The sequence below is a fragment of the Solanum verrucosum genome, unplaced genomic scaffold, assembly GCF_900185275.1.
Source record: "Solanum verrucosum unplaced genomic scaffold, falcon-dt-bn FXZP01000012.1, whole genome shotgun sequence".
NCBI lineage: Eukaryota > Viridiplantae > Streptophyta > Magnoliopsida > Solanales > Solanaceae > Solanum > Solanum verrucosum.
In genome coordinates, this window is record NW_026020063.1 from 4,897,753 (window position 1) to 5,033,515 (window position 135,763).

General features: G+C 38.1%; 1 pseudogene; it reads left to right on the top strand.

The window, feature by feature from the left end:
* Window positions 1-61,202: 61,202 nt before the first annotated feature.
* Window positions 61,203-112,131, top strand: LOC125823528 (endoribonuclease Dicer homolog 2-like; annotated as a pseudogene).
* Window positions 112,132-135,763: the final 23,632 nt, after the last annotated feature.

Genomic DNA, 135,763 nt, shown 5'->3' on the forward strand with positions numbered 1-135,763 from the left:
GAATATACTATCAATCAACAACACAATTATGTTCTATACAAGATCATCTTTCCATCATTACAATCACAAGTAAATCCTTCATATTATACAATCAAATGTAAAATGTCATGATAACACTTCAATTCATTAAATAATGCCTTCAAGTCCATGATCACAATGTACAATGGAATTAAACACCTCCACCTTTCAAATGGATCAACATCCCTAAGACAATTCTACTTCAACAAGTAATTAGGTCAAACTTTCCCATTCAAGGCTATGATCACAAATCCTCAATTCGCCAACAATTCACCATTATTAGGCATAGATGATGATACAATTCAATAATCTAAATCATTCTAAGCATAAATCCATCATCAATCATTCATAATCAACAAACCCACTTCTTAAGTCACAATTTTGGAATTAAGAGAATTCATGGGTTCATGGATTAAAATCATTTTAAAAGATCAATTAAACTTCAATATAATCATATTTTATCATTTGAAAACGTTTGATGCAAAAACCCATGAGATTGAGTGAAACTTATGGTTTTTGTCAAACCGTGAAAACTTCTTTAAAATTGACTCTAGGGTGAAAACTAACGCAAGATGAAGGATCACCATACCTTATACTTGAATAATCACATGACATTGAAGAAGAAACACCTTGAAATCTCCAACCCTAGCTTGATCTTGACCTTGATCTCCAATGGAGTTTCCAAAGAGAACTTTTTAGGAGGGAATGTTTTGATTTTGATAGATGAAATCTAAATGGGTGTTTTAATGTTTTAATACTCTTGAAATAACTTAAAACACTTAAAATAACCGTCCACACACTAATTGGGACTTGGGGTGAATTTACCAATTCATCCCTAGCTTGGCAATGTACTTGACAGCAAACTGATATACCGTGAGTTTACAGTATTTCTAATGCATTTCATTTACAAGTTGTGTGTGTCTAGGGCCTTTTTATATTGGTTTTTATGTGTTTTTATCATGTTTTGCAGGAAAGATGTTCATACGCGGAAGTATAGAGACAGCTGAAAGAAATGCAGAAACATGGCATTCACGGAGGTGATCTACGGACCGTAGGTCCATTCACAGTCTGTAGGTGATGACCGTAGATCAGAAGGGATGGTATTTAGGACAAATCAGGGAATCTGACCAAGTGTGGAACCACGGTGCCCATTGACGGTCCATAGATTGATCTACGAATCGTACTGTTGATCCATAGAGTGATACTGCGAGGGTTCCAGTACCTGATTTTTGAAGATTCTAAGTATGGAGCTACGGAGGGGATTGACGGACCGTAGATCGATCTACGGTCCGTACTGCTGGTCCGTCGTTTGCTTCAGAGAAGCTGGCTTTTGGAAGCTGAAATATTTTCTAAGTCCCGATTGACGGAAGGGACTTACGGACCGTAGATCCATCGACGGTCCGTAAGTTGGTCTCGTGGATTGAAGACGCGTACCTGAACAAAACTTTCCTTAATTTGTTTCCCTTTTAATTTAGGATTTGTTTTCTATAAATAGGGCATGTAAACCTTGTTTTTGGGGTTAGACATTATTATTCTAGTTTTACTTTGTGACTTTGGAGATTAAGTTGCAACCCTAGCAATTATTGATTTTCTACATTCGTTTTGAAGATTTTGGCTTTGCAATTCAAGTTGAAATTCTGGGTTTATTATTCTCGTTACGTAAGTTCATGATTTCTTCATCTAATATTATGAATTGTGTTCTTGCTATTATGGGTAACTAAACTTCACAACTAGGGTTGTGGGAACCATGAGCGATTAACAAGGTATGATAGTAAATAAGTAATTCTTGAATAGTGTTTTGCATGCATTGATAATTCTTTCGTTTAAAAGTCTTTTTAACGAGTGCACGCGTTAGAACTCGTCTTGTTGCTACTTGCCGGATCAAGGAGGTAATCAACAAGAAAAGAATTATCAACATAGATTTAGTGTGATACTATCTAATAGGCTAGTGTCGATTGGTGCGAAGTAATAACTAAGCCAAACATCGATTATGACGTCTAATATGAGGTAAAGGTAAGGGTTAGTAAATTATACACACGTAGCCGGATCAAGGTGCGGGGTGAAATTCTCTAGATGCCGGATCAAGGATTTAGAGATACCTAACTTATCACTTTGCATGTAACACACTAGGAAAGGATTGCGATTACTAGGATTACTGCGTTATGAGCTTGTGGGGAACACGTCTACCCTAGTTATTTTTCTCATCTTGATAACAACCGAAATTGACTTTTGTTTATTGGTTACTTACTGAATTCTTAAATTTGTTTCACAAATTCCCCCCTTTTATTTCTTGTCTCTGGAAGTACTTTGGCTAATTGAATATAATTGTTGGTTAAAGTAAAGTCTAAACCATTTTCCTCGTGGGATCGACCCCAACCTACTAGTTGGGTTCTTTACTTGATAACGATCGCTTATACTTTTTTAGGGAGGTGTAATTTGAGCGTATCAAATTTTGGCGCCGCTGCCGGGGAATCTGGCTTTAGATTTATTTTTAACTACATTATTGAACGTTAGTCAAATATTTCCTAATTTTACTTTTTCCCTTTGTTTTTGTCTCTCTCAGGTTCCGACTCTAGTGTATGCCAAGTACACGGAGCCAAGGTGAACCACTTACTCCGTACGATCCAGAGTTGAACAGAACTTTGCGAAGAATGAACAATCAAGGACTTCCAGTTAATCCTATCGGAGGAAATCTAGATGAAGCAGTTGAGTTACAACAGCCAAGAGTAGTTGGTGGGGAAAACGGGGTCTAGCTGAAAATCAATTGGGAGATGCAGTGAGAGTGCATGGTCCACCAGGCCCACAACAACATGACAACTATCGGGGCAACATCGACATAGCAGACTCTGATGGACCCATTGTCCTACCTCCTCTACCTCCAGGGCACACATTTGTGGTGACTAGTAGTTTGATGCAGATGCTTACAGCAAGAGGCTTATTTTCAGGATCGTCATCGGAGGATCTACATGATCACTTGGCCATGCTAAGGGTGGTTTGCAAAAGTTATGTAGGTAGACCAGACTTGGATATGAATGTCATTGGATTACGAGTGTTCCCTCTGTCACTGACAGGCGATGCTGCAGTATGGTTCACTGAGTTTCGTATAACTCAATTTTCACATGGGACCAACTAGCAGAGGTTTTAAAGCAAAGTACTATCCAGTGTCTAAGAAACTCAATCACAAAGATAGCGTCAACAATTTCGTGTATTACCTGGAGAGTCTGTGAGTAGCTCGTGGGACAGATTCATGCCTTCGTAAGAAGTGTCCCAAACCACCGTATTGATGATGAGTCACTGAAGGAATATTTCTATCAAGGACAGGATGATAACAATAAAGCAGTACTTGAAACTATTGCTGGAGGTTCATATGGTGATTGTACATATGCATAGATTGCTGAAAAACTGGAGAGGATCTCTCGCAACAATAAAGCATGGAGCACTCGGAGGTCAGATACTGGGAGAAACACATTTGCCATTCATAGTACAAATAACAACTCTGCAGATGATATTCGTGAAGAGATGGCCCAGATGAGGACCGAGTTGGGGTTGGTATTGAAGCGTGTGAGCGGAGGACCAGAAAAGGTAAATGCTGTGAATTATTTAACTAGAACTCCACCACCAGCGGAAGAGTGTTACTATGAAGAAGATGTTTATGCTGTGAATGATCAGACGGGGGGTTCCGACCAAATGCCCAAGGATCCAACACGGAAAATTGGCTCCAAGGTCAACGAAACCAAGGTCGGAACTATGGAAATTACAACCGAGAGGGTCACTATGTCCGGGATGGGAACTTCAATCGCGTCAACAACTACAACAGGAACAACTATGGTAACCGAAATGATCGGGTTGGACCTTATGTTCCCCCTTAAAATCGGGAATCTGGTGCTAGGGAAACTGGAGGCAATATGGCGCGTATTGAAGATATGATGCAGAAGATGATGAGAAGGTTTGATGCAACTGATGAGAATGTGAAGGAGATGAGAAGCGACTTGTCTGGTATTGGACAAAAGGTTGACGCCCATGTAGTGTCAAGAAAGCATCTAGAGCATCAGATGACTCAGTTGTCTACTACAGTGAACCCACGTCAACCTGGCACTCTTCATAGCAACACCATCCATAATCCAAAGAATGATGGTCATTGTATGGCAGTTACTACTCGAGGGGGTAAGCAAACCATAGATCCACCTAGGCCGTCTGTGGTGGAAGTTGAGATTAGAAAAGAAGATGGTGTGATAGAGGTTAGACCAGAGTCTGAGAAAGCAACAGAGCACGAGGTGGAGATATCTCAGAAAGTGGTTCCCATACCTAGACCTCCACCACCTTTTCCACAGAGGTTAGTAAAGAAGACTGAGGATGGTAAATATCGCAGGTTTATTACTATGTTGAAACAACTCTCTATTAATGTTCCTTTGATAGAAGCCTTGGAGCAAATGCCTGGGTATGTGAAGTTTATGAAAGATATGGTGACAAAGAAAAGGTCTGTGAGTTTTGAAGATGATGATAGATTGCAGCATTGTAGCGCTATTGCTACAAGATCTCTTGTGCAGAAGAAGGAAGACCCTGGAGCTTTCACGATCCCATGTACTATAGGGTTGCTACACTTTCCTAAGGCACTGTGTGATCTTGGTGCTAGCATCAACCTCATGCCTTTGTCTATTTACAAGAAGTTGGGTTTGGGGGACCCAAAGCCCACTGCAATGCGGTTACTAATTGCTGATCGAACTGTGAAAAGGCCCATTGGTGTACTCCATGATGTGCTAGTGAAAGTTGAGTCTTTCATTTTTTCGGCAGATTTTGTGATTCTTGACTGTGAGGTTGATTTTAAGGTTCCCATCATTCTTGGGAGACCATTTCTTGCCACAGGGCGTGCGTTGGTTGAAATGGAAAAGGGACAGATGAAACTCAGACTGAATAATGAAGAAGCAACTTCAATATTTGTAGGTCCATGAAGCAGAGTGGTGAGCTCCAAACAGTATCTGCCATAACTTACAGAGTGGAGACTGGGACAGAAGTGCAAATTGAAGAGCGACTAGGTGTTGAGACACTAGCAGCAGTTATTATGAACTTCGATAGTGATGGCATTGAAGAGTATGATGAGTTGGTAGCCGCACTCGATAGGTGTGACTACCGGCACAAACCAAAGAAGTATGAATTAGACATGAAGAATCGCGAGTCCCTACCCTTAAGACCATCTATTGTGGAGGCACCGAAATTGGAGCTTAAGGCTCTACCACCGCATTTGAGGTATGTATACCTGGGCAAAGAGAATACTTTGCCGGTCATCATTGCGGCAGGAAATTCTCTACCTCTTGTGCTTCCCAAGCACCTTTTCACATCGGTGGCCTGAGAGCCTCAATCTTAGCCTCCCTATCTACATTAGACATTACATATCCTCCATTTTTAATTCCTCCCTTGAGCGTTTCAATGTCGGCATTCATGGCTTTGATGGTTAATACATTCATGAGCCGACACTCCAAGTAAGTGATGATTTCCTTCATCTCATATTATGCATGCCTACACGCCTCTAAAAATTTGCGGATATTATCATTCTCATCAAGGGTGAATTCCTCAAGAGTCTTGAACATATAATCCACCTCGTTCAAGTGCATGCCTAAAATCTCAATAGTCTGGCTTACCATCTAAACACTCAAAGTCCACTCCATTCAATGCGTAATGTCTATAAACTGCTCCCAACATTCATCATCACTCACTTCAGTGGCCAAAGGTGAGTGGGATGTTAGTGCATCACTTGCTATAGGGTCCGACAACAATTCTTCATTCTTGTTAAGATCACGATTCCCTTTTTGGGGTTTCATTCCACCATCGTACCCAAAGTTGGTGGTGCTAGCAACATTAATGTATCTCTAATTTTCCATTCCCTTTGTATCAACCTATTCTGTAATACCTCTTTTTCATGGACTTAGACTTTAACTAAGAACTTTGTGTGGAACTCAACAATTTAATCAATCATTCTTTCACGATCTTGTAGGCTCAAGAAAGCCTTTTCAAACATAGATCGCTAAGATAATGAAGAAGGCCAGAAGAGAGTTTCTAAGGAGACTTTCGTATTGCTTGGAAGATTGCCTGCATTTCCTTGGTTAATTTAGAAATGGTTTCCCCTCTATATATACTGCTAACTTAGGGGCTAAAATTTTAAATCATAATTGGTTCATAAGTCCCTATATATTTAGAAATAAACCCGTCTTCTAGAATTCTATACATGCCTAGAATATTCTAAAGCTTTTCAAGAATTCTTCCTAGATATTTTAGTCTTTCCAAGAATATCTTCATAGATCTAGAATCTTCCCATAAATACTAGCATACTTATGGTTCCAAATGAATGTCATTGTGCGATGTGGTGCTTACGTGGCATGATAAGGTAGCGGGTCATGACACAATGCTTCATAAAACAAACAAAATTCAAAGAACATTTCTTATTATATATAAAAAAAATAGAACAACTTACCAAGAAACAAATGTGTTTCATAGCAATGAAAGGAAACATAAATTAGAGAGTTAAATTTGTCCATTTATGGATATAACTAGAGTAGTTGTGACAAATTATATCTTTGGATTTACATAGTCAGATGTTTACAACCGATGACTATTGTGAATTATCCATCTCCTATAAAATGTTAAAACACAAAGAAGGAAACGTCATTTACAATACTTCACTTACTTAATTGCCTTGTCTTTTCCGCCGCAGTAAACGACTTATTTTCTTTCTTTTCTCATTTCCCCAAATCTCTGTTTGATAGTTTTGTTTGTGTTAAATAATTTTTTAGGAATTTATTTATGGCATCGGGAGAAACACAATCAAACAATCTTCAATTGGTCGGTAATATTACCCCTGGTGTTACCGATGTTGGACTAATTTCTCTGATCTAGAACTTTGGCTTGGTTGATAGAGTACCCACATATACATCTCGCGGGTTAAGTTTTATTAATTTCAGAAATATCAACGACTCCAAGGAGGCTAAAGATGCACTACAAGGATCTTTCATTCATGGAAATCCTCTTAGGATCGAATTCACTAAGCTGGTTTGTATTTTTGTTTATCTCTAAATTGTCTTAGCGAATTCAATCGTAAGAGGATTTCCATGAAAGAAGAATCGTTGAATGGCATTTTTAGTCTTCTTGGAGTTGTTGATATTTCTAAAATTGATGAATCCAAAACCGCGACAGGTATATGTTGTTAGACTATCAAGTGGGCCAAAGTTCTAGAACAAAGAGATTAGGGAAACATCGATAATGTCAGGGGTAAGATTACCCACCCATAAAAGATTGTTTGATGATATTACTCTTGGCGCCATTAATAAAACTACAGAAAACTACTCATAACCAACAAAACTATCAGACTAAGTTTGGACAAATAAGAAAACAACAGAGATAATTTGTTGATTGCTTTGGACAAGAAAATGCAATTAATAAGAGAAGTTTTGTAAATTACATTTCCTTCTTTAGGTTTTTATATTTTATAAGAGAAGGAAAATAGACGTCGATTGTAAATATAGGATTATTTGAATCCAAATTTATAACTGGTCACATCTGCTTTGGTTATATCAATAAATGGAGAAATTTACCATGTAGTTTATGTTTTTTATGTTTTATATTCATAAGATGGTGGTATTAATCTTTTAAGGATTCAACCAATTGATAGTAAGAAAAGGAGAAGAAAATGCGATCGAAAAAGGAGTATATTAAAGCTACATAGCCAAAGAGAGTTTGAAGGAAAATATGGAAACTAAGTGCATCAAGTTAAGGGTCACAAAAGTCTCTAAAGATGACAGTCTGAGCTCCGGCGAGACTATAGGATGCAAGAAAATGAAAATACACACATTGAAGCCTATTCTCATATGATTTAATTTTCTTGCTAATCTAGTTGGCCTAGTTTTTGGGCCTATTCCATCTGATATATTTTTAACAATATACATGCAGCATCTTCTTTAGTTTTTTAGAAAAAATTTATTGGTAAGTTGTTCTCATTCTTTATAATAAGTTGTATAGTTTTTTAAAGGGATTGGATAAAGATGTGTAAGTTGTGACCATAGTTAAAATGATTTATTATGCACACATTCCCTAGATCATAAAACTTGAAGCAATTACTTCACTAAGTCGGGGACAATTATTTGTCTATCTTTTCACATTAATTGGTAATTAATTAAACTTATACATGATTTAGACAAAAAATTATCGTACTAACATTCTAAATCAAATTAATAAATAAAAGAAAGCATTCAAACTTGATTAAGACGATTAGAAAGAACAAAAGTACGTAACATCTTATCAATTAAGAGTGCCTGGGAAATTTTCAGAAACAGGGCTACACTTGAAGACTCTTTTAAACATATTTGGGAGAAAGGTTCACCTTTCAAGATTAATTTCTTTGGTTGGAGTTTGGACGGCTAAAGTTCCTTTTGCAACAGTCATGGCTACCTGGAATCCTAATATTTCTCAACTCTATACTTCTTTCTCAAATCCTGCAAGAAATCCTCTTGAACACCTTTTCTTACAAGGTGATTTGAACTCTAGTGTGTGGAGTTACAATGATAGAACAACAAGGATCGCAGGACGTCTAATACATGTGAGACACACTTTTAAAAAATGGTAGGATACTCATGGGAATTATAGACTGAAAGAGGTGTATTAGGCCCTTCCAATTCTCATACTATGAGTTTTTTGGAAGAGGAGAAACACAGTATTACATGGAAAATCTTATTCCAGAGGCAAGATCATCTCGGAAATTAATTCTCACATTTATAAGCTTGCAAATTGAGGTTTGATAGGATTATGAATAGTCTACAAACATAGCCTCGGATAGTTGCTCAACTTAATAGCTACAGGCAAAGTTTTTGTCACAAAATTGTTTAATGGTATCCTCTTCCTTTTGGAAGGTTAAAATATAACAGTGACGGTGCCTCCAAGGTTAATCATGGTTCTAGTTTAGCTTCTTTCTCTGTGAGAGATCATAATTGTAATCTATTATAGGCTTACGGTGTGAAGTTGATTGATTCTTCTAAGTTGCTGGTTGAGGCAATTAAGAGAGGGTCTGCACTACTGTTTAGATAAACATTTTCATCAGATTATTATAGAGACTATTTTTTTTGTCGATGGTTAATAGGCGTAATGGAGAGTGGGATTCACCCTGGAGTGTGAAAATGGAAGTCAACTCCATTAATAGAATCAACAAAACTAATTTTTTGTCGATGGTTAATATTCTTAATGGAGGGAAATAATCTTGTTGATTTTTCTGATAACCTAGTTTTTGTTTTTGGAGGTACGTATGAATTCAATTCATTTTAGGAAGTACTAACAACAACCAACAAGATAATAAATCTTAACAAACGCAACACTCCATACATAATGATCATGCAGACAAACTCTTTGACTGCTAATTAGATTTTCACATGTAATTACCAAATAATAGTTACATATACAAGTATTCAAAAAGAAGCACGCATGACTTCACAATCGAAGCATAACTACAACAAACTTTTAATTTTTGAAGCTATTTCGGTTGGTTAATAGTATTACGCACCCGGTCAGAGCAAAGAGGTGTCAAAAGTGGACCAAAATCGGGACTCAAAAGTTGTTAATGGTGCACTCGATTGTTGTTAGCTCCTATTTGCTTCCTCCACAAAACGAATTTATCCAAATAGTTTTGTGGTCCCATAAATCGTACAAGCAAAATTGAGTTAGTTGTATAATTTAAAGGACTAAAATTTAGATGGTGGTATTAATATCTTTATGGGATTCAATACATCAAAGATTAAACTAGAGAGAAGGAATTATAATTCATATATAATGCCTATCAAGTCATACCTGAAGATTTTATAGCAGCACAAAAATTAAAAATGGAACCAAAGAGGTTATCTTATAATATTGGGAGGCGATCTCCAAAGATTCAATCTTCGGAATCATGATTTCGTTCAGAAGTTAAAGGTAGAATCCGAAAAACATGAAGGTCTCCAGATGTACTGACTGATTTAGCTCAAAATGAGTAGAAGGTTAGAGACATACCTTGGAGAAAATCTGGTAGCAACTGAAATGGAGGATATGTGAAATTGGGAAGATGATTTCGATCTCTCTGGCTACTGATGATCAGAGCTCTTCAATGTTGATGCTTGGAGAAAATGACCCTCCATTTTCCGTGGTTTTGTATATTAATTTTGTATTTTTATTTCACATTTTTGTTGTTTTGCATTTTTTTTATAAATATTGAATATTACGCTTTTTGTGTTTTTAATAAATGAGGCTTTACATGCCTCACTTTTATTTTATTTTTTAAAAAAAATCTATGGTTTAGTAACTTTCCCGAAATTCCCTTATAGTTCTATCCCTCCCAAAATTTCCTTATAGATTTTTTACATTATCAAAAAACATAGAGGGGAAGAATGAAATATTCTCCTCTCCCATGGAATATTCTTTTGATTAAGATTGAGATCAAACTGTCCACGTGGCAATATGCCACTAGGTTTGATCTTCTTTTAGGATTTTCATTTCTTGAAAATAACCAACAACGAAAATACTACTATAATGTTAAATATAAGAAATTTTACAAACATAATTTTTGTAATTTTTCTATTTCCTTGAAAATAAAAACAAAAGTATTATCTAAAAGTGACTATTTTTGTTCATTCAACTTTGTCAAGTAAAATATACATACAAAATAAAATAAAATAAAAATTGAAATAAATTAGATTTAAAATTAAATTATGGGTTTCAACTCAAGAAAGGTCAAAATTTTTGTGTGTACTACTTGTCTCTGTTTTACTGGAAACATGAGGAGTTTTCAAACAAAGAAGTAGACAGTGATACATGTTTTGACCCGACCATTATATGAAAGGGGGGAGAAAATATGTGGCTGAGTCCTAATTTTGATAACTAACATTTCCCGGGTGATAAGAAAATCAGGTAATGTGTGATTTAAAACAATAGAATGATGAGATGAGTTTGAGTTTGAATGAGGTCATGTCGAGGCTTCGGTTGCGACAACAATTTTTACATTAAATTAAAAGATATAAAAAAAACAATACAAGTACAAGATCCGATCTATGTGATTTTTCTTGAATCTTCATGTATTCTCGAGTGATGCGATAGACATTTCTATCTAAGTTGAACTTGGAAGTGAACCCTATTCTCAAGTGGTCTCCTGCTACTTTAAATTGAATGTTGACTTTTTTCTTTAAGCGAGCTCTAAATCTTGAAATGTTGACCTTCCTTATTTTCTAGAAGGGTTCATGAAATTAAAGTTTTGCACTAGTTTAAATAAGAAAAACTTGTGAATATGAATCAAATATGGTGCTTAGATTGTGTATCGTGACTTTAAACGACTCTCAAGTTTAGTTCCAATGCATCCACAAGACTTTAGATTATTAAAAGTAAACTTTATTCTTCAGGAAACTATGTTACAATAATCCTATTATTCTGGAGAAATTCTTCAAAATTAAATCTCATTTTTCCAGGAGGGTCTGACTAGTTTCATTTTTTAGGTGGGCCCTGCAAATCGGTTTTTTAAAACAGTCGTACTAAATTAAGTTCCATTTTGTAGGAGAGTCTTAATAATCCATTTTTCAAATGAGGTACCTATTAATCCCAATTTCAAGGAGGGTACTACTAAATTTCATTTTCTAGGTAGGTTTTGCTAATTCCATTTTCTAAGAGGGTCGTGCTAGTCAATTTTAAGGAGGGTCTTGTTAAATCCCATTTTCAAGAAGGCTCTTTCTAATCCAATTTTCTAGGAGGGTCCCGCTGATTTAATTTTTGACGAGGGAGTTTCTAAATCTCAATTTCTTGGAGGGTCCTGTTAATCATGTTTTCCAAGAGGATCCTGTAAAATTCCATTTTTCGAGGATGGGGTGGGGGGGGGGATCCTGCTAATCCTATTTTCTAGGAGGGTTCTACAATATTAAATATCATTTTCTAAGAGAGTCATGTTAATCCCATTTCCCAAGAGGGACTTGCTACACTAAATACCATTCTGAAATGGGGTCATGCAAATCCAATTTTCCAAGAAGGTACTCCTAAACTAAATCCTGTTTTCCAACAGGTCATTGCTACATCAAATTTTCCAAGAGACCCCTGCTACATCCCATTTCGAAAAGGGTTCTACTAAGCTAAATCCCATATTTCAGAAGGGTTTGCGAAATCTCATTTTCCAAGAGAGTTCTGCTAATCCCATTTTTCAAGTGGGTCATGAGAAACTAAGTCTCATTTTCCAAGAGGATCCTGGTAAACTAAATATCATTTTCTAGGATGGCTCTACTATTTTAATATTCAAGGAGTGTGTTGTTAAACAAATTTTCATTTTTTAGGAGGTCTCCCTAAATCTCATTTTCCACGAGGGTTTGGTACACTAAATATCATTTTCCAGGAGGTCCTACTTATCCTATTTTCTGGAATGGTCCTCCTAAATTAAATCACATTTTTCAAAATGGTCATGATTAATTACATCCTAGGTATCAAGAGGTTCTTGTTAATTCTCTTTTTTCAAGAGGGTTCAGCTAAATTAAATCTCATTTTATAAGTGAGTCAGCTAAATTAAGTTTCATTTTCCAGATGGATAGCTAGTCCGTTTTTTTCCTACTCGGTACTACTAAATAAAGTCTAATTTTTCCATGAAATCTTGTTAAATTAAATATCATGTTTCAAAACGAACCTGCTTAATTTCATTTGTCACGAGGGTCCAGCTAAACCCATTTCCAACAGGGTCTTGCTTCAAAAAACTTAGAGAGAAAGAATGGAATACTCTCCTCACCCATGAAATATGTTGATGATTAAGATTGAGATGAAATTTTCCATGTGGCAACATGCAACTGAGTTTAATTTTCTTTTTGGATTTTCAATTAGTGAAAATAACAACCAATAAAAATACTACTAAGATATTAAATATAAGAAAAATTAAAGATCATATTTATTGTAATTTTTCTATTTTCTTAAAAATAAAAACAAAAGTATTATCTAAAAGTGACTATTTTTGTGGTTTTCAATTTTCTCAAGTAAAATCTATTTCAAAAAATAAAATAAAATTTGAAATAAAGTAGCAAAGTGGGACTAGTTGGACCTTACATTAAAATGTGATATAATTTAGTGGGACCCTCCTAATTAATAGTATTTAGTTTAACTTAACTTCAAGAAAATGAAGTTTACTTTCAATAATCAAAACCCATGTAGATACGTTGCTACAAAGCTTGAGTGTTGTTCAAAGTTTCAATACATAATATAAGCACCATCTTTTATTCATATTAAAAACATTTTTCTTACTTGAACTGGGGAATTTTTTTAAAAAAAATTTCTGGTTTTTTTTTTATCTCAAGAACCCCTATAGGAAATAATTAGGGCAATCCACATTTCATGCTGAAGATCTCACCCGAACGACAAAGTTAACTTTCAATTTCTAGTTGCAGGAGCTCGCTTGAAGAAGATGATACATTATCAAGTTCAACCTTATATCAAAATGCCTATATAACCACTTGAGAAACCATGAAGATGCAAGTCAAGATTCATAGAACCTACATAGATAGGATCTAGTGCTTGTATGTTCTTTTTGTTTTTTTTTACTTTCATTCTAAAGTAACAGTCGTAGCTATAGCAAAGTCGCGTATTGGAGACTTGACAGGATAATATATATATATATAGTAGTATTTTTTGTAATGAACTCCAGATCATTTCTCTGTTTATACCTCATGTTCATCGTTTAAATCTTTCCTCTAGCGACCCCAAATTATTTATGACTTGTGTGACATATAGTTTGGTTACCTGGTCATTCATTTGGTATTTATGTGATTTTTAGTATTTTAGAGCTTTTGAACCTTGAATGGTCAGATTTGATCAAGAGTTGAAGGAGATGAACTCTGAATCTAATTCTGACTATTACATCAGCTCCGGGAGGGTCATTTTAGAAGAGTAGCATGGCTGGAAAAATTCTCGCGGCTTTCAGTTTGAGTATGTGCGATTAGGCATTTTATCTTTCAAGTTGAGGCCTAAGTTTAAGTTTAGTCAACATTCTGAGTAAGCAAGCTCAATGAAAATTTTGTCAGTGCGGTTAGCTCTAGAATGTTGTATTTGTTCTACAATGACCTTTCATTAGGATTCGAAACTTCCGGGTTGATTCCAATCCCCTTGTGGATTTTTGGCTGAAAATGGAGTTCGTGTATGGGACCCATTTTTTAACGAGATGATCTTGTATGGGAATTTTTCACTGCTCCATTGAATCGGAAACAAATTTGGTAGGTTTGCATATCTCATTTGTATTCAGGGGTTCCTAATGAATCTCGGGGACCATTAAGAAAACCGGCTGAATTGCAAATATCTGGTGCAGGCTTTTGGGGACCAAAAATTAGAATTTTAGGGACCTGAATTAGACTTTCAGCGACCTAATCTGGGCTATTTATAGAGCAAATTTGCAACCTCATTTCTTGTTTTCAAAAGCTTATTTCTCTCTAATCCGAGCTTTAATTTGAGTTAGTCAAAGTCTTGGGTAATCGTTAAGAATGTGACTATATGGTGAAATGATGAGGAGCTGTTGAAGGACCTCTGTTTTAGGTGAATTTCATGATTTAGCTTCTTCCCCATCTCTCTTTGTTGCTTCTCTTATTGATTATTAGCATGTGTTGTTGTGGGTTTGTTTAGGCCAGGGATTGTGCTCATCTTTTGAACACTAGTTCGAGGTATAGTTTTGGATTTCTTAACAGAGTCAATTCTGGAAATTCCAGCACGGGTTCTACGAATGACTGTATCAATTTTTTTGTCTCGATTTTATGTGATTTTTGTGTCTAAGTGACCATACTGACAGTGTGATCCTATTTTTGATAGTGTGGCAGCCTTAAAGGATCGTTCAACAAGCAAAAGTTCCAGTCTTGTGAATGGAGCTTGAGTGGTTAGCTTAAAGGTACGCTGCAACTTCCTTTCAAATTATATTGAGCATTAATTTGTGAATTCGTGATGATTAGTGTGAATTGGGGGCGGGTATGTAGTTATTCTTTCTTTTATTTTTAGAATGCATGACTTAGGGTTGATAACAAATATTTTGAGGGTAGTACCATGATTAGCTGGGGTTGTATGTTTGTTGTTGCATACCATGTGCTTTACTTGTTTTACTACGTGGTTTATGGAGCATGTTTTGGAAATAATCTATGATAGACTAGTGTTTCCTTACACTCGTGCATCTTGTGACCTTAGTATGTCCCCGACGTTGTTCGGATGGACTAGGTCCTTGTAGACTGGAATAGAAGACTTTGGTCTAATAGAATAAGCCTTAGTGTAGGCGTTTGCGCTGTTTGTTGGCTCTTTCTGTCTTTACTTCTTGTTTCTGCAGCTCCAATGCATTACCTATATTGTAAACTTTCTCAGGATTGTAGTGCTTCCAAATTGGAGACTTTTGTGATACCTTCAGGAGTGGAAGTTGATCCACAGTGTCTTGGAGCCTACTTTAGATCCTCTGGAAAGTTGATACGCCCCCAGACACTGTATCTAGCTAGGCGGCTGATGCCCTTAGAGTGGGCTGGCTGACTCGACGGCTTGGGTATCTAAGATCCTCTATGGAGTTGACACAACCCTGAGTCACTCATGCTAGTTGGGCGGCTTATGCCCCTGGGAGTGGAATGTATGGTTGGACGACCTTGGTTGATTGCCACTATTTCTAACTTGGCTAGGAGTTGACTGTTGATTGTAACTCTACTATCTAGATTGGGTATTAACTTGTTAATAGCTAATTGGGCTTGGAGCCCGGCTGGCGTTCTTGGTTTTGGATCTGGATTATTTTCTTTTTGATAAATTTAGCTTTGTGTTCCTGTCGGTTTTGTAGGGTCCGTTCGGGTTTTTATTTAAACTTGTGTACGAGTGTACCTTCTGGGCTTATAGGGGTCGTGTTAGGTTTAGTTAAGTTGTACATAGATTTACTTTATGTATACTCATGTGCCTTCTTTCTTCCCCTCTTTGACCTTTGTTGTGTCTGGACTATATCTAATCCAATTTTTGTACCTTTCTTGCTCGGTCGGTCTGTGATGCATACTAAATACCATTGTTTTGGTACTTAAGCGACACTCGACATCTTTTCGTGATACAGTTCCTAGTACCAGCTCCAATGTTGATCGTTCATGTCGTCTTTTGCAGCTAGTGGATATCAGAGACGAGGGTGAGCATTTGGCCTTCTACACCAACCTATCTTCTGTTCATATGTTAGCTTATATTTTTCCTTGGAGACGGCCTGTTGTGGTCCACTTTAGGAACTTGCATTTCTCTTGTTAGGCCACTCTTTGCTCATGACTTCCAAGTTCTAGGAGGGTGTATTCAGTCATTGTATTTGATCATTTAATTTAATAGGACCTTCCTAAAAAATTACACTTAATTGCATAGCCTATTGAAAAATGGATTAGCAGGACTCTCCTCGAAATGAAGACTTAATTTAGCAAGACCCTTCTAAAATGGGATTTAGCTTAAAAGGCCCTCCTAAAAAAATGTATTAGCATGACTCTCGTGGAATATGAGACTTAATTTAGTAGGAGCCTCATGGAAAAAGAATTATATCAGGATCTTCCTGGAAATGTTTTTTTATTAGGACCCTTATAAAAAATGAGATACAATATCCTTCTAGAAAATATTATTTAATTTAGGAGGAAAATTCTAGAAAATAGGATAAGTAGGACCTCCTGGAAAATGAGATTTAGTTTAGCAAGACCCTCGTGGAAAATGGAATTTAAAAGGACACTCCTAGAAAATGGGATTTAATATAACTGTCACGACCCGAGAGAACCCCTAGTCGTAACATGGCGTACTAAACCCGACGGAGTCTTATACAAGCCTCATAACATTCATTCATCGCATAGGTAATATAAATAGTGCGTAATTAGAACTTCTCATTCAAAAACCATACTATCTAAAGACATTCATTGATAAAGCAGCAGAATACTAAAGTCTCACCTCGCCATCTTAGACAAAACTTTAAACAATATAAGGTCACGGCCCCTTTACAATCGAACTCTTAACAATAGTCTTAAAATATAAATGAACTAGAAACATTAAAAGTCTTTGTCCTCGATCTACGAGGACATACCAAAATATGTCTTGGAAGAAGTCTAGTCCAAACTCCAACTAGAGAGAGAGATACTCAATTACCGCAACCTACACTTGTAGTAAAACATAGAACATGAATTGGTTAGCACAATTAAGTACTAAGTATGATAGCCATGAAAAAACATGCTTAAAAAGGACATTTGATTCAAAAGCCATGCTTGTATTCCATTTTGTTAAAACTTCATGAATATAAGTAAAAGAGGCATAATATAAGTCACAGCCAACATGTAAGTCATTTATCCACATTAGAACATGATCAACCATATAACCCATTACCTTTCCTTTAAGCCTTCACCTCAAGTAACCCTCATGCTATACCTTGTGCAATGTATGGATAGAGTCCAATACCACCATCCACACCAAGGTAGCACATTAAGGTCGCCAAAAGTGAACTTACCATTCCTCCTTTCCACATTTACACAATAAATCATATAACAAACATAACATCACATGAATCACATCATAACAATAAGACCAACACCTAAGACAACTCTATGATATACTTGTGCAATGTGCAAGTAGCATCCCATACTACTCTCACACTAAGTACTCCTTTGAAGTCACCCTACACAAGGTACGTTCATATACAATAATCATGACAAGAAAGTAACCCATAACACAATCTAAGTATAACATGCATCATTTACATTTAAGCATATAAAAGTCAACATTCATGATTAACTTAATTACATTAAAAGCACCTTCATTCATTAATATTATAAGTGTAACACCCCGACTTTTCAAAACGTCTAAAGTAACTCGTACCTTCGTGGAAAGACAAGAAGGGTGAGTAATAAATTAAAAATGATGTGGTATGTCATATTTTAAGTGTTCAAGGGTTGTAACTCAAGTTTTGAAGCTAAGTAAGTGGCAAAATAAAAGTTGGCGGAAGTTATCGTAATTTCCTTTTTTAAGATTTCTCTGAAATTAGGGTCAAATGTCTCGGAGGTTTTCCCCCAATCTATATATAGTTATGGAGCCAATCGAAGGTCTACGAGTCTAGTTTCTAACGCATTAAACCATTTGTTCATACGACTGCAGAATAGAGAGATTTAGGCATTTTCGGGAGACTGCGCAAGCAGGCACGTGAGGTGGGGCCCTAGGTCGGTGGAACTTTACATATATCTTCTTATTCTAAATTTTTCTTCATTTTTAGCTAAGAACCAGAATAAAATAGAGAAACCCAGTTCTAGGATCAACTAAAGTAGAGATTTTCTCGACTTAAGTCCTTGACGAAAGTTGCTCTATGTGTTGGGCTCATCCTCGTGGTATAATTTGTTTTATCAATTTCGTAGCATATCACACTTTAGTGTTGGGACAACAAGGGTGTGGATATATTTGAAGGTTTTGAGGCATAATACCACCTTAAGATCGAGGTAAGACCCTTCTTTTATCGACTCTAGCTTTTTAAGTAGTAAATAGCAATTTGCGAAGGAAATACATATATTTTATCGTATTTCCATGGTATCTTTTATTTTTGTGTGTTGATTATGGTCCTACCTTGTTGACTATCGAGTGAGTTATGAGTAAAAGGTGTTAGAACACGTGAATTCAGTGTAAAAGGTATGTTAAGGCTATTCCCTACTTACGGCATGTTTCCTTAAAGCTTAGGAGCAATGTAATCGGGTTGTTATCCTTGTTACACTTGTTGCCATTATTGTTGATTGTTGGTTGCTCAAGTTGATAAAATCCTCCCTTGTCGGGATTCTTATTCAGTTAGTAGCGTTCCTATGTTGGACATGACTTAGAGGCTATTTGTATAGGTTGTTTCTAACTAAATTGCTCGCTTTTAACGATTGGATTATTATTGTCGCCCTTGGGGCTATTGTGGTTAGCTGCAGAAATGTGATCTATGCCTAGAAGGGCTTTGTTCTGCCTACAGGGCTATATGGATTCCTGAAAGGGCAATGAGTTTCCTACGAGGCTATATTGATGCCTAAAAGGCTATGAGTTGCCTACAGGGCTATATTGATGCCTAAGAAGGGTATGTGCTTCCTATAGAGCCATGTTGTTGCCTAAGAGGGCTTTGAGTTGTCTATAAGCTATGTTGATGCCTAAGAGAGGTATGTGCTGCCTATAGGGCTATATTAATGCCTAAGAGGGCTATGTGACTTCCTACGGGGTTAGGGGACTACCAATAGGGGTATATAGGCTGATTGGCACTTTCCGGGCTTATGGGGGCCTGAGTAGGTGGTCTTGTATGTTGTTTGTACCTGCCGAGCTTATGGGGTTTTGGTTAGGTTGTTGTTTTATTATTTTTGATAAGCTCATATTTAGGAGTAGCTCAGTACACTTATCTTATCCTTGATTTATTTATCAGATTATTCCAGTATATTAAGATACCTCCTAATAGTCTATTGCCTTTCCTACTCTGTACATTACTTTGTATTGATGCCCCATTGCCTTGGGGGCGCTGCATTCATGCATGCAGGTCCTGACAGACGACTGAGTAGAAATTCTCAACAGCAGGATTGACTTTTATCCGGTTGGCTAGCCCCTTTCCTCCGGAGCTGCCATAATTGGGAGGTTTGTTACCTTTTGTTGTATATATCTTTATGGTTAGGCTGGGCCCTGTCCCGCTAGTCTTTACTACTCTTAGATGCTTGCAGACTAGTGTGTGGGGTGTATAGCTACGTTACGGCCATACTGGCCTATGTTGTTGGTTTGATAAAGCTTGTGAGTTGTTTGATGTCATGTTTTGATATATACCTACTTTTAGTTTTGGTATACATATCATGCTGGCCTCGACGGCCCAATCAGGACTTTTGTGCTAGTTGCCTATTTATTTATATGATCTGCTGGGAGTAGCTGTTTCTTTTATAGATCAATTGACAGGGGCCTTGTTGGTCGATGGCTTAGTTTTAAGTCGAGATATAATTGTTTGTTTTCTTGATTGCGTGTGGCTTCCATGCGCTAGTAGCCAATGGTTCAGCAGGGTCGGCTCGTGCCTGAGTTTTTGAATTAGGAACTAGTTGCACCCCTCGAGTTTCTGGAGTGACAAACTTGGTATCTGAGCAATGTCGTACCCTAGGGAGTCTACAAGCCATGTCTAGTAGAGTCTTGTTTATAAATATGTTGTGCACCACATCAGATAATCAAGAAGCTTTCGGGCATAGTAGAATGACTATCCTTGTTTTGCTCACCTTGTGCTATAGAGTAGTGTCTTAAGGGTTGAGGTTTTTGGCTTATAATTGATACTTGTATGCAGATAGAGATGATTGACACTAGACAAAACATACCTAGCCAGGGGATAGAGACAAGTACAAGCGAGGGTACCGGCAAGGTACCACAGGTGGAGGTAGCCCATTGTGAGACCCAGTGGGAGACACTTTCTCAGCCCCCTATAACTTCTCAACAGCTTCAGAACCTCCGAGGGCTACAGGACTTAAGGCTCCACCAGTAGTACCACCTCTAATTCCTCCTATTCCATCTGATCATGATTTCAAGAGTGTAGTATGTATGTTAGCATAATTAGTAGTTGTACAGTGCCAACAAATTGAGCCAGATGTTGCCAAACATTCTGAAGGGTTCGGAAGTTTGAGAGTTCGAGAATTTCTTGCCTTGAATCCTCTACAGTATACAGGGACAGATCGCAGAGAAGACCCTCAGAACTTTGTTGATCATCTTTATAGGATCTTCAAAGTCATGCATTCCTCAGCGACTGAGTCAGTTGAGTTACCAACATTTTGATTGGGTGATGTTGCAGTATTGTGGTATGAAAGTTGGGAGAGATCTAGGGGAAAAAATACATCTCTACCCACTTGGTATAGCTTTACAGAAGCTTTCGTAGATCACTATTTGCCTCGAGAGATTAGGGATCGCCGGGTAGACCAGTTTCTGAACTTCTGACAGGGTGGCATGAGTGTCCGAGAGTACGGGGTGAGAATTGATTCATTTGCTAGATATGCACTAGCATTTGTTGATACGATGGATGACAGGGTGTGTAAATTTGTGGTAGGGCTTGACTCAGACTATATCGAGGCTTGTTCTACCACTGCACTAAATGATAATATGGATATATCACGGATTCAGGCCTTTGCACAAGGTATATAGGATCACCGACATCTACAAGATACGAGTGAGAGGGTCGAGAGAGAGATAGAAGAGGGCTAGGTCTGCTAGTTTGCATGGAGATTTTGAGGGTGGTCCCAGACCCCGATATTCTATTAGGGTACCTAGACCTCCACCACAATAGTTCCAGGGTAGTAGATTTGATCGTCAAGAATAGTCAGGCCCAGGTGAGTTTTCCCGAGCATTAGGCTGGCAGCAGCATAGGGGTTCAGCCCAGGCTCGGACAGCCCCGCGTCATAGCGCTACCAGCGGTAGGATGCATTTCGGGTGGTACAGACAGGGTTTCACATGTTGTTATTCTTGTGGACAGGAGGGGCATGGGTGGAGAATCTTCGCTGCCATTGGTTAGGGTGGTATAGGTCAGTTGACCAGGTCAGTAGTAGGTTCCTCCTCATTAGCATAGTCTATAGGGCGTGGACCCTAGACTTCAGCACGTAGAGGTAGAGGCGGAGGCAGAGAGGGTGCATCTAGTTCTGGTAGTGGACAAAACCGTATATATTCATTAACCGGCTGACAGGACTCAGAGTCATCACCAGATGTTGTGATAGGTACATTGATTGTTTGCTCCCATTGTGTTTATGCTTTGATAGATCCTGGATCTACTTCATCTTGTGTTACTCCATTTATTGCGGGGAGGTTATGTATAGTAGTAGAATCATTTAATCGATCCTTTATTGTATCTACACCAGTTGGTGAGTCTATTGTTTCCAGGAGAGTCTATTGAGGTTGCATGGTAGAAATTATCGACCGTCAGACCTCTTTAGATCTCGTAGAGTTAGAGATGGTAAATTTCGACGTCATTATGTGTATGGACTGGTTAACGTCTTGTTATGCTAATGTTGAGTGTCGGACAAAGATTGTTCGATTCCACTTTCCAGGAGAGGCAATTTGAGAATGGAAAGGCGATACAATAACGGCAAACGGTAGGTTTATTTCCTAACTTAAGGCGAGGAGGATGATTACCAAGGGTTGTATTTATCATCTTGTTCACGTTCATGATATAGATGCAGAACTACCGACTCTTTAGTCTATTCCGGTAGTAAATGAGTTTCTAGATGTATTTCCAGATGAACTCCCTAGTATCCCTCCAGCATGGGAAATTGATTTTGCTATCGATATGCTACCAAGTACACAACCTATATCTTTCCCTCATAGAATGGTTCCTGCTAAGCTAAAGTAATTGAAGAATCAACGGAAAGACTTGCTGGATAAAGGCTTTATTAGGCCTAGTGCTTCACCATGGGGTGCACCAGTGTTTTTCGTAAGGAAGAAAGATGTCTCACTAAGAATGTGTATCGATTACCGACAACTGAATAAGGCAACAATAAAGAATAAGTATCCCCTTCTGAGGATAGATCACTTGTTTGATTAGTTACAAGGTGCTAAGTGTTTCTCAAAGATTGATTTAAGATCAAGGTACCACCAGATACGAGTTCGGGAGAAAGATGTTCCAAAGACATCTTTTAGAAGTAGATATGGACACTTGGAGTTCTTGGTTATGTCTTTTGGATTAATTAATGCCCCACCATTGTTCATGGACCTGATGAATGGTATATTCAGGCAGTATCTATTCTTGTTTGTGATTGTATTTATTGATGATATTTTGGTGTATTCACGTTCAAAAGATGAGCATGCAAATCATATGCGAGCAGTCCTTCAGGTTCTTCGAGAGCAAGAACTTTATGCAGAGTTTTCTAAGTGTAAGTTCTGGTTGGACTTTGTAGATTTCTTAGGCCATATTGTATCAGATGCATGCATTGCGATTGATACACAAAAGATTGAGACCTTAAAGACTTGGCCCAGACCCATGACTCCGACTAAGGTTCGTAGTTTCTTCAGGTATGTTGGATACTACATAAGGTTTATAGATGATTTTTGTTCAATTTCAGCCCCATTAACGAAGGTGACTGAAAAAGCAGCAACGTTCCAGTGGACTGAGGCTTGCGAGCATAGTTTTCAGGAGCTGAAGGATAGGTTGACATCAACACCAGTTCTTGCATTGCTAGACGGTTCAGAAGACTATGCGGTGTATTGTGATGCTTCTGGTGTTGGGCTGAAATGTGTTCTAAATAGCTATCCGACCCACGATTTACAGTTGGATGTAGTTGTGGATGCGCTAAAGATTTGGAGACACTATTTGTATGGCGTTCGTGTTGAAATCTTCACAGATCATAAAAGCCTTCAATATATCTTTAGACAAAAGGAGTTAAATCTGCGACAACATCGATGGATTGAGTTACTAAAATACTATGACGTGGACATTTTATATCATCCAAGAAAGGCGAATGTGGTAGTTGATGCCCTCAGTCGAAGATGTTTGGGTAGTTTATCATATTTAGATGTTGAAAAATGTGAGCTACCATGAGAGCTTCATCAGTTAGCTAGCTTGGGAGTTAGATTGTTAGAGGCAGGAGATAGTGGGGTAAAAATTCATGACACAACCATATCATCTCTAGTAGAAATAGTAAAATCACAGCCACAAGATGATCCTTGCTTAGAGCAGCTCAAAGAAAAGGCTTAGAATCAACAGACTTTAGCATTTGATATAGCAGAAGATGGAGTCCTTATATATAGTGGTCGATTATGTGTTTCGAATGTTGCACGGCTTCCGCATCGGATTATGAAAGAGGCATATCATTCCCGTTATTCTATTCACCCTGGTTCAACAAAGATGTACCATGATATTAAGGAGATCTATTGGTGGCACAAGATAAAGAAGGACGTTGCTGAGTTTTTGGCACAGTGTCCTAACTGCCAACAGGTGAAGGTTGAGCACCAAAAGCCCGTTGGGCTAGTTCAGGAGATAACCATTCCTTTGTGGAAGTGGGAAGCTATTAATTTGGATTTTACTACAGGGTTACCTCGATAGCGTCACAAGTTTGACTCTATTTGCGGAATTGTTGATAAACTAACAAAATTAGCCCACTTCTTACCAATCAAGGCTACTTTTACGGCCGAAGACAATGGAGGGTTTTATATTAGGGAGATTATTAGGCTACATGGTGTCCCAGTATCTATTATATCTGATAGAAGAGCACAAGTCACCACCAACTTCTGGAAGTCCTTCCAGAAAGGATTGGGGACACATGTTAATCTTAGTACAACCTTTCACCCTCACACAGATGGCAAGGCTGAGAGTACAATTTTGACACTCGAAGATATGTTACGGGCATGCGCACTAGATTTCGAGGGAAGTTGGGATGACCACTTGCTTCTTATACAGTTTGCATACAATAATAGTTATCATTGCAGCATCGGGATGGCACCTTATGAGGCTTGGTATGGATGAAAATGTAGATCCCCTATTGGATGGTTCGAAGTAGGTGAGTTAGGGTCGATTGGACCGGACATAGTATAGTAGACAGTGGAGCAAGTTAAGCTCATTCGGGAGAGGTTGCTAACAGCTCAAAGGCGACAAAAGTTATACTCAGCTGTGGGACGAAGGGACTTAGATTTTTTTGTCGATGATTTGGTATTCTTAATAGTCTTGCCTATGAAGGGTGTTATGCGATTTGGCAAAAAGGGAAAGCTTAGTCCAAGATTCATTCGGCCATACCAGATCCTTCGAAGGGTAGGACGAGTGGCTTATGAGTTAGAATTGTCTTCGGGGTTAAAATCTGTTCAGCCAGTTTTCCATGTATCGATGCTACGAAAGTGCGTAGGAGACCCTTCTCGGGTTGTCCCAGTTGAGGATGTTCAGATCGTAGAGGAGTTGTCCTACGAGGAAACTCCAGTTGCCATTTTAGATCAGCATGTCCGTAAATTGAGGACGAAAGAGGTGGCTTCGGTTAAATAATTGTGGAGAAACAAGAATACATAAGAGGTAACCTTGGAAGCTGATGATGGCATGAGGTCCAAATATCCACACTTGTTTCATACCCTAGGGTGATGGCATATCAGTTTTTATTAGGGAAGTAAGGTAAGATACCTATTTGATTTTTCATTCGAGGAAAAGTGTTTCTAAAGGGGGAAGGATGTAACACCCCGACTTTTCAAAACATCTAAATTAACCTGTATCTTCGTGGAAAGACAAAGAGGGTGAGTAATAAATTAAAAATGATGTGGTATGTCATATTTTAAGTGTTCAAGGGTTGTATCTCATGTTTTGAATTTAAGTAAGTGGCAAAATAAAAGTTGGCGGTAGTTATCGTATGTTCCTTTTTTTATGATTTCTCTGAAATTCGGGTCAAATGTCTCAGAGCTTTTCTACCAATCTATAAAGAGTTATGGGGCCCATAACCTATCGAATCAAAGGTTTACGAGTCTAGTTTCCAACACATTAAACCATTTGTTTATTTTACTTCAGAATAGAGAGATATTTGCATTTTCGTGGGACTGCGAAAGCAGGCACATGAGGTGGGCCCTAGGTCGGTGGAACTTTACATATATCTTCTTCTTCAAACCTTCTCTTCATTTTTGGATAAGAACCAGAAAAAAATAGAGAAACCCATTTCTAGGATCAACTAAAGTATAGATTTTCTCGACTTGAGTTCTTGGCAAAAGTTGTTCTACTCGTTAGGCTCAATATCGTAGTATAATTTGTTTTATCGATTTCGTAGCATATCACACTTTAGTGTTGAGACATCAAGGGTTTCGACATATGTGAACATTTTGAGGCGTATTACAAACATAAGATTGAGGTAAGACCCTTCTTTCATCGACTCTAGCTTTTATAAGCAGTAAATAACAATTTGCGATGGAAATACATACATTTATAGTATTGTCATAGCATTTTAATTGTTGTGTGTTGATTATGGTCCTACCTTGTTGTAATATCGAGGGAGTTATGAGTAAAAGTCAGTAGGCCACGTGAATTCAGTGTAAAAGCTATGTTAAGGTTATTCCCTACTGACGACATGTTTCCTTAAAGCTTAAGAGCAATGCAATTGGGTTGTTATCCTTGTTACAGTTGTAGCCATTATTGTTGATTGTTGGCTTCTTGAGTTGATAAAATCCTTTCTTGTCGGGATTATTATTCAGTTACTAGCATCCCTATGTTTGACACAACTTAGAGGCTATTCGTATAGGTTGCTTATAACTAAATTGCTCGCTTTTACTGATTGCATTGTTAGTGTTGCCCTTGGGGCTATTATGGTTAGCTGCAGGAATGTGATCTATGGCTAGAAGCGCTATGTTCTAATTACAGGGCTATATGGATGCCTGAAAGGGCTATGAGTTGCCTACGAGGCTACATTGATGCGTAGAAGGGCTATGAGTTGCCTACAGTGCTATATTGACGCCTAAGAAGGCTATGTGCTTCCTACAAGGTCATGTTGTTGCCTAAGAGGGCTATGATTGTCTATAAGCTATGTTGATGCCTAAGAGAATTATGTGCTGCCTACGAGGCTATATTAATGCATAAGAGGGCTATGTAACTGCCTACGGTGTTAGGGGACTATCGATAGGGGTATATAGGCTGATTGGCATCTAGCGGGCTTATGGGGGCCTGCTTAGGTGGTCTTGTGTGTTGTTTGTACCTACCATGCTTATGGGGTCTTGATTAGGTTGTTGTTTTATTATTTTTGATAAGTTTAGATTTAGGAGCACGTCAGTACACTTATCTTATCCTTGATTTATGTATCAGATTATTCCATTAAATCTAGAAACCTCATCATAGTCTATTGCCTTTCATACTCTGTACATTACTTTGTACTGACGCCCCATTGCCTTGGGGGTGTTGCATTCCTGCATGCAGGTCCTGACAAACGACCGAGTAGACTTCGTCAGCAAATGGATTTACTTTTATCCGGATGGCTAGCCCATTTCCTCCGGAGTTGGCAGAGTTGGGAGGTTTGTTACCTTTTCTTGTATATATCTTTATGTGTAGGCTGGGGCCCCGTCCCGCTAATCTTTACTACTTTTAGAGGCTTGCAAACTAGTTTGTGGGGTGTATAGCTACGTTATGGCCATGCTGACCTATGCTGTTGGTTTGCTGAACCTTGTGAGATATTTGATGTATTGTATTGATATATACCTGCTTTTAGTTTTGGTATAGATATCATGGTGGCGTTCACGACCCCATCAGGATTTCTGTGCTAGTTTGCTATTTATTTATATGATCTCCTAGGAGTAGCAATTTCTTTTATAGATTAGTTGACAGGGGCCTTGCTGGCCGAGGGCTTAGTTTTAAGCCGAGATATACTTGTTTGTTTTCTTTATTGCGTATGGCTACCTTGCACTAGTAGCAAATGGTTCAGCAGGGTCGGCTCGGGCCTGAGTTTGGCATTAGGAGCCAGTTGCACCCCTTGAGTTTTTGGCGTGACAATAAGGAATACACCATGACATTTCTAAAATTCCTACTTGTGCAATGCATAGATGGAGTCCCATACCACCACCTACCCTATGTAGTACATCCTTAAGAAGCCATAGTTCATTAACATTCTTTGTGGTGGTAAGCCTCAACCAACATAGACCATTGAGCTTGGCATGGAATCCCGGTATCACCCCCACCGGATAAAGGGATTCCTACTTAACTAAGGTAGAACCATCGTTTGTTTAACCTTAAGTGGATCCACTAGCTAGACCTATGTGGGAACATAGATAAGGGATATGGAGATTTATACTAGATACCCGACCTCAACTCACAGATGAGCATCCATTTCAAGAGATTGCTACTACCTACACTGCATCAAATCACAGATGAGGACCCATCTCAATTCATATCCACTCGGTGCTTGGCATTGTTTCCCACGTAGTACATTACATTCTTTACATTAGTTCATCAAGAGATAAAGGATTTCTCTAGAAACCCCGCATCAACTCCCGGATGAGCATTCATCCCAAACCCAACATAAATTCATTCATTGGAAAGCTCACAGATTAAGAGATGAGAATAGCCTTTCTCCTAAGAATCCCCTTATTGTAAAAATGTACTTTCACAACAAGTCATTAACATTCATTAGAGTACAATTGAGAAATAGTCTTTCAATAGACTCAACATTCATTAACATTATCGTATAAACTTCATTCATTATTCATTCATGAGTGTGTGTGAATGTGAAAATAGCATTTCACATATAGCATTATCATTCATACAATTGTCTTCTAACTATGACCTTCATTCATTCATTTAGATCACACACACATATTATTCATAAATAGAGGTATAAGGAAGATATCCATCAATTCGATACCACAATATACAAAGTAAATAAGCACATCCACCTTTTCAATGGATCAACATCTCTAGCATAATTCTAATTCAACATGAAATTAGGTCATAACTTACCCTTTCAAGGCCACGATCAAGAGTCACCAAACCAACAATCTACTACAATTAAGGCATGTATAATGATACAATTCAACAATTTAAATCAATCTAGGCATAATCCATCAACATTCATTCATGATAAACAAACCCACTTAATAAAAGTACAATTCAGGAATTGAGAGAATTCATGGGTTCATAGAGTATTTTCATCTTAAAACATTAATTAAACATCAATTTAATCATACATTGTCATTAGAAACCATTTGAAAATGTTTGATGAAAGAACCCATGATATTGAGTAAAACCCTAGATTTTCATGATTTGAAATCACCTTTGAATTAGCTCCTTGAATGGAAAATTAGACAAGGATCAAGTGCACCATACCTTTACTAAGAATCCCCAAGAAATTTGAGAAAGAACCACCTTGGAATAACCAAACCCTAGCTTCAATGGCTCCCTTCTTCTTCTTCTCTAATGGAGGATTTCTAGTGATAGAAATATTAGAGAGTAGATGGGTTTCTTTTTTATTCTATTTGGAGTGACTTAAATGAAATAATTCAAGTATAAATAGGTTATATACTAGTTAGGGAAGAAATAAAATAATAGGGACTCATCTTTGGAAAAGAACTAAGGACCCTACAAGTTACAACTTAAAAATTATCACCTTTCCCGTCCTAGCTCGCCCTTTGGACCCTTGGGCTCGCCATGCACCCTTGGCTTTCCCAATATTCCAGTGAGCTCCCAAATTGGGCAGTCCACTAGGCGATGAAGGGGGTCAATGGGCTATCCGCCAACTAACTTGACGAGCTACGACATAGCTCACCCATTGTTCCAGAACTAAGGTTAAGGGGGCAGTCCCTTAGGTGATCACAAGGGCACAAAGGCACAAGGGCGACTCGCCTAACCCTTTTGGCGATGAAGCAGCCCATCTCAAAAAGGGTCCATCAAGGAACAGGGTTTCTACCCCCCTATCTTGCTAACTTAAGTCCTTGCTAGCACCCTAGGCTTCTACCTTGCTCTAGTTAGGTCCAAAACAGCCTATACATCACTGTAAAGTCACACAAACTCACATGCCAAGGCTCTGGTTCAACCTATCATTTTGGGAGTGATTAGATTATCCCCCAATGCATAACATTCGTCGTCGAATGACACTTTAAACTCATTAAGGGAAAAACAACTCGAGACTAGCAGCCCATCATGCATGACACACCAATATAAATGCTTACCCATAGGAGGAAACATCATCTCCACATCAATAAGCTCAACGCAAAACAATAAAGTAGGAACTACATCTACAAACTCATTATGCACCGAAACATTACATTTCTCATTTCATTGAAGGAACTTCCTTCTCCAAATCACATCATGCTCATCACAACATCATTAAGCACATTTAAGAAATTTTCTCAGAAAAGCACATTATGCAACTTCTTCATAGAAACACATTTAAGCATGCTCAACATTTAACCTCATGAAATATATAGGAAACTCACTTCAAATGCACATCAACATGAGGAATATAAGAAATAAAATCACACTTCTCATTGAAACAAGAATTCAACTAGAACATGCATAATATATGGAGACCATAGAAACACAAATCACATATGACTCCAAAACATGAAACAAGGTACAAGGAACTCTTGGTCTCAAACTTGAATAGGAATAGAAGGAAATAGATAAGGCTATCATAACTATCAACAACCTTACTATTCAACATACCATCCCCCAATTATGGGTAAACCCAACTAAGGCTAATCATGAAGCCAATCACAGGAACTTCAACAACACATTCAAAACCATAAAAAACTATCACTTACCGGTGCCTTCATCTGGATTAGCTCATTTTTCCTTGTTAGCTTAAAGTACATAGAAACGATTCTTCCTTGGAGCATTAGGATCCAGGCCATCAAGAGAAGCTTGTTTATATTCCCTTTCTTATGCCAAGAGTGTTGGGTAATATCTCATCTTATGACCCTTCTTTCCACACCCAAAGCATCCATCCATGCCAGCAAGGCACTTACCCAAATGTTGCTTCTCACATTTGGCACAAATAGACCTTTAAAATGTAGAACCACCCCCATTCCCTCCTTGAGGTTTAGGGTTAGACACCCTCTCATTGTTGACCATAGGAGAATCTTGGTTGTAGTACCTATTTTTGGACCTTGACCGACTTTGTTCCTCGGTTCTAATCCTTTTTACCTCTCTACTCTTCTTCCTAGGCCTTGACTCCTCAACTTGTTGGGCATGTACCATCAACCTTGGGATATCCATGTTGTCATGGAGCATTGCTGCTCGACACTCTTGTTCAATAGCAGCGGACACACCGATGATAAAGCGACTCATCTCATCCCTCGGATTAGAAACCAAAGAGAAGGCATATTTGGACAACTTAGTAAATTTCAAGGAGTATTCTTCTTAGACACTCACAGCTCCTTGGCGAAGGTTGATGAACTCCTCAACTTTGGCTTCGTTCTTCTCACAGGGAAAGAACCTATCTAGAAAGGCCTTCTTGAATACTTCCCATTTTATGGGACCCGCCTTTATAGGCCTACTGGCCTTCCATTGCGTGTGCACCACTTGGTCCACATCTTTCAATTGAAACCCGGCCAACTCGGCTTTCTCAATAGTAGTGACCCCCATAGCCTCCACTATCTTATAGACTTCTTCCAAAAACTCTTGTGGGTCTTCGTTCATTTTGGAACACAAGAAGATAGGAGGGTTCATCCTAGTAAAATGTCTCAACCGTGAGGTTGTGGTACTCACATTAGGCTCTACCCGTGGCCTAACTTCTCGGTTGGCTTGGGCCGTTAAGGCTTGTTCTTGAGTTTGAACCGCCATGAGTTGGGCCAAGGTTTGGAAGGCTGCCCTTATCTCCATATTAGACATGACCCCTTCATCATTAGGAGCTTGAGGTTCTTGAGGAGCTAGGGGGGGAACCTCTTCATTCACATTCTCCTCTTGTGCCCTCCTTGCGCTAGCCCTTCTTGTATTCATATCCTATAAACACAAGAGAAAGATTAGGAAAAGGACACTTATAGAGCTAAACTAAGGCACGACTTCAAGAATACTAAAGAAGTGTACCTCCTAACGTCGTATAGGCTCTCACTCATAGATGTGTTGCGACTCACATCGATGAACAAGACTCTACTAGATGTGGCTTGTGAGACATCAACCCTAAAGACTATTCCCAAAACATTGTGCTCTAATACCATGTTTGTCACGACCAGAGAACAACCCCTAGTCCTAACACGGCGTACTCGACCTAGAAGGGGTCTTATACAAGCCTCATAACACTTATTTATCATATAGGTAATAGAAATAGTGCAGAATTAAAACTTTTCATTCAAAAACCATACTATCTAAAGACATTCAGTGATAAAGTAGCGGAATACTAAAGTCTCACACAACCATCTTCGAAAAACTTTACACAAGATAGGGTCACGACCCCTTTACAATCGAAGTGTTAACAATAGTTTTAAAACATGAAATAACTAGAAACATTAGAAGTCTTTGTCCTCTATCAATGAGGACATACCAAAAGAAGTCTTGGAAGAAGTCTAGTCCAAGCTCCAACTAGAGATAGAGATACATAATTACCACAACCTACAGTTGTAGTAAAACATAGAAAAAGAATAGGTTAGCACAATTAAGTACTAAGTATGATATCCATGCAAAAACATGCTTAAAAAGGACATTTTATTTGAAAGTCATGCTTGTATACCATTATGGTAAAATTTCATGAATATATGTCACAATCAACAAGTAAGTCATTTATCCACATTAGAACATAATCAACCATATAACCCATTACCTTTCCTTTAAGCCTTCACCTCAAGTAACCCTCATGATATACGTTCTGCAATGTATTGATAGCGTCCCATACCACCATCCACACCAAGGTACCACATTAGGTCGCCAAAAGTGAACTTACCATTCCTCCTTTCCACCTTTAAAAAATAAAGCATATAAGAAACATAACATCACATGAATCACATAATCACATTAAGAACAACACCTAAGACAACTCTAAGTCATACTTTTTCAATGTGCAAGTAGCATCCCATACTACTACTCACACTAAGTACTCCTTTGAAGCCACCCTAGACAAGGAACATTCATATATAGTAGTCATGACAAGAATGTAACCCATAACACAATCTAACTATGTCATGCATCATTTACATTTAAGCATATAAAAGTCAACATTCTTCATTAACTTCATTAAATTAAGAGCACCTTTATTCATTAACATTATAAGGAACACACCATGACCTCCCTCAAATGCCTAATTGTGCAATACATAAATGGTGTCCCATACCACCACCTATACTAAGTAGTACATCCTTAAGAAGCCATATTTCATTAAAATTCTTTGTGGGGGTAAGCCTTAACCGATATAGACCATGTGAGTTTGAAATGGAATCCCAGTGTCACCCTCACCGAATAAAGGGATTCTTTCTTGCCTAAGGTAGGACCATCATTTGTTTAGCCTTAAGTGGATCCACTAGCTAGACCTATGTTGGCACATAATTAAGGGATAAGGATATTGCTACTACATACCCCGCCTCAACTCACAGCTGAGCATCCATCTCAAGAGATTACTACTAATTACTCCACCTCAAGTCACGTATGAGTACCCATCTCAATCCATATCCACTAGGTGTTTGACATTATTCCCCACGGAGTACATTACATCGTTACATTAGTTCAGCATGGGATAAAGGATTGCCACTAGATACCCCATCTCAATTCCCGGATAAGCATCCATCCCAAACCCAACATTCATTCATTCATTGGAAAGCTGATAGATTGAAATATGAGAATAGTCGTTCACCTAATAAACCCTTTATTGTGAGAAAGTACTTTCACAACAAGTCATTAACATTCATTAGAGTACAATTGAGAAATAGCCTTTCAATAGACTCATAATTCATTAACATTATCATAGAAACTTTATTCATTATTCATTCATGAGTGTGTGTAAATGTGTGAACTACCTTTCACATATAGCATTATCATTCATACAGTTGCCTTCTAAACATAACCTTTATTCTTTCATTTAGATCACACACACATTCTTCATATATAGAGGTACAAAGAAGATATCCATTAATTCGATACCACAATACACCACCTCCACCTTTCAAGTGGATCAACATCTCTAGCATAATTCTAAGTCAACATGAAATTAGGTCATAACTTGCCCTTTCAAGGCCATGATCAAGAGTCACCAACACACCTACAATCTACTACAATTAAGACATGTATAATGATACAATTCCACAATTTAAATCAATCTAGGCATAATCCATCAACATTAATTCATGATCAACAAACCAACTTCATAAAATTACAATTTTGGAATTGAGAGAATTCATGGGTTCATAGAGTATTTTCATCTTAAATCATCAATTCAATCATACATTGTCATCAGAAACCATTTGAAACCATTTGATGAAAGAACCCATGAGATTGAGTAAAACCGTAGATTTTCATGATTTGAAATCACATTTGAATTGGCTCCTTGAATTGAAAATTAGACAAGAATCAAGGCCACCATACCTTTACTAAGAATCCCCAAGAAATTTGAGGAAGAACCACTTTGGAATCACCAAAACCTAGCTTCAATGGCTCTTTTCTTCTTCTTCTCTAATGGAGATTTCTAGTGAGAGAAATATTTTAGAGGAGATGGGTTTCTTTTTGATACTATTTGAAGTGACTTAAATGAAATAATTCAATTCTAAAAAGGTTATATGTGTTAGGGAAGAAATAAAATTATAGGGACTCATCTTTGGGAAATAACTAAGGACCCTACAAGTTACAACTTAAAAATTCTCACCCTTCCCGTCCTAGCTCACCCTTTGGACCCTTAGGCTTGCCAAGGGCACTAGGCTACTCACCATGTGCACCCTTGGCTTGCCCAATTTTCGAGTGAGCTCCCAAATTGGGCAGTCCACTAGGCGATGGAGTAGGAGCAATGGGCGATCCCCCAACCAACTTGGCGAGATACGACATAGCTCGGCCATTATTCTAGAACTTAGGCTAAGGGGGCAGTCCCTTAGGTTATTTCAAGGGCACAAGGGCGACTCGTCCAGCCCTTTTAGGCGATCAAGCAGCCTATCGCCAAAAGGGTCCATCAAGGAACAAGGTTTGTACCGCCCTATCTTGCTATGTTAGGTCCTTGCTACCACCCTAGGTTTGTACCTTGCTCAAGTTAGGTCCAAAATAGCCTAGACATCACCCTAAAGTCACACTAACTCACATGACGAGGCACTAGTTGAACCTATCATTTTGTGAGTCATTACAATATCCCCCACTTGGGAACATTCATTCTCGAATGACACTTTTAACTCATTAAGGGAAAAATGACTCAAGACTAGAAACCCATCCATGCATGACACATCAGTATAAATGCATAATCATAGGAGGAAAAATATTAACTCCACATCAATAAGCTCAACGCAAAACAAGAAAGTATGAACTACATCTACAAACTAACACAGAAACATCACATTTCTCATTTTATTGGAGGAACTTCCTTCTCCAAATCCATCATGCTCATGACAACATCATTAAGTACATTTAAGAAATTTTCTCATAAAAGCACATTATGCAACTTGTTCATACAAAACACACTTAGGCATGTTAAACTTTTAACGTCATGAAACTTATAGACAACTCACATCAAATGCACATCAACATGAGGAACATTAAACATGAAAAATCATTTTCTCCTTCACACAAGAATTCAACTAGAACATGCATAATATATGGAGACCATGGAAACTCAATTCACATATGACTCCAAAACATGAAACAAGCTACAAGGAACTCTTGGTCTCAAGCTTGAATAGGAATAGAAGGAAAGAGATAAGGATATCAAAACTCTAAACAACCTTACTATTCAACATACCATCCCTCCACTTAAGGATAAACCCAATTAAGGCTAATCATGAAACCATAGGAACCTCAACAAGACACTCACAACAATAAGGAACAATCACTTATCGGAGCCTTCATCCAGATTAGCTCCTTCGTCCTTGTTAGCTTGAAGTACATAGAAATGGTTCTTTCTTAGGGCATTGGGATCCGGGCCATCAAGAGAAGCTTGTTTATCTTCCCTTCCTTTTGCCGAGAGTGTTGGGCAATCTCTCATCTTATGACCCTTCCTTGATGAACTCCTCAACCTTTGCTTCCCTCTTCTCACGGGGAAAGAACCTATCAAGAAAGATCTGTTCCATGGAAGTTAAGCTTAGAACAGAGTGGACAAGTATTGATTAGATGTGTCCCACAACTATGTGCCAAAATAGGATTGACTAGATAGACATTAGCTAGTGGATCCACAATACTAGAAGTTTGTGGTCCTTACTATTGCAAGTAGGACACCCCTTTTTGGTGTGGGGTAGACACTAGATACCATGTTGCTAGCTCGGATGGTCTTATATGTCGGTTAAGGCAATATCCCACAATCAAGTAAATTTATGATGAACCAAGATTACTTAAAAAAGTATCATAAGTATGTTTCAAGATGATATTCACTTGCATTGATCTTGTTTTATGGATTAAGCTTTTTACACTCTCAAGATTCATGTTTTTTCTTGAAAGTTACATGTTCATTAAAATGTCATATTTTAGCATGACCTAAATGTTTATATACAAGTCTATCATACTTGGTTTATGGTTTTGTACTAACACATACTCTTGCCTACATTTCTCCAAATGTATGGTCCGACAGTTAGGGTTCTCAATTTCATACCTAGAGGTTGACTTGAGAGATTCTGAGCTTTGGTGAGCCCTCATGCTTTAAGCACAAGTTTTTATTGTTTTTAGTGATATTTCCTATTTTTCAAATTTTCAACATGATGTATGGGCTAGGACCAATTTCATTCTATTGTACTTGATGGCTATTGAGACAGAGTGTTTAGACTTCCACTTTACTTTTATATAAACTTTGGGACTTGAATGTATTACTTTTCTATCTTTGTTCTATTTCATATGTTATGAAAGCTAAGTGCCTTGTATGGGGCCTCTCGGGGTCATATACGTCATGTTACATCTAGGGTGTATCCCTAGGTCATGACAAACTTGGTAATCAGAACATAAGGTTTAGAATGGTCCTAGGATGTCTCATAAGCAACAATGAGTAGAATCTTGTTCATTAGTGTAAAACACAACACATTTATGAATGAGAACTTATGCTAGAAGGATTGTGAGTGAGAATGCAGAACAAGAAGCTCCTCCCTAAACTCCTCAAGTTTCAGTTGACCCTTTGGCTGAGCAAGTGACTAATGCGGAGTTTAAGGCTGCTTTTTAAGTATTGGCTCAAGCCATGATGGCCCATGACAATAGAGAGGTAGTTTTTCCCATGAACCCAAATGTGGGTACGACGACATCTAGAGTAAGGGACTTCACTAGATGAATCCATCGGAGTTTAATCATTTTAAGGTGGAGGAAGATCTTCAGGTGTTCATTGATGTGGTTTACTAGGTGTTCATGATCACGAGAGTGATGCCGGTGGAAAAGGTGGAGTTGGTCGCATATCAACTTATGGGTGTTGCACAAATTTTGTTCAACCAATGGAAAGAAGGAGACCAGTAGATGTGGGTCACCTTGTTTGGGAAAAGTTCAAAGTGGCTTTCCCTGATAGGTTATTTCCCCTTGAGATTAGGGAGGCAAAGGTGGTTTAGTTCATCAACCTTCGTCAAGGAAGTATGAGTGTGAAGGGATATGTTCTGAAGTTCACTCAATTGTCTCGATATGCTCCCACAATGGTTGTCTATCCTAGGGCAAAGATGAGTAAGTTTGTTTCGGGTATCAAAATACTGGTTAAAGACTGTTGTACTGCCATGCTTGTTAATGACATAAAAATTTCTCATCTCATGGTTCATGCTCAACAGACCGAAGAGGACGACATGGTAGTGGGTCCTTATTGCCTACTTTGTGCTAAGTCTGGAAGAAAGAATGAGGGTAAATGTCTAGCGAGTTCCAATGCTTGTTTTGGGTGTGGCAAGATAGACCACAAGATATGAGATTTTCCTTTAGTTGCTATGAATGAGGGAGCTAATCGCCGAAAGGCTCAACTGAATCTTTCATCCGGTCCAAGTTGTTTGGGTCCAAATGCTCCCAAGTAAAACAAGTTTTATGCACCTCAGACTCGTAGTGAGCAAGAGGGTTCTCCCGATGTGGTTACCAGTATGTTGAAAGTCTTCTAACTCGATTTTTATGCTTTACTTGACCCCAGTGCTACCTTGCCTATTTGTGACATCATATGTGGCAATGAGGTTTGATATTCTTTCGGATGTGTTGCTAAAACCTTTTTCTGTCTCTACTCATGTTGCTAATTCTATTATCTCTAAGAGGGTATATAGAAGGTTTCCAATTTCCTTGTCCCATAGAGTTACTGTTGTTGACTTGGTAGAGCTTGATATGCTAGATTTTGATGTTATCCTTGTTATGCTTCTATGGATTATAGAAATCATGTAATCATGGTTCAGTACATGAATGTGCCTTTTCTAGAATGGAAAAGGGGAAATTATATGCCTAAGGGTCAAGTTATCTCTTGTCTTAAAGCTATGAGAGTGATTTCTAAGGGTTGTATATACCATGTAGTTAGGGTGAGGGATATAGATTTCGAAACCCCTAATCTTGAGTCGGTCCCCATTGTTAATGAGTTTTCGAAAGTATTCCCAAATGATTTACCTTTTATTTCTCCTAAAAGGGAAATATACTTCATTATTGACCTTCTCCAAGATACGCAACCTATTTGTATTCCAACTTACAAAATGGCCCCACCAGAACTTAAAGAATAGAAGGAGCAATTGAAACATTTGTTGGATAAGGGTTTTATCCGACTGAGTATTTGTCCATGGGTTCTCATATTTTGTTTGTTCGAAAGAATGATGGTTATCTTCGTATGTGTAGTGACTATCGTCACTTGTACAAGGTGACCATAAAGAATAAGTATCATCTCCAAAAGATAGATGATTTGTTTGACCAACTTGAAGGAGCGAGTTAAATCTCTAAGATTGAACTTCGGTCAGGTTATCAACAATTGAGTGTGAAGCAAGATGACATTTGGAAAATAGCTTTTCGAACTCGGTATGGTCATTATGAATTTTTTTATAATGTTTTTTGGTTTTACTCATGCTCCGGCAAAAATTATGGATTTGATGAATAGGATGTTTAGACAATACCTTTACATGTTTGTGATTGTGTTCATTGATGATATATTGATCTATTTGAGAAGTGAGGATGAACATATTGATCATTTGAGGATTTTGTTACAAATTCTCAAAGACAATCAACTCTTTGAAAAGTTTAGCAAATGTGAGTTTTGGCTAATTTCTGTAGCTTTTCTTTGTCATATTGTTTCAAGTAAGGGTAATGAGGTAGTATTGAGGTAGATCCTAAGAAGATGGATGCGGTCAAGAGCTTGCCTACACCTCTATCTCCTTTCGATATTAGAAGTTTCTTAGGTTTAGTTTGTTATTAAATAAGGTTTGTTGAGGGGTTTTTTCCGATTGCGTCTACACTGATAGCGTTGACTCAAAAGAAGGCAAAGTTCATATGGTCAGAAGCATGTGTAAGAGTTTTCAAGAATTGAAGGATAGACTTACTTCCGCTTTGGTGTTCACTTTACCGGAAGGGACTAATGGTTTTGTTGTTTATTGTGATGTCTCAAGAATTGGGCTAGGATATGTGCTTATGCAAAATGGGAAAGTTATTGCCTATGCTTCAAGGCTACTTAAAATTCATGAAAAGAATTATCCTACCCAAGACCTTGAACTAGCGGCTGTTGTTTTTTGCCTTAATGATTTTGAGACACTAGTTGTATGGTGTTCATGTGGATGTCTTTACTAACCATATAAGTTTTCTATATATGTTTAATTGAAATGATTTAAATCTTCACCAAAGAAGGTGGCTCGAGTTATTGAAAGATTATGATATTAGTGTTCTCTATCACCCCGGTAAAGCGAATGTTATGGGGAATGCTCTTAGTCGATTATCCATTGGTAGTGTTGCTCATATTAAAGAATATAGGAAGGAGTTAAGTTGTGATTTTCATAGATTGAACCGGTTGGGTATTCAGTAAGTCGACTCTACCAAGGGTGGTGTTATGGTACATAATGGTTCCGACTCATCTTATATGGTGGATGTCAAATCCAAGAAAGGTCTTTATCCAATTTTGACAGAATTGATGGAAGCGGTTCTTAAAAAGTCCGTAGAGGATTTCTCACAAAGGGGAGATAATGTACTTAGATATCAAGGTCGATTGTGTGTTCCTAATATTGATGACTTGAGGGAACAAATCTTGTCAGAAGCCCATAGTTCTCGGTATTTCATTCACCTGTGAGCCACCCAGATGTACCGTGATATGCATGAGGTCAATTAGTACAATTGGATGAAGAGGGATATTGCGGAATACTTGGCTAAGTGTTCTAATTATGAACAAGTTAAAGTTGAGCAACAAAAACCTTGAGGTTTGTCCCAAGCCATTAGTATTCCTACTTGGAAGTGGGAGGATGTGAATATGGACTTTATTTTTGGGTTGCCTCGCACTTGGTGACAACATGACTCGATTCGGGTTGCAGTAGATCAAATGATGAAATCAACTCATTTTTTTCCCGTCAAGGTTTCTTATGCAGAAGAAGATTATGCTAAGTTATATTTGAGAGAGATGGTAAAGTTGCATGTAGTGTTTTTGCATTATTTCCAATTGTGGTACCCAATTAACTTCTCACTAATGGCAATCTTTTCAAAATGGTCTAGGTACTTGTGTTATTCTTTCTACGACTTTTCATCCACCAATCGATAGGTAAGCGGAGCGTACTATCTGAACCTTGGAAGATATGTTGAGAGCTAGTGTGATTTATTTCAAGGGTAACTGGAATGATCACTTGCCTTTAATTGAGTTCTCTTATAACAATAGCCATCACTCGTGTATTAGTATGGCTCCATTTGAAGCCTTGTATGGTAGGAAGTGGGTATCTCTTATAGGCTTGTATGAGGTGGGTGAAGTTTCCTAATAGATTAATAGTTGGTGCATGATGCCATGGAAAAAGTTTGACTTATTACAGAATGGTCGAGAATGGCCTAAGGACCGCAAAAGTCATATGCCGATATGAGAAAAAGAGATGATGAGTTTGATGTTAATGATTGGGTCTATTAGAAAATCTCACCCATGAAAGGTTTAATGAGGTTTAGTAAGAAAGGGAAGCTTGGTCCGCAAAATATATAGCCTTATATAAGATTTTGAGGCATGATGGTAAGGTTGCTTTTGAACTTGAATTGCCTTGTGAGATATTATCGGTGCATCCGGTTTTCCATGTCTCTATGTTGAATGAATTTGTTGGTGATCCGACCTCTATAGTTCCCTTAGAAAGTTTGGGGGTTAAGGAGAATCTTTCTTATTAACAAGCTCCAGTTGAGATTTTAGATCAACAAGCCAAGTGGTTGAGGAATAAAGATATTGCCTCCGTGAAAGTGTTGTGGATGAATCAGTTATTTGAGGGTGATACTTAGGAGGCTGAGGCCAATATGATGTGCCGATATCGTCATATTTTTCCTTCTACCTGTACTCTAGAGCGAGGTAATTAGCTTCTCATGGTTTATTCTTTGGGTGTCATGTGTCTTAAATGTTTCAATGATTTCCTTACTATGCATGATTTATAGAAAAGCTTAAGTTTTGAGAAAATGATTTTACTTAGTATATTTCTACAAGTTTATGTGCATTCATGTTAAAGTTGCCTATAGACTTCATGATACGACAATTGACCATACTTTAGCTTGGAGTTGATGATTCCTCCTCATATATGTGCAATATGTGCTTGTATGCACATTGGGCTACTAGCTCTATTTCCTATATTCCTTATGATGCTTAGAGTATGTTCTAGCTTGGAGTCCAAGTTCCTCCTTGGTTGTATGCATTTAGATGAACTTGCATGCAATATGGGTTGCTAGTTTAGAGTCCTTTTCTTCATGTGATGTGTTGAATCTCATTGGAGGATGAAGGATCCCAAGGGGGAGATTATGTAACACCTCGCATTCGAGAAAGGACTAAATAACAAGTTTCAGGATTTTCTGGTGCCATCCTACGGAGGCCAACCATAGCCCGTGAACTAAGCTATGGACTGTAGGTCTGGTCCGTGAATGGTCACCCAAAATTGTCAAGAAGTACTAGACCCAAAGCCGGACCAATGGACCGTCCTAGGGGCTTTAATCCGCGTTTGAGGGTCCATGGTCAAGATCCCAAATTTCCAGCTTCTAATGCCAGATGACGGACCAACATGATGGACTATCGGTCAGAACACTGTCCATCAATCAAGGTCCGTAGGTCGTGGGTCGGCATTTATTTTTAGGGGAAGTTGGGTCTTTTCCAAATTAGTCTAGCCTAATACTATGTTGTTTTACCCTTCCCTAAAATTTCTATATAAGTGTTTTAACTTTAAAATTTTGCCATTGAAAATCATTCTCTTAACCTCACCAAAAGAAATCAAGTTCTTCCTCCCAAATAATTCTCTCTCTAGAAAACATGAAGAAGAAGGGTCCAAGCTGAAATCACCCAAAAAGTTCTTAAAAATGTGCTTCGGAAGTTACCGGAAACTTGTTTAGCTATATATATATATAAAAAAAAAAATCCATTTCGTTTTTCGAAAATCCGACTTCATATTCTTGTTTAGGGGGTCAAATTGAGTGGGAAATGGGTCGAACCGAAATTTTAGATCAACCGTATCAAAATCCGAAATTTCCAAGTGAAGCCTTTTTCGAGGGTCTACTTTGGGGGGTCATATCTCCTAGCACACAAATTATTTGGTGGCCAATAACATATCCATGGAAAGCCCTTTGAGTTAGCTACCTAACGCACTTCGTTTCACCTCATTCGGAGTTCGGACGAAGAAGTTATGCCCATTTTCGTAAAATCTGTCCGGCAGGAAAGGCAATTTCCAGTGAGCGTTTTTATTGTTCACCCGCCTCATTTTTTTTTTCTAAGTATTGGACCATTTTTCCAAAGGGCATATGTTATTTCTCATATACCATTAGTTCAATTCTCATCTCTAAAACACTTCCCAAAACACCTCTCCCATACTTAGACACATTTTCTCTCAAATTCTCTCAAGAACCCTAATCCAAAACCTTCCTCAAGATTGAAGAGACTCTTGCTCCAAGTTCCAACCTTCCATTGAAGACACTCTCAAGACCTTCATAAAAACTCAAGGTATGTGGTGTTGAACACATGGGTCCTTCCACCCATAGTGCCTAGACTCTACTCTATTCACTAATTCATGGTTTAAGTTAAGATTCATAAATTAGTCTTGTTCTTTGTAATAATTTCCTGTACATTGAATTTTAAACATGAAAAGTGATTGTTCTGAGCATGTTGTGACTCTAGAACTTGAACCTAAATTTGGAATGGATGTGGAGATTTTCATGTAGTATTGTGGGTGTTAAAAATGTGTTGTTGTAGGTTGTTCACTGGTTTGGCTGCATAATTACTACCCTATTTTCCATGCTCTTTGATTCGATTACATGCCTTCAAGGTGTTTGACAAAATGTCCTAGTATGGAGAATTGATGAATCGATGCTTTAATGCTTGAGTTATGAGATGTATGGAAATCCAGAGATGTGTTGATGACAAACTAAGCTTGTGTATATATTCATTCCATACGTGAGATTGCATTAGAGCCTAATGGGAATTTCTTATATAAAGTGTTGCATGACCATGCCCGATCCGGGGGAAAAGAACTGGACAACCATGTGAGAGGTTTATATCTCACCACCTAGGATGCTTGGGGTGTGACCAACATCAACCATGTGAGAGGTTTACATCTCACCACCTAGGATGCTTGGGGTGTGACCAACATCAACCATGTGAGAGGTTTATATCTCACCACCTAGGATGCTTGGGGTGTGACCAACATCAACCATATGAGGGGTTTATACCTTGCCACCAGGGTGTTCGGGTGTGAACGGCATCCCCCATCCTAAGTTGGGGTTATAGATTGGTTGGATCATGCATACACATATGATATCTACTATTAGTATGGATTTACTTAAACATGTTTTGACTTCACTTTGATCATGCATCCTCATATTGTTATTCATAATGCCTATGAAACTATTTCTTGTATTTCGATTGTGTCCTTGTCTATTGTTGTGTTGCACCCCGCATACTTAGTACATTCCAAGTACTAACGCATATTTTGCCTACATGATGTCACCATGTAGGGACCGGAGCTACTCTTGATCCTTCTCTCCATTCACGTGGCTAGTACGGTGCTTATCCGAGTTGTTGGTGAGTCCTCAGTGATTCGAGGGGTATGTTATGTTTCCTACTCCTATGTTTTGAGACTTTAGCTTGCAATTGTATTTTGACTATGAGGGGAGCCGGTAATATGTCATGGCCCCGTCCCATCTATGTATGTAGAGGTGTGCGTTGGACAAGTATTTTGTAAATGAGCTTGACTCTTGTTCTATGATGTCATTTTGAAATGGTTTGCCCTTAGTCCCTATTTCCCATTAAATAAATGTTGAATGTACTTCCGCGACCGATGAAGTGTGATTACAAGTTTGAGAGGCTTGTTTAGGGTTCCTTCGGGTTCCTCATTCGCCATGTCACATCTAGACCCTAGGCTTGGGTCGTGACAAGCTTGGTATCAGAGCACTAGGTTGTTAAATCCTCGGAGTCCAACACACCTCGTTGAGTAGAGTCCTAATCATGGTTGTGCAGCGCGCCACGACTATGAATGGGAGGCTACAAAACATTTTAGGAAAGGTTTCCCTTCCATGTTCTATGTCGTGCTTAGAGTGCGAGAAGGTGATTCCTCCCTAACGCTTGTTCTTTGGATTGCTAGATCATCATGCCAAACATGAGGGGAAGACGGGCCCGATCACCAGAAGAGCCACCCCCCAATGGTGAGCTCCGTGATGCACTCACCATTCTTGCACAAGTGGTAGCTAACCAAGTGCAACAAGGAGCCCAAGCTCCTCGAACTACCACCCCGGGGGAAAGGGTGAGAGATTTCATGAGGATGAACCCTCCGGTCTTCCATGGTTCAAAGGTGGATGAGGACCCGCAAGAGTTCATCGATGAGGTATGCAAATCTTGACCATTATGGATGTTGGTGCTTGTGAGAAGGCGGAATTGGCGGCCTACCAACTCAAGGGGGTTGCTCAAATTTGGTTTGATCAATGGAAGGGTGAGAAAGGTAATGGCTATGTGGTGTTGTGGGAGGAGTTTAAACTTGCTTTCCTTAATAGGTTCTTCCCTCTTGAGCTTAGGGAGGCAAAGTTGGTGGAGTTCATGAACTTGAAGCAAGGAGCTATGAGTGTGAGGGAGTATGCCCTCAAATTTTTCCAACTCTCGAAGTATGCACCTCACTTGGTGGCCGACTCTAGGTCGAGGATGAACAAATTTGTGATGGGTGTATCCGACTTGGTTAGTGAGGAGTGTCGGTCCGCCATGCTCATTGGAGATATGGATTTGTCTTGGTTGATGACTTATGTCGAGCAAATGGAGGAGGAGAAATTGAGGAAGAAAAGGGGGCACGAGGCCAAGAGGTCCCGATTGGAGAATAGGTTCCCTAAGGGTGCTAGATTTCATCAAGGCCGAGGAAACCCTCATGTCAACCGGGGATTTGCTATCAATGTTCCTAGACCTCAAGGGGGAGATGAAGTGGGTTCTATGGATGTATGCCCTAAGTGTGGGAGGAAGCATGGTGGTCCTTGCGTGAAGGGTTCGGGTGCTTGCTTTGGATGTGGAGAAGTGGGTCATAAGAGGTTTGAGTGTTCCAAGATCCGCAACAAGGTCCGAAGTGCTAACACTACTCCTTTGGGTAGAGGTGCTTCTCAAAGTGGTGCCCCAAGGGACAATCGATTTTATGCTTTGCATGGTAGACAAGGTGTTAATGAGACCTCGGATGTGGTGACCGGTATGTTGCAAATCTTTGATCTTGATGTTTATACTTTGATTGATCCGGGTGCCACCCTTTCCTTTGTTACCCCCTTAGTTGCTAGAAAATTTCATGTCGAGTCGGAATTGTTGCATGAGTCATATGAAGTATTTACTCCCATTAGTGTCTCTATTGTTGCTAGAAAAGTGTATAGAAATTGTCCGGTTTGCATATTGAATAAGTTGTTGCCTTGCTATCTTGTTGAGTTGAACATGTTGGATTTTGATGTTATTCTTGGGATGGATTGGTTGCATGCATATTATGCTTCTATTGATTGTAGGACTCGTAAAGTCAAGTTCCGATTTCCTAATGAACCCGTCCTTGAGTGGGAGAGCCGGGATGTTGTGGTGAAGGGGAAATTCATTTCCTACATTAAAGCCCATAGGTTGATTTCCAAAGGGTGCTTGTACCATATTGTGAGAGTCAATGATGTGGAGTCTAAATTCCCTCCTATTGAGTCTATTCCGGTTGTTAATGAGTTTCTAGATGTCTTCCCAGAAGACCTTCCCGGTGTCCCTCCCGAAAGGGAGATAGATCTTGGTATAGACCTCCTTCCCGATACTCAACCTATTTCTATCCCCCCTTACCATATGACCCCGGCGGAGTTGAAAGAGTTGAAAGAGTTGAAAGAGCAATTAAAAGATTTGTTAGAGAAGGGGTTTATTAGACCTAGTCATTCTCCCTGAGGTGCTCCGATTTTGTTTGTGAAGAAGAAAGATGGGTCTCTTAGAATGTGTATTGATTATCGACAACTTAATAGGGTCACCGTCAAGAATAGGTATCTTCTTCCAAGGATTGACGATTTATTTGACCAATTGCATGGAGCTAGTCACTTCTCTAAGATTGATCTTCGGTCAGGGTATCATCAAGTGAGGTGAGGGAGTGCGATATTTTCAAGACGGCCTTTCGTACTAGGTATGGGTACTATGAGTTTGTGGTGATGTCTTTCGGGTTGACTAATGCTCCGGCTCTCTTTATGGATTTGATGAATAGGGTTTTCAAACCCTACCTTGATTCTTTTGTGGTGGTGTTTATAGATGAGATCTTGATCTATTCTCGGGGTGAGGAAGAGCAGAAGGGCCGCTTGAGGGTTGTACTCCAAAGATTGAGGGAAGAGAAGTTGTACGCTAAATATGAAAAGTGTGAGTTTTGGTTGAAGGAGGTTGCTTTCCTAGGCCATGTGGTGTCGGGGGATGGTATTAAGGTGGATCCTAAGAAGACCGATGTTATTAGGAATTGGCCTAGACCTTTGACCCCATCCCATCTATGTATGTAGAGGTGTTCGTTGGACAAGTATTTTGTAAATGAGCTTGACTCTTGTTCTATGATGTCATTTTGAAATGGTTTGCCCTTAGTCCCTATTTCCCGTTAAATAAATATTGAATGTACTTCCGCGACCGATGAAGTGTGATGACAAGTTTGAGAGGCTTGTTTGGGGTTCCTTCGGGTTCCTCATTCGCCATGTCACATCTAGGCCCTAGGCTTGGGTCGTGACACAAGATAGGGTTGGCAAGTCAAGTCTTCAATTTCTCTATTGAAGTTAAGCAATTGACATTAAGGTGTGATAGTTTTCTTCTGTGGATTCCTTCAATTCATGTTGTTCCAAAATTCTCATATTTTCAAAGTTAGAATTCCCCAATTGCGTTAGGGTTTTCTTGTATGTTATAGGTTCTCCTAATTTTTTTATCTAATTCATTTATTTATGAATCAGTGATGCATGAAATGTGTTAATCTCATGTTTTTATGACGATCCCCCGTGAACCCATGTTTTCCAATTATGAGCAAATAATGTGGGTCTTGGACTATGAAAGAAGAGGTATATGAAATCAAGCATGAATTGATAAGATTATATAAAACTATGATGAATTTTTATAAACCTATGACAAACCTGTGTGTTCTAGATGTTGATGATTGAAAGTCGGTTTTGATCCATGAACGGTGAATTATGGAATTATGAATGTCTTATGAAATCGATGTAAATGTTTTAAGGATGCTTTGAGATTGAAGTATCACTGATGTTTCTATTGTTGTGTTGTTGAAAAGATTTCTCATATACACATGTAATCATGAATTGTCAAAGGTTTCTCACATGATAAGAGTTGTTAGGGTTGAAAGGCTTTCTCACCTTAAAAGAACCAATGTTAAGAAGCTATATTAATAATGAGGCAAGAGGCGATTACCCATGCTCTCTAATTAAATGACAACATGCAATTATCCATGTCATATGATGTAAGGACGCAAGGCGATTACTGATGCTTATCGTGACCAACGACAATATCCTACGGTATGAGTGTCTACGATCGTCGATAATATAGTAACCCAACCAAGGGTTGGGGTCGTGTCCCAAGGGAGAGGTTTTGAGAAGCAGTAGCCAATTAGAATTTCATTTGAATTAGTCGTAGCTAAAAATATTTGCGAAAAAATACATTGTAAATTAAAAGGGGTGACACAGAAGTGTCAAATATCAAAAGGGGTTTTGTAACAGGTGATAAAACAACAAAATAAATAAGAAAATCAAGTATGGGGAAAGTTCTTGGGATGTAACCGCAATACAAGTTGAGATAAGTCGTTGGGTACATGCTTTCAATAGGAAATTTGCAAGACAATAGTGACTAGGCTAAGATTAAAATGGAAATAAGTTCCCTCTCGGGCAACTTACCCCCTTTCAAATGCGTTCCTCTTGAACACCCATTTGTCACATGAAGACCAGCCCACGCCTTACCCCACTCACTCTCTCGAGCGGAGTGTTAGGATATGGGACTAGGGCTCACCCTCTCGCGCTGAACCTCATGTCGACCCACTCCTTAGGCCATCAGTCTAGTAGTTTTGGTTTCGTGACCTCCCTCTTAGGCAAGCCGAAAACACATGGGTAGCTTTGTATTTTCAACTACAAACCTTTTAGATTAAACAACAACCACTAGGTGAAATCACCATTAAAATACATCTAACCTATCAGTAAGCAAGACCCAACAGAAATATGAACCCATATTTGCTAAATCACACCACAAGAATGGGGTTTTTTTAGCCACACATAAAGAAATAAGAAATTATACATAACATGATAAAGAAATAAACTAGGTATAAGAAATTAAACCTTGAATTAAGCTACGAAATAAGAATAAAGAATACCCACTTCCAACTTAGGGAAGATGAACTTCTTTCTTCAAGTCTCCACAAAACCCTCTCCAAACTTGAGAGAAAAATACTATAGACTAATAATAATTTTTACTCTAAAATGTTCCACACTAAGACTACAACTCTAACTAGTATTTATAGTTTCCATAGATTGTGCTGCAGAGGATCGTTCAGCGAGATTAGTTTAGATCGCCGATGAACTCGGCGATCCGCACTTTAATCAGCTCATCGCCTTCAGTGTCTTGCCTTCAAGATCCTCATATTCTGGATCATTGGGTGGTATAGTACTGCTTCGCGGAACTAATCGGCGACTCACCGAGTGCTCCTTTCCTCGCCTTTTGATCCACTTCATTCAATGCTTCGTGTACTGGAACAAAGGGCAGTGCATGTCAATTCGAGGACTCGCCAAGTTGGACTGGACGATCCGCAGACTTTCATTTCTTGTTCTTTTCAACCCTTATTGCTCTATTTTGTGCCTAACTGTCCATGTTTCCAGTAAAACTTCAAATACCTGAAACTTAAGCAATTTAATCAGGTATTGAGATAAAACAAGCATTCGAGGACACTATTTCTATTAAAATAAAGCCCTAAATGAGTCCAATTTGTGGACTCATCAACACCCCCAACTTAAACTTTTGCTTGTCCTCAAGTAAACTCAAGTTTAGCAGTTCAAATAGGGTGCCTCAAGTAGTGCTACAAAAGACTAAATCATTAATGCACACAACAAGACTCAATTTTCTTATGCAAGGATCACTTGTGTACTCAAAGATTCAAATTGTGACCCATTACCAAAGATTCTCATGCTCACATTACTTGCTACTTGTGCTGGTTCAAGCTTAACAAAAGTATCTAAATGCCCTCACCGTAAGAATGATTTTATATTCACACACATATATGAGTCAATTTAAGATTAGGAATCAGATACAACGGTCACACTCAAAAAGAAGAATACAATGCATGTTTTCACCAATAGGTTTGCCCTTATTTTCCAATTGACTTTCGATTCAGCTTACTCAAGATCAAAAAAAGTCTTTCTAAAGCTTGTAATAAGGCTGAGTGTAAAGGTATGGTCGTTAGGGCTCAGTGACTCTTTCCTCATGAGATGTGATATTCTCAAGGCATTCCCTTTTTTTCCTTTATCAATTCTTTTTCTAGTGCTTCTAAGTCATCCTTTTATTCATTTCCCATGAATTGCTTGGAATCCCAATATCCTTTGTACTTTATTCCACCAATTTCTTTTTCATTCATTTTTTTAGGTGGTTTCCATTGTTTTGCAACATCATGGGTTAAGAGCGATTTCTTATAGCACTTCTTGACTACTCATTTTCCTTTTCACCATACCCCAAACATAGGCTTTTTGTCCTAAGTTGGCTATTCACTAAACCACAATTCAAGAGGATTGTAGGTAGTGGATCAAGTAAGGTCTAGGATTTATCAAGGTTCTTAAAAAAAAGTAAGGTTCAAGGAGTGTTCAAGAGAGTTTCACACACTCACGGGTAGGCCACAAAAAGAGGTATATGTTAAATTGGTTCACACTCATCAAAAGTTGCCTAAGATCATTTCAAGACTACACATTTCTAAATAGATCAGATTAATGGGGCAAATTATAGGTTTATTCATGCATGGTTCAAAGTAAGCTAATCACAGAAGGCATCGATACTTCAGTCAAACAAGACTAGACATGTTCGCTAGGATGCAACGGTCTTCACAAGAAAATCAATTTGATAAATGGCTAGTCACAACGAGATGCAAAGAGTGCCCATATTGTCTACATAACTTCATTTGGCCTCGTCGTAGCCGTGCATTAATATTTGTTCAATTGGGACCACTATTCAAGTCATCGTTATTGATCGAAACCGACATTCAATTTTTTTGCAAAAGAATACCTACTTTCAACACAAGAGGTGGCGAAATTTTTTCTAAAGCATCAAAATTATTTTTAATTAGAACAATAGGAGGCATGAGCTCAAACATCCACAGAAAAGCAGTATTTAAAACACAAATTAAAGCAAACAACCCAAATATATACAGAACAAAACATGAATGTCAACACAAAAGGTGTGGGCCTCACCCCACTACAAAAGAAATGTGTTTGTGCTCAAATGCAAGTAACAAAATATTTAGAATCTAGAATAGAGAAAGACAGAGAGGGAGGTAAAAAGGTGATCCTGTCTAAGCAGTCGCTCCATCTGTCTGGGCATCAGTGCCCTGAATATTATCATTCTGACTCTAGTTCTCTGCTTCAGCGAGATTAGCCTTAACCATATTATCAAAATCATGCGTTGCTCCAAAGGCATGTACCACATTGATGAACCCTCGGGTCCACGAAGGGACATTAGGGTCAATGGGAATCCTCCTACTAAACTTAGCTTCCTTGCTCTTGCTTTTTGCTTTGGTCTTATTCGGCTTTTCTGCATCTCTTCTAAAATTTTGTGCTCTTATGTGTCGGGGTGGCACGTCTCTTTCTGCAACTTTGGATTTGGCCATGTCTGCAAAATCTTGAGATAATGTAAGAACGTTTTTGACAAACTAAGCAGATATATTCAGTTGCAGGTAGATGGTCAATCTATTCAACTTGTCGCCGAATACCTTCGGTGAGCCACGGTTAGTTCACCAAAGGTCACAGTGCAAAGGGTTTAGGGGTGCAAAAAAAGGGCGATTAAGATAATATTCGGTTAGTCACCGAGTGCACTTGGCGATCCCATGTTTCTCGCTGAAAGTTACTGCAGGCACAACAAATAAAACATGATAATACGGGCAAGATGGGGAACTTAGGCAAACCGCGGAGTGGTTCAGTGAGCTCGTCACAGCTCGCCGAATGACCAAACGTACCTACTTTTGACCCAACTTCTTGAAATAGGGCCTGCAACCCCTGAAAACATAATTTAGGCACAAATAGAACAAATTTGACCAAGACCCATAACATACGAAGACCACCCATCACACATTAACCCTACTTCATGCATTAGAAAACAAGGTTTTAACAGTTAAGGCAGTTCATGTGAGGTTATCTCAGACAAATCGACACATAAACAATTCAATCTAATCAAGGAGGTTCAACAAATTTTGATCATAGCATTTGCAAATAAGTACAATTTTTACAAGACAATCACGGGGTTTGAGAAACTAACCTTTTGCACTTCTCAAATGGTTATTGAAATGCTAGGAAGTAATGTAATCCAATCCCGCGCACAAATCAACTAACCAAAAAGTGTAAGAAAAATATAACTATAGTGCAGGTGTGAGTTTGTGTAGGTGGAAAAGCGATGGAAAGATAATCAAGTTAGAACTTTCTAAACCTTTGGCTGAAAGACCGTCCAGTACTTGTCTATTCGGTGACATTAGTCCCGATCACCAAACCTCTTGGCGTTTCGCAGAGTGTTAACTTATCACGCAGAATTTTACATGACCTTCCGTCGAGATGAAGATCCAAAAGATAGTCTGCATCGAAATCGCTGATATTATAGGTGAATAGCCAATAATTTCGTTGAGTCCGCCGAGTTTTACAAACCCAATCCTAAACTAGGTTGAATCAAACGGTGGAGCGGATCGGGGTTGCCGAACCACTCGGTGATTCACCGACCGGGCTTTCCGTTTGCCAATCTACACCTCTCATTCAACTTCCACAATTTCACTTGCGCAATGAACACACCATTATTTCATCAATGTAACTTAAAATAATAAAAAAAGGTTTTGGGTTGTCTCCCAAACAACGCCTTATTTGACATCGTGCATGACACCAGTTCTCACTCAAGTTCCATTAGTGAGGCTTTCCTCATTTTCATGAGGCCACCGCTCTTTTGGATCTGGATGGAGAGAATATAGCACTTGGTCCATTTGGGACCTTTGTCATAAATCACACTCATTCTTCCTATTTCAACACATAAACAAGCAAAAGAAAACTAAAATTTAAGTTAGTAAAACTACAAGTATTAAAAATAGAAATTTTACTTAACTAAGAATTCCCAAATAACACCACTCCTCGGCAGTGGCGCCATTTTGATGCTTTTCGTGACCAACGATACTATCCTATGGTATGAGTGTCTATGATCGGCGATAATATAGTAACCCAACCAAGGGTTGCGGTCGTGTCCCAAGGGAGCGGTTTCAGAATCAGTAGCCAATTAGAATTTCGTTTGAATTAGTCATAGCTAAGAAACATTTGCGATAAAATACATTCTAAATTAAAGGGGGTGACACAGAAGTGATAAATATCAAAAGGGGTTTTGTAACAAGTGATAAAACAGCAAAATAAACAAGAAAATCCAGTATGGGGAAAGTTCTTGGGATGTGACCGCAATACAAGTTGAGATAAATCGTTGGGTACATGCTTTCAATAGGAAATTTGCAAGACAATAGTGACTAGGCTAAGCTTTAAATGGAAATAAGTTCCCTCTCGGGCAACTTACCCACTTTCAAATACGTTTCTATCAGACACCTATTTGTCGCATGAAGACCAGCGTACGCCTTACCCCACTCACTCTCTCGAGCTGAGTGTTAGGAGATGGAACTATGGCTCACCCTCTCGGGCTGAACCTCCTGTCGGCCCACTCCTTAGGCCATCAGTCTAGTGATTTTGGTTTCGTGACCTCCCTCTTGGGCAAGCCAAAATCACATGGGTGGCTTTGTATTTGCAACTACAAACCCTTTAGATTAAACCACAACCACTAGGTGAAATCACCATTAAAATACATCTGATCTATCAGCAAGCAACACCCAACCAGAATATCAACCGATATTTGCTAAATCACACACCACGAATGGGGTTTTTTAGCCACACCTCAAGAAATAAGAAATTATACCTAACATGGTAAAGAAATCAACTGGGTATAAGAAATTAAACCTTGAATTGACCTACGGAAGAAGAATAAAGAAGACCCACTTCCAACTTGGGGAAGATGAACTCCTTTCTTCAAGTCTCCGCAAAACCCTCTCCAAACTTGAGAGAAAAATACCTTAGACTAATAATAATTTTTACTCTAAAATGTTCCACACTAAGACTACAACTCTAACAAGTATTTATAGTTTTCCTAGATTGTGCTGCGGAGGATCGTTCAGCGACATTAGTAGAGATCGCCGATGAACTCGGGGATTTGCCCTTTAATCAGCTCATCGCCTTCAGAGTCTCTCCTTCAGCATCCTCGTATTCTGGATCATTGGGCGATATAGTACTGCTTCGCGGAACTTATTGATGACTCGCCGACTGCGCCTTTCCTCGCCTTTCGATCTACTTCCTTCAAGGATTTGCGTACTGGGACAAAGGGCAGTGCATGTCAATTCGGCAACTCACCAAATTGGACTCGGTGATCTGTAGACTTTCATCTCTCATTGTTTTCAGCCCTTTTTGCTCCGTCTTGCGCCAAATTATCCATGCTTCCAGTAAAACTTCAAATACCTGAAACTTAAGCATTTTAATCAGGTATTGAGTAAAAACAAGCATTCGAGGACACTATTTCTATTAAAATAAAGCCCTAATTGAGTCCAATTTATGGACTCATCGATTACCCATGTCCCATAACTAGGTGCCAACATAAGATTGTCTAGATAAATATTAGCAAGTGGATCCACAATAACTAAAAGTTCATGGTCCTTACTGTGGAAAGTGTGATACCTCTTTTCGGTGTGGGGTAGACAATGGATTCCATGTTGGTTGCTCACATGGTCTTATATGTCGGTTAAGGCTACTTCCCACAATCAAGTAAAGTTATGATGAACCAATGTTACTTAAAGAAGTATCGTAAATGTGTTTCAAGATGATATTCACTTGCATTGATCATGTTTTATGGCTTATGCTTTCCACACCATCAAGTTGCATGTTTTAACTTGATCATTGCATGTTCATGAAAATGTCCAATTTTAGCATGACTTAAATGTTTATATGCATGGCTATTATACATGGTACATTATTTTGTACCAACGCATACCCTTGCCTATATTTCTCCAATTGTAGAGTCCGATAGTCAGGTTTCTTAGTTTTGTGGCTAGAGGTTGACTTGAGAGATTTCGAGCTTTTGTGAGTTCTCATGCTTTGAGAATGGGTTTTCATTGTTTTTTCAGTCTTCTTTATTATTTCCATTTTTTGAACATGATGTATGGTCTAGGCCCAATTTCATTTTATTGTACTATATGGCTATTGAGACAAAGTGGTTAGACTTCCGCTTTACTTTTATAAAACTTTTGGGACTTGAAATGTATTCCTTTTATCTCTTTGTTGTATTTATTATTTTATGAATGCTAAGTGGATTGTATGGTTTTTGGAAGGGCTTTCTTTGATTGCCTCTCCATTTATTGCATTGACCCAAATTAAAGTTAAGTTCTTATGGTCAGAAGGGTGTGAGAAGAGTTTCCAAGAATTGAAAGATAGAGTTACCTCCGCTCCGGTGTTGACTTTACCAGAAGGTTCTGATTTGTTCATTCTGTGTTGTGATGCTTCAAGAATTAGATTAGGATGTGAACTAATGAAAATGTGAAATTCATTGCCTACGCTTCAAGGAAACTTAAAATTCATATAAATAACCATCCTACCCATGTCTTAGATCTAGCAGCGGTTCTTTTTTCTTTAATTTTTTTTAGTCATTACGTGTATGGTTTTCATGTTGATGTCTTTACCAAAAATAAGAATTTGCAATATGTGTTCAAAATAAAAGGATATATATCTTCACCAACGTACATAGCTAGAACTCCTGAAGGATTACGACATGAGTGTTCTCTATCACCCTGGTAAGGTGAATGTGGTGGAAGATTCTCTTAGTTTAATATCAATGTGTAGTGTTTATCATATTGAGAAAGAGGAAAAGGAGTTGCTTGGTGATGTTCATATATTGGCCCAATTGGGTGTTCAGTTGGTTGATTCTATTATAGTCGGTGTTATTGTTCATAATGATTTAAAATCATCAATTGTGTTGGATGTGAAATCCAAACAAGGTCTTGATCCAATTTTTGTTGAGTTGAAGGAAGTGGTTCTTAAAAAGTCTGTTGAGGTTTTCTCCTAGTGAGGAGATGGTGTGCTTCGATACGAAGGTCATTTGTATTTTTTCTAGTGTTGATGACTTGATAGAGAAAATATTATAAGAAGCCCATAGTTCTTGATAGTCCATTAACCTGGGAGCCACAAAGATGTACCGTGACCTATAGGAGGTCTATTTGTGGAATGTGATGAAGAAGGATATTATTGAATTTTTGGCTAAGTGCCTAATTGTCAACAAATGAAAGTTGAGCATCAGAAGCTAGTAGGTTTGTCTGAAGATATTAGCATTCCTTCTTTGTAGTGGGAAGATTTGAATAAGGACTTTATTATTAAATTACCTCGTACCTGGTAACAACATTACTCAATTTGGTTTATTGTACATCGTACCACGAATTCAATTCATTTTATTCCCGTCAAGGTTTCCTATTTTTTGGAAGATTATGCTAAGTTGTATTTGAGGGAAATGGTTAGGTTGGATGGAGTGCTCTTATCCATTATTTTCAATTGTGGTACACAATTCACTTCTCAAATTTGGAAGTCTTTCAAAAATGGCCTCGGTACTAATGATAATCTTAATACGCCATTTCATCTTCAAATGAATAGGAAAGCATAACTTACTATCAAAACTTTAAAAGTTATGTTGAGATCTTGTTTTATTGACTTCGTAATTGGGATGATCATTTTCCTTTTATTGAATTTGATCACGTAGTGGACTCTGGGTTTCCAAATTAATCTCACGAGATGCAATCCTTCACAAAGTGGAGTCTGGGTTTCTAGTATCATTCTCTTTATCACATAAATATATGCCCACATAGGTTGATTAGCTAGTTGATCCACTTAAGCTAGATGTTCATGGTTCATCCTTAGACAAGTAGAACCTCTTTTCGATATGGAGTATACATCAGATTCCATGTTATAGCTCACATGGTCTCAATGTCGGCAGCTATTTCTTCACAAGTTATAATGAACTACGGTTAGTTAAGGAGTATCACATATGAGTTTAAAATGTTAAACAAGAAGTTAGCTTGCATTGATCATGGTTTATGACTTATGATTTATAACTCTTTCATATGATGTTTAAATTTGTCAATTGCATGTGTTCAAATGAAATCTCCCCTTTCAGCATGTTTTTTTTTTTTTTTAATAAATGGATATCATACTTGATACAATATATTGTGCTAGCGCATACTCTTGCCTACATTTTGCCCAAATATAGAGTCCGATAAATAGGTTTTCGAGTCTGGTGGCTTGTTGTTGAGTTCGTGACTTTCTCGAGGTTTGGTGAGTCCTCATGTTTCGAGGACATAGTTATTGTTTTTAGTTCCTTTCTTGTATTTTACTTTTGGACATCATGTATGGGCTAGGCCCAATTTTATTTTATTAGATTTAGATGGCTATGTGGAGACATGAGTTTAGACTTTCGCTTTTCGTTTTATAAAAATATTTTGGACTTTGAATTGTTTTACTGTTATTGTTCTATCTCTTATGTCATGAGAGCTAATTGGCTTGTATGGAGTCCTTTGGGGTTCTATACGCCATGTTACATCTAGGGGGTACCCTTGGGTTGTGACAAGAATATTACCGACTCAAGAAAGAAATTTCACTTTGAGAACTTTTCCTAAAGTTTCCAATCTCTCAAAGGTCTAGAGCACAATCCTTAGATGTTGCTCATGGTCATTCCTACTCTGCGAGTACACAAAAATGCCATCTATGAACACAATGACGAACCAATCATGATACATCCTACACACATGCATCATTAACTCCATAAAGGTTGCAGAGGCATTAGTCAATCCAAAAGACATCACTAGGAACTCATAGTGGCAATATCGAGTCTTAAATACAGTTTTAGGGATGCTCATTACCCTAATCCTCACCTGATGATAACCAGACCTTAGTGCAATCTTCAAAAATACTGTGGCATCCTGAAGCTGGTGAAATGGATAATAACTCCTAGGCATGGAGTAGCAGTTCCTCACCATCACCTTATTCGAGTGCCTATAATCAATACACTTGTGCATCATACACTCCATTTTCTTCACAAATAGAATGGGAGCTCCCTAAGGTGTTACACTAGGCATTATGAACCCCTTACCCAAGAGTTCCTAAAGTTGAATACTTAGCTCCTTGAGCTCTGTAGGAGCCATACGGTATGGTTGAATAGAAATAGGCCAAGTACTATACTTAAGCACAATAGGGAAATCAATATTACACTTTGGGGGTTAGGCCAGGTAGCTAGATAGGAAAAATATCAACAAAATCGCGAATAACTGAAATGGAATCAACTAGAGGGATCACCCTACTCATATCAAACATATAGGAAAATAAGACAAGGACCTGATAGGCATTAGCCTTAGAGCCTGAACAAAATGATAAGTCAACCGGTGCGCTGCTTGTTTATCCATAACTATTTTCCTAAATTTATTTTAAATCTTAGATAAAATATCCCTTTATTTACCTTTTAAATAAGATTGTAACTTCATTAATTCTTCACTTCTATTCCTATATTCCATTTTCCAAATCTAGGAATTTTTTCTTTTTGCTCCCATTCTTTGTCTTCAATTAATTGAATGTTTTTGTTTCTTGAGTTATCCTGATATGTTGTCCTTATATTTATGAGGAAGCACATCACCGATATTTCTTTGCACTTTTCAGTATTCTATTGTTAAAAAGATATTGTGAAAAACAGTTTGACAATAGAAAATAGTAAAGAATTTGAAATTTACTTCATCTCCATGAAAGACTCAATCTTCTTCACCTATAATACAATTTCTTACTTAAATAGTCTTGTCTATAGAAAGTAAGATATTCCAATATTCAAGAAGGAAGTGTAGTTAAGATAATAATTCTCCATATTCCCTTTAGCTAATGATGAATGAGAATGTGGACCATTTTTCTGGAGATGATAATATTATGCACTCCTGATTTGATATGTGTATTTCATTTTTTGTAACTACAAGAAGGTCAAAAGTACCATTGATAAGTAGGCTACCTCACATTGATCTATCACACTCATGTGCTTTTACTTGTTCGTCCATTCTTCATGAAAGGTGACTCAAAATAAAGGGAAGATTTTTTACCTTTATGTCTGTGACATAAGTACTTGAACATGAGAAGGGTTTCAATGTTTAATTACCAGACTTTTATACAATAGAAGTCTAATATTTAGGGGGACGTCAATTCTTTAGGTTTTTTTGATTACTGTGTATCCTAGTTTGATAATTAAAAAGTGAATAGTTCTTGGACATTGTGCATGACAGCTCATTGAGAGAATCAAAAAATTTGATATCATATTATTCATTTTTTGTTGGAAGAGCTATAAAACTCTTGAGGGTTACTTCTTCTTTGGTTATCAATAAATGTCCCACACTATCATTATCTACAATAGATGTACTTTTGATGATTATATTCCTACACATTTTGAGTATAAGTATTTCTGGAAGGGGCATGAAGATACATTCTCTATATTACCCTGAATTTTAAAGAAATTATTTTTTGGCCGTAAAGGCCATTTTATTAATAAACCAAAAACAAAAATAAAGTTCTTTCCCGTGCCCAAAATGAAACAATCAAAAATCCTTTTCTAATCTGAATTGGGCAATGCCTACTTTCACTAATCCTATATATAAATGCTAACTTCAGCTTCCTCCTTAGCTCACTTTCTTTCTTCTTATTGTGTTTCCTCCTTGCTTGGATGAATGTTACTCTACTTCTTCTCTTGTGGGTTGTACAATCTCCCTATCCCAATGTTCTCATCTCCCTTCTTCCCACACAATATGTTTCGGTCAACAAAGATAATATAACTGCGATCCTATCTTCTCCCTTCTTTTCTTCATCACCATTCTAACACTTTGTTGTTTCTCCACATTCAAGGGTTTTTTCTTGTAAAAATTATTCTAAAATTTTGATATTTTCTTTTTAGTTTAAAAATGGGCAAACAAGGGAAAGTTATTAATGGGGAGAATCAAAGGAAACTCTTCAATTTCATTGCTAGAAGATGTTAATTACTCTATTTGAAATCACGCATGTAGTCATCACACATTACTAATAGATTCCCGATATATATATTTAGTGATTCGAGATAAAAACATAAAATATTTAAGATTATATTCATATAGTGGTGTCCTATACATTAAATCAGGCATTATGGATTAGTCATCATGGATATGAAGACCGTAAAGTAGATTTGAAGTATTTTGAATACCTTAGAAAACTAATAAAAGAAGCATAGAAGGTCTACAATATACTACAATGGAAATTTAAGCAAGAGATTACTACATTTTAAATAATTAATAGGCTATATCTTTCTTTGTTTTAGCTCAAGGGTATTACTATATTTAGTTTAGGTTAGTTTATCTACTATTAGAAGTAGTAGAAACTAGGATTTATTTTATTGTTTAGTTTTGAATAAACACTGGATGTTTAGCCTCCTTTGTGAGTTTGGGGAACCCTCTGTTCAATTGAACCCTCTTGATTACTTGGGTAAGTCTTCACTTGTATGAGTTCAATTTCTTTTCACCCTTAGATTTTATTGTAGTAATTAATTTTTTTTTTGTTGATTGTCCTTTTGTTCTGCTAAATATTTGTGTTCCTTTTTATTTCTTAATCGTATATCTTGTTTTCTTGATTGTGGTTCACTTTATTGTTCTTCAATCTAGAATTATATCAATTGGTATCTCTCCCTCTTCCTTTCTATTTCTAAACCATTTATCTTTCTTGCTTGATTGTGGTTCACTTTATCTTTCTTGCATCAAAGATCACATCGTCACACCAACACAAGCACTAGGGTACTCTATCCTTCCAACGCCTAAACAGAAGAAATCACCTAGATTTTTTTCTTTAAAATTGTATTTGATACCTCATGGTTGTCAACTCACTTCATTGACTACCTATTAAATTTTTTAGTTGTATGCTAAAGAAATTATATTTCTGATGCAAAAGGAATCTTCCTCTACTGAAAAATATATTTGAATAGCCTTTTCAGTATGCTCCATGAACCCTACTATTCTAGGTAGGTATCATGTTAATTTTGGTGCACCTCCAATCTCTAAAGTTTATTGTGTCTCAAAAATCCAATTATGAGGTTAATGTAGTGTGGTATTTGATGTATAACTTATACATGTCATACCTTCATCCATTCCTCCTTCCCCTGATCGAAAAATAAAGAGAATTGACCACAACTATCTTGGAATTGATATGTAGTTATTGTTTATATCGATATTTTCTTTGACAAATGCCTTTATCATAAATTCCACATAATGCCTAATAAGATAAGCCTTTTATACAAGTGTTATCAATATACGACTAGATTCGATATTAACTTAAATTTTGTTTAGTTTGGTACGTAGCATTGTGTGTTGCACTGGGTGTGTAGGAGTTATTATTGTCCAAATACCTAATGCAAATTATCACTTGGCTTGGACCGCCGTGATCCATAGCTTTGTAAAAATATAGGACATAAAAGAATACTTTTTGTTTTTTTTAAATTATCTCTTTTTTCTATATTGAAGTATTTTGCCAACCTATTAAATCTTGAGACATTTAGTACTAGAATTTTGGTAATTTTGACTGAGTATGTTTTGCGTACATTGATACTAATGACAGTGAAACCCAATCCAAAGATGTCATAAGAAACAAAGAGTGTTAAACTTGTTCATGCAGGATCATATAAAAGAGTTCTAAAAAGTATTTGTGTCTATGAATCCCCCTTACTTCAAGTCTTGTCAAAGTATAAACTTGATCAAACTCATATATGAGACTTGAAGTATCCATAAAAATGGAACTTCCATCTTTGTGGTTTATGGCTTCAGATTCACACTTGATTTGTGAGAGACGAGATGAAGGGTAAATTTTGTCCCACTAGGTGTTCTGGTTTGTTTGCAGTATTTTTCTCAGATACTAAAAATATATTGCAATCACATAATAAATAAAAAGAATGATTTATTCCTAAAGATTGTGAGCACAAATATGTTTATCCCTTGACTCTTCTGTCTTAAAATTTCTCTTTGATTTAAGTTTTTTTAGTGTCATATATATCAAACTAGGATGATTATGACCTTCTTAGGATTTATTTGATCTATGTGAAACGATTTTATGGATCTTTTTTATGTATTTTGTTGTCAACAAGAGTGCACCCACATCGTGATCACTCTGTGAATATTTCATGAATATATAGAATATTTGGGATCCCTCTTCAAGGAAATATATTACACATTATATAGGTGTAAGCTAGAGTTTAGGATAAAGTAGTCTCCAAGAACCCTAACTGAAATTGGACTCATCTTATAGAGTACCACAAAATTTTGGTGTCTTAAATGTCTAGTTCTTGTCCCATGAAAAATTTGTGGGTCACATTGTTTAGTTAACTCTTTTATTGGATAGAGTTTTATTGTTTGAAGTGCAATCAATTGTTCTAGAAAAGGTTTATGCTTAAAAATGTAGTATGTTTATCGAAGCCAGAATTAACAAAGATCCTGCTAACGAGGGACTCAATAACATCTCCAAGCACCCTTGGGAAAGTAGTTTCACCCTCCCATGCAAATGAGGAAACACAATTTAATTACTCAAAATCCTCAATAGTACAACATATATGCCTTTGCAGATATGTCGAGGCATGAAAAATGATTTCGTGTAGGCTAGCCTTAACTACAAATTGAGCATAATATTCATTATTTACAAAAGTAGACCTCAAATCAGTAATTAGTCTTGGATTCAATCATTGATATCTCAAATAAAGATATGTTGTAACATCATAATATAGCACTACATCTCCATGAAATTCCAAGTGCTCATCGCATCGTGGAATCTAAGATAGCATGTAAGATCCATGAGTTAGCGCATAAACAAACAACGAATGGTCATGGAACTTGTAATGTAGTAGGGATTTCCAAGAACCAGACATGGACTAGCTTCTCAGCGGTCACGGTGATGTGCCTTTGTATTGGTGCATCAATATAATAAATATCCATCCAAGCCATTTTATAAATGATAAAGTTGTTAGTCCCCCGCCCAAGCTGAGGTAGGCACCTATTAGTACTTCAACCACATCAACAACCCTCTTACTTGTAATATCCCGCTTTACCCTACTATAAATTCTACTAAAGGAATCAGTAACTCTTAGAAAAAATTTCGAACTTGAGAATTATTACTAGGAATGAGCCTCATTTTAAGATCAAATGGTTTATGACGGATAAATCTCAGCATTTTACGAGCACATCAAAGCATGCACTAATACACCATTAGAAATTATTTTATTTTGCTTAATGGTGAGAAGACTCTCATGATGATTTTCATAGGTTTTAAATAGTTGATACTGATAGCATATTTCAGAAAAGTCTCCAAGTTTCTCAAGTGTTTCCAAATGAAACTTCTGGAGGCATTTCTTTGTTATCATCACATCCAAAACCTTAGAAGTTGGGGTAATTAGTTGTAGTTTGTAGTGATCCAAAGTATTATTTCAAGTTTACCAGAACGAAAGGTTCCCCTATAAAGTCTAAACTTCTAGAACGATAGATAGTTATTGGAGAAATATTCATGACCTCAAGAATCTTATGAATTCTATGATATACACTTATAACAATAATTTTGTTCAGGTAAATTATATCTCATTCTCAAATATGGGATACTCCATTAGGACAGATTCACTGCCATACATATACCATAGAAATCATAAGATTCTCACGGTTCAGAATCTTTCGCCAATAACTATCTGCCATTCTAGAACCTTTAGACTTTAAAGGGGAAGTCATCCCATGTAAACTATAAAAGAATACTTTTGAATCACTATAAATTAAATTTTATTATCCCAATTGCCATGGTTTTGGGAGCTATGACGACAAAGAAATGCCTTGAGAAGTTTAATTTGTAATAAATCACTTAAGATACTTGGAGACTCTTTTCTCAAATGTGTTGTTAGTATACAACTGTTTAAGACTTACCAAAGTCATCACAATGGTTTTCTCAGAATTAAGAAAAGTACAATAATTTCTAATGTTGCACTGTGCAAGTTTAAAAGTGCTTGTAAATTAGCATAATTTATTGGTAATGAACCATTTGATCTTAAAGAGTCGCTCACTCCTATTGATTATTCTCAAGTTCACAGCTTTGATGAAGATTTCATGATGCCTTCTGTAAGAATGTATAGTAGTGTAAGGCTAAAGATTAGAAGTAGTAAGAGAGTAACTGAAGTGGTTTAGGCACTAATACGTGCCTGCCTCAGCGCGTGTAGGGAAGTAGAGGCTTTATCATTTATGAAATGTCTTGGGCTGCACATGGATTTTGCTGATGGACCTATGCCAAGGCACTTCCTTGTGAATGCTTCGAAGCTAGTAAATGTTGATTACTTTGAATCCCTAATATATTACAAGTTCCACGACCCTTTCACTGTAGTTGAAGCTCTAACAAAAGTATCTTACATGCTACATAAGGTTCTACGTTGATATCAATGCTAGGAATTTCTTGGAGATTTAGTTCCAGATTATGATCTGACATCACATCTCTATTTCAAATATTCGGGGCTGTATATAGGTCTACTTACCGATTTAAGGTTTGCAGTTGTAAACAATGAACGCTATGCTCAATTTGCAGTTAAGGCTGGCCTTCACAAGCACCTTCTACATTCTTCGCCTGAGCTACAAACACTAATATGTTTTACTGTTGAGATTTTTAGAAATTGTATATTGTGTCCACATTCGGATGGGTGGCTGAAACTACTCTCCAAAATGATCTTGGAGATGTTGTTGTGTCCGTTGTTGGTGCAATCTTTTTTTATTCTAGCTTCAATAAATATACTACATTTCTGAACTTAAAACCTCTTTTGGTATTGTTGATTACACCTTAAACAATAAAACTCCAACCATCAAGCGAGTTAAGTGAACTATGTGACCAAAAAGATTATTTATAAAAGAAAGTTGTGTCTTCATGAGACAGGAACTCAACATTTGTAGACATCACAATTTTGTGGGACTCTAGCAGATGAGTCCAATATTAGTTAAGATTCTTGAAGACTACTGGTAGATCGCAATATATAAAAGGTAATATATCCCTTCGAGAGGGATCTCAAAAGTTCCCCCAATTCATGGAACATTCACAAAGAGATCAAGATGTGCGTGGACTCTTGTTGAAAACTAAATACTTTAAGAAAATCCACAAAATTCTACTTACATGGAGATGAAATAAAATCCATTTTAGGTGCAAATTATTGTAAATAAGAATCAACAGAGGGATAGAATTCTACCAAAACTGTTAATTACAAAAATATTCTTGTTTCTTCATATTTGTTTTGTGATTAGAGTTTATTTTCCATTATAGGATTTGTTGCAAAAACTTTTTGTCTCCTAGAACCCTAACTGAAATTTATAAATTTTCTTAGGGTTTGATTAGTTAATCGGAGCTGATGAATTGGCATGAATTCCTCTACATTGAAGAAATAATTGAGTATTCATTTATCAAATCATTCACTCCATAGTATGATAGATCTTTTGTAGAAATTAATTAATCAACCGAGAAAAAAGATATATCTAGTGCCTTTGGGGTCATCTCATACTTTCTAAGTGGTATTTATATCCGAAAAATTTGGAGATACAAACACAAGATTTCCTGAAGTTTCACATTAAATAATGAGATTGACCTCAATTAGTATAATTGACACTATTCATTGATATATGATGTCATAATTAATATGTCACAATATGATTAAGTCAAGTGTAACAAAATTGAGCATAACATACTCTTTTTCCTTATATGGCACGTTATATGAAAATAACATTTATTTGCGAATAAAATTCATTGACCATGTATATGCATATTCTATTACTATTAATTTGCACATGTATTGTATCCATCAAATCAGGGCGAATTTAGGATTAAGTGAGGGTGTTCATTTGAATTTCCCCAACAAAACAATATACTTTTTATCTAAGGGATTCTTTTCTTTTACTGTATATATATATAACGTAAAAACATCAATTGTGATGGCATGTCTTCTTTACTCTTCTTTTTTTAAATCCATTTTTGAATTGTATTCCTTAATCCTCGTAGTTTGTTTATAGATGCTCCTTGACTATATTATCTATGCTATAAATTATGAGAACTACCACTGTGGCAAGAGATGATCCAACTTCTTGCTAAACATTGTTTGAATTGTTCATGTAGAAGCTGCCTCCCATTCAGTTGCTTATGTACCAATTATATTCTGACCAGCCTAATGGGTATTAGGTAGTCCATAAGTTAGCTTATAATCTGTTGTATGTAGTTTGTGATGTGTTCTCTAAATTGTAATTTTTTTTCCACCTTTTGGTATGCAACATGTATACTTGTGCTTGTTTCCAATCTGTAAAATGATTTTATTATCTTATAATAACTAAGATCATTTGGACATGTGAAGATGAGATGTGTAGTTGTACCAATGAGGAGGTGAGAGAGGTTGGTTATAGGAGGTACGAGGAGAGGTAGTGGTAGGCTGAGGAAGTATTCGAGAGAGCTGATAAGAAATATTTCATCTGGAGATTATTGAAAACATGACCTATTATGAGCCAAAGTATACACTAGGTTTAACATGGTGTATAGAAACCCCAAAAGTCACTATACAAGCCACTTACCATACATAATACAACATAATAGAAATACATCTTAACACCCGAAAAAGCTAGTAGGCTAAACTAGAGCCTTACGTGAGGGTTCTAGAGTTTGATGTGAGGGTTAGATTCGTAGATTTTACTTCTTGTACTAAGTATGAAGGGTTAGGGGTTAAAACGTCAAGGTACGACTCCCCAAGGACCAACAAAGAGGCCTTTAGGAGGACCCTAAAAAAGCCCCTAAAAACTGCCCAAAACAGTCCACCTATGGATGTGACTCATACCTAGTAGATGGAACCACGCCCCGTGGGAAGGGATCATGGGTCATGACCCCAATTAAGGACTTTGAGGCCACCACCTGCGGAGGACCAGCATGGCCCCTGGACCCACCCACAGTCCATGGGTGAGGCAGTCTTGGCCTCTAAGTTGGTTTAAGTTGGGAACGTAGTGCTCATTCCATAATTAGTTAGGGGTTAAGTTGTGTCATTTTATTAGTATTTAGAAAAAATATATAAACCTATTACACCCTTAATTAAGTGATTCCAAATCATTATTTCAACTCACCAAAAGAAACCCAGTTCCCTTCAAGAAATTCTCTCTCTAGAAAGTGAAGAAGAAGAAGAAGAAGAAGAAGGGTCAAGCTAGGTCAAGAATCCATTTTTTAGAGCTTTCTAGGCTTTGTAATCAAGGTATGATGGATTATTAATTAATGGATCCATTTCATCAAAGAAGCACCCATATTTCCCCCAATTGTGAAGATGAATCCCCAATTCTAGATAGGGTTACTTCCTATATTGTGGTATTGTTATATGTTGAACTAATTGAGTGGATAATGGTTGTTTATGATTGATTTTTATGTAATTACATGTTTTAGTATGATTATACATGTATTCTTGATTAACCTATGATTCTACGGTGAAATTTACATAGTTTGGTTTTATACCATGTAAGAGGAAATTGAAGTCTTAGGTGTGACCTTCTATGATTGATGAATTTATTTAAGAATTGCTAGAGGTTAGAACCCCTAAATATGATATAACATGTTTAATATGCTTAATCCTAGGTTGATTGATGAAATTGAAGTAATGTGGGTGTGTACCCTAAAGAGGGAAAATTGAGGATTTAGAGATGATCTTCTAGGGATGATGAAATATGTATTAATTTTTTAAGAATGAAAGTATATAGAAATGAATTGAATTAGATTAAATAATATAGAATGGATCATGACTAGTAATGAATGAGATGAGCCTTTATGATAAATTATGTCTAGAACTGCATAGAACAAACCCTTTTCGGTGTGGGCTAGACACCAGATTCCATGTTAATCACACATGGTCTATGTCGGTTAAGGATGATTCCCAAAACAAGAATATGAATTATGAATTATGGTTACTTGAGAAGCTTTGCTTATCATGGGTGAGATTATGGGATCTTACTCATACATTGCACATGTATGCTTTGAGGGTACTCATGGTATGTTATATTATGTATGATGATCTATGTAATGAATAGTCTTATGACTTATTCTTTTGATGTATGTTTGGTGGATTGTTGCTCTAGTTTTCTTTCATGATATGATTGACTAAAGGTGATAGATTCCCTTGTCTATGAGAAGTAAGCTAAAGGTGAGACCATGAGAGGGTAAGTATGATTATGATAGCCAAAGGGGATACTTAGCATGGATGGTATTATGAGGTCTTATCCATGCATTGCACAAGTATACTTGGAGGTTACTTATGAAGATTTTCTCTTACGCTATTAAGAACTAAGTATTGACTATGCTATGAATATGATGTATCTCCTATGTTCAAGGTTCATGGCTTATAATGACTAATGCTTACACTATGTCTATGTTGGAGATTATGCTTATGATTGTGTGGTTATATCTTATGCTTATGACTAATGTTATTGGTTCTTATGTTTATGATATATGTCTTATGTTGACTAATGCCTCTTATATGCTTATGTTGATGATTTATTCTAGCCATCATATTTAGTACATTATTGTACTAACACATACTCTTGCATACATTCTTATAAAATGTAGGGTGCGAAGATCTTGAGTTCCATTCTCGTGGCTAGGTTCTAGTAGAGCAAAGGAGTTGAAGACTTGGCGAGTCCTCATAGCATCAAGGATTTGCTCACCTTTCCTTTCTGTCTTTTCTTAATGCTTTAGACGTTTTTAGGGGCTGCGTCCAAAGAGTTTTTCAAGTTGTATTAGGTGGTTTGAGAAGTGTTATAGACTTTCGCTTGCTTTTATAAAAAAGACTTTGATTGTTATGGAAGATGTTTTAAATTTTTGCATCATTTCTATTGATTTATGATATGATATGCTAAGAGGCTTGTAGGAGACCTTTCGGGGTTGAGTATGCCTTGTTACATCTAGGGGGTACCCTTGGGTCGTGACAAACTTGATAAACAGAGCACAAGGGTTTAGAATGATTCTAGGATTTTCTCAAAACCACGTCTATTAGAGTCTTGTTCTTAAGTGTGAAGTGTGTCACATGTATGAGTAGGAAATTATTAGATGAGTAGGAAACTTTACTTCTTCATTCTTTAAGTCGTGCCATAGAGTTTAGCTCTATTAGGTCTTCCTTTTAATCTGTGCCCTGTAGTTTTCTGGATATGGCTAATACAAGGGCAAATGCTAGAAGGAATGAAGATGACATGGTGGATAAAGAGGTTCCTCCACAAGTGTCACGACCCAAGCCTAGGGCCTAGATGTGACACGGCGAATGAGGAACCCAAAGGAACCCCAAACAAGCCTCTCAAACTTGTCATCACACTTCATCGGTCGCGGAAGTACATTCAACATTTATTTAACGGGAAATAGGGACTAAGGGCAAACCATTTCAAAATGACATCATAGAACAAGAGTCAAGATCATTTACAAAATACTTGTCCAACGCACACCTCTACATAAATAGATAGGACGGGGCCATGACATACTACCGGCTCTCCTCATAGTCAAACTACAATTGCAAGCTAAAGTCTCAAAACATAGGAGTAGGAAACATAACATAGCCCTCGAATCATTGAGGACTCACCAACAACTCGGATAAGCACCGTACTAGCCACGTGAATGGAGAGAAGGATCAAGAGTAGCTCCGGTCCCTGCATGGTGACATCATGTAGGCAAAATATGCGTTAGTACTTGGAATGTACTAAGTATGCGGGGTGCAACACAACAATAGACAAGGACACAATCGAAATACAAGAAATAGTTTCATAGGCATTATGACTAACAATATGAGGATGCATGATAAAAGTGAAGTCAAAACATGTTTAAGTAAATCCATATTAATAGTAGATATCATATGTGTATGCATGATCCAACCAATCTATAACCCCAACTTAGGATGGGGATTCCGTTCACACTCGGACACCCTGGTGGCAAGGTATAAACCCCTCACATGGTTGATGTTGGTCACACCCCAAGCATCCTAGGTGGTGAGATATAAACCTCTCACATGGTTGGCCGGTTCTTTTCCCCCGGACCGGGCATGGTCATGCAACACTTTATATAGGAAATTCCCATTAGGCTCTAATGCAATCTAACGTATGGAATGAACATATACACAAGCTTAGTTTGTCATCAACACATCTCTGGATTTCCATACATCTCATAACTCAAGCTTTAAAGCATCGATTCATCAATTCTCCATAGTTGGACATTTTGTCAAACACCTTGAAGGCATGTAATAAAATCAAAGAGCATGGAAAATAGGGTAGTAATTATGCAGCCAAACCAGTGAACAACCTACAACAACACCTTTTTAACACCCACAATATCACATGAAAATCTCCACATCCATTCCAAATTTAGGTTCAAGTTCTAGAGTCACAACATGCTCAAAACAATCACTTTTCATGTCTAAAATTCAATGTGCAGGAAATTATTACAAAGAACAAGACTAATTTATGAATCTTAACTTAAACCATGAATTAGTGAGTAGAGTAGAGTCTAGGCACTATGGGTGGAAGGACCCATGAGTTCAACACCACATACCTTGAGTTTTTATGAAGGTCTTGAGAGTGTCTTCAATGGAAGCTTGGAACTTGGAGCAAGAGTCTCTTCAATCTTGAGGAAGGTTTTGGATTAGGGTTCTTGAGAGAAATTGTGTCTACAGATTTTACGAAAATGGGCATAACTTCTTCGTTCGAACTCCGAATGAGGTGAAACGAAGTGCGTTAGGTAGCTAACTAAAAGGGCTTTCCATGGATATGTTATTGGCCACCCAATAATTTGTGTGCTAGGAGATATGACCCTCCAAAGTAGACCCTTGAAAAAAGCTTCATTTGGAAATTTCGGATTTTGATACGGTTGCTCTAAAATTTGGGTTAGACTCATTTCCCACTCAATTTGACCCCCTAAACAAGAATATGAAGTCGGATTTTCGAAAAATGAAACGGATTTTTTTTTAATATATATATAGCTAAACAAGTTTCCGGTAACTTCCGAAGCACATTTTAAAGAACTTTTTGGGTCATTTCAATATCTCCCCCTTGGAAACATTCGTCCCCGAATGTGGAAGAGACGTACAAGGCAAGACTTAGTAAGAACATATCAGCCCCAACATGAATGCAAAATTTTTATTTAAACATCACTTCAAGATTTCAAAACTATAGTGTAAAGAATCCATAACTCATCAATTTAAACATATATGCACATTAATGATTCAGGGGCTGAAATGTAAACTCAATGGAGTACAAAGGACTTGATTTAATACCTTAGGCTTGAGTGGAGTTGAATAGATAAGGATAACGTCTTTGCATGTCCGCTTCGGCCTCCCAAGTAGCACTCTCCACTTGTTGATTTCTCCAAAGCACCTTAACGGACGCCACTTCTTTGTTCCTCAACCTTTTAACTTGTCTATCTAGGATCTGAACCGGGACTTCTTCATACGTCAAATTATCTTCTACAACACCCACAACCTCAAGAGGTACAATAGCGTTAGGATCACCAACACATTTCCTCAACATCGATACATGGAATACCGGATGAACTAATTCCATCTCCTTGGGCAACCCCAACTTATAGGCTACATTACCTACCCTTCTTATTATCTCATAAGGACTGACATACCTAGGACTTAATTTTCCCATCTTACCAAAACGAACCACACCTTTCATTGGAGAAATGAAACGACCCCAAAAAAATGCCCGAAAATGTGCTTCGGAAACACCTATAATTGTAATTTCCATATATCTCAAAATCCGTGCATCATTTCGGAAATTCGACTTCATATTCTTATTCAGGGGGTAAAATTGAGTGGGAAATGGGTCTAACCCGAATTTTAGAGCAACCGTATCAAAATTCGAAAATCGCAAAAAATGCGATTTTCAGGGTCAACTTTAAAGGGGCATATCTCTTAGCATACAAGGAACTGGAAGGGCCACTACCTATTAAATTAAATCCCTTCGAGTTATCTTTCCAATGCAATTGGTTTCACCTTATTCCGAGTTAGGATGAAGGAGTTATGACCATTTTCGTAAAACCTGTCCGGGCAAAATTTCAATTTCCAGTAAGCTTAGTTACTGTAGCGGGCTGGACGTTTTTCTTTTATAAAAAAGAGGATTGTCCCATACTTAGTTATATTTCTTTCTAGCTTCAAAACACTCAAAAACACTCTCTAATCCCTCTCCAAAATTCCACCAAGTTCTTCAACCAAATTCAAACATCTCAAGTTTTAATTCCGGATTCAAGACTCAATCTCAAGCATCAATTCTCCATTCCAATCCTCATCAAGGTTTCTCCAAAGTTGAGGTATGTGGGTTGATTGTGGAAACCTTCCTTTCCACAAGTCCAACCATTTATCCTCTATTTTACTTCAAGTTTATGGGTCCTTATGATCATTTATGAACTCTTGAATTATGGAATTATTACTACACATTCTATTATGGTCTATTTTTGCATATTATCATGAAATGGAATTATTATGTGATGTTTATGGTTTTCATGCTTCCATGATCAAATTATGAAGGTTGATATATATATGTATGTTGTTGGTGGGCTGATTTATATGTATTTCGAAATTGGTTGGACTTAATACTCTTGAAAGACATAATTTTATCTACATGAACAATAGCCCACCATGTGTTTGATAAAATGTCATTGATAGAATTCATAGGAAATGGAAGGTCCAATGTACATCCTATGAGTCGGATGATTATATAATTATTGAAATGATGATGAAAGGGATACATGTATATGATTTTCTCTATATAAGTGTTGTGAGTCGACCAAGCCTAGCTCGGGGGGTTGTAGGCCCGGGTAACCGTATCAAGGGGTTGGTACCTTGGTTGCCTAGTACGGGGGGTAGTAGGCCCGTATAACCACATCGAGGGGTTTGTACCTTGGTCCCTAGCTCGGGGGGTGGTAGGCCCGGGTAACCACATTGAGGGGTTTGTACCTCTTTCGCCTCTCCAAGGGGGTGGTAGGCCTTGGAAAATACTATATTGATGGTCACTCACCACACATGTACTACGTCCCACTAAATATGATTTTTATGTAAGCATCATTATACATATCATTTCTCTAATGTGCTATCTATCGGGTATGATTATGCATTTTTCCTATGATGTCCGTCTATTGTAGCGTTGCATTGCATCCCATATACTTAGTACATTCAAACGTACTAATGCATACTCTATGCCTACATGATGTCACCATGTAGGGACCGGAGCACCGCTTGACCATCCTCCTCCGTGTGGCTAATACGATTTCCTATCAAGGTTATTGGTGAGTCCTCCATTCCGGGGACGTTGCTCATGATCTTTTGCTATGTATAAGACTTTTCTTTTTAGTTATGTTTTGACTATGAGGGTGAGCCCGGTAGTTTGTCTTGGCCCCCGCTAAGTACTCATGTGTAGAGGTGGTGTTGGACAAGTTGTGTATTATGCTTGAGCTTGACTCATCTATGGTACTTATGTATCATTTCTTCTTCTTTTTTTCTTGCTCCCTTAGTCCCGATTTCCCCCTTTGATTATACTTATCGCTTATGGTCATTTTAATTGCTTCTGCAACCAAGGATGTGTAATGATATGCTATGAGGCTTGTTTGGGGTTCCTTCGGGTTCCCCATTCGCCGGTCACGTCTAGGCCCTAGGCTTGGGTCGTGACAAGAAACTGTCAAATAAACCCAATCACCCACTTTGAATTTAAGATCCCGTCTCCTCACATCGGCATAAGACTTTTGACGACTTTGGGCTGTTTTCAACCTCTCCCTAATCATCCTTACCTTCTCAAGAGCATCCATGACCAGATCCGGACCCAACAAGGCCACCTCTCCAACTTCAAACCACCCAACCGGTGACCTACACCGTCTACCATAAAGTGCCTCAAAAGGAGCCATACCGATACTAGAATGATAACTATTGTTGTATGCAAATTCAATCAAAGAAAGATGATCATCCCAACTACCTTTCAACTCCAATACACAAGCTCTAAGCATATCCTCCAAGGTTTGAATTGTTCTTTCGGCTTGGCCATCCGTTTGAGGGTGGAAGGTCGTGCTAAGCTTTACCTTTGTACCAAGACCCCTTTGGAATGACTTCAAAAATTGAGAAGTGAATTGGGCACCACGATCCGAGATGATAGACAAAGGAATCCCATGCAACCTTACCAATTCATGAATGTACAACTTGGCATACTCTTCAGCCCCGTAAGTAGTTTTAACCTGTAGGAAATGAGCCGACTTTGTCATCCGATCAACCACCACCCAAACCGAATCAAAGTCTCTTCTAGCCTTGGGTAAGCCCACTACAAAATCCATGTTGATTTCTTCCCACTTCCAAGTAGGTATCTCAATGTCTTGAGTTAGGCCACCCGGCCTTTGATGTTCGGCCTTGACTTGTTGACAACTATGGCAACCCGAAACAAATTTTGCAATGTCCTTCTTCATACCGCCCCACCAATACACATCCCTCAAGTCTCTATACATCTTTGTTGACCCCGGATGAATAGAATAAAAAGAATTATGAGCCTCATCAAGGATTCTTTCCCTCACACCATCCACACAAGGAACACATAATCTACCTTGGTACCTAAGGGCACCATCTCCCCCTTGGGAGAAAACCTCCACCTTACCACTACTCACCGAAGCCTTTAATTCTACCAAAGAAGGATCAAGATCTTGCTTGACTATCACCTCATCAACTAAGGAAGACCTTGAACCATCAACAACAACTACTCCTCCACTATCCACCCTTTCTAACCTAACTCCCAATTTGGCCAACCAATGGACCTCCTTAGCCAACTCTTTACTACCTTCCTCCACATGAGCCAAGCTACCCATCGACACTCTACTCAATGCATCCGCCACCACATTAGCTTTCCCCGGATGATAGTGAACACTCATATCATAATCCTTAAGGAATTCTAACCACCTCCTTTGTCTCAAGTTAAGATCTTTTTGCGTGAACACATATTGGAGATTCTTATGGTCGGTGAAGATATCAACATGCACCCCATACAAATAATGACGCCAAATCTTTAAAGCAAAAACCACGGCGGCCAATTCAAGATCATGGGTTGGGTAATTTTTTTCATGAACCTTAAGTTGCCTAGAAGCATAGGCTATAACCTTACCACTTTGCATCAACACACAACCCAAACCAATACGGGAAGCATCGCAATAAACAACAAAACCTTCTAACCCATCCGAAAGTGACAAAATAGGAGCGGACACAAGCCTTTCTTTCAAAATTTGGAAGCTTTCCTCACACTCATCCGACCACACAAATTTAGCCTTCTTTTGAGTAAACTTAGTCATAGGAGAAGCAAGAGAAGAAAACCATTCCACAAATCTCCTATAATAACCCGCTAAACCCAAGAAACTCCTTATATTCGACGGGGTCAAAGGTCTAGGCCAATTCCTAATAACATCGGTCTTCTTAGGATCCACCTTAATACCATCCCCCGACACCACTTGGCCTAGGAAAGCAACTTCCTTCAACCAAAACTCACACTTTTCATATTTAGCGTACAACTTCTCTTCCCTCAATCTTTGGAGTACAACCCTCAAGTGACCCTTGTGCTCTTCCTCACCCCGAGAATAGATCAAGATGTCATCTATAAACACCACCACAAAAGAATCAAGGTAGGGTTTGAAAACCCTATTTATCAAATCCATAAAGAGAGCCGGAGCATTAGTCAACCCGAAAGACATCACCACAAACTCATAGTGCCCATACCTAGTACGAAAGGTCGTCTTGAAAATATCACACTCCCTCACCTTCACTTGATGATACCCTGACCGAAGATCAATCTTAGAGAAGTGACTAGCCCAATGCAATTGGTCAGATAAATCGTCAATCCTTGGAAGAGGATACTTATTCTTGACGGTGACCCTATTAAGTTGTCGATAATCAATACACATTCTAAGAGACCCATCTTTCTTCTTCACAAACAAAACCGGAGCACCCAAGGGAGAATGACAAGGTCTAATAAAACCCTTCTCTAACAAATCTTTTAATTGCTCTTTCAACTCTTTCAACTCCACCGGGGCCATACGGTAAGGGGGGATAGAAATAGGTTGAGTATCGGGAAGGAGGTCTATACCAAGATCTATCTCCCTTTCGGGAGGGACACCGGGAAGGTCTTCTGGGAAGACATCTAGAAACTCATTAACAACCGAAATAGACTCAATAGGAGGGACTTGAGACTCCACATCATTGACTCTCACAATATGGTACAAGCACCCTATGGAAATCAACCTATGGGCTTTAATGCAAGAAATGAATTTCCCCTTCACCACAACATCCCGGCTCTCCCACTCAAGGACGGGTTCATTAGGAAATCGGAACTTGACTTTACGAGTCCTACAATCAATAAAAGCATAATATGCATGCAACCAATCCATCCCAAGAATAACATCAAAATCCACCATGTTCAACTCAACAAGATCGCAAGGCAACAACTTATTCAATATGCAAACCGGACAATTTCTATACACTTTTCTAGCAACAATAGAGACACCAATGGGAGTTGATACTTCATATGACTCATGCAACAATTCCGACTCGACATGAAATTTTCTAGCAACTAAGGGGGTAACAAAGGAAAGGGTGGCACCCGGATCAATCAAAGTATAAACATCAAGATCAAAGATTTGCAACATACCGGTCACCACATCCGGGGTCTCATTAACACCTTGTCTACCATGCAAAGCATAAAATCGATTGTCCCTTGGGGCACCACTTTGAGAAGCACCTCTACCCAAAGGAGTAGTGTTAGCACTTCGGACCTTGTTGCGGATCTTGGGACACTCAAACCTTTTATGACCCACTTCCCCACATTCAAAGCACGCACCCGAACCCTTCATGCAAGGACCACCATGCTTCCTCCCACACTTAGGGCATACATCCATAGAACCCATTTCACCTCCCCCTTGAGGTCTAGGAACATTGATAGCAAATCCCCGGTTGACATGAGGGTTTCCTCGGCCTTGATGAAATCTAGCACCCTTAGGGAACCTATTCTCCAATCGGGCCCTTTTGGCCTCGTGCCCCCTTTTCTTCCTCAATTTCTCCTCCTCCATTTGCTCGGCATAAGTCATCAACCGAGACAAATCCATATCTCCAATGAGCATAGCGGACCGACACTCCTCACTAACCAAGTCGGATACACCCATCACCAATTTGTTCATCCTTGACCTAGAGTCGGCCACCAAGTGAGGTGCATACTTGGAGAGTTGGACAAATTTGAGGGCATACTCCCTCACACTCATAGCTCCTTGCTTCAAGTTCATGAACTCCACCAACTTTGCCTCCCTAAGCTCAAAAGGGAAGAACCTATTAAGGAAAGTAAATTTAAACTCCTCCCACAACACCACATAGCCATTACCTTTCTCACCCTTCCATTGATCAAACCAAATTTGAGCAACCCCCTTGAGTTGGTAGGCCGCCAATTCCGCCTTCTCACAAACACCAACATCCATAATGGTCAAGATTTTGCATACCTCATCGATGAACTCTTGCGGGTCCTCATCCACCTTTGAACCATGGAAGACCGGAGGGTTCATCCTCATGAAATCTCTCACCCTTTCCCCCGGGGTGGTAGTTCGAGGAGCTTGGGCTCCTTGTTGCACTTGGTTAGCTACCACTTGTGCAAGCATGGTGAGTGCATCACGGAGCTCACCATTGGTGGGTGGCAATTCCGGTGATCGGGCCCGTCTTCCCCTCATGTTTGGCATGATGATCTAGCAATCCAAAGAACAAGCGTTAGGGAGGAATCACCTTATTGCACTCTAAGCACGACATAGAACATGAAGAAGGGAAACCTTTCCTAAAACATTTTGTAGCCTCCCAATCATAGTCGTGGCGCGCTTCACAACCATGATTAGGACTCTACTCAACGCGGTGTGTTGGACTCCGAGGATTTAACAACCTAGTGCTCTGATACCAAGCTTGTCACGACCCAAGCCTAGGGCCTAGACGTGACATGGCGAATGAGGAACCCGAAGGAACCCCAAACAAGCCTCTCAAACTTGTCATCTCACCTCATCGGTCGCGGAAGTACATTCAACATTTATTTAACGGGAAATAGGGAGTAAGGGAAAACCATTTCAAAATGACATCATAGAACAAGAGTCAAGCTCATTTACAAAATACTTGTCCAACGCACACCTCTACATACATAGATAGGACGGGACCATGACATACTACCGGCTCCCCTCATAGTCAAAATACAATTGCAAGCTAAAGTCTCAAAACATAGGAGTAGGAAACATAACATAGCCCTCAAATCATGGAGGACTCACCAACAACTCGGATAAGCACCGTACTAGCTACGTGAATGGAGAGAAGGATCAAGAGTAGCTCTGGTCCCTGCATGGTGACATCATGTAGGCAAAATATGCGTTAGTACTTGGAATGTACTAAGTATGCGGGGTGCAACACAACAATAGACAAGGACACAATCGAAATACAAGAAATAGTTTCATAGGCATTATGACTAACAATATGAGGATGCATGATAAAAGTGAAGTCAAAACATGTTTAAGTAAATCCATATTAATAGTAGATATCATATGTGTATGCATGATCCAACCAATCTATAAGCCCAACTTAGGATGGGGGATGCTGTTCACACTCGGACACCCTGGTGGCAAGGTATAAACCCCTCACATGGTTGATGTTGGTCACACCCCAAGCATCCTAGGTGGTGAGATATAAACCTCTCACATGGTTGATGTTGGTCACATCCCAAGCATCCTAGGTGGTGAGATATAAACCTCTCACATGATTGTCCGGTTCTTTTCCCCCGGACCGGGCATGGTCATGCAACACTTTATATAGGAAATTCTCATTAGGCTCTAATGCAATCTAACGTATGGAATGAACATATACACAAGCTTAGTTTGTCATCAACACATCTCTGGATTTCCATACATCTCATAACTCAAGCTTTAAAGCATCGATTCATCAATTCTCCATAGTTGGACATTTTGTCAAACACCTTGAAGGCATGTAATGGAATCAAAGAGCATGGAAAATAGGGTAGTAATTATGCAGCCAAACCAGTGAACAACCTACAACAACAACTTTTTAACACCCACAATATCACATGAAAATCTCCACATCCATTCCAAATTTAGGTTCAAGTTCTAGAGTCACAACATGCTCAAAACAATCACTTTTCATGTTTAAAATTCAATGTGCAGGAAATTATTACAAAGAACAAGACTAATTTATGAATCTTAACTTAAACCATGAATTAGTGAGTAGAGTAGAGTCTAGGCACTATGGGTGGAAGGACCCATGAGTTCAACACCACATACCTTGAGTTTTTATGAAGGTCTTGAGAGTGTCTTCAATGGAAGCTTGGAACTTGGAGCAAGAGTCTCTTCAATCTTGAGGAAGGTTTTGGATTAGGGTTCTTGAGAGAACTTGAGAGAAAATGTGTCTAAGTATGGGAGAGGTGTTTTGAGAAATGTTTTAGAGATGAGAATTGAACTAATGGTATATAGGAAATAACATATGCCATTTGGAAAAATGGTTCAACACTAAGAAAAAAAATGAGGCGGGTGAACAGTAAAAACGTTCACTGGAAATTGTCTTTCCTGCCGGATAGATTTTACGAAAATGGGCATAACTTATTCGTCTGAACTCAGAATGAGGTGAAACGAAGTGCGTTAGGTAGCTAACTCAAAGGGCTTTCCATGGATATGTTATTGGCCACCCAATAATTTGTGTGCTAGGAGATATGACCCTCCAAAGTAGACCCTCGAAAAAGCCTTCACTTGGAAATTTCGGATTTTGAAAGGGTTGCTCTAAAATTTGGGTTAGACCCATTTCCCACTCAATTTGACCCCCTAAACAAGAATATGAAGTTGGATTTTCAAAAAACGAAACGTATTTTTCCGAAGCACATTTTTAAGAACTTTTTGGGTCATTTCAACAAGCTCCAAAAGCTCTGATTGGCCCTCTTGTAGAGGATATCACTCATGCAGAGTTTAGGTCGGCGTTCTAAATGTTTTTCCAAGCCATGATGGCACAAGTTAATAGGGAGAAAAAAAGGTCTAGAATGGATGATGATAAGCTAATCGGAATTAGTAATGAGTCCCTATGGCTGACCTGTGCTATCTATAGGAAGAGATATGAGGGTAGATGTTTAGCCGGCAAGGAGGGTTATTTAAGATGTGGTGAAACTGGTCACAAAATGAGGAATTTCCCTAAGGCAGAGGCTAAAGGAAGAAAATATGCTTCTATGTTTAACCAAGATAAGGTGTCTAACCCTAGGCCTCAAAGAGATGGTAGTGGGGTTCTATAACCAGGGTGTAGTACGTATGATAGAAGGCATTAGAGTAAATTCTTAGCGAGTTACAATGTTTGCTTTGGTTGTGGCAAGCTTTTCCACAAGATAAGGCATTGTCCTATAGTTTCTAGAAATGAAGAAGATAATCGTCGTAGATCTCAACCCTACCCTTCATCCGGTCTAATTGGTTAGGGTGTGAGTACCCCTAAGCAAAACCGATTTTATGCACTTCAAGCTAGATGTGAAGAATAGTGTGCTCCAAATGTGGATTCCAGTATGTTAGTTGCTCCTTAATCGATTGTTTATGCTTTATTAGAATTTAGATGGCATTTTGTCATATTTTGGTTGCATATACCACCTAGTTAAGGTGAGGGAGAAAAGAATAAGCGTTGACCAACTTCAAAGAGGTAGTTATCTTCTAAGATTGATTTTAAGTATGGATCCGACCTTAGTAGAATTAAAAGAGAGGGTAAAAAAGTTGTTTCTAATGGCTCTGGTATGTGTTTTCTACCTTATTAGAGTCCGGTGTTGCTTGTCATTTGCAACTTGATATGCTAGACTTTGATGTTGTCTTTAGTATGAATGGGCTTCATTGTTGTTTTATGATATGGATGGTAGAACCCTACTTTTCCATTTCGGAGTCTTTGGGTATGTTGATAGATGTGATAAATAGGTATAGTTCACCTTGGTTTAGTCTTTTTGTGGGATGAATGTGAAAGTTTAGTGATAACTTAATCCGATCTTAGTTGTATTGACAAAAATGTTGCTTAGAAACTCCATTTAGGTTTGCTCCTCGGGGGGGGGGGGGAGATGATGTGCTTGGATAGCGAGGTCATTGAGTGTTCTTGATGCTTTTGATGTGGTCGTCCTGAAATTCTCACCTTGAGAGATGTATTGAGTCAGGGAAGTTTAGTCTCTGTTTTGTAGGCTCATATGAGATCCTGAGTAGAGTTGGTAAGGTTTCTTGTGAACTAAAGTTGCTTAATGATTGGCACCGGTGTATCCGGTTTTCCATGTCTGTAGAATATAGAAGGGTGTTAGAAATCCGACATTCATAAATTCCTTAAGATGGGTTGGAAGTTAATGAGAACCTCTCTAATCTAGAAGTACCGATAGGGATCTTAGACCGGTAGGTTAAGAAGTAGAAGGGAAAGGAAGTTGCTTCCATGAATGTGTTAAGGAGCGGTCCTTTAGTGAGGGTTTTAGGTAAGGATGTTACTTGGGGAGGCCAAGCGCCAATGAGAAGTCCCGATATCCTCATATTTTACCCTTATAGTCCTCCTTTAGCATTAAGATGATGAGTTCCTCATGATTTGCTTTATATGTGAAGTCATGTGTGATTTGTATATTTCCATGATTTCGTTATGTGGTGCATGATCATGAAAACTTGTGTTTTGAATGAAAGTGGAGTTGCATGATTTATTTTCCTCATGTGTAGTGCATTGAGTATGCATTACCTATTCAACTTCATGAGATGAATATATGAGCATGCTTTAGTCTGGAGTTGAGAGATTCCTCCTTGAATGAATGCTTTTCGAGGGTAAATTGCTTATGAGCTCTGTGAGTGTATGTTGAGCATGTTATGGCAAGGGGACGGTAGTTCTTCCTTGAACGTGACTAGTTGTGAGAATTTCACGCATAATGAATGGGTTGTTAGATGTAGTCCCTATTCCCTTGTGTGCATTGAGTATGTTTAGTTTTGACACCATTCCGAAAAATAAAATAAAAATTATTTTTTGAATATTTTCACCACCTCTTTTGTTGAAAGTGGTTGTTCTTGTACAAATTCAAGCCTCGGTTCCAATCAATACCGATGACTTGAATAGTGCTCTCAATCGAATGGACATGAATGTGCGGCTACGACGAGGACAAATGAAGTTGCATAGACAAAATGTCAACTATTTGCATCTCGTTGTGATTACGCATTTATCAAATTGATTCTCTTGTAATGAGCGTTGCACACTAGCGGAAATGTGTAGTTTTGCTTTACTGAAGCGTCGATGCCTTGTATGATGAGCTTACTTTAAACCTTGAATGAAAAAATCTAGAATTTTCCATGTTAGTCTAATAGATTTAGTAAGGTGTGCTCTTGAAATGATCTTAAGCAACTTTTGAAGAGTGTGAGCCAAATTTGACATATACCTCTTTTGTGGCCTACCCGTGAGCATGTGAAACTCTCTTGAACACCCTTTGAGCCTTACCTTTATTTGAAAGAACCTTGATGAACCCTAGACCATACTTGACAAACTAGATATAATCCGAAGCACATTTTTAAGAACTTTTTGGGTCATTTCAACAAGCTCCAAAAGCTCGGATTGGCCCTCTTGTTGAGAATATCACTCATGTAGAGTTTAGGTCGGCGTTCTAAATGTTTTCCCAAGCCATGATGGCACAAGTTAATAGGGAGAAAAAAAGGTCTAGAATGGATGATGATAAGCCAATCGGAATTAGTAATGAGTCCCTATGGCCGACCTGTGCTATGTGTAGGAAGAGATATGAGGGTAGATGTTTAGCCGGCAAGGAGGGTTATTTAAGATGTGGTGAAACTGGTCACAAAATGAGGAATTTCCCTAAGGCAGAGGCTAAGGGAAGAAAATATGCTTCTATGTTTAACCAAGATAAGGTGTCTAACCCTAGGCCTCAAAGAGATGGTAGTGGGGTTCTATAACCAGGGTGTAGTACGTATGATAGAAGGCATGAGAGTAAATTCTTAGCGAGTTACAATGTTTGCTTTGGTTGTGGCAAGCTTTTCCACAAGATAAGGCATTGTCCTATAGTTTCTAGAAATGAAGAAGATAATCGTCGTAGATCTCAACCCTACCCTTCATCCGGTCTAACTGGTTAGGGTGTGAGTACCCCTAAGCAAAACCGATTTTATGCACCTCAAGCTAGAGGTGAAGAATAGTGTGCTCCAAATGTGGATTCCAGTATGTTAGTTGCTCCTTAATCGATTGTTTATGCTTTATTAGAATTTAGATGGCATTTTGTCATATTTTGGTTGCATATACCACCTAGTTAAGGTGAGGGAGAAAAGAATAAGCGTTGACCAACTTCAAAGAGGTAGTTATCTTCTAAGATTGATTTTAAGTATGGATCCGACCTTAGTAGAATTAAAAGAGAGGGTAAAAAAGTTGTTTCTAATGGCTCTGGTATGTGTTTTCTACGTTATTAGAGTCCGGCGTTGCTTGTCATTTGCGACTTGATATGCTAGACTTTGATATTGTCTTTAGTATGAATGGGCTTCATTGTTGTTTTATGATATGGATGGTAGAACCCTACTTTTCCATTTCGGAGTCTTTGGGTATGTTGATAGATGTGATAAATAGGTATAGTTCACCTTGGTTTAGTCTTTTTGTGGGATGAATGTGAAAGTTTAGTGATAACTTAATCCGATTTTAGTTGTATTGACAAAAATGTTGCTTAGAAACTCCATTTAGGTTTGCTCCTCGGGGGGGGGGGGGGAGATGATGTGCTTGGATAGCGAGGTCATTGAGTGTTCTTGATGCTTTTGATGTGGTCGTCCTGAAATTCTCACCTTGAGAGATGTATTGAGTCAGGGAAGTTTAGTCTCTGTTTTGTAGGCTCATATGAGATCCTGAGTAGAGTTGGTAAGGTTTCTTGTGAACTAAAGTTGCTTAATGATTGGCACCGGTGTATCCGGTTTTCCATGTCTGTAGAATATAGAAGGGTGTTAGAAATCCGACATTCATAAATTCCTTAAGATGGGTTGGAAGTTAATGAGAACCTCTCTAATCTAGAAGTACCGATAGGGATCTTAGACCGGTAGGTTAAGAAGTAGAAGGGAAAGGAAGTTGCTTCCATGAATGTGTTAAGGAGCGGTCCTTTAGTGAGGGTTTTAGGTAAGGATGTTACTTGGGGAGGCCAAGCGCCAATGAGAAGTCCCGATATCCTCATATTTTACCCTTATAGTCCTCCTTTAGCATTAAGATGATGAGTTCCTCATGATTTGCTTTATATGTGAAGTCATGTGTGATTTGTATATTTCCATGATTTCGTTATGTGGTGCATGATCATGAAAACTTGTGTTTTGAATGAAAGTGGAGTTGCATGATTTATTTTCCTCATGTGTAGTGCATTGAGTATGCATTACCTATTCAACTTCATGAGATGAATATATGAGCATGCTTTAGTCTGGAGTTGAGAGATTCCTCCTTGAATGAATGCTTTTCGAGGGTAAATTGCTTATGAGCTCCGTGAGTGTATGTTGAGCATGTTATGGCTAGGGGACGGTAGTTCTTCCTTGAACGTGACTAGTTGTGAGAATTTCACGCATAATGGGTTGTTAGATGTAGTCCCTACTCCCTTGGGTGCATTGAGTATGTTTAGTTTTGACACCATTCCGAAAAATAAAATAAAAATTATTTTTTGAATATTTTCACCACCTCTTTTGTTGAAAGTGGTTGTTCTTGTACAAATTCAAGCCTCGGTTCCAATCAATACCGATGACTTGAATAGTGCACTCAATCGAATGGACATGAATGTGCGGCTACGACGAGGCCAAATGAAGTTGCATAGACAATATGTCAACTATCTATTTGTATCTCGTTGTGATAACGCATTTATCAAATTGATTCTCTTGTAATGACCGTTGCACACTAGCGAAAATGTGTAGTTTTGCTTTACTTAAGTGTCGATGCCTTGTATGATGAGCTTACTTTAAACCTTGAATGAAAAAATCTAGAATTTTCCATGTTAGTCTAATTGATTTAGTAAGGTGTGCTCTTGAAATGATCTTAGACAACTTTTGAAGAGTGTGAGCCAAATTTGACATATACCTCTTTTGTGGCCTACCCGTGAGCATGTGAAACTCTCTTGAACACCCTTTGAGCCTTACCTTTATTTGAAAGAACCTTGATGAACCCTAGGCCATACTTGACAAACTAGATATAATCCTCTTGATTTGTGGTTTAGTGAATAGCCAACTTAGGCCAAAAGCCTAAGTTTTGGGTGTGGTGAAAAGGAAAAGAAGAAGTCAAGAAGTGCAAGAAAAGTCTCCCTTAACCCATGATGTTGCGGAACAATGGAAATCCTCCAAAAAAAATTGTGGAATAAATGTACAAAAGAAATTGGGTTTCCAAGAAATCCCTGTAGGTGAATAAAAAGATGTGTTAGAAGCACTAGAAAAAGAATTGATAAAGGAAAAAAAGGGAAAGCCTTGAGAGTACCACATCTCATTAGGAAAAAGTCACTCAGCCTAAATGACCATACCTTTTCACTCAGCCCCATTACAAGCCTTAGAAAGACCTTTTTGATCTTGAGTAAGCCGAACCGAAGATCGATTGGAAAATAAGGGCAAGCCTATAGGTGAAAACATGCATTGTGTTCTTCCTTTTGAGTGTGAGTGTTGCATTTGATTCCTGATCTTGGATTTATTAAAATTTGTGTGTGAGTATGGAATCATTCTTATGAGGGAATTTAGATACTCTTTGTTAAGCTTGAACTTGCACAAGTAGCAACTATTGCGAGCATGAAAATCTTTGGTAATGGTGTGTCACAACTTGAATCTTTGATTACACAATTGAACTTTGCATGAGTAATTTGAGTCTTGTTGTGTATGTTCATGATTTAGTCTGTGTAGCACTATCTGAGACATCCTATTTGAACTGTTGAACTTGAGTTTTACTTGAGGACAAACAAATGTTTAAGTTCGGGGTGTTGATGAGTCCACAAATTGGACTCATTTAGGGATTTATTTAAATAGAAATAGTGTCTTCAAATGCTTTTTGTATCTCAATATCTGATGAACACTCTTAAGTTTCAGGTATTTGAAGTTTGAGTGAAAGCATTGACACTTACACGCAAAAAGGAACAAAGAGGCTGAAAAGAACGAAGAAACTGAAGCCTGAGCTTCGCCAAGCACACTTGGCAAGTCGCCGAAGGGTCATACTCCGCCCTTTGTTCCAGTACACGAAGCCCTGAAGGAAGAGGATAAAAAATGCGATGAAAGGAGCAGTCGACATGTCGCCGAATAGTTCCGTGAAGAAGGGATATACCACCCAATGATCCAAGACACAAACATGCTGAAGACAAACCACAAAAGGCAATGAACCAGAAGAAGGGCCATTCGCCGAGTTGATCGGCGATTCCGACTAATGTCGCCGAATGACCTGCTGAAACACAAATTTTTGAAAACTATAAATACTCGTTGAGAGTTACAGCTTAGTATCAAATTTTAGTATCATAATATATTAAGTGTGAAACAATTATTATACTTTTAGTACTTTTTCTCTGAGTTTGAGAGGGTTTTGAAACATGAAGAAGAAGAGGGTTTCATCTCCAAGGATTTGAACTTGGGTCTCTTAGATTTTTCACTCTTGGCCTGTAACAAGATTTAAATCTTCACACCCATTTGAATGCAAGCTCATCTAGGTATAAATTTCTATCTCATGATGTGCGGCTAAAAACCCCAATTCTTGGGGTGTGATTTAGCAAATATGTGTTGAGATTATTGTTGCATTTTACTTGCTAATAAGTTAGATTGATTTTAATGGTGATTTCACCTAGCGGTTGTGGTTAAATTTAATGGGTTTGTAGTTTCAAATACAAAACCACCCATGTGTTTTCGAATTGCGAGAGAGAGAGGTCGCGAAACCAAGACGGCTAGACTGATGGCCTAAAGAGTGGGTTGACATGAGGTTCAACCCGACAGGGTGAGCCCTAGTGCCATATCCTAACACTTAGCTTGAGAGAGTGATTGGGGTAAGGCGTAGGCTGACTTTCATGTGGCAAATGGGTGTCCGAGAGGAACCCATTTGAAACGGGTTAAGTTGCCCGAGAGGGAACTTATTTCCATCTAAAGCTTAGCCTAGTCACTATTATCTTGCAAATTTCCTGTCAAAAGCATGTATCCAACGATTTATACCAATATATATTGCAGTAACATCCCAAAAATTTCCTCTCATTCATATATTTCTTTGTTATTTTTACTGTTTTTGCTATATTTGTGACAAAATCCTCATTTGATATTTGACACTTTTGTCTCACCCCCTTTAATTTACAATATTTTTAGTCATTAATGTCTTTAGCTATGACTAGTTAGATCTAATTTTATTTTTCTATTAATTCTTGAAACCACTCCATTGGGACACAACCCCAACCCTTGGTTGGGTTATTATACTATTGCATGATCGTAGACATTTGTATCTGAAGTTGTGTCATTGATTACGCACACATCATTTACACTATGTCTATGTTGGAGATTATGCTTATGATTATGTGGTTATCTCTTATGCTTATGACTAATGTTATTGGTTCTTATGTTTATGATATATGTCTTATGTTAACTAATGTCTCTTATATGCTTATGTTGATGATTTATGACAGCCATCATATTTAGTACATTATTGTACTAACACATACTATTGCCTAAATTCTTATAAAATGTAGGGCCCGGCGATCTTGAGTTCCATACTCGTGGCTAGGTTCTAGCAGAGCAACGGAGTTGAAGACATGGCGAGTCCTCATAGCATCGAGGATTTGGTCACCTTTCCTTTATGTCTTTTCTTTATGTTTTAGAATTTTGTATGGGCTGCGTCCCAAGAGTTATTCAAGTTGTATTCAGTGGTTTCAGACAAAGTGTTATAGACATCCGCTTGCTTTTATAAAATTACTTCCATTGTTATGAAAAATGGTTTACATTTCCACATCATTTTTATTGCTTAATGTTATGATATAATAAGGAGCTTGTATGAGACCCTTCGGGGTTGAGTACGCCTTGTTACATCTAGGGGGTACCCCAAGATCGTGACATAAAAAGAAATCAAAAGAGCATTCTCATATCATAAAAGTGTTTGACAATGTGGAAGTGTAACATAGTCTCAATAAGCCATCTAGTACATCAAAAGAAGTGGTTGGGAAAAAAACCCGTACATCATGTACAATGTTTGGAAACTGAAATAAAGGAAAGCTATAAAAGTGTCTTGGTCCTTAATGCATGAGGACTCACCAATCCTTGAATCGACAAGAGAGATCAACTAGCCACAAGTATGTGAGGTTAGAGTGTCAGACCCTACATTTTGAGACAGTGTAAGCACAAGTATGAATTAATACATGGAATGTACTAAATATGATAGTAATGCATAAACGATATGAAATCATCTAAAAGGACTTTACATGAAATGCAAGGACCAAGATAAAGAATTAGATAAGATGTTAGAAAACAAAAATCATAATCATGGTCAATTCAAGCTTAACATACTTAAAATACTTTGTGAGATACTCAAAAGTACCCTAGTTCATTATTGTGTGACCTGTGAGCTAAAACATGGAATCCAGTGTCAATACCACACAAAAAAGAGATGTCCAACCTGCCAAGGTAAGAACAATAAACTTCTAGCTTTCATGGATCCACTAGATAAGACATTATACGGGGGAACGTAGTTAGGGACAAGAAAATTACTACTAGAGACCCGACCTCGACTAACGGAAGAGTCTCCATATCAATATCCTCTTAGTGCTAAGTAAAATCCCACAAAATAGTCAGTAATCATATTAATTTTATTAGCCATGGAAAGGAACAATTAGGCTACTAATCTAAGCTAAATTTATTCAGAATAGCTCCTTAAATCTTGACTCGACGTAGGTGAGAAAACAATTCCATTTTATTAATCCTTATGTGATAAATCCTTTCACAACCATGATCATTATAATATGTGACGAAACCATTCACAATTTTCATTGATACTTTCATCGAAAAACATCCTTACGTCATAATAATCAATCTTATAAAAGCATGCATATATTAATAAATTCATAGTTCATTGTTCATAAGATTCATCTTGTGTTCATAGTAAAAAATTGTGGATCTTGTTTAGGTTCATATGAATTCAGCTCAAAATAATGTAAAAACATTAATTCATGCATTAGATGATAGAAAATAGGCAATTGAATCATAATTGAAAAGAACCCATGAAGATTGGAGAAAACCCTAACTTTGATCAATTGAATTTAACTTGGAGAATTGGGATCTTTCTGGACCCAGAGGAGGAAAGAACTCCATGTGTGAACACTATCACCTTAATGATCAACGTCGAAAAGATATGGTGAATTTGAGACCTTGAAGTGAAACCCTAGATTCTTCTTCATTTGCTTGAGAGAGAAATTTGGGGAAATAATTTGGAGGGAATTTGTGATTTAGGAGAATGATTTTGGAATGAATAGTTTGAGGAAATAAAATATTTATATAGGGCTTAGAATAGGGGTAAAAACGACAAAGCTTAGGTATTAAACACATAGTGAAATGACCCAAAACCCTTAAAAATTAACTTCGAACCCTTCTATGCTTTGGACCTACTGTCCGCAGTACTTTCTACGGACGATACTGGGCATCCATAAAAAAGTATAGAAGCTCTAATTTTTTACCAACTTTGACGATACCTGTCTACAACCCGTAGAGCTTTTTAGCGTCTGTAGACCCCAACTATAGAACTCAATTTTGACCATAAAATTTCACCTGTCTACGGCCCGTAGAGCTTTTTACGGTCTGTAGACTCTAACTTTGACATTCATACACAAATAAGACTCAAGATAGAAAACAAAGGGTAGGGGAATGAGATCTACCAACCCAATATGAATTCAATCAAATAAATGGACATTACCAAGAGGAAAATAGACTCCAAGCTATACATGTATGGATATGTAAACATGAGAACGACCAAGGCACATAAATACAAAAAATGAACAATGAGGAACCAAATGTCTTATGTTAAAGTATGAATGGAGGGAAAGAGATGAGGATATCAAGACATCATATCAGCATCGACCTCCCAAGTAGTACCCTCAACCATTTGAGTCTTCCACAACACCTTCACGGATGCAATCTCTTTGTTCCTCAACTCCTGAACTTGTTGGTCAAAGATATAAACTGGAACCTCTTCATAAGAAAGGTTTTACTTTATATCAAGATTCTCCATTTGTACAATAGATTTCGGATCTCTGATACACTTCTTCAATAAAGACACATGGAACACTAGATGCACTGACGAGAAATCGGAGGGCAAACCTAATTCCTAAGTTGCCTTACCTATCCGCCTCAACACTTGATAAGGTCCAATATAATGGGGACTAAGCTTCCCTTTCATACAAAACCTCATGACACCCTTCATAGGTTAGTTTTTTGGTAAACCCAATCATCAACATTAACTGAAGATTCCTACTTTTCACATCGGCATAGGACTTTTGTAAACATTGAGCCATTTTAAACCTTTTTCTATTGAGTCAAACTTTTATCCATAGCCTCATGGACCAAATCAGATTTTATTAGAGCAACCTAACAAACTCAAACCAACCTATAGGAGATCTACACCTTCTACCATAAAGAGCCTCAAATGGAGCCATACCTGTATTTGAATAATAGCTATTATTATACCCAAACTCAATCAAAGGAAAATAATCATCCCAATTACCCTTGAAGTCAATCAAACAAGCTCTTAACATATCTTCCCAACATTGGGCAGTACGTTTTGATTGACTATCGGTTTGGCCGTACTAATCTTGACACGGGTACCAAGACCTTATTGGAAAGACTTCCAAAATTAATAAGTAAATTGGGTAGCATGATAGGCTAGCATTGTAGTATGTAGTGTAGTGTTGTATTGCTTAGCGTGGTTGATGTTTGTCATTGTATAGTTCTTGTTTTTTATGTATAGCATTCTTTATTCTTATTTTCAATAATATATTATAGTATGTTGTTTATTGATCATCACACAATTATGTTGTTATTTTTGCTCTCTTCTTATAGACTCGTCATTGTTTCCTTGTTACAAACAATCTTTCCTTTACAATTGAGTCCATGGTATTTCAGATATAATCTCTCTACCTTAACGAGATAATGGTAAAATTTGCAGACATTCTATCATCCACATATCGTACTTATGGAATTTCACCACTTGTAATATGAAAGTGTGGTACACTAAATAACGAGATTCAAGAAAATCAAAATCAACGGTCTTGTAAATTGCAATTTTATTCAATATTTATACAAGAGGTTATATTTACAGCTCAAATTAGTGACCCACACTAACACCTTTGTATTTCCATTTAGTACCCTATAGGCATTTTTCTTACTTTGAAAATTTGTCACCCAGGAAACTAACACCTCTATAGTTTATTTGCCACCTTGTAGCCATTTTCTCTGTGAATTCAAGTTCTCGCTGATAAAGGATCTCATAAGTTGATGTGTTTCTGAATAAATCGGCCAAATTTAAGAATGGAAAGTGGGTTTAGTGCCAACGTATCAATTCTTCATTACATCATCCCAACTCAATTGTTGCAATTTTCCATTGTTGGTCCTGCTAAAACATGAACTATTTCAAGAACCCTTTGAATCAATTATAACACTCAACTATACTTCTTCCGATTCAAAGTGTATGCGATCGTTAACAAGTATAAACCTAACGACGAGTTGGGTCGATCTCACAGGGAGTGATACAGTAGAGAATTCAATCACGAAGTAAAGAAGTGTTCTAATCTTTTGTAGGAGTGAGAAACTACACAACATAAAATAAATCAATAAATTTTAGTGATCAATATAATATGGGGGATGTAGTAACCAATTGTAAACAAGGAACAATTAACACGAGAATAAAAGGATTAAAGAGAGGACCTTACAAATGTGATCAATCGAATGCTAATTTTGCTTAATAGGTAATTACTAATTGTTTTATGTTGTTGAATCTCACTGTGTAGGCAAGGTTTTGAATACAATAGCTATCTCTAGATCAACTATCATGTTTCGAGTGATTTCTCTCGAACCTTAACAAGCTTAACAATACAAAAAAGCTAATTCCCTAATTAAACCCACTTTCTCAAGTTGGATTGTAAAGACACACTCAAACCCACTTTCTCAAACTGGAATGTACAATCATAATCAATACAACTATCAATCGTTCATGCCACTCTAAGCATCTTTCTCAATCAAGAATAAAGATCTAAGCTAGAACTGAATTAAAAACTTTCGTAAATAAATCAAACACATCAATAAACAATCAATACCATTTAAAACCACCATTAAATTCAAAAATTAGCAATACCCATTAGCTAATTAATGCATTCGACTACATAATCACACCCCTAAGGTAAGGGGTTTTAGCCAAACATAGCAAAAACAAGAAATCATTACAAAAAAGATTATCCATCATAATTGTAAACAATATTCAATGCCCAATGCCAAAATTGAGAATAAAGACCTAGATCCTCACCAAATGTGTTCACCAATGTAAAATTATGTGAAAACTCTCAAAACTGGAGAATACACTTTACGTGAAATCCATTTTCTCTTTTCAACAGAAGAATTTATATGTTTCCCGAAAGATCCCAAAACCTCAACACGGATTCCACTCGGCAACGTTTGCTGGGATCATCGATCGACTAGGCGATTCGCCGAGTGGCACTTGCTCTTGCACGTTGGCTTGAATCCAACATCCAATTGTTGTTGAAGATTAGGTGAGCTGGGTCATGATTGGCTATCCATTCGGCGCATCGCCGAATCATCTTTTGCTCACCAAGTTGGCTTGGTACATGGTCTATTTTGAGGGAATATTTAGTGGGCTGGAGGTCACATGGTGAGTCGTGTTTGGAGATTTGGAGACACTATCTCTATGGGGTACACATAGATGTGTTTACCGACCATAAAAGTCTTCAATATATTTTTAACCAAAAAGAGTTGAATCTCCGACAAAGGAGGTGGTTGGAACTTTTGAAGGACTATGATATGAGTGTCCTATGCCACCCCGAAAAGGCTAATGTGGTTACCGATGCGTTAAGTAGAGTGTCCATGGGTAGTGTTTCTCACATAAAGGCTGAGAAGAAGGAGTTAGTACGGGAGGTACATAGGTTGGCCCGATTAGGTGTCCTACTAAGGGATTCCTCCAATGGTGGGTTTATGTTTCATCATTGATCCGAGTCATCACTTGTGGTTGAGGTTAAGTCCAAGCAACACCTAGATGCCACCTTGATGGAGTTGAAAGAGTCGGTTCTTGATAAGTCCGTTGAGGCTTTCTCCCAAGGGGGAGATGGGTTGCTTAGGTACCAAGGAAGATTGTGTGTGTCGGATGTGGATGACTTAAGGGAGAGAATTTTGGAAGAGGCTCACGATTCTTGATATTCTATCCATTCGGGTGCCATCAAAATGTATGGTAACCTATGAGAGATTTATTGGTGGAACGAAATTAAAGGGGATATAGCAAGATTTGTGGCCAAATGCCCAAATTGCCAACAAGTCAAAGCCGAGCATCAAATACCAGGAGTTCTATCTCAAGGTATTAGTATTCCCACTTGAAAGTGGGAGAAAGTCAATATAGTCTTTGTGGTAGCTTTGCGTCGTACTCGAAGGCAACATGATTCTATTTGAATCATTGTTGATAGGATGACTAAATCAGCCCATTTCCTTCCCGTCAAAGTTTTGTATTCAGCAAAAGACTACGCTAAGTTGTACCTTAGGAAATTGGTAAGGTTACATGGAGTTCATTCATCTATCATTTCAGATAGAGGTACTCAATTTATTTCATACTTTTGGAAGGCATTTCAAAATGGTCTTAGTACTAAAGTGAAGCTTAGTACCACATTTCACCCTATAATGGATGGTCAAGTGGAAAGGACCATTCAAACCTTGGAGGACATGTTGAGAGCATGTTCGATTGATTTCAAAGGTAATTGGAATAATCACCTTCCGTTGATTAAATTTGCCTACAGCAATAGTTACTATTCATGTATTGCCATGTCACCATTTGAAGCACTTTATGGTAGGAGGTGTACATCTCCGGTTGGTTGGTTTGAAGTAGGCGAATTTGCTCTTCTTGGTCCCGAGATGGTTTATGAGGCTATTGAAAAGGTTCAACTTATAAGATAGGTTGAAAATGGCTCAAAGTCGGCAAAAGTCTTATGCCGACAATAGAAAGAGGGATCTTCAATTTGAGGTTGGTGATTGGGTCTACTTGAAGATCTGGTCCATGAAAGGGGTAATGAGGTTTGGTAAAAAAGGGAAGCTTAGTCCCCGGTATGGGGGCCCTTATGAGATTCTGGAGAGAGTTGGGAAAGTTTCTTATGAATTGAACTTGCCTAATGAGTTGGCTCCGGTTTACCCGGTATTTCATGTCTCTATGCTCAAAAAGTGTATAGGTGATCCGGTATCCCAACTTCTTTTAGAGGGTTTGGGTGTTGATGAGAACCTTTCTTATGAAGATGTTCCGGTTGAGATCCTAGACCGGCAAGTGAATAGGTTGACGAATAAAGAAGTAGCTTCCTTTAAGGTTCTATGGCAGAATAATCTAGTTGAGGGTGCCACATGGGAGGCCGAGTCCGACATGAAGTCCCGTTATCCTCATCTCTTTCTTTCTACTCCTACTTAAACTTGAGGTAAGTAGTTTCTCTTGAGTTTGTAATGAATTAGGAGTTATGTTTGTTGTGTGATTTTTGGCCATGTTCTCTTCCTATATGGTGTAGGTCCATGTGAGGAAGCATGAAGTACATAATTGAGTCTCTCATGAAATATATGTCCCTCTTGTTGAATTGCTTTAGTATGATGATTGCATAATTTGAATTATGAGGTAAAATTTATGAGCATGCTTAATTGTGTGTAATGAAAAGATATGTTAAATCTCATGTTGTGTTTCATTTGGTTATGATGTTGACATATGTCACTTCATGAGTTAAGTTGATGAACATGTTGGTTATGTTGTGATGGAGTTGCATGACTGGTTAAAATTGCTATGATGAGGTTGTTTGTCTTGGAGAAGGTACTTCCTCCTATGTTTATGTGAAATGGTAATTTTGGTACATAATGAGATTTATTTTTTGTAATAGTTTCTTTACTTGTTTTGCATTGAGCTAATGATGTGGAGAAGGTGTTTTGTCCTATTAAATAGGTATGTGATTGATATTTGTTGTTGTTTGGCTGCTAGTCTTGAGTCTTTGTTCCCCCAGGAGTGATTAAAGTGTCATTCAAGGACGAATGTTCCTAAGAGGGGGATATTGTAACACTCCGGAAATCTAATGACCTAAGCTAGAGCCTAAATGATGAATAATGACTTAATGAGAGTAAAAATGACGTTTCAAGACCTAATTTAATGTAACTAAATTGGTAAGAAAGTGTTAGTGCATAAACGTCATGGAACGACCTTGACGTCCGGAAACTAGTGCATTGAACTAGTGAGGTGCTAGGTCCAGTTAATTGACTTTAGAGTGTCGTAGGTGGACTAAAGTTTGAATGAAAGGGTTTAAAAGGTAATATTTCATGTTTATGGTCCAAACGTCTGGGTACGACTTCCCAAGGATCACCCAAGGGGTCCTTGAGGAGGATCCAAACTTGGAACAAAAAAGAAAGTAGAAGCTATCCAAAACAGGTTGGACTCACGAGGGGCGAACCACGAGGCGTAGGTTGACTCATGTCCCGTGGAAGGGAGTCATGAGTCCACACTTAGAATCCTCCAAGTGGCCTTAAAATCAACCCCTCAGTCCCTAACCAAGAGCCTCGTCTGCACCCTCTCAGTACCAAATCATGAGTGGCCAGCATGGCCCGTGGGTGGGGACTCGTGGATGGTACTCGAGCTAAGTGCCTCCACACGATTTAAGTGGGGGTAGTTTAGTAATTTACTAATTAATTGCTTAAGGGTTAAAAATGGTTATAATTAGTTGTATTAGGTACATTAGGGTATTATTATGTAATAACCAAGTCTTCCACCTTATAACTCCAAATCATAAAATGAAAACCCATTTTCTCAACACACACTCTCTCTAAAGACTCTAGAAGAAGAAGATTACATTGGAGCTAGGGTTTCAAGGTTCTTCCCAAATTTCTTGGAGTTTCTCCATTGATTCTCAAGGAATAAACTAAGGTATGGTTGCTCTACACTCTTGGGATCTTTTCCCCAAGAGGCCCTCTCAAAAATTGGATTTCAAAGTTCCCCAAATTCTAGGTTTTCTCTCAATGTCGTGGTTCACTTTCAAAATGTGTTTTCATTGAATTAGAATGATTAATTATGGTTGTATATGATGATTTGTGGATGAATTAATGTCATGTTGATGGTTTTTGAACAAATCCCCACAATACCCATGCATGCTCCTTCTTTCTTACTTAAAACCCTAGTATGACTTTAATGGTGAATGAAGGATGTGAATGTAATATGTAAATTGTGGAATTCATTTTTGTATCATGATGTTGCTCTATATGATGAATGATTACCAATGAATTAGGGTTGAATCTTGATGTGATCCTTGAAGGTTATGAACGAAGATTGTCAAATTGATGAATGTTTATATATTGAATTTTTGATCCACTTATGGTGGAGGTGCTACTTGATTATGAATTCTAGTGATTGAGTTATATTTCCTCTTCCCTACCACCCCAATTGTTGATTAGTATGCCATGATACGAACATGAATGTTAAGCTATGATTATGGTAGTGTTGGTATGATGAATATAAGCAAAAATCTCATGAACACTATATGACTATGTTATGAATAAACATTATTATATGTTGATGGTTCTACGATGAAAGGTTATTCTCATCTTAGGACTTGTGAGCTATATGATGAATGATGGGTTGAATCCCTAATGCACTCCTTATTGAATTAATGTGTAAGTAAAGGTCTAATACTCCTTTGAAAGGGAATTGTGCTTAGCACCGAGTGAACATGAATATGAGATGGAAGGTTTTATATTTAGCAAGTCCGTCTTCCCATATGGGTTCCTTTTACAGTTAGCAAGTCCGGGTTCCCAATATATATGTTGTCTCATGCTAAATAGGACATTTTTCTTAAAAGTATGCACTTATCAAGTTTGGAAAGCCAATATGCATATTCAACATAAAATACAAGCTATAGTCACAATACACTATTAACATACTAATATGAATACCTTAGCAACCTCTAAGAACACTTGTGCAATGTATGGTTGGCATCCCATAATACCAACCTTACTAAGAATTCCTTGAAGCCACATAATCATTACCATTATCTTCAGGCTTACCATAATCCATAGTCATAAATGAGGAATTATACAAGTACATGAACTAAACATACGAAAAGTCATCTATTCATATCTTATCACACCATAAGGAAACCATTCCACAACATCATAATAAGTCTCCTTGTGCAATGTAATAGTAAAGTCCCATACCCCCACTCCTACCAAGTAACCCCATTAAAAAGTCATAGTATAGTCCATAACATATTGATTATCTTATTGTTATTAGGGAATACTAGCCATAACTGACATAGACCATGTGAGCTACATGGAATCCGGTGTCATATAACCCCACACCGAAAGAAAGTGTTCTTACTTGCCGAAGGTAGAACTAATCATATTTAACTTCTAAGTGGATCCACTATCTAAGTCCTATGTTTGGCACATAGTTATGGCATAGGGAGGTTGCTATTAGAAACCCAACCAATTACATTAGCGGAGGAGCTTCCATCTCATGAGTTTACTATAGATGACACAACCTATTGCATTAGCTGTGGGGCCTTTTCGTCATTGTCCATATCCACTAGATACTAAGCATTGTTTCCCAATTATACATAATTGTTATGGAACTGTATCTACATATGTGAAGGTATACTTTACCTTTCGTTCAATACAACTCATTACATAGCTCATAGGTTCATTTAAGTGAGAACTACCTTTCACCTTAGAATTATCATTTTAGGGTGAGTAGCTTTCACCTCATTATTCATAGTGTTTTCACAAGAACTAGTCCTTCAATCAACACAAAAACATCAACGTCATCCAAGATAATTTATACATAAATATGTGTAAGTATAGGGGAAATTAGTCTTCCAAAAAAACTCAATTCAAGGGAATCTACCACCTCTAGTCAATAATAACAAGGAAGGCAACAATAGCACAATCATATTTCAAGATACATCGCACAAAAGAACACTTTCTTGAATAACCTTATGCCATACTTGTGCAATGCATGAATATCATCCCATAATACTATTCATATTAAGTACCACTTTTAGGTCCTCATACTAATCCTTTTTGGTTTGGAACCTAGTTCCTCTCTTTCAACCTTAGAACACTATTCGGTACTTTCTTAAGCACATCCTAGTTCATCTCTCTTTAAATGTTAAAACACTATGAGGTACTTCCGTAAGAACATCTTAGTTCATTATTAGATTGAACCCTATGAGATACTTCTTTAAGCATGTCCAAGTTCATTATTAACATGGATCCTTTGAGATACTTACTTAAGAATGCCTAGATCCATTTATACTTTGAACACTATGAGATACTCCTTCAAGTGTGTCTTCGTTCATTAATGCTTTTGAATATTATGAGATGCTTCTTCAAGCATGTCTTAGTTTATTGGATATGGAGATTTCTACTAGAAACCTTAACTCAACTATGTGAAGGCTTCCATCTCATGAGACCTAACATTGGGAAAACCCAAACTCTACTACGTAAGAGTTCCCACTTTAACTTGGATTGTCCTCACATTAACTAGGTGTGGTTCTCTTTTCTACTTTGAACCCAAACCCTATCTTGTGTGACACTCCATCTCATTGTCAATATCCACTTGGAGCCAAGCATACACACCAATATTTACTTTTTAAGCCTTGCTTAACACTCATGTCTCATGGATAGATGTCCTTGAACATCAATCCATGTTCAAGTGATTCTATCACTTTATACTTTCAAGAATTTATTAGGTAGGTAAGGTGAGTATAAGACTTTCACCACAATTCTACCTATTAGACTTCTATTCTCATTTGCAATTTACTCTGAAAGCCTTATCATCTATAGTTAATCATATTAGATTCACTATAAAGCCTTAGTTATAAACATTCACAACTTTGACTCTTCATTATTAATAACTCTACACCATGAAAGCATTTTATGAACCAAGATTACAAGATATTCAATCATATTTTTTATTACTAGGTGATTCTAGCCACAATTTATCCTAAAGGTTCAATTTCAACTTTACAAGTCAAGATTAATCATATTCATTAAGTTCTAGTTCAATTCATGATTATATGTTCCTAACCTTGAACAATTACTACACATGACATTGATTTAAGAAGATCACTTATGAACCTTCAATTTATTCTCTAATGGCATAAACCTAGAAAATATCAAATTCATCAAATAAACTAGGGTTAACATTAGAAATCACATGAATTCATCATAATACCATAGTTTAATGCTAATACAAAAATCATTAAGTACTATCCACTAGATTGAAATCACACCTAAACCCTACCCATTATGTAAGATGAACCGTAGCTAGAATTAGATTTATGACATCACAATTGGGGGAAAACTAAGGGGCTATATGGGTGGAAGAAAACATAGATGAATAATCTAACATGCCTTGATTCAAAGCGTGGCAAAATCTTGAAAATATTGAGGAATTTCTACCTAGGTTGCGGCCCTTTTTCTTCTTCTCTTCTTCTTCTTCTTCTTCACAACTAGTGAGATAATTATTTGGAGAAAATTTGGGTTCTTTGAGGATTGAGTTAAAAGATTTGGTTTAGGGGACTATTAGACTTATATAGGTGGTTTAATAACTAACTAAACGACCTCCCCTAACCCCTAAGTAATTATTAATTAATTACCAAACCCCTAATTTAAAACTAAACTTCAAAGACTGATTCCATTCACGAAACCCCCACCCATGAACCATGGGTAGGTTCGCGGAGCATGCTGCACCTCCGTAGGTGCTTGTCATAGGCTAAAAGTTGCAGGCCAACACAATCCTTGACCCAGGACCCCAACCCACGGGGTGTGGGTCCACCTACGGCCAGTAGGTGGCAAGCGTAGGTGCTGACAATTTGACAGCTTTTGGGCTGTTTTAGGGGTCCTCTTCTAGGACCCTTTGGGTGGTCCTTGGGGGGTCATACCTTGTCTCCCTAACCCTAAAATTCTCATTCTACGTACGGGGAACATTTTTATCAGTTTTAATCCTCCTACCACACTCTAAAACTCTTACGGAAAGTTCTAGAACTCTCTATATCCACTTACTAGTTTCCGAGGTGTAACAATATCTCTCCCTTGGGATCATTCGTCCTCGAATGACAATTCTAAACATTTCTTAAAGTCACAACTCTAGAATAGCTGCCAATACTGCATGCAACATATCTAAATGTACAGAATTAAGCAAGAAAACTTCAATTCCAAACTAAAAATATTGAATGCAACACAAGGGAGTAGGAACTACATCTACCAACCCAATATGCATGAAATTCTATATTTACTCATTTTCAAGGAGGAACGAACATCTCCTAACTAAAACATGCTCAATACTCACTCATGGAACCTAAATGCAATTTACTATCAAAAAGCATTTATTCAAAGAGGACTCCTTCAACTCCAAACTAAGGCATGCTCATTCATTCATCTCATGAAGTCTATATGCAACTCTACTCAAATGCACTACATCATGAGGCAAAACGATGCATATAAGTCATTTCTATCAAACCTAAGAATTTTCATGAACATGCATATAAGGAAATCATGGCAACACATAATCACACATAACTTCATATAAAAGCAAATAAAGAGGAACTTATCATCTCAACCTAGAATAGGAGTAGAAGGAAAAGGATGAGGACATCGGGACATCTCATTGGCTCTTGGCCTCCTAAGTAGCATCCTCAACTAAACCCTTACTAAAGAACACTCCTTAACATTTGCATGGAAGGACTTCCCTACTCTTTTATTTCTTAAATTTCCAATCTTAGATCCCTATCTGTACTTCTAATTTAGAGAGGTTCTCTTTAAGCAATTCTAGCTCACAAACAACCTTACTAACACCGCTCAAGATCTCATATAAGCCTACCCAACCGAGACTAAACTTCTCGTACTCACTACACCTCTCTAGGTGAGAATTTCAAGCAAACCTAGCTCATGAACATTAAAAATACTCAACGACCTTGCTATCTAAGCACCTTATCTCCCCCTTGGGAGCAATCCTATACAAACTCTTTTAAGCATCACTTCATTCAATTCTAAGGTGCGAGCAAGTCATCACTAAGATTTCAAATCGTCACACAAAATGATTCTAAACCATGGTGAATTACACTTCTACCTTTCTTATAGGAGTGTATTCACTCATCCATCTAGGCATTAATTAAAAACCCTATTCAACAAATCTATCAACATACCTCAAAACTCATTATGACTAACTCGGGTTCTACTATCAGCTAAACATAACCACACAATAACCTTGCTAGGTAGGCACATTATCTTCCCGTTGGGAATAAGCCTACACAAATTCTCCTAAACATATTTCATAACATAAAGGCAACAATGAAGCATCATTCATACTAAAAACAACAAAAAATTGCATCATCTCAAATCTATCAAGTCACATAGCCATAATTGGCATCACAACTAACCTTTTATCCCTCGCTCCTTGTAGCATAAGCCCTTCGAGTAGTCATATCCTAAGGACCATCGAATAAGGAATATGAGAGAGGGATTTTAGAGTTAAACTCTATGGCACGACTAAGAGAATGAAGAAGTGATATTTCCTAAGCATTCAATTTGCTCCTTTACATAAATGTGGCGCACTTCACATTTATGAACAAAACTCTACTAGACGTGGTTTGAGTAATCCTAAAACTATCCCAAAACCTTGTGCTCTCATACCATGTTTGTTATGACCCAGGAGTACCCCCTAGACGTAACACGCCATCCAAGAGTCCTAAAAGCCTCATACAAGCCCTTAGCATATCATGAACATAAGATAATAGAAAAGTAAGGCAAACTTTAAAACTTTTTACAATCAAATTCATTTTCATAAAAGTAAGCGGAAATCTTTCTATTCTTTAACTCAAACCATCTAATAAAACTTTAGAATAAAACTCTTGGGACACAGCCTAAACAATAGTCTCAACATGAAAATAAAAGACATAAAGGAACTAGTGGGTTTGTCCTCGAAGTTATGAGGAGTCACCATTTCTTCAACTCCTTTGCTCCTTAGAAACCCATCTTCCAAAATAATACTCAAGTCTCCAAACCCTACATTTGATTAGAATGTAGGCAACATATGCATGACTACAAAATGTACTAAATATGTTAGCTAGCATAATCATAAGAGAATAAGACAAGGGTTAGTCATTATAAGACATAATTAAAAATCATATGAAATACTTCATGAAACATAAACAATAAGCATAAAAGACAATATAATAATAATAATCAAAGTCTCCAGCATAAGCATTATATAAGAATTACTCAACTCTTTTGTCATTCATATCATGATAAGACCACACTCAAGTAACCTCAAAGCATACTTGTCCAATGCATGAATGACATCCAATAATACCATCTAAGCTAAGTATCCCTTTTGGTTATATTTAACATAGTCAATATTATTAGTAAACCTTTAGAATTTTCTACTATAAGGGAACTATACTCCTAAGCAACCTCAAAGCACACTTGTGCAATGCATGAAAGACATCCCATAATACCATTCACACTAACCTTAACCTTGAAGTAAACACAGTCACAGTTATCCTCCTTTGGTCTCTTTAATAGTTTATTTCTCATACCCAAGTGATTCTATCACCTTTATTCCATAATAACAAGGAAGGCAACTATAGCACAATCCTATGTCAAGATACATCGCCCAAAAGAACACTTTCTTGAATAACCTTAAGTCATAATTGTGCAATGCATGAATAGCATCCCATAATACTATTCATGCTAAGTAGTACTTTGAGGTCCTCATACTAATCCTTCTTGGTTTTGAACCTAGTTCATCTCTTTAGATCTTAGAACACTATGAGGTACTCTCTTAAGCATATTTTAGTTCATCTCTCTTTAAACCTTGGAACACTATGAGGTACTTCCTTAAGCACATCCTAGTTCATTATTAGGTTGAACCCTATGGGATACTTCTTTAAGCATGTCCAAGTTCATTATTAACATGGATCCTATGAGATACTTACTTAAGCATGTGGATCCATTTATACTTTGAACACTATAAGATACTCTTTCAAGCATGTCTTAGTTCATTAATGATTTTGAACACTACGAGATGCTTCTTCAAGCATTTCTTACTTGATTGGATATGGAAATTGCTACTATAAACCTTAACTCAACTATGTGAAGGCTTCCATCTCAAGAGACCAAACTTTGGGAAAACCCACACTCTACTACGTAAGAGTTCCCCCTTGATCTCGGATAGTCATCACGTCAACTATGTGTGGTTCTCCTTTCTACTTGGAGCCCGAACCCTATCTTGTGTGACACTCCATCTCATTGTCAGTATCCACTTGGAGCCAAGCATACAACCCAAGATTTACTTGTTAAGCATTGCTTATAGCTCATTTCTCATGGAAGGATGTCCTTGACAATCAATCTATGTTGAAGTGATTATATCACTTTATACTTTCAAGCATTTATAAGGTAGGTTAGGTAAGTATAGGACTTTCACCACAATTCTACGTATTAGACTTCTATTCTTATTTAGACTTTACTCTCAAAGCCTTAACATCTATAGTTAATCCTATTAGTGTCACTCTAATGCCCTACTTATCAACATTCACAACTATGAGTTTTCATTCTTAATAACTCTACACCATGAAAGCATCTTATGAACCTAGATTACAAGTCATTCAAGGACATTCTTAATTACTAGGTGATTCTAGCCACAAGTCATCCTAAAGATTCAATTTCAACTTTACAAGTCAAGATCAACCATACTAATTAAGGTCTAGTTCAATTCATGATATATGTTCCTAACCTTGAACAATTACTACATATGATATTGATTTAAGAAAATCACCTATGAACCTTCAATTTCACCTCTAATGGCATAAACCCACAAAATATCAAATACGTCAATTAGACTTGGGTTAACCATTTAAATCACATGAATTCATCATAATACCATAATTCAATGCTAATACCAACATAATTAGGTACTATCTACTAGATTGGAATCATACCTAAACCCTACCGACAATGTAAGAAGTGCCCTAGCTAGAATTGGGATTTTGACTTCACAATGAGGCGAAAACTAAGGGTCTCTATGGATAGAAGTACCCATAGATGAATAAACTAACATACATCGATTCAAATCCTAGAAAAATCTTAAAAAGATGGATGAATTTCGACCTAGATTGCTGCCTTTCTTCTTCTTTACCTCTAGAGAGAGAAGTATTTTGAAAAAATTTGGGTTCTTTGAAGAATGAGTTAAATGATTTAGTTTAGGGGTCTATTAGGCTTATGTAGGTTGTTTAATAACTAACTAACCGACCTCCCTTAACCCCTAACAAATTACTAATTAATTCCCAAACCCCTAACTTAAAAACTGCTTCCATTCTTGATATCCCAACCCCCGGAACGTGGGTGGGTTCACGGAGCGTGCTTCACCTCCGTAGGTGCTGGTCAGAGGCTACAAGTTGCAGGCCAACACATACCTTGATTCACGACCACAACCCATGGGGCATGGGTCCAGCTACAGCCAGTAGGTCGCAAGCGTAGGTGTTGCCAATTTGAAAGCTTTTGAGCTCTTTGAAGGGGCCTCCTCAAGGACCCCTAGGGTAGTCCTTAGGGGGTCGTACCTTGAATCCCTAACCCTAAAACCCTCATTCTAAGTATGGTAATCATTTTTATGAGTTTTAACCCTCCTACCACACTCTAAAACTCTTAAGGAAAGATCTTGAACTATCTAGTTGCACTTACTAGTTTATGGGGCGTAACAATCTCTTTGTGTGTGAACCCCTTTTCATCTTTTAAAAATTGAACTTACACACTTCCAAAAACACCCAATAATGACAGCATTGGAGTCCAATCGGTGAAACTGGTCGGGATTGCCGAGTGACTCGGCGATCCATCAAAATGCACATCTTCTCACCTTTTGGCTTGACTCCTGCATCCAATTGTTCTATCAGATTTGGTGAACAGGGTCACAGTTGTTGTTCCATGCGGCGCGTTACCAAATTTTATTTTTACTCACCAAATTGGCTTGATTCAACGGTGTAACACCTCAAAAACTAAGAAAGCTAGGAAAGGGGCCAAGAAGAAAGTCACAAGCCTAAAACTGGTCCATGGGACCCTCCACAGAGCCCTTGACAAGCTGTGAAGGGGACCACAACTTCTGTTGGTGCTCTTGAAGTTCTTCCAGAACGTGATCAAGATGGGTTCCCCTATCATAAACCCCTAGATGGCCCGTGGTGAGAATCATGACCTGTATCGTGTTGAGGGTCTGGGCCAGAGGGACACACCCCCAGCTAGTGGTCAAGGAGCACAACAAATATGATGGCTCATGTGGTCCTTGACGGTCCGTGAGAGTCATCGTTGTAGTTGACGCATCGATTTTAAGTCAGGCTCTTTTAGGCCTTTTCCTAAAATTCTATCCTAATACTATGTCATTTTACCCTTAACTAGAAGTCCTAAATAAGTGGTTTTTACCCAAAATTTCGCCAATTGAAATAATTTTCTCAATTTCTTTCAAGAAGAACAAGTCTTCCTCTACAAAATATTTCTCTATCTAGAAGTGTTTAAGAAGAAGGAGTCAGCCAAGGGGTTCAAATCAAGCCTCCAATTCTACTGTTGAAGGCAAGGTTATAGCATTAAGGAATGATGGTTTTCATCCGTGGAGCCATTTCCTCCATGGAGTTCCGAAATTCTCCAATTTAGAAAGTTAGAAATCCCTATTTGAGTTAGAGTTTTTCTTATATATCATAGGTTTCTTTAAATATTTATTTATTTGATTGGTTTATGGATTATTATGAATGAATTGAGTTGTATTCCATGATTTTAAGATGAATCTCCATGAACCCATGCTTAACCCATATTTTCTAGATATTGATGATTGAAAGTTGGTTTTGAACTATGAAAGCTGAATTATGGACTTATACATGTTTTTATGGAATTGATCAAATATGATGTAAATGACTTTTAGAATGAAGAACCTATGTTGTTGTTGTTATTGTTAAATGTTGTGACAGGATTTCTCACATAAAGGGTTCTAAAGTTTAAAGGAATTCTCACTTAAAATGCTTCAAAGTTTAAGAGCTATTCTAAGAATGAGGCATAAGGGATTATCGATGACCTATAATGAAAGAGAAAAGGTGATTACCCATGTGATATGATGTAAAGAAAATAGGCGTTTACCCAAGTCCCTTAAAGAAAAGATAATTAAGAATAATAGATATTTCGTTGGAGTTATGGTTAGCACCGAGTGGGAAAGTGGTGATTACACATGTCCCATACACTATTTACTAGCATAGGATTGTCCTGACATACATTAGCTAGTTGATCCATGCAAGCTAGAAGTTCATGGTCTTAGCTTGGCAAGTAGGACACCTTTTTCGGTGTGGGAGACACTGAATTCCATGTTAATAGATCACATGGTCTTACATGTAGGTTAAAGGTAATTCTCCCACCATACAGAATCAAGGTTACTTTATAAGTATCTCACATGCATTTTAAGACGATGTCTACTTGCATTGACCATGCTTTATGTCTATGTTATCTAACTCTTTTATATCATATTTTAACTTGGTTAATGCATATTGCAAAAATGTACCTTTGTCATGATCCTTATGCTTGATGCAAGGCTATCTTATTTGGTATATATTTGTACTAACACATATTATTGCTTACATTTTCCCCAAATGTAGGGACCAACCATACAGATTCGCACTTCCGTGGCTATAGAAGCTTGAAGATTAGTGAGTCCTCATGTTCGAAGGACCGAGATTAGTTTCCCTTTTGTCTTTACTTTCACTTTTGGAACTTGGTGTACAGGTATCATCCCAATCATTTTTATGTACTAGATGTCCTTGAGACTATGTTTAGATTTCCACTTTTCTCTATAGAAATTTTATATGCTGAAATTGTTATTAAAATATCTTTATTCTTATGTCATGTCAAATTTTCTTATATGGGGCCTCTCGGGGTCTTATATGCCGAGTTATGCCAAGGGTATAGTTTTGTCATGAAAAAGTTGGTAATGAGAGCACAAGCCTTAAAAATGTCCGAGGAAGTCTCATAAGCCATGTCGAGTAGAGTCTTGTTCATGAGTGTGAAGTGCCCCACATTTTTTAATAAAAGGTTATGAGATGCTTCTGAAACTCCACTTCTTTCATTAATCTAAAGTCGTGCGATAGATTTCAACTATGTAATTTGTCTCTCCTAATCCCTATTTGATGCTCTACAGGATACGTCAACTCAAATTGCATATGCTAAAAGGAATACGGGAGAGAATGCAAATCAAGAGGATCCTCGTCAAGCTCCTCAAATTTTGGTCGACCCTTTTACCGAACAAGTTACTAAACCGGAGTTTAGGGCTGATTTTCAAGTGTTGCCTCAAGCAATGAAAACTCAATCCAATAGAGAGGTTGCCATCCCCGGGATCCCAAATATGGGTACGGCAGTAACTAGAGTTAGAGACTTCACTAGAATGAATCCTCTAGAATTTCATGGTTCTAAGGTTGTGAAAGACCCTCAAGAGTTTATTGATGAAGTGTATGAAGTGTTGATGATCATGGGAGTGACGACAGTGAAAAAGGAAGAATTGGACACTTACCAACTTAAGCGTGTTGCTCAAGTATAATTCCTTCAATGGAAAGAAGGGAGAGCGGAAGGTGCGGGTCCTCTAGATTGAGAAAAGTTCGAAGTTGCTTTCGTTGATAGGTTTTTTCCCCTTGAGATGAGGGAGTCAAGGTGCTTTAATTTATCAACCTTCGTCAATGAAATATGACTGGGAAGGACTATGATTTGAAGTTCAAAAAATTATCTTGATATGCTCATACTATGGTTTTCGATCCTAGGGAAAGGATCAATAAGTTTGTTTTGTGAGTGTTAGATATGGTGGTTAAGGAATGTCTTACTGTTATGATTATCAATGATATGGACATTTCTCATTACATTGTTCATGCTCAACAGATTGAATAGGAGAAACTTAATGAAGGGTCTAGAGAGCAAAAAAGGGCTAAGTTAAGTGATGGTAACTTCTCACACTCAAGGTCTAGTGGACATGGTCGTTCAATGTTGCGACAAAGGTTTTCCGGCCAAGGTTCATCAAATGCTCATCCTAAGTTTAAAAAAGATAGGATGTCTAACCCAAATCCTCAAGAAGGAAATGGTAGTGGACCTTCATTTCCTAATTGTGGTAAGTGTGGATAAAAGCATGAGGGTAGATGTCTCGTGGGTTCCAATGCTTGCTTTGGTGGTTGTAATATGGACCACAAGATAAGGGATTGTCCCTCAGTTGCTAAGAATGAGGTATATAATCTTTAATGGGTTCACCTGATTCTTCATCTAGTCCTAGTGGAAGTCAGAAGCAAAATAGATTTTATGCACTTAACACTTGTTAGGAGCAAGAAGGTTCGCCCTATATGGTTAGATGTATGTTGAAAGTCTTCTGACTTGATGTCTATACTTTATTTGACCGTGGTGCTACCTTGTCTTTTGTAACGCCATATAAGGCTATGACGTTTGATATTTTTCCAGATGTGTTATTAGATCTTTTTTCTGTCTCTACTCATGTTATTGATTCTTTTGTGGCTGAGAGGGTCTAGAAAATGTCCCATCTCCTTGTCCCATAGAGTCACTCATGTTGACCCAGTAGAGTTGGATATACTAGATTGTTATGTTATCCTTGGTATGGACTGACTAAATCCATGTTGTGCTTCATTTAATTGTAGAACCCGTGTAGTCAAGTTTCAGTTTTTAAACGAACCCATCCTAGAGTTAGAAGGAGGAAATACTATTCCTACGGGTCATTTTATCTCTTGTCTTAAGGCTAGAAACATCATTTTGAAGTGTTGATTTTACCATCTTTTTAGGGTAGGGATATGGATTCCGAGACCTCTACTCTTTAGTCAGTCCCCGTTGTAAGTGAGTTTTTGGAAGTGTTTCCTAATGATTTACCCGGTATTCCTCTCAAAAAGGGAAACAGACTTCAGTATTGACCTTCTCTCACATACGCATCCCATCTCTATTCCTCTTTATCGTATAACCGTGACAGAAATTAAGGAATTAAAGGAGCAATTGAAAGATATTTTGGAGAAGGGTTTCATCCAACCATGTGTTTCTCTGTGGGGTCCTGTTTTGTTTTTTTAGGAAGAAAGATGGTTCGCTTCGTATGTCTATTGACTATCGACAATTGAATAAGGCTACCATTAATATTAAGTATCCTCTTCCAAGGATGGATGATTTGTTTGACCAACTTCAAGGATCAAGTTACTTCTCAAACATTGACCTCCGGTCGGGTTATCATCAATTTAGGGTGAAAGAAAATGACATTCCGATGATGACTTTCCGAACTCGGTATGGTCGTTATAAATTTTCGTACTGTCGTTTGGTTTGACTAATGCTCCAGCAACATTTATGGATTTGATGAATAGGGTGTTTAGACATTACCTTGATATAATTGTCATTGTTTTCTTTGATGATATATTGATCTATTCAAGGAGTGACAACGAGTATACCGCTCATTGAATGATTGTGTTGCAAGTCCTCAAGGACTAATAACTCTTTGTAAAGTTTAGTAAATGTGAGTTTTGGCTAAGGTGTGTGGCTTTTTTCTGTCATATTGTTTCCAGTAAGGTTATTGAAGTAGATCCTAAGAAGAACAATATTGTCAAGAGTTTGCCTAGACCTTTAACCCCTTCAGATATCAGAAGTTTCTTAGGTTTAGCCGGTTATTATAGAAGGTTTGTCTAAGGGTTTTCTAAGATTTCTTATCCATTGACGACATGTTTCGAGGATCGAGCTTGGTTTCCCTATTTTCTTTATTTTCAGTATTGGAAATTGATCTACGGGCTACGTCGCGATCATTCCTATTCAGTAGATGGCTTTGAGAGGAACCCGTGTAGTCAAGTTTCAGTTTTTAAAATGATCCCATCCTAGAGTTTGAAGGGGGAAATACTATTCCTACGGGTCATTTTTATCTCTTGTCTTAAGGCTAGAAACATGATTTTGAAGGGTTGAGTTTACCATCTTGTTAGGCTAGGGATATGGATTCTGAGATCCCTACTATTGAGTCGGTCCTCGTTGGAAATGTCTTTTCAGAATTGTTTCCTAATCATTTACCCGGTATTCCTCTCAAAAGGGAAATAGACTTTAGTATTGATCTTCTCTCATATACGCATCCCATCTTTGTTCCTCTTTATCGTATAGCTTTGACAGAACTTAAGGAATTAAAGGAGCAATTGAAAAAAAAATTGGAGAAGGGTTTCATCCAACCATGTATTTCACCATGGGGTACTGCTGTTTCGTTTGTTAGGAAGAAATATGGTTCGCTTCGTATTTCTATTGACTATCAACAATTGAATAAGCTTACCATTAATATTAAGTATCCTCTTCCAAGGATGGTTGATTTGTTTGACCAAATTCAAGGAGCAAGTTACTTCTCTAAGATTGACCTCTCGTCGGGTTATCATCAATTTATGATGAAAGAAGATGATATGCCGAAGATGACTTTCCGAACTAGGTATGGTCATTATGTGTTTTGGTAATGTCGTTTGGTTTTACTAATGCTCCGGTGACAATTATGGATTTGATGAAAGGGTGTTTAGAGAATACCTTGATATGCTTGTGATTGTTTTCTTCGATGATATGTTGATCTATTCAAGGAGTGACGACGAGAATAAAAATCATTAAATGATTGTGTTGCAAGTCCTCAAGAACTAACAACTCTTTGCAAAGTTTAGTAAATGTGAGTTTTGGCTAAGGTATGTGGCTTTTCTCCATCATATTGTTTCCGGTAAGATTATTGAGGTAGATCCTAAGAAGAACAATATGGTCAAGAGTTTTCCTAGAACTTTAACCCCATCGAATATCATAAGTTTTTTAGGTTTAGCCGGTTATTATAAAAGGTTTGTCTAAGGGTTTTCTGAGATTTCTTTTCCATTAACGACATTGGCTAAAAAGAAGGTTAAGTTCACATGGTCTGAAGCATGTAAACAGAGTTTTCAAGAATTTAATGATAGACTCACTTCTACTTTGGTGTTGACTTTACTGGATGGGACTGTTGATTTTGTAGTTTATTATGATGCCGGAATAATTAGGTTAGGATGTGTACTTATGAAAAATGGGGATGTGATTGCCTATGCTTCAAGGCAACTTAAGATTAATGAAATAATTATCCTACCGATGACCTAGAAGTTGCGACACTTGTTTTTGCCATAAAGATTTTGAGGCACTACTCGTATGGTGTCCCTGAGGATGTCTTTACCGACCACAAGAGTTTTCAATATGTGTTTAACTAGAAAGATCTAAATCATCTCCAAAGGAGGTGGCTTGAGTTACTAAAGGATTATGACATGAGTGTTCTCTATTACCCCGATAAGGCGAATGTAGTGGTAGATGCTCTTAGTCGATTATAGGTGGGTTGTTTTGCACATATTGAGGCAGATTAAAGGCACTTGGTTTGAGATGTTCATAGATTGGATCGATTGGGTATTAGGTTAATTGACTCTACCAAGAGTGGTATTATGGTTCAAAACCGTCTTTTGTGGCTGATGAGAAAGCCAAGCAAGGTTTCAATATGACTTTGGTTGAATTAAAGGAAGCAATTCTTAAAATATTTATAAAAGCTTTCTCGCTAGGGGATAAGCGGTACTTGGATATCAAGGTCATTTGTATGTTTCTAATGTAGATGACTTGAGGGAGCAGATCTTGTTAGAAGCCCATAGTTGTCGATATTCCATTCACCTCGAAGCCACCAAGATATATCGTGACTTGTGGGAGATCTATTTGTGGAACTCGATGACGAAGCATATTGTGGAATTCGTGGTTAAATGTTCTAATTGCCAACAAGTCAATGTCAAGCATCAAAAGTGAGGAGGTTTATCTCAACATATTAGAATTCCTACTTGGAACTGGGAAGATTTTAATATGGACTTCATTATTTGTTTACCACACACCCGACGACAATATGACTTTATCTGGGTTATTGTAGACAGAATGAAGAAATTGGCTCATTTCATTCCCATCAGAGTTTTTTATTCGGCGGTTGACTATGCTATGTTAAATTTGAAGGAAATGGTGAGGTTACATGGAGTGCCCTCATCCATTATCTCTTATCGTTGTACCCAATTCACTTCTCAGTTTTGGAAATCTTTCCAAAAAGGTCTTGGTACTCGTGTTAATCTTAATACGACCTTTCACCCACAAACTGATTCCGAACTAGAGCGTACTATCCAAATTTTAGAAGATATATTAAGAGAATGTGTAATTGTCTTACAGGGTAGTTGGGATGATCACTTGCCTATAATTGATTTTGCGTATAACAATACCTATGACTCAAGTATTGGAATGGCTCCATTTGATGCCTTTTATGGTAAAAGGTGTAATATCCAGTAAGTTGGTTTGAAGTCGTTGAATTTACTTTGATAGGTCCTGAATTTGTACATGAGGCTATGGAGAAAGTTCGACTTATCTGAGAAAGGTTACAAAATGGCTCAAAGTTGACAAAAGTCCTATGGCGATGTTAGAAGAAGAGAACTTGAGATTGATATTTATGATTGGGTCTACTTGAAAATTTCACCCATGAAGAGTTTAACGAGGTTTGGGAAAAATAGGAAGGTTAGTCCCTGTTATGTGGGTCCATATCAGATATTGAGGCAAATTGTCAAGGTAGCTTATGAACTTGAATTGCCTAATTAGTTGTAATTGGAACATCCATTTTTCCATATCTCCTTGTTATAGAAATGTGTTGGACATCCGACATCTATAGTTCCCTTAGAAGGTTTGGAAGTTAAGGAGAATCTTTCTTATGAGGATATTTCGGTTTAGAATTTAGAACGGCAAGTTAAGAAGTTTAGAAATAATGAAGTTTCTTTAGTAAAAGATCTTTGGAGGAATCACTTAATTGAGGGTACTTCTTGGTAATCCGACGCTTATAAGATGTCCTAGTATCCTCATCTCTTTCCCTCCGTCTCTACTGACGCATGAGGTATTTAGCATTTCCGGATTTACTCATTGGGTGTCATGTGTTTTAGATATTTGCTTGATTTCCTCATTATAAATGATTAATGAAAAGCTTAGATGTTGAGAAAATAAGATATGTAATTGATTCCTCCACCATAAAGAGGTGGTCTACTTGCCTAAGGTAGGACCGGTACCATTTTAAATTAGGTGGATCCACTAGTTAATAACCTTTGTGGGCACAAAGTTATGGGATAGGAAGATGTTCATTGGAACTGTAACCTAACGTGGGGATAGTTTCCATCTTACCATATTCACTCGGTGCTTAGTCTCTATTCCCATAGAGTAGTTCATTCACATAACATTATTGTACTTGAGAGGAATGACATTGGCCTATTGACCCAAGGTACACTAATACATATGAAAGGTATGCCATAATCCTATAGATTCATCGTATATTATTAAGATAACTCATTGACTCCTCCTAAAAGGAACACCATAAGTTTATCGATTCATGGTTCATCATTACATTATTATACACATGAAAGGTATGCCATTGGCCTATCGATTAATGGTACATTAGTTTATAAACTAATTATGAAAGGAATGCCATATGCCTATTGATTCAAGAGTCATCATTATATTAGTTCATTGGCTCATTATGAAAGGAATGCCATAAGCCTATCGATTCAAGAGATAGCCTTAGAACACACTCATTAGTCATTTATTAACGGAATACCATAAGCCTATCGATTCATATTCATTAAGTCAAGACACATTCATTAGTCATTTATGAAAGCAATGTCATAAGCCTATCGATTCATATTCATTAAGTCAAGATACATTCATTACACAAGAAGAGGATGACTAAGACTACCAATTAAAGATACACCAATCCACATTACTTTCATTTATACAAGAAGAGGATTCATAAGACTACAAATTCAAGATACAACATTACATTGAAGAAACCCTTGAGATTCTATCATCATCATTCATGAGTGTTATTTGAGAAAAAGCTTTCAATAATAACACAATTGCATTCTAAACATGATCATAATACTTTCATTGCAACCATATGCATATACTTCACATCATAACCATACATATATCCTTCATACTTTGCTTTTAAAGGATATGATTCAATCTAAACCCAAACATCTAGAATTATACATTAGATAAGTGAAATTTCATGATTCAATAACTACTTCAATATACACATAAACAATTCAACATACTTTCATAATCAATCAACCCAAATCACAAACTTCCAATTTAGTATTTTGGGGGAAACATGAGTTCATAGGGGAAATTAATCTTAATTCATCATTAATTATACAATCCATTCATAATTCATCAAATATAAACCTTTGAAAACGTTTTGGAATTGAACCCATGCTTAGATTGAAACCCTAGCTTTTTGAGGGATTTTGAAAACTAGAAATCATCTTTTGAGAGGGCTCCTTGCATGAAACTTAATCAAGAATGAAGACTACCATACATCTATCAATGAAAATCCACGAAATTTGAGTGAGAAAAGAGAAATCTTAAGCTTCAAAGCTGGACTCCTTCTTCTCCAATGGTGGTTTCTAGATAGATAATATTTTGGGAGGTAGTTTCTAATTTTTTAGTGTTTGGGAATAATGAATTGGGAAAGGAGTTTTAATACTTTATATAGCCTTAAATAATTCTAATAAATTAGTAATAACCGTCCCTAACTGAATTAACCTTAAAATGAATTTATTAAATTACCCCAACTTAGGCCGACTCAGAAACCCCACCCACGGACCGTGGGTGTGTCCACAAGTTGTACTTGCTATCCGTGGTTTGGGTCTGCAACTTGACATCTTGGCGATTGACGTACGGAGCAATCCCATGAGGCATGGATGGACCTACGGGGCATAGGCCCAATCCATAGGTCCCCAACTTTTTGACAAGTTTTGGTTTTTTGAAGGTTTGGGGGTTAGGCTTTAGGGTTCCCCTCAAAAACCCTTGGTTGGTCCTTGGGGGGTCGTACGTTGATGTTTAACCCCTAAACTCCTCAACCTAAGTTCGGGACATCATTTTACAACTTCAAACCCCATATCAAAATCAAAAACGAACTCGTTAGGCATAGTTTCACTTACTAGTTTTCCGAGTCGTTATATTATCTCCCGCTTAAGAACATTCGTCCTCGAATGACACTTTAAATACTTTACAGAAATAAAGAATCAAGATTATAAGCCAATCATTCATGAAACATCATAAACTATGCACAAAGCTAGGAGGAAGCATCAACTCCATCTCAACCATATTCAATGCAACGCAACAAAGTAGGAACTACATCTACAAACTCACTATGCATGAAAACTTCAACATTTCTCATTTCATTGGAGGAATTACCTTATGCAACTAAAATTATACTCATCTTATTTCATTATTCACATTATGGAATTTCTTTTAAAAGCACATTTAGGCATGTTCAACAATTCACATCATGAAGCATATAAGCAACTCATACTAAATGCACATCAACATGAGGAACATAATTCATAAAACGTCATTTTCTCATTTAAGCATGAATTCATCAAGAACATGCATAACATAAGGAGACCATGGAAACACATAATCACACATGACTCAAAAACATGAAACAAGCTACAAGAAACTCTTGGTCTCAAGCTTGAATAGGAATAGAAAGAAGAAGATAAGGGTATCAGAATTCTCAACAACCTTACTATTCAACATACCATCTCCCCCTTGGGAGTAAACCCTTAATAATGTTAACATTAAAATAACATAGGGACCTTAATAACACAACCATAAGGAACTATCAACATATCGGTGCCTTAGTAAGGACACAACCCACCAACATTTTTCATGGATGTAACTTCTTTACCATTCTATTTCTTAACTTGCATGTCCAAGATCCCAACTGGTACTTCTAAACTAGGGAGATTCTCATTAAGCAACTCTTGCTCACAAACAACACTCAAGGTCTCACATGAGTTTACCCAACTGGGTCTAAACTTCTCAAACTCACTACATCTCTTAAGGTGAGAACTTCAAACAACATAACTTATGAACATCAAGGATACTCAACAACCTTGGTATATAAGCATATTATATCCCCTTTTGGAGCAAGCCTATACAAACTCTTTTAAACATCACCTCTTTCAACTCTAAGGTCGGAGCAAGTCATCATTAAACCTTCACACTCATCCACCAAGATGATTCTAAACAAAGGAGAATTAAATTTCAACCCTTCTTAGAAGATTTTATTTTTCCAACATATTAAGGCATTCCTGAAACAACTTATTCATCAACTCTTTCAACATACTTCAAAACTCATCATGACTAAGTCATGTTCTAATATCAACTAAACATAAGCATGAAGCAACCCATTCATACTAAAGACAACCTCACAATCTATCATCTAAAATCTATCAAGTCACATAGCCATAATGGGCATCACAACAAACTTTTTTCTCCCTCAATCCTTGTAGCATGAGCCGTTTAAGTGGTCATATCCTAAATACCATTAGATAAAGAGTACGAGAGAGATCTTATAAAGTTGAACTCTATGGCACGACTTGAAGAATGAAGAAGTGAGATTTTCCTAACATCCAATAGCCTCCTATTGATAAATGTGGCACGCTTCACACTATGAACAAGACTCTACTAGATGTTGTTTGACACATCCTAAAACCATCTCAAAATCTTGTGCTCTGATACCATGTTTGTCACGATCCGAGCCTACACCTCGGACGTGACATGGCATACAAGACTCCGAAGAGACTCATACAAGCCTCATTGCATTAATAACATAAGAGAATGGGAAAAATAGTACGGAATTTAAAACTTTTCTTTAAAATCGAAGTCATTTTTCATAAAATATATCAGAAGTCTTTCTATAGTTTCTCTCAAACCATCTACACCACTTTGAATAAAACTTTGGGACATAGCCCTTAAAAAATCTCTAAACATAAATTAAAAGACATGAAGGGAAATAGTGGGTTCGTCCTCGAAACTATGAGGACTCACCAAATCTTAAACTCCATGCTCCTTAAAAACCTATCCTCCAAGTATAAAACATCAAATCTTCAAATCCTACACTTTGGTAATAATGAAGAAATATGGATTAGCACATTCAATGTACTAAGTATGATAGCCATGCAAATATAATGCTAAAAACAAGGACATTTTATTTGAAAATCATGCTATATGCCAATTTGAGAAAACTTCATGAACATAAGTATAAGAGGCATAATATACAAACATAATCATCATACAAGTCATTTCATCACATTAGAACATTCACCTTAAGTAACCCTAAGCTATACTTTGTGCAATGTATGAATAGCGTCGCCTACCTCCATCCACACTAAGTACCACTTTAAGGATACAAAAAGTGAGCTTACCATTCTCCCTTTCAATCTTTAGACAATACTCATACATAAGGAACATAAGCCTTTCATAATTGATAACAAAGAAGTAACTCATAATACAATCCAAGTAACGCATACATCATTAGCATATAAGTTAACATTCTTCATTAGCTTCATTTTGAGCACTTCCTTTCATTAGACATTAACATATTGGTGAATCACACCATAGCCTCTCAAATCCAACTCGTGCAATGCAGGGATAGCATCCCATACTACCACCCACACTTCATAGAACCTCTCAAGTAACTATAGTACATATCTCACATGACGGGAATAAGCGTTTAACCGACATAGACTATGTGAGCTTAACATGGAATCCGGTGTCTTTCCCCATACAGTAAAGAGGTGGTCTACTTGCCTAAGGTAGGACCTGTAACATTTTAGCTTAGATGGATCCACTAGCTAATAACCTATGTGGGCACACAATTATCTGATAGGAAGAAGTTCATTGGAACCCTAACCTAACATGGGTAGAGTTTCCATCTTACTATATCTACTTGGTTCTTAGCCTCCATTACCATAGAGTAGTTCATTCACATTAAAATTATTGTACCTGAGAGGAATGCCATTCGCCTATCGATCCAAGTTACGTTATTACACATGAAAGGAATGCCATAAGCCTATCAATTCATGGTACATTATTAATATAGCTCATTGAATACACATGAAAGGAATGCCATTGGCCTATCGATTCATGGTACATTTCTTCATTGACTCATTATGAAAGGAATACCATAGGCCTATCGATTCAAGAGTCATCATTATATTAGTTCATTGGATTCTTAAGAGAGGAATGACATAAGCTATTGATTCAAGACATTTATGAAAGGAATGCCATAAGCTTATCAATTTATACCCATTAAGTCAAGACACATTCATTAGTCATTTATGAAAGGAATGTCATAAGCCTATCAATTCATATTCATTAAGTCAAGACACATTCATTAGTCATTTGTGAAAGGAATGCCATTACACAAGAAGAGGATGACTAAGCCTGCCAATTCAAGATACAACAATCCAAATTACTTTAATTTATACAAGAAGAGGATGCCTAAGTCTACCAATCGAAGATCCAACATTACATCTATGAAACCCTTGACATTCTATCATCATCATTCATGAGTGTTTATTGAGAAAAATCTTTCAATAATAATATAAATGCATTCTAAACATGATGATAATACTTTCATTACAATCATATGCATATACTTCACATCATAATCATACATATATCCTTCATACTTTGCCTTTCAAGGCTATGAATCAATCTAAATACAAATATCTAGAATTCTACATTAGAAAAGGGAAGTATCATGATTGAATAAATAATTCAATATAAACATAAGCAATTCAACATACTTTCATAATCAATCAACCCAAATAAGAAACTTCCAATTTAGTATTTTTGGGGAAACATGGCTTCATAGGGGAAATTCATCTTAATTCACCATTAATTCAACAATCTATTCATAATTCATCACATATAAACCTTTGAAAACGTTTTAGAATTGAACCATGCTTAGATTGAAACCCTAGATTTTTGGGGGATTTTGAAAACTTAAAATCATCTTTTGAGAGGGCTCCTTGAATGAAACTTAATCAAGGATGAAGACTACCATACCTCTATTGATTAAAATCCACGAAATTTGAGTGAGAAAAGTGAAATCTTCAGCTTCAAAGCTGGACTACTTCTTCTCTAATGGTGGTTTCTAGAGAAAGTACATTTGGAGAGGTAGTTTCTAATTTTTGAGTGTTTTGGAATAATGAATTGGAAAAGGAGTTTGAATACTTTATATAGCCTTAAATAACTCTAATAAATCAGTAATAACAGTCCCCTTACTTAACTAATCTTAAAAGGAATTTACTAAATTAACCCAACATAGGCCGAGTGTTGGACAGATTGCAGGTGGGACTCACGAAACCCCACACGGACCATGGGAAGGTGCATGAGCCGTACTGGCTATCCGTGGTTTGGTTTTGCAACTTACCATCTTGGCCCTTGACCTACATAGCAAGCTCACGAGGTGTGGATGGACATACGGGTCGTAGGTCCAATCCGTAGGTCCCAAACTTTTTAACAGTTTTTTGTTACTGGTAGCATTGGGATTTAGGCTTTAGGGTCCCCCTCAATAACCATTGGTCGGTCCTTGTGGGGTCGTACCTTGACGTTTAACCCCGAAACTCCTCAATCTAAGCTCGGGACATCACTTTACTACTTCAAACTCCATATCAAACTCAAAAACGAACTCGTAAGGCTCTAGTTTCACTTACTAGTTTTCTGAGTCCTTACAAGTTGGAACAACCGTCTGTGCTGGAGTTGACACTGAATCAGAGGCTGGAGGAGTCTTGGCCAGACTTCTAGACGAATCATGACAAGCTTTTGAATGACGCTCTAGCTGTCGGGCCTGTAGTGACTTATTAACCTCAGGCTTCGAGAATTTAGCCTGAAAATCAAATGATTCTGCCTCACTGCTGGAGTTACGGTCCGGTGTCTCAGCTACGGGCGCCTTGACCTTGTCCTTGTCTCCCTTCAAATGTAACTTCTTTCTCTTTGCACTGGAAGCAGCTTCTCCCTCATTGATCACAATCTTTCGTGCATGCTTTACAGGCGGCATGACACTATCATCTTGGTTTGTTCTAGCCATATCAGCAAAAACACATAAAAATGTTATAAATAATTCGAGAAAACTGCAGACATTTAGTTGCACAAAGACTAGCCGAATCACTTAGGCCAGCCAAATCAGGCTCACCAAAAGTACCAGTATAAAATATTCAAAACTCAAGACTGGTCAGTGATGTGCAGGGCCATTCGGCGAATCACAAACATAAATCGGAGAGCTAGGAGTAGCCCACCAAATGTTACAGTGTATTTTAAGAACCTTTCGACTAGTCATCGAGTGAACTCAAGCTTCCCACCGAAAGTTATAGAACAAAGCTACAGTGCATATGAAATTAGGGGGTATCAAAGGGGAATCTCAGCGAAGCGCCGAACCACTCAGCGAGCTCAACATAGCTCGCCAAATGGCCATACGTGCTAATTAACAACACCGTTTCCCAAAATCAAGCCCGCAGCCCCCGAATTCATAATCAAACACATAAACTATTCAATTAAACATAAACCCATATGACCCATACCTTTGGGGTACTCATACTTCACTTGATTAAGCTAAAATTGGTGTTTTGGCAACTTTTGCCCTTAAGAATTACGTCAAACGCTCCATTATTGGGCAAATTACGTCATTTGGCAAAATTTGTGGTTACTTAGACTTCACCCCACCAGACCCAACATAAATAAACCGCAACCGAACAATTTAAACTCAATTTTAACAAACAAAACACGGGTATCGATCAATTTTAGACCTTTAGGCACACATTTCAAGAAACTACGGGCAAACCAACATATAACACACACTTAAAGAATTTACCCAACATCAAAGAACACCAAATTACCTAATGCATTTGAGTTCAACAACAAAATTAAACTGAGGGGTTCGGAAAACTAACCTTAGTACCGAAATTAGAATTTCTATTGCTAGGCGAAAATGTTCCCCATCTCCGAGTACTAATTCACACACAAAATGTGGCTAAAAGCAATAAAACAATGAAGATAAACAATGTGGTGAGAGGGTACGAGAGTTTGATATTAGAGAAAATGAAGGATTTTGAAATTTTAAACCGTTTGGCCTTTAAAACCTTTAAGTTTGCGTCCCTTTTGGCAGAGTAAGTCATGATCGCCGACCCACTCGGTGATTTGCCGAGTGGAATTTCCCATTGCCAAGGTTTATAGGACCTCCAGCAAATCTGGGGTATCTAACGATCGCAGAATCGGGCTCACTGACCTGTTCGGCGAGTCGCCGAATAAATCATTGGCCTACCAAGTTTTACAGAGTTCCTTTTTAAGCTTGGTGGTTCCAACGGTGGTCCAAGTCAAGGCTCGCCGACCTATTCGGAGTGCCTCCGATTGGACTTTGGGCTCACCAAACTACCCATATTCCAACACCCTTCACTTCTTAATATGCACAATCAACACCCGTTATTCAAAATAGAAAACTAGCACATTAAAAACTTGGGTTGCCTCCCAAGAAGAGCTTTAGTTAACGTCGTGGCACAATGAGAATACCAAATAAAACTTCATTTTTTGGGTTTGCCATTATGTCACTAGGCAACTCCCCTTGTTGTCTTGGATTCAAATGTGAAGAAGTTTGACCCATATGAGTCTCCAGTTGCTTAATACAAATTGAGTGTGATGTCACTGTCTTTTTTAGTGTTGAAACATCCTCTTTCTTCTCTTTGTCCGACCCTTCAACTTTGTTGAGAATGTGTAACAGCATATCTTATATACGGCCACCTTCAGATTTCTTGGGCTATTGACGCTCATGACAAAGGACATACCTATATTTGTCCACCTCTCTCTCCTTCCAGGTGGCATTACGATCACGCCAATCTCTGTCACAGTCTCTCCTACCTTCATCTCTATTAGATCATTTATTTCCACCTGGTCTTCGGTAGTTTGCACGATAACGTCCTCCTTGATTGACTAGGAAGTTCACTTCCTCATTGTACAACGCTTCAAATTGTTCTTCATCAAGGTTTTCTCAACCAACACCCACGGCATTAACACTCTTTGTTCAAACACCCATGACATTTTTAGCTAATATATGCAACTGGGTCATTATTTTGGTTATGTTTTGGTCTCTCTCTAGATCCTTCTTGATCTGCTCTTTTGTCATTTTAGAAGTGAGAGGAGAGACTTAGTCTTCATGATGTACCACGCCCTATTGATCATGGTCATGCAATCAAGAAGTTGGTACACTACTTCACAGGGTTGTTAAAATTATATGACCAGGTGACAGTTGATCAACCACTCCTTTGTTCACCATATCAAGACTCCTATAGAAGTGTTGTAGCATCACATTATTTGGTAGTCCATGAGTTGGACACTGAAGCACCATCTTCTTAAATCTCAGCCATGTCTTATTGATTGGCTCACCTTCAAAGCTTTTGAACCCTTGGATCCCATCCCTTAGGGTCATCTTCTTCGATGGGGGAAAGAAACTTACTTGAAATGTTGTGGTCAGCTGATCCCAAGAGGTGATGGAGTCCCTCAGTAACTCAGCCAACCATTTAGTAGCTTCACCTATCAAAGAAAATGGAAACAACCTTAGACAAAACAATTCCTGCGATATGCTCTTAAATGAGAACGACCCACATACATCCACGGAGTTCCTGATATGCTCATGGGGATCCTCATGAGCCAGGCCCCCAAATAATCCTTTCAACTGTAGGAGCTGAAGCATTGTACTTGTGATGTGGAAAACAATGTTTCATTCAACTCTGTTTGAAAACACTTGTACCACTTTGAATGGCCCCATCAGCTTAAACATGGCTTGTCAGGAAACAATCACAGCCTTGAATTTAATAGAAGTGCCAAATAATGGGGAGTAAATTCATGTTTCTCAATCTTTTATCATGTTAATTCTTCTTCTTCTCCTTGTACATAGTTGAACTTTCATATTCTTTTAGTTGAAACTCATTGAGCTCATTCAACTCATTAAATATTTTGACTTGACGTGATATGCCAGTCTAGATTCAGCTTCTTGAGTGCCCACATCGCTTTGTGCGCTAATTATATAGGCATGTGATAAGACTACCAAACAAACAAGATGATAAGGGCACAAACCTAAGGAATTCTTGAATGCAGTGCGATAACTCCATACATCATCATGAAGCTTTCTTGACCAGTCCATTTTGTTCACATTCATACTCTTTGCAAAGATCTTTTCACGACCCAAGAGTACCCCCTAGACATGACAAGGCGTACTTGACCCCGAAGAGGTCTCGTACAAGCCCTTAGCATCATCATAACATAAAGACATAGAATAATTGCGAATAATTTAAGACATTTACAATCAAAGCCAACTCTTTTTTGATAAACAAAAGTAAGTGTCTAGACCTTGTCTCAATCACATCTAGTACATAAAGAGTACAAATAGGGTCAAAAGCCTTGTACAACAATACAGTCTCAAAAGTAGAGAAAACAATAAAAGCTAAGAAATGACATCATCTTTCCTCGAACTTGAGGACTCACCAAGCCTAGGGAATAGTCGACCCAAGCTTCACTTGAAGAAGTAGTGGTCTCAACGACCAGAATCTACACTAATAGTAAAGTGAAAATATGGGTTAGCACAATTAATTGTACTAGGTATGGAAGCCATGCAAAAAAATCCTTAAAACATGCTCAAAAGGGACATTTAGTTGAAATCATGTCGTTTCATGTTAAAAAGCCATTATGCACATTTATGAAGAACATAAGCCAAACACACATATAAGCACTAGAAAGCCACAGTAGTGCAATGCAAAGGTAAACCATAACCGTACCAAATGATAAGTATCACATCTAGGCCACCAACAGCATGCATACCATACTTTTCCATAGTTATAACCAACATATATAAAAGAGGAGACATTAATGTTCATAACTTATAACATTCAAAGTAAACCTTAACATTCATACATACCTTTCATACGTAATTCATTAGTCATTATAATCATAAGAAAACCTCACCATAACCCCTCTTAAAGTCTATTTGTACAAGGAATGAAGTCCCATACCCTCACTCATATTAAGTAGTACCTCTCAAGAAGTAACAATTAAGATCCATCTTCTTACCATAGTTCATATTCAAATCATATAGGGAACAATATTGTTAACCGACATAAACCATGTGAGCTACATGGAATTCGGTGTTCTTTCCCCACACCGAAAAGAGGTGTCCTACTTGCCTAAGGTAGAACTTTCTTATTAGCTTCTAGGTAGATCCACTAGCTAAGACCTATGTGGGCACATAATTATGGGATAAGGAAATTGCTTCTAGAAACCTTGACTACTAACTGGAGGTTTCCATCTCAAGAAATAGCCATATTGGGAACCCAACTACTAGCATGAAGGAACTCATCTAATACTCATATCCGCTCGGTGCTAAGCATAATTCCCTTTAAGAGTTATGTTAATTCTTTACTTAGATTCATATTCACAAGAGAATGCACTAGGCATTCAAGACAACATATTATCATAATACATCAAAGATTCATTTGGTGATAATGTCCTTTCACCCTTTGAATCAGCAACATGTGAGTAAACCTTTGACATCTTACAAATAGTGTGTTCATGAGCATGGCCTTTCAATCAACACAACAAGCTTACCATAAACATACATACATACTTCATTCATAATTCAAGTGTAACGGTGTAGGGAAGGAGGATCTTGCATCAACACCACAACTACACAATAGATATAGAATCATTACTATCTTTCAAAACCCCAATTTCATACACAATTCTTGTGAAGAAGTATAGCCAACAAACATTTTCCCTTCAAGGGTATTTAAACCACAATCAACCCAACAATATACAATTGCTACATAGTATCTGGGTAATTTATGATTCAATAGCTTAATTAACATAAACATATTCAATTGCCAAGTTCTCAACATCAATCAAGCCACAACATAATTCATACTTTAGGAAGAAGGGCAAACCATGGGTCCAAGGGAGATTTTCATCAAAATCCAACAATACTATATTATCCCAACCATAAATCATCATAATTAACCATAAAAATCCACAATAAAACAAGTGAAATCGTTTTAGAAGAAGACCCATGACATGAATGGAAAACCCTAGATATTGGGGGATTGAAATCTTGAAAACATAATTTTGAAGGGGCTCCTTGGCTGATAGCTACCCAAGGATGAAAAACATCCATACCCTCTCTAAAAATCTCCAAGAACTTCGGGGAAGAGCCTTTAAAATCTTGCAACCCTAGCTCCAATGGCTTCTTCTTTTTCTTGAGTCTAGAGAGATAATTTTTTAGAGAGGAGGGAGTTTTGATTTCAATTTGGGTGTTTGTGATTGATGACCAAGTCATGTCAAATTTGACTTAAAATCAATTTAATAAACTACCCAAAACAACCCCACTTAAAATGAACTAAAGAGGAAATCACTCAAATGGCCACCATATAGGAAAACCCGTCCAGTGACCACGGCCACTTGCATGGTCCGTCCAAAGGACCACGGCTCCTGGCGGTGCTCGTGGTCCCTAAGGCAGTAGCCTCTTCTATGTGCTCAACCTTCTCATGAGGCCAAGGCATGACCATGAGACCTTTATCAACCCATGGTCATGACTACGAGTTGTGGCGGAGGTCGTGGTCTTTAGGAAAGGCCAAGGGTTCAGAGCCTTGCCTCCTCACACCTATGTGACCTTAACAAGTCACTTTCACACCTTGTCAAGGGCACCACGACCCGTGGTCCCTTGACCAGTAGCTCTCCCAACGTGTCCCATTTTTCATGAAGCTTGGGCAACTTCACGAGCACCTTCACATGGAGGGTGAGGCAGTAGCTAGGCTACGTCATGCCTCCAGGCGCCCATGCCCAAGTCCACTCCACGATGCCACCCACGAGACATAGTGATGACCACGAGCCGTGGTGGTGGCCGTAGAGCTTGAGGTAATGGGCTCAACTTTTGGGGCAGCCTTGGCTTGCCCCTTTCGCTTGGCACTTGTCTATTATGCCTTGACTCCTGAGACACCTATAACGTGCTTAGATGGTCTACTAATCTAAGGGGAGTCATTTTGTAGATATTAACCTTACGTTTAGTCTCTAACTCAACCTACTAATTTTTCGATTCGTTACAATATCTCACCCTTAGAAATATTCGTCCTCGAATGACACTTTAAACACTTTTAGGAAACAACGACTCAAGACTAGCAGTCCAATCATGCATGAAACATCAATAAATGCACAAGTCATAGAAGGAACATCAACTCCACATCAAAAAGCTCAATGCAACACAAGAAGTAGGAGCTACATCTACAAACTCATTATGAATGAAACTCATCAATTCATATAAATATTTGAGGAACTACCTTTTCCAACTCAAACAAGCTCAACACAACAATATGGAGCCCACATGTAACTTCATCAAAACATAACTAAGCATGTTCATCATTCCACCTCATGAAGTAAAAAATGTAATCATCATACTAAAATGCAATTCAACATGAGAAGTATATAATTCATGAAAGCTCAATTTATACCAAACAGGAATTTCATCAAGAACATGCACAATATAAGGGAATCATGGAAGACTCATACAATACACATGACTGCCATAACACTTAAGACTTAAGAGGAATTATTTACCTCAAGCTTAAGTAGGAGTAGAAGAAAAAAGATGAGGATAACAGGACTTCATATCGGCTTCGGCCTCCCATGTAGCACCCTCAACTAAGCGATTCCTCCATAGAACCTTAACGGAAGCTACTTCCTTATTTCTCAACCTCTTAACTTGCTGGTCCAAAATCTCTACCGGAACCTCTTCATCAAAAAGGCTCTCATCAACTCCTAAATCCTCTAAAGGAAGGATAGACACCGGATCACCAATGTACTTCTTAAGCAAGGACATATGAAACACTGGGTGAACCAAAGCCACTTAATTTGGCAAGTTTATTCCATAGGCACCCTTCCCAATACGCTTCAAGATTTGATACGGGCCCACATATCAGGGACTAATTTTCCCCTTCTCACCAAACCTCATCACACCTTCCATAGGTGAGACTTTCAAGTAGAACCAATCACCACTCTCAAATTCTAGCTCAATATTTCTAACATCGGCATTGGACTTATGCCGACTTTGGGCCGTCTTCAAGCTCTCTCTAATAAGTCAAACTTTTTAAATGGCATCATAAACTTGTTCGAGACCAATTAGAGAAAATTCAACTACCTCAAACCAACCCATCGGCGATCTACACTTTCTACAATATAGTGCTTCAAAGAGAGCCATAGCAATGCTTGAGTGGTAACTATTGTTGTAGGCAAAATCAATCAAATGGAGATGGTCATCCCAGCTACCCTTGAAATCTTTCACACACGCCATCAACATGTCCTGTAGGGTTTCAATGGTCCATTCCATTTGACCATCCGTTTGAGGGTGAAAGGCGGTACTAAGTTTAACATTGGTACCATGCCCCTTTTGGAATGGCTTCCAAAAGTGTGAAGTAAATTGGGTTCCCCGATCCGATATGATAAATGAGGGAACCCCATGCAACTTCACTATCTCATTAATGTACAACCTGGCATAATCTTCCACCGAAAATGAAGTCTGGATCGGAATAAAGTGGGCAGATTTTTGTCATTCTATCAACAATGACACAAATAGAATCATGTTGCCTTCGAGTATGAGGCAACCCCACAACAAAATCCATATTTACATCCTCCCACTTCCAAGTGGGAATTTCTATATCTTGGGACAAATCTCTCGATTTTTTATGCTCAACCTTGACTTGTTGACAATTTGGACATTTAGCCACAAAACACGCTATATCTTTTTTCATGCCATTCCACCAATAGACTTCCCATAAATCACGGTACATCCTGCTCATTCCCAGAAGAATAGAATGCCGCGAATCATGAGCCTCATCTAAAATTTTCTCCCTTAAGTCATCAAAATTCGGAGCACATAATCTACCTTTGTACCTCAGCACCCCCTCTCCCCCTTGGGAGAAAACCTCAACGGACTTGTTGAGAACCAATTTTTTCAATTCTATCAAAATAGGATCAAGGTGTTTCTTGGACTTTATATCAACAATGAAGGACGATTCGGAACTATAGTGGATCATAAAACCACACTTGGTGGAATCCACTAGTGGGACACCTAATAGGGCCAACCTATGCACATCACGAATCAATTCCTTCTTCTCATATTCTACATGAGCCACATTGTAACACCCCGACTTTTCAAAACGTCTAAATTAACTCGTATCTTTGTGGAAAGACAAGGAGGGTGAGTAATAAATTAAGAATGATGTGGTATGTCCTATTTTAAGTGTTCAAGTGTTGCATCTCAAGTTTTGAAGTTAGGTAAGTGGCAAAATAAAAGTTGGCGGAAGTTATCGTAAGTTCCAGCTTAAAGATTTCTCTGAAATTTGGGTCAAATGTCTTGGGGGTTTTCTCCCAATTTATAAAGAGTTATGGGGCCCACAAGCTATCGAATCGAAGGTCTACGAGTCTATTTTTCAACACATCAAACCGTTCATTCATACGACTTCAGAATAGAGAGATATTCGCATTTTCGTGGGACTGCGCAAGCAGGCACGTGAGGTGGGGCCCTAGGTCGGTGGAAAGTTGTATATATCTTCTTCTTCGAGTTTTTTCTTTATTTTAAGCTAAATATACAGAGAAAACATAGAAACCCCTTTTTAGGATCAAGTGAAATATATATTTTCTCGACGTAAGTCCTTGACGAAAGTTGTTCTACGCGTTGGGCTCATCATCGTGGTATAATTTGTTTTATCGATTGCGTAGCATATCACATTTTAGAGTTGGGACTGCAGGGGTTTGAATATATTTGAAGGTTTTGAGGTGAATTACGAACCTAAGATCGAGGTAAGACCCTTCTTTCATCGATTCTAGCTTTTATAAGCAGCAAATAGCAATTTGCGACGGAAATACATATCTTTTATTGTATTGTCATGGTATCTTTTATTTTATGTGTTGATTATGGTCCTACCTTGTTGTAGTATCGAGGGAGTTATGAGTTATAGTCTTTAGGCCACGTGAATTTAGCGAAAAAGGTATGTTAAGGCTATTCTCTTCCTATGGCATGTTTACTTAAAGCTTAGGAGCAATGTAATTGAGTTGTTATCGTTGTTATACTTATAGCTATTATTGTTGATTGTTGGCTGCTCGAGTGCGTATAATCCTCTCTTATCGAGATTCTTATTCAGTAGTAACATTCGTATGTTGAACATGACTTAGAGGATATTTGTATAGGTTGCTTATCACTAAATTGCTCACTTTTAGCTATTGAGATTGGTTTATTGTTGCCTTTGGGCTATTGTTGTTAGCTGCAAGAATGTGATATATGCCTAGCAGGGTTATGTTCTGCCTACAGGGCTATATGGATGCCTAAAAGGGCTATGAGTTGCCTACGGGGCTATATTGATGCCTAGAAGGGCTATGAGTTGCCTACAGGGATATATATTGACGCCTAAGAGGGTTATGTGCTTCCTACAGGGCCATGTTGTTGCCTAAGAGGGCTATGAGTTGTCTATAAGATATGTTGATGCCTAAGAGGGCTATGTGACTGCCTGCGGGGCTAGGGGACTACCGATAGGGGTATACAAGCTGATTGGCACCTTCTGGGCTTATGGGGGCCTGAGTAGGTGGTCTTGTGTGCTGTTTGTACCTACTGAGCTTATGGGGGCTTGGTTAGGTTGTTGTTTTATTATTTTTGATAAATTTAGATTTAGAAGCAGGTCAGTTCAATTATCTTATCCTTAATTTATTTATCAGATTATCCCAGTATATTAGGATACCTCATCATAGTGTATTGCCTTTCATACTCTGTACATTATTTTGTACTGACGCCCCATTGCCTTGGGAGCGTTGCATTCATGCATGCAGGTCTTAACAGATAACTGAGTAGACCTCCATATCAGCAGGATTGACTTTTATCCGATTGGTCAGCCCCTTTCCTTCGGAGCTGCCAGAGTTGGGAGGTTTGTTACCTTTTGTTGTATATATTCTCATGGGTAGGCTGGGGCCCTGTCCCACCAATCTTTACTACTCTTAGAGGCTTGCAGACTAGTGTGTGGGGTTTATAGCTATGTTATGGCCATGCTGGCCAATGTTGTTGGTTTGCTGAAGCTTGTGAACTGTTTGATGTATTGTACTGATATTTACCTGTTTTTAGTTTTGGTATAGATATCATGGTGGCATCGACGGCCCAATCAGGACTTCTGTGCTAGTTGGATATTTCTTTATATGAACTCTTAGGAGTAGCTGGTTCTTTTGTACATCTGTTGACAGGGGCCTTGCCGGCCGAGGGCTTAGTTTTAAGCCGAGATATACTTGTTTGTTTTCTTAATTGCATGTGACTGCCATGCGCTAGTAGCAAATGGTTTAGTAGGGTCGGCTCGGGACTGAGTTTTGGCTTTAGGAGTCAGTTGCGCCCCTTGAGTTTGGGGCGTGACAAACTTGGTATCAGAGCAACGTCGTATCCTAGGGAGTCTGCAAGCCATGTCTAGTATAGTCTTGTTTATAAATGTGTTGTGCACCACATTCGATAAGCAAGAAGCTGCCGGGCATGTTAGAATGACTATCCTTCTTTTGCTCACCTCGTGCTATAGAGCGGTGTCTTAAGGGTTGAGGTTTCTGGCTTATAATTGATACTTGTATGCAGATAGAGATGACTGACACTAGACAGACCACAACTATCCAGGGGCTAGATACAACTGCAAGTGAGGGTACCGACAAAGTACCACAAGTAGAGGTGGCCCATTGTGAGACCCGGGGGGAGACATCTTCTCAGCCCCCTATAGCTTCTCCACAGCTTCAGGAGCCTCCGAGGGCTACAGGACTTCCGGTTCCACCAGCAGTACCACCTCTAGTTCCTTCTATTCCATCTGATCAAGATTTCAAGAGTGCAGTATATATGTAAGCACAGTTAGTAGCTGCACAGTGCCAACCAGTTGCGCCAGATATTGCCGGACCTTCTGAAGGGCCCGGAAGTTCGAGAGTTCGTGAATTTCTTGCCTTGAATCCTCCACAGTTTACAAGAACAGATCGCAGAGAAGACCCTCAACACTTTGTTGATCAGCTTCATAGGATCTTCAGAGTCATGCATGCCTTAGCGACTGAGTCAGTTGAGTTAGCAACATTTCGATTGCGTGATGTTGCAGTATTGTGGTATGAAAGTTGGGAGAGATCTAGGGAAAAAGATACATCTCTACCCACTTGGGATAGCTTTACAGAAGCTTTCATAGATCACTATTTGCCTCGAGAGATTAGGGATGGCCGGGTGGACCAGTTTCTAAACCTCCGACAGGGTGGCATGACTGTCCGAGAGTACGGGCTAAGATTTGATTCATTGGCTAGATATGCACCAGCATTTGTTGATACGATGCATGACAGGGTGCGTAGATTTGTGGGAGGGCTTGACTCAGACTATATCGAGGCTTGTTCTACCGCTGTGCTAAATGATAATATGGATATCTCGCGGATTCAGGCCTTCGCACAGGGCATAGAGGATCGCCGACATCGACATTATATGAGTGAGAGGGTCGAGAGAGAGAGACAGAAGAAGGCTAGGCCCGCTGGTTCGCAGGGAGATTTTCAGGGTGGTCCCAGACCCCGATATTTTATTAGGCCACCTAGACCTCCACCACAGCAGTTCCAGGGCAGTAGACTTTATAGTCAGGGACAGTCAGGCCTAGGTGAGGGCTCACGAACATCAGACTCTCATCAGCAGAGAGGTTCAGGCCAGGCTAGGACAGCACCGCCGCGTTGCGCAACTTGTGGTAGGCTGTATTTCGGGAGGTGTAAACAGGGTTCCACAGGTTGTTATTCTTGTGGATAGGAGGGGCATGTGTGGAGAAACTGCCCGACCATAGGTCAGGGTGGTATAGGTCAGTCGACCAGGTCAATAGTAGGTTCCTCTTCATCAGCACAGTCTACAGGGCGTGGACCCCAGACTTCAGCAGGTAGAGGTAGAGGCAGAGGCAGAGAGGGAGCATCTAGTTCTAGTAGTGGCCAGAATCGTACATATTCACTAGCCGGCCGACAGGACTCAAAGTCATCACCAGATATTATGACAGGTACATTGATTGTTTGCTCCCATTGTGTTTATGCTTTGATAGATCCTTGATCTACTCTGTCTTATGTGACTCCACTTATTGCGGGGAAGTTATGTATAGTAGCAGAGTCATTAGATCGACCCTTTATTGTATCTACCCTAGTTGGTGAGTCTATTGTTGCCAAGAGAGTCTATCGAGGTTGCACGGTAGAAATTATAGACCGTCAGAACTCTGTACATCTCGTAGAGTTAGAGATGGTCGATTTCGACGTCATTATGGGTATGGACTGGTTAGCGTCTTGTTATGCTAATGTTGAGTGTCGAACAAAGATTGTTAGATTCCACTTTCCAGGAGAGGCAGTTCGGGAATGGAAAGGCGTTACCGCAACACCAAAAGGTAGGTTTATTTCCTATCTTAAGGCTAGGAGGATGATTACTAAGGGTTGTATTTATCATCTTGTTCGTGTTCATAATATAGATGCAGAACCACTGATGCTTCCGTCTATTCCGGTAGTTAATGAGTTTCTAGATGTATTTCCGGATGAACTTCCTGGTATCCCTCCAGAACGAGAAATTGATTTTGCTATCGATATGCTACCAGGTACACAACCCATATCTATCCCTCCTTATAGAATGGCTCCTGCTGAACTAAAAGAGTTGAAAGGTCAGCTGAAAGACTTGCTGGATAAAGGCTTTATCAGACCTAGTGCTTCACCATGGGGTGCACCAGTCTTATTCGTGAGGAAGAAAGATGGCTCACTAAGAATGTGTATCGATTATCGACAGCTGAATAAGGTGACTATAAAGAATAAGTATCCCCTTCCGAGGATCTATGACTTATTTGTTCAGTTACAAGGTGCTGAGTGCTTCTCAAAGATTGATTTAAGATCAGGTTACCACCAGATACGAGTTCGGGAGAAAGACATTCCAAAAACAGCTTTTAGAACTAGATATGGACACTTTGAGTTCTTGGTGATGTCTTTTGGATTAACTAATGCCCCAGCAGTGTTCATGGACCTAATGAATAGTATATTCAAGCCGTATTTAGACTTGTTTGTGATTGTATTTATTGATGATATTTTAGTGTATTCACGTTCAAAATCTGAGCATGCAGATCATCTGCGAGCAGTCCTTCAGGTTCTTCGAGATCAAGAACTTTATGCAAAGTTTTCTAAGTGTGAGTTCTGGTTGAACTATGTCGCTTTCTTAGGCCATATTGTATCAGATGCAGGTATTGCGGTTGATACACAAAAGATTGAGGCCGTAAAAACTTGGCCCAGACCTATGACTCCAACTGAGGTTTGTAGTTTCTTGGGGTTAGCTGGGTACTACAGAAGGTTTGTAGAGGGGTTTTCTTCACTTTCAGCACCATTAACGAAGCTGACTCAAAAAGTAGCTATGTTCCAGTGGACTGAGGCTTGCGAGCATAGTTTCCAGGAGCTAAAGGACAGGTTGACATCAGCACCAGTTCTAGCATTGCCAGAGGGTTCAGCAGGCTATGCGGTGTACTGTGATGCTTCTGGGGTTGGGTTGGGATGTGTTCTAATGCAACATGCTAAGGTTATCGCATATGCTTCAAGACAGTTGAGGAAACATGAGAAGAACTATCCGACCCATGATTTAGAGTTAGCTGCAGTTGTGCATGCATTAAAAATCTGGAGACACTATTTGTATGGTGTTCATGTTGACATCTTCACAGATCATAAAAGCCTTCAATATATATTTAGACAGAAGTAGTTAAATCTGTGACAGCGTCGATGGCTTGAGTTACTGAAAGACTACGACGTGGATATTTTATATCATCCAGGAAAGGCAAATGTAGTAGCCGATGCCCTTAGTCGAAGATCTATGGGTAGTTTATCCCATTTAGGTGTTGAGAAGCGGGAGCTAGTGCGAGAGCTTCATCAGTTGGCTAGTTTGTGAGTCAGATTATTAGAGGCAGATGATAGTGGGGTCACAATTCAGGATACAGCCGTATCATCTCTAGTTGTAGAAGTAAAATCACGACAACAAAAGGATCCTAGCTTAGAGCAGCTTAGAGCTAAGGCTCAGGATCAACAGTCTTTAGCATTTGATATAGCAGAAGATGGAGTCCTCAGATATAGCGGTCGATTGTGTGTTCCGAATGTTGCAGGGCTTCGACATCAAATTATGGAAGAGGCACATCATTCCCGTTATTCTATTCACCCTGGTTCGACGAAGATGTACCATGATATTAAGGAGATCTATTGGTGGCAGGGGATGAAGAAGGACGTTGCTGAGTTTGTGGCGCAGTGTCCTAAATGCCAACAGGTGAAGGTTGAGCACCAAAAGCCCGTTGGGCTAGTTCAGGAGATAGCCATTCCTCTGTGGAAGTGGGAAGCAATTAATATGGATTTTATTACAGGACTACCTCGATCTCATCGCAAGTTTGACTCTATTTGGGTAATTGTGGATAGACTAACAAAATCAGCCCATTTCTTACCAGTCAAGGCTACTTTTTCGGCCGAAAACTATGCAGGGCTCTATATTAGAGAGATTGTTAGGCTACACGGTGTCCCAGTATCTATTATCTCTGATAGAGGAGCACAATTTACCGCCAATTTCTGGAAGTCCTTCCAGAAAGGATTAGGGACACAAGTTAATCTTAGTACCGCCTTTCACCCTCAGACAGATGGCCAGGCTGAGCGAACAATTTTGACACTCGAAGATATGTTACGGGCGTGCGCGCTAGACTTCAAGCGAAGTTGGGATGACCACTTGCCTCTTATTGAGTTTGCATAAAATAATAGTTATCATTCTAGCTTCGGGATGGCACCTTATGAGGCTTTGTATGGAAGAAAATGTAGATCCCCCATTGGATGGTTTGAGGTAGGTGAGTCAGGGTTGATTGGACCCGATTTAGTCCAGCAGACAGTGGAGGAAGTTAAGCTCATTCGGGAAAGGTTGCTAACAGCTCAAAACCGACAAAAGTCATACTCAGATGTACGACGAAGGGACTTAGAGTTTTGTGTCGATGATTGGGTATTCTTAAAACTCTCACCTATGAAGGGTGATATGCGATTTGGCAAAAAGGGAAAGCTTAGTCCAAGATTCATTGGGCCATACCAGATCCTTCGGAGGGTAGGACGTGTGGCTTATGAGTTAGAATTGCCCTCAGGGCTAAAATCTGTTCATCCACTTTTCCATGTATCAATGTTACGGAAGTGTGTAGGAGACCCTTCTCGGGTTGTCCTAATTGAGGATGTTCAGATCACAGAGGAGTTGTCCTACGAGGAGACTCCACTTGCTATATTAGATCGGTAGGTCCGTAAATTGAGGACCAAAGAGGTGGCTTCGGTTAAAGTATTATGGAGGAATAAAAATAGAGAAGAAGTGACCTGGGAGGCTGAGGATGTCATGAGGTCCAAATATCCTCACTTGTTTCATACCCCAGGGTGATGTCATATCAGTTTATATTAGGGAATTAAGGTAAGATACCTATATATATATATATATATACTATTACTTATTATTATTATTGTGGTTGTCGTTGTATGTCTGCTCGCACTGTTGTGGTGGAGCTATAACGCTTAGTTATTTATGTTGTCATGTGAGACGCCTACGTTAGAAATTTTGCATTTCAGGTTCCTAGATATTGACATTTACAAAGGATACACTGCCAAAATTCTGGCAAGTCCTAAGGACTGAATAGTGTGCCTCAGATTTTTCATTCGAGGACGAAAGTTCCTAAGGGGGGAGGAATGTAACACCCCGACTTTTCAAAACGTCTAAATTAACTTGTATCTTTGTGGAAAGACAAGGAGGGTGAGTAATAAATTAAGAATGATGTGGTATGTCCTATTTTAAGTGTTCAAGTGTTGCATCTCAAGTTTTGAAGTTAGGTAAGTGGCAAAATAAAAGTTGGCGGAAGTTATCGTAAGTTCCAGCTTAAAGATTTCTCTGAAATTTGGGTCAAATGTCTTGGAGGTTTTCTCCCAATTTATAAAGAGTGATGGGGCTCACAAGCTATCGAATCGAAGTTCTACGAGTCTAGTTTTCAACGCATCAAACCGTTCATTCATACGACTTCACAATAGAGAGATATTCGCATTTTCGTGGGATTGCGC